Below are 144,179 nucleotides of genomic sequence, written 5' to 3'. Positions count from 1 at the left end.
ATTTTATACCTAAGGGGGGGAAATTGTCAAAAAGATCCTTGGTTATTCAAGTAGTAAGCGGGAAGGATGAGCGACTGCATTTTATTCAACCGCTGTTAATAGATGTGGGGGACAGATTTGAACTGCATTAATTCTTGTTTGTTCCTAATTGTGATTGTAATTTACTGGGAAGAGATTTGATGGCTAGAATGGGAATGCAAATTAGTATTGTACGAAGTGACACGGAGTCCGAAACTGTAATATCTTTGTGTAAAATGTCTGAAAAGGCTTATGCTAAAATAAATCCGAAGTATGGGCAGCTCCAGGGAAATATGGGAAACTGGACATAGAGCCTCTCCAAATTACTTTGAAGCAACCAGGACAAGTGGTGTCTAAAAAGCAATACCCTCTTTCAAGGGAGGGAAAGAAGGGGTTACAGCCTGTTATTGAGTCCCTGCTAAAAGCAGGTCTTTTAAACCCGTGTATGTCTCCCTATAACACCCCTATCCTGCCGGTTAAGAAACCGGATGGAACTTACAGAATGGTGCAGGATTTAAGAATAATAAATGAGATTGTCAAACCAAGGCATCCCACAGTTCCAGATCCATACACAATCCTAAATCAAATCCCTTCTTCACATCAGTATTATTCTGTACTGGATTTGAAGGATGCTTTCTGGGGGTGTCCAATCACAGAAGATAGTAAACAGTATTTTGCTTTTGAGTGGGAACAGGAGGAAGGAGGGAAAATGATAAAACAACAATTGACATGGACAGTACTCCCTCAAGGATATACAGAGTCACCAGTTCTGTTTGGGCAAGCTTTGCAGAAAATATTAAGAGAGTTTACTCCACCCTTAGGAGTCAAGTTGTTGCAGTATGTAGATGATTTGCTCTTATCAGGGGAACAGGAAAAGGTGGTTGAAGAGGCTACTGTAAAGCTGCTTAATTTTCTTGCAAAAAAGGGACTTAGAGTATCCAAAAAGAAAGCACAGTTGGTAGAAAAGAAGGTCAAATATTTGGGACACATTCTGTCCGAAGGGTTACGGTGTATTAATCCAGAAAGGATACAAGGGATTTTACAGGTACCATTACCCCAGACTAAAAAGGAGTTACGGCAGTTTTTAGGGTTGGTGGGGTACTGTAGAGCATGGATCGAGGATTTTTCTGTGGTGGCCAGACCTTTATATAACTTTTTAACTCAAAACAGTCCTAATGTTGTGGTATGGACACCAGAAGGAGAAAAAAGCTTTAAGAAATTAAAAGACAAATTGGTTAAGGCCCCAGTCTTGGCTCTTCCAGACGCAGAAAAAGAATTTCAGCTATATGTGGATGTCAAACAGGGTCATGCTAAAGGAATTTTGGTGCAAGAGCATAGGGGAACACGGAGGCCTGTTGCCTGTTTTTCTAAGTTGTTAGACCCGGTGCCAGAGGCTGGCCCCATTGTCTGCAGTACTTTGCAGCCACAGCTCTGATGGTGGCTGAGGCCCGAAAGCTGACAAGGGGAGGGTATCTCATTGTTAAAGTCCCACATCAGATTAAAGCTTTGTTAACTGAGAGAGCCTCTAAGTGGATGACGAGTGCTCGATTATTACAGTATGGATCTTGTTTAATGGAACAGGAGGATTTAGAATTTAAAGGTGGGGAAATTTTTAATCCAGCCTCTTATTTAAATGGCCCTGGAGAAAAGGGGGGCCAGGAAGAAATCCATGATTGTATCCAGGTTATAGACCTCCAGACACGGGCTAGGGAAGATCTACGGGATATTCCCTGGCCTGAGGGAGAGAATGTGTTCATTGATGGGTCCTCCAAGGTTGTAGAAGGGAAACGATTTACAGGATACTCTATCGTGAATGGGAAGCAATTAAGGGAAGGGGGGAGGTTACCACACACCTGATCAGCTCAGACAGCAGAGCTGTACGCGCTTGTGAGAGCCTGTGAATTATACCAGGACAAGACAGTAAATATATTTACTGATTCTAAATATGCATATGGGGTAATACATGCATTTAGAAAACTATGGGAAGAAAGAGGTTTATTAAGCTGCAAAGGAAAGACATTAGCTCACGAGAACTTAGTCTCTCGCCTATTGGAGGCAGTGAATTTACCAAAAAAAGGTGGCGATAATCCACATTAAGGGGCATCAGGCAGGATGGTCGGAGGAGGCAATAGGAAACCGACTGGCTGATGAAGAAGCTCTCAAAGCTGCATTGTTGCCAGAAGTCTCTAAGATCCTGCCTTTGCTCCCAGTAACTGCACCGCTGCCAGAGAAACTCTCTTTTCCACCAGAGGAACTTGAGATAATTAAAAAAAGTGGGGCAGAGAAAAGAGAAAATAATTGGTTTACAAGGGATGGTAAGCAGTGGATACCAAAAGCTCTAGCCTTACAATTGTTAAAAGAACTTAATGAAGGGAGTCATTGGGGCTCCCGAGGACTGGCAGAAGCCTTCCTCAAAATGAACACTGCTGTTGGTCTCTTTAGCCTGGCAAAGCGAGCCACTGAAGGCTGTTTGACTTGTGCTAAAACCAACAACAAAGTTACAAAGAAACTGGCCAGGGGAGGGAGGCGTTGGGCAGTACGTCCCTTCCAGAGATGCCGGGTGGATTTTACTGAAATGCCTCGAGTGGCAAGATTTAAATATCTTCTGGTAATAGTATGTCAATTAACCGGGTAGCCAGAAGCATTTCCAACTGTGTCAGCAACTACAGGATCAGTTGTTAAAATATTTTTGGAACAAAAAAAATTCCAAGATAAGAGATGGTGGAAGTGATAGATTCAGATAGGGAAACTCATTTTACAGGAAAACTTCTTCAAGGAGTTATGACTGCTTTAGGAATACGGTGGAACCTCCATACCCCCTGGCACCCACAAAGTTCGGGCCAGGTTGAGAGGATGAATGGAGAAATAAAGAAACATCTCCTGAAGCTGGTAATAGAAACTAAGATGCCGTAGGTATGGCTCCTGCCCCCGGCTTTAGCAAGGATAAGAGCCAGACCCAGGGAAGATATTCAATTATCTCCCTTTGAATTGATCTTTGGAATTCCTTACCCTTGTAATTCTCAGCCAAGTGGGGGGATAAAGATAAGTGATGTGTATTTAAAACAATATATGGCTCGGATACTGTCTCTTGTGAAATCTCTTTGACAGGAAGCTCAGTTGGCACAGACCCTGCCTTTGGACTTTGCTGTTCACAACATCCAACCGGGAGACTGGGTCCTAGTTAAGGAGTGGGAAGAAGCACCACTGGTGGCGAAGTGGCGTGGACCTTTCCAGGTGTTACTGACCACAGAAACAGCCGTCAAGACAGCTGAACATGGGTAGACCCATCACACTCGGGTCAAGGTCTCTGCAGCCCCAGAGATTTGGACATCTCAACTGGAGGAGAAGGACGGGAGGCCGCGACTGACACTCGTCAGGAGTGGACTGGAGCAGCAGCCAGTGCGTCGACATCGGGGGAAGCCTCGTGTGCCCACCCACAGAATGCCTGCTGAAATAGTTTGTGTGGGCATCCCTCCTCTCAGATCTCCAATCACTGGGGACCAATCCTTGCTGTCATTGTTTTCTTTATGTTAAGCTGTTTCTGTGCCTTCACTCGCCACAAGTGGTGTGAAAGACAACGTGAAAGTAAAAATTAAGTTAGGAAATTAGATTACACAATCAGAATGTTTCTCTTAATAATGTTACCTTTATATTATCAGTTAGGTTGGAGCCAAAAATGGGAAAATAATTGTTTTGACCTTAGGAGAAAAAGTAGCAAAAACCTTTATGGGAATGAGACATGTTTTCTTGGCTACCTGGTAGACTATAAGTTAAACAATTACTTTTTTCCTCTTATGTGCTGTAGCAACTCTAATCTTTTTACCATGCACGATCCCTTACTTAGTACAACTTATTCAACATGTGATCAAAGGGATGCAGGTAATAGCCACGCCTACGGATCCGGAGATGGTTACAAAAGGACAGAAATTGATGTCACTCCAAATAATTACAAAACCAAAAAGAACTCAGGAACAAGAAATTAAGTCAATGATAGCTAAAGTTTGTAAAGACAATTATTAAACAAATAAAAGAGGAGGGATTGAGAGGAATGTTAAATTTGTCTTTACAAATGAGCTGTGGATCAGCCTATAGATAAGGCTAGCACTGAGAGATAAAAGAAACAATGGGATGCATTCCACTGATTGATGAATGGAAAGAGATATTTGCCTTTACAAACAAACTGTAGGGCTGCTGATAAATGAAATTGGATATCGAAAGATGAAAGAAGCAACGGGGGGAAAACTATGAATTCTATAAGAATTAAAAATTAAAAGGGAGGGTTATACATTAGAGGGGAATTTCAGGTATCAGGCGTTCCGGGAAGTCTGTGCCTCTCAAGTACCTAAGCCAATGGGGAAAGAGAGAGGGAAATGCGGCCGGGAAAATAGGATAAAAAGGAGGCTGCGTCCTCCGAAAATTTGAGAGATCCCAGGGGAATGTCCCATGGCCTCTCCCTTTATTCGAATAAAGCAAAAAGGACTCCTCTGTCTCCTTTTTGGACATAAACCTCTGGTGTTTGTGGATTAATTTTCCTGACAAGTATTATTCTGTACTGGATTTGAAGGATGCTTTCTGGGGGTGTCCAATCACAGAAGATAGTAAACAGTATTTTGCTTTTGAGTGGGAACAGGAGGAAGGAGGGAAAATGATAAAACAACAATTGACATGGACAGTACTCCCTCAAGGATATACAGAGTCACCAGTTCTGTTTGGGCAAGCTTTGCAGAAAATATTAAGAGAGTTTACTCCACCCTTAGGAGTCAAGTTGTTGCAGTATGTAGATGATTTGCTCTTATCAGGGGAACAGGAAAAGGTGGTTGAAGAGGCTACTGTAAAGCTGCTTACTTTTCTTGCAAAAAAGGGACTTAGAGTATCCAAAAAGAAAGCACAGTTAGTAGAAAAGAAGGTCAAATATTTGGGACACATTCTGTCCGAAGGGTTACGATGTATTGATCCAGAAAGGATACAAGGGATTTTACAGGTACCATTACCCCAGACTAAAAAGGAGTTACGGCAGTTTTTGGGTTTGGTGGGGTACTGCAGAGCATGGATCGAGGATTTTTCTGTGGTGGCCAGACCTTTATATAACTTTTAACCCAAAACAGTCCTAATGTCGTGGTATGGACACCAGAAGGAGAGAAAAGCTTTAAGAAATTAAAAGACAAATTGGTTAAGGCCCCAGTCTTAGCTCTTCCAGATGCAGAAAAAGAATTTCAGCTATATGTGGATGTTAAACAGGGTCATGCTAAAGGAATTTTGGTGCAAGAGCATGGGGAAACACGGAGGCCTGTTGCCTGTTTTTCTAAGTTGTTAGACCCGGTGGCCAGAGGCTGGCCCCATTGTCTGCAGAACTGTGCAGCCACAGCTCTGATGGTGGCTGAAGCCCGAATGCTGACAAGGGGAGGGTATCTCATTGTTAAAGTCCCACATCAGATTAAAGCTTTGCTAACTGAGAGAGCCTCTAAGTGGATGACGAGTGTTCGATTATTACAGTATGAATCTTGTTTAATGGAACAGGAGGATTTAGAATTTAAAGGTGGGGAAATTTTTAATCCAGCCTCTTATTTAAATGGCCCTGGAGAAAAGGGGGGCCAGGAAGAAATCCATGATTGTATCCAGGTTATAGACCTCCAGACACGGGCTAGGGAAGATCTACGGGATATTCCCTGGCCTGAGGGAGAGAATGTGTTCATTGATGGGTCCTCCAAGGTTGTAGAAGGGAAACGATTTACAGGATACTCTATCGTGAATGGAAAGCAATTAAAGGAAGGGGGGAGGTTACCAGCCACCTGGTCAGCTCAGACAGCAGAGCTGTACGCGCTTGTGAGAGCCTGTGAATTATACCAGGACAAGACAGTAAATATATTTACTGATTCTAAATATGTATATGGGGTAATACATGCATTTAGAAAACTATGGGAAGAAAGAGGTTTATTAAGCTGCAAAGGAAAGACGTTAGCTCACGAGAACTTAATCTCTCGCCTATTGGAGGCAGTGAATTTACCAAAAAGGGTGGCGATAATCCACATTAAGGGGCATCAGGCAGGATGGTCGGAGGAGGCAATAGGAAACCGACTAGCTGATGAAGAAGCTCGGAAAGCTGCATTGTTGCCAGAAGTCTCTAAGATCCTGCCTTTGCTCCCAGTAACTGCACTGCTGCCAGAGAAACTCTCTTTTCCACCAGAAGAACTTGAAATAATTAAAAAGAGTGGGGCAGAGGAAAGAGAAAATAATTGGTTTACAAGGGATAGTAAGCAGTGGATACCAAAAGCTCTAGCCCTACAATTGTTAAAACAACTTCATGAAAGGAGTCATTGGGGCTCCCGAGGACTGGCAGAAGCCTTCCTCAAAATGAACACTGCTGTTGGTCTCTTTAACCTGGCAAAGCGAGCTATTGAATGTTGTTTAACTTGTGCTAAAACCAACAACAAAGTTACAAAGAAACTGGCCAGGGGAGGGAGGCGTTGGGCAGTACGTCCCTTCCAGAGATGCCAGGTGGATTTTACTGAAATGCCTCGAGTGGCAAGATTTAAATATCTTCTGGTAATAGTATGTCAATTAACCGGGTGGCCAGAAGCATTTCCAACTGTCAGCAACTACAGGATCAGTTATTAAAATATTTTTGGAACAAAAAATTCCAAGATATGGGATGGTGGAAGCGATAGATTCAGATAGGGGAACTCATTTTACAGGAAAAATTCTTCAAGGAGTTATGACTGCTTTAGGGATACAGTGGAACCTCCATACCCCCTGGCACCCACAGAGTTCGGGTCAGGTTGAGAAGATGAATGAAGAAATAAAGAAACATCTCCTGAAGCTGGTGATAGAAACTAAGATGCCGTAGGTACAGCTCCTGCCCCTGGCTTTAACAAGAATAAGAGCCAGTCCCAGGGGAGATATTCAATTATCTCCCTTTGAATTGATCTTTGGAATTCCTTACCCTTGTAATTCTCAGCCGAGTGGGGGGATAAAGATAAGTGATGTGTATTTAAAACAATATGTGGCTCGAATACTGTCTCTTGTGAAATCTCTTCGACAGGAAGCTCAGCTGGCACAGACCCTGCCTTTGGACTTTGCTGTTCACAACATCCAACTGGGAGACTGGGTCCTAGCTTAAGGAGTGGAAAGAAGCACCACTGGTGGCGAAGTGGCGTGGACCTTTCCAGGTGTTGCTGACCACAGGAACAGCCGTCAAGACAGCTGAACACGGGTGGACCCATCACACTCGGGTCAAGGTCTCTGCAGCCCCAGAGGTTTGGACATCTCAGCTGGAGGAGAAGGACGGGAAGCCGCGACTGACACTCGTCAGGAGTGGACTGGAGCAGCAGCCAGTGCGTCGACATCGGGGGAAGCCTCGTGTGCCCACCCACAGACTGCCTGCTGAAATAGTTTGTGTGGGCATCCCTCCTCTCAGATCTCCAGGCATTGGGGGCCAACCCTTGCTGTCATTGTTTTCTTTATGTTAAGCTGTTTCTGTGCCTTCACTCGCCACAGGTGGTGTGAAAGAAAACGTGAAAGTAAAAATTAAGTTAGGAAATTAGATTACACAATCAGAATGTTTCTCTTAATAATGTTACCTTTATATTATCAGTTAGGTTGGGGCCAAGAATGGGAAAATAATTTTTTGACCTTAGGAGAAGAAGTAGCAAAAACCTTTAACCTTAGCAATTGTTGGGTCTGTGGAGGGCCAGGGGGATCTGAAAACTGGCCATGGGTAGCCAGCCCAGTTGAACCTAAATGGTGGATTAGCACCCTGAGTGAGGTCCGTAATGGAACAGGATTTTGGGATGAAGAAGGAAGTCCATGGCGGCTTCATTCTTCTGAAAGAGGCACTTACTGTCTAAATAGGACAGGAAGCATATATATGGGAAAAAGCGTTTGTGACTGGACTTTATCTTTGGGTTTAGATTGTTGGACCCCCAACTGCCTTCCTTATGATTGTTCCAGATATCAAGGCAGATGGAATCAAACGCATGTTAAGCTCACAAATGGTAGCTGGGTAAAGTGCTCCTACCATAATTACCAGAAAGATTTAAAAGGCTGTAAAGCAGTGGGGAAGGATAAGTTTTTTGACCCCTTATTTTTAAGCTGCCCCCGAGATAATTCCACAAGTAGGACACATGTTATCCGTGACTACCAGTGGAAATGGCAACATCGAAATGGAACTCGAACCCTTTTTAATAGGTTCTGGTCCAAATCTAACAAAACAGATCTGGGATGTAACTGCAGGTGGAAACCTTATGTGGGAGCTTGGAAATGCAACTACTGTGATTCTTATGGTGGGGCGACCATTGTTGGGGGACCACTGGGCCCAGGAAGTAAGCTGTATTTTGACTCTCCAATTGACCATGAAAATTGGGAAGGTCCCTTTGCCAATGGGACCTGGGCTTTAAAGGGACATTACTGGATTTGTGGCCAACATGCATATCGCAGGTTACCCCCAAACTGGTCAGGAATATGTTATGTGGGGTATATCAGACCACTGTTCTTTCTGCTACCACAGGTTCAGGGAAATCACTTAGGAATCAAGGTATATGATGATCTAATTAGAGAAAAGCAGTCAATTGATGTATCCCTGGCTGGAGGGAGCACCCAAAGATGGGGTGAAGATGAATGGCCACCTGAACGAATCATACAACACTACGGACCAGCCACTTGGAATCCTAATGAATTAATATCAGGTGCCAGAGAACCCATTTATAATCTAAACCAGATAATTAGGTTACAAGCTGTCTTTGAAATAGTAAGTAACCAGACAGCTACAGCTCTTGACCTTCTTGCTGACCAGTCTACTCAGATGAGAACTGCAATATTTCAACACTGGATGGTATTAGACTACTTATTAGCAGAAGAAGGGGGAGTGTGTGGCAAATTTAATGACTCAAACTGCTGCCCGAAACCCCAAGTAAAACACAAACTAACAGAGTGTCAGTTTATGCGGTGCTTTATTCAGGGCCCGGGGACCTGCGGACTCGCGTCCCAAGTCAGGATCCCACTGGTTCCCTTTTTAGAGGGTTTTTTATACCCTTTTTACAAATGGTTTATGTGCAGAAGTACACATTCTTCTATAGATACAATCACCTTGAAGATAGCATTTTGCGTCATAAATCTTACATGGTTGCTTATCTTAGGACTATAGTGTTCTCCCCCTCAATCTCTCTCTTACGCCACTGCCCACCACCGGTACTTTATTTATGTTTATACTTTAACCTTATCACTAACGGTTCTGCATGCTCTCAGCACAGCACATTCCTAAGTTAGTTTCCCAGGGCCTACTCTGGGAACTGCAGTCTTCAAGCCTTAGCATTACTACTACTATTATGGTTTATACACTTTATATTCTAATATTCAGGATTTCTAGTCCATACGGTAACAACTCCCCCCTTTTGAGCATTCTTCAGAGTCTTCTGCAAGGATGCTCAATTCTTCTAAGTGATAGTTTCTAGATATGATGGTGGAGGGTTGTTTCAGGAAGTTGGTTGAATCACTTTTTTTTGAGTTAGGGCCTTTATGATTTGCCGTGCGTGTGTTCCTTCTTTAGCAATTATTCTTAAAAGACATCTATACATAATCACAATTACTACAATGATTATTACAATCATTATTCCATTTTGAATAATTGAGGATAACCAACCAGAGACCTGGATTCCCAAAGAACTGAATAAAGCTCCAACCCAATTATGTTCTGCATCCTTTTGTACTTCATGTATGTTTAATTCAATTAGCTCCAATTGACCTATATCCTTTTTTACTTCCTTCGTGACATTTGGGATATGTACACAACAGTGATCATCCCTTCTTTGTAAATATCCACAAACTTCATGTTCCTTTAATAAGAGCAGATCTAATGCCATTCTGTTCTGGATTGTCATCCTGGTTGTGGCTTATAATTGTAGATTAAGATCTCTAAATCCCTTTTTTGTTACTGCTGCCAATCTTTCCGTCTGCTCTAGTAATTTATATAACATTTCCCGGTTTCTATATGTAGATACAGGTGCAAATAAAGATTCAAGCATCCAACCGAATTTTACACTTTCCCCTGGCTCGTGCCATTTATTCTCTAGATTTATTGCTTCGACTGTCTCAGGGCTTAATCCTCTTTTCGTCCTTTTCTCTTGGTCTTCCTTGGTTAATTTGGACTGTTTCCAAAATGGACATAAGGTTGGTATCCCTAACGTTATCTGAGTAATCGGACCACCTATCGGTAAATGTGTAGTCCATTGGCCATGTCCCATTACTCAGACTGAATTTCCGGGGCTTCGTACTGTGGTTGATTGACAATCTTTCCGAGCTCCTTTTAATTCTCCCGTTATTGTATGGTTGTATCTCTGACATTCACATCCCCATTTTAACAACACCCGGACGGGTACTAATCCAATTTGGGATTCTGGGGTATCACAGGTTATGACTTTACTACAGTTCCAACCTGATATTTGGGCTAGTCTGTTGTGGTGCACTGTTTCAGCTCCGAGGACCCCTGGATGTTCCTGTTTTCTTGACCATTCGATACACCAGTGTATTGATCCAATATAACTATAGAGTTCCAGTAGGCTAGGACCCCAAATTGCTTTCCATTGTTCCTATTCTTCTTTCCCTTCTTGACACACTATTTCATGATAATAATCTACTACAGGTTTTCTCCTTTTCTGATTTACTTCAAATGTGCACCACCCAACATTTTTGTATTGACCCATTTCAGTAAATACAGAATTTGGTAATTTTAAACATTTCGATCTTTGTCCTGGGGTTGACCATCGTCTTCCATAGGTATAAACCTCTTCTACTATTCTAGTGCGATTTCGTAGCTCTCTGTGGCATTTCCTCGTTCCATTTACTATTTTTGGGGGCATTTCTCCTAATGGGATGATTCCCCACGGTATAGGGTCACTTGCTGCCTTTGGCAAGGGCAAACACGCTGTTATCGCTGTTACATTTTGCATTTTCCCAAAATCCCTAATTAATCCCACTACCAAATTCTCTTGCTCCAATTCCTGTTTCACATTTTACATTTCTTTTGCTTGTTGGACCGTTCTAGTTTCTCTCATCCTGCAAAGATTCCCTAATTTGAGAGTGCAATTGATTCTCAATGAAGGACCATCCCACATGTCAACTCTCATACTTGTGGGTGTTACTTGTATTGGATAAGAATGCCCTTTTGTCTTAAAACCCTCCGCCAAAATTTTTACATCTAAGTTCCCATAATCGAAGCTTTCCCTGATCCATACCATGCATGAAAATTGACCACCCTGAGCTTTTTGCAAGTGTGAGATCATTAGGGTAGTATTACCTTTCTGTTGTTTCATATCCCAAATTGTCACAATCCCTTCTGAAAATACCTTATTTGTAGTGATCAATTTCCATTTCGTCTTTACTTCATCGAATCCAGCTCCCTGGTCATCAGAAAACAAACAGGTTAGATTTACATTTGCCCCTTCTGGTACAATCACTGTTGGTTTAGGAACAGTAACTTTAACAAAGGCATCTCCGATACGAGCAATGCTCAACATTAACATCGCAATCAAGGCCTTGCCCTGAACACCAGTTTTGTGTCGGTTAAAGGTTGGACTTCCCATCGTGACGGGACTTTCTTGATTCGGGTGTAGTGTATCCAATTGTCGATCCCTTGGACCTTTACGGCTGTGTATGTAGTCATAATCACTTGTCGGGGACCGTCCCATGTTTCTTTTAGTGGTTCCACATTCCAGTTTTTTATGTAGACTTGGTCTCCAGGCTGTATATCGTGGACGGGATTCTCCAGAGGCAAAGGTCGATTCCACTGCAACGCCCCCCGTAGTGCTGTAAGAGTCTTATTGAGAGACAAAATGTAATTTAACAGTACCTGATTTCCCACTACATTCGGGTCCCCTTTGTAAGTTGCAGCATGATAGGGTTTGCCGTATAAAATTTCATACGGACTTACTTACTTCTACCTTGTCTCTAGGTTTGATCCTGACCCTTAACAGAGCTAAAGGTAATGCTTGAGGCCATTGTATCTTTGCTTCTTGGCAGATTTTCTTAATTTGGCCTTTTAGTGTCTGATTCATCTTTTCTACTTGTCCACTAGACTGAGGTCTCCAAGGTGTATGGAGATTCCATGTTATCCCAAGTACCTTAGCCACTTCTTGCACTATTCCTGCCACAAAATGAGGTCCCCTATCTGAGGACATCCCTAGTGGGATTCCAAACCTAGGGATGATCTCTCGAAGTAAAGTTTTAATCACTTCTTTTGCTTGGTTTGTTCTACATGGGAATGCCTCTGGCTAGCCTGAGAAGGTACATACATAGACTAAAACATACTTATACCCTTGTGCTTTTGGTAATTCTGAAAAATCTATCTGCCAATAATCTCCTGGCTGTGGGCCTATTTGCAATTTTCCTATTTGCACTTGCCTATGTGTCATTGGGTTGTTCTTAATACAAACTGAACACATTGCATTGATCCTTTTGGCCATTGTTAACATCTGATTGGAGATTATTTCTTGTTTTAGAAATTGCACTAAAGCTTCTGCTCTCCAATGGCATTTGTTATGTTCAATTTCTAATACAATTTTCATTATTTTTGTTGGCAATATCACTTGTCCTACGGCAGTTACATACCATCCGGCCACATTCTTCTTAGCTTGTACTAGCCGTGCTAATTTTTCGTCTTCTGGTAGGTATACTGGTACTTCGTCCATAAAAGCTTCTGCAGGGTTGGTACGTGCTGGTAGCAACGCCATTTGGGTCCATACCTCGCGAGCAGCCTGTCTGGCTGCTCTGTCAGCCAGACGATTTCCCTGGAATGTTCTTTCTTCTCCCTGCTGGTGTCCTTTTACATGCATTACTGCCACCGCCTGGGGCTTATGTACTGCCTCCAGTAGTTGCACAATTTGTTCTTGGTGTTTAATTGACGAACCTTGTGAATTTAATAGTCCTCTCTTCTTCCATAATGCCTCATGTACATGTATTACCCCAAATGCATATTTAGAATCAGTCCAAATATTTACTCTTTTCCCTTGACTCAATTCCAAGGCTCGGATGAGGGCTTGGATTTCAGCTTTTTGTGCTGATGTTTCGGGAGCCAAGGCTCTGGCTTCTATAACCTGTCTTAGAGTTACCACTGCATACCCGGCGTACCTGGTTCCATTTTCCACGAAACTAGATCCATCGGTATACAGCTCCCATTCATGTTTGTCTAAGGGCTCATCCTTTAGATCCTTGCGGGTAGCGTATACTTGTTCGATGGTCTCTACACAGTCGTGTACCAGGTTGCCTTCTTCTTGGGTGGCTCTAAGAAATTCGGCTGGATTGAGATGGTTAGTTACCTTTATTTCAACATCATCATGTTCTCTAAGGATTGCCTGGTATTGCAGCATACGGCTAGAGAGCCAATGCCCCCCTTTTTGTTCCAAAACTGCTATTACCATATGTGGGACAAACACTTCCATTTTCTGCCCCATAGTTAGTTTTCTAGCTTCTTGTATCAGAAGCACTGTTGCAGCAACAGCTCTAAGGCAGCCAGGCCATCCAGCGCTTACTGGATCTAGTTGTTTTGAGAAGTATCCCACCGGGCGCTTCCATGTTCCCAATTTTTGTGTCAACACCCCAATCCCCAGTCTTTGCCTCTCATTTACATATAGTTGAAAGGGTTTTGTGAGATCTGGCAACCCTAATGCAGGTGCCTCTTTTAGAGCTTGCTTCAAGTTCTGAAATGCCTTTTCTTGTATTTTATTCCATTTAAATTCAGGATTTTTGACTGCCTCATACAGAGGTTTTGCTTTTAGTCCAAATTCTGGAATCCACAACCGGCACCACCCTGCCATTCCTAAAAAGGACCTTAACTCTTGTGGATTTCGAGGTGTCGGTATAGCACATATTGCCTGGATCCGGTTCACCCCTAATTTCCGAACTCCTTGTGATATCTCGCATCTCAAATAAATGACTTATGTTCTTACCAGCTGGGCCTTTTCTTTTGACACTCGGTATCCAGCTTGTCCAAGCATGTTGAGGAGTTCAATGCTGAGTCTTCGACAGATGTCTTCTTCTGTTGAGGCTAGAAAAATATCATCTACGTACTGTAGAAGAATAAATGAGAAAGGTGACTCCTTTACCTGGGTTAGTCTCCATTTTTCCAGTTCCTGGGCTAGTTAGTTTCCGAAGATGGTTGGAGAATTCTTGAATCCTTGTGGTAAACGTGTCCAGGTGAGCTGTCTTTTCCGTCCTGTAGCAGGGTTTTCCCATTCGAAAGCAAAAATTTTCCTACTTTCAAATGCCAAAGGGATACAGAAGAATGCATCTTTCAAGTCAATTACTGTGAACCATTTAAATTTCTTCGAGACAGCTGTTAGCAATGTATATGGATTTGCTACTACTGGATGAATATCCTTTGTTATATTATTGATTGCCCTCAGATCTTGAACTAACCTGTACTTACCATTGGACTTCTTTACCGGAAATATGGGGGTATTGAATTCTGATTCACATTCCTGTAATATCCCTAAACTAACAAACTGATCTATTAAGGGTGCTACTCCTTTCCGAGCCTCTAGTTTCAGAGGGTACTGCCTTATCCGTACGGGTTGTGCTCCTTCCTTCAATTCCACAACTACCGGTTGTGCTGCTTTTGATTTTCCAGGAATCCCTGTTTCCCATACCCATGGTACCACAGCCTGTTCTATTTCTGTGGGGATTTCTGTTGCCTCTACTTCTTTCACTGTAAATAATTTGGCTATATTATCTTCTGGAATTTCTAATTTTACTCTTCCTTTTTCAAAGATTATTTTTGCCTCTAACATTGATAACAAATCCCTCCCCATTAATGATTCTGGGCTATTTGGCATGTATAAAAATTGATGATCAAATTCTTTCCCCCCAAACTTTATATCCAACGGACGTAAAAATGCCCTTTCTTCAACCTGTCCTGTAACCCCTACCACCCGAATGGTAGAATCACTTAGAGGTCCTAATTTGGTGTTAATTGCAGAATATGTAGCCCCCGTATCTACTCTAAATTCCAATGGTTCCCCGTCTACTTCTAAAACTATCTTCAGATCCCGATCTAGTCAGCTTTGATTCTGGTAGCTTCCCATCATAAAGGCTTGGGCGACACCTTGTGGCCCTCCCTGAACTGCACTTGAATTATTTATCAACCCCTCCCTGCTATTCAGCCCGAATCCCATACCTTGATTAAGTGGACATTCGTTTTTCCAGTGTCCTCTGTTCTTGCACAAGGCACACTGATCCAATCCCAATCTCATTTTTCCTTGTCCCATTTGTAATTGGTTTGGGAATCCCCTTCCACCCATCGAAATTCCTCCCCTAGCCATTCCTCGCCCCCGTCCGCGCCCCCGGCCACCTCCCCACATACCATTCCCCGTTATCTGCTGTAGTACTGCCAACATACTAGCTTGTTGCTTCTTAGCAGTCTCTTTTTCCCTATTATTATACACCTTCCACGCAACTTCTAAAAGTTTATCCAAATTCCGTGTATCTTCCCCTTCTAATTTCTGCAACTTTTTCCGAATATCCTCTTGGGATTGTCCCATAAAAATTAAAGCTAGCTGCAATTTCCCTGATTCCCCTTCAATTTCTAAACTGGTATATTTTCGAGCAGTTTCCTTAAGCCTTTCTAAGAAAGCTGACGGGGACTCATTTTTCTCCTGCCTTACTGAATACAACTTGGACCAGTTTAACGTCTTAGGTATCCCGCTCCGTATTCCTTCTATCAACAATTCTTGATAAGCCTTAAGTCTATGGTAACCCCCTGTTGAATTAACATTCCACTCTGGATCCTTCCGCGGCACCAAATCATTTAATGTACCGTCCGCTATTTGCAACCTAATCATTTCTCGTGCCTTTTCCCTCATAGCTTTAAACACCATCTCTTTCTCAGTAGAGTCCATTATTGTATCCAGTAAGACCTGTAAATCATTCCAGTCTGGATTTTGTGTTTTAATCACCATTTTCACTACCCTTGCCGCCTGTTCAGGATCCTCCCGATAAGCCCCCGCAGACTGCTTCCAAATTAACAAATCATTAGGAGAAAAAGGAACTTTCACCATTACTCGTTCCCCGTGGGGTCCAACCGCTTCCCGCAACGGAGCCATCAATTGTGCACCCCTTTTTCCCTTCTTCTCCCGCCCGCTACGGGTCCTTTCACATAGAGGAGTACGCGGCTTATCAACGACTTTTCCTTTCTCTAAATCCACCCCTTTTCTTCCCCATTCACCTCTTCTTCCGACTCACTCGGTTCACTCTCCTCCAGGGGAGGGGCACTAGGTGCTACCAACAGAGAAACATCCTCCTCAGGGTCTGACAACTTAACAGAATACTCCTTCCCTTTTTGCCACCCTTTGCAGCCCGCACAACCATCTGTTGCTGTTTTTAAGACCATAATGCCACACTTCTTCTGCCATTCTGGCTTATTTTTCAAACAATAAAACAAATCAAGATACGGGATTTCTTCCCATTTCTCATTATTTTGTAAGAAGTGCATAAGAGGAGTTATAATATCAGGATTTAGAGTACCATTTCGGGGCCATTGCATATCCTCAGGTTCGTATTGGGGCCACACATGATTACAAAAATCAATCAATTTCTTTTTACTCAGTTCTTGACCAAAATTCCCCACCTTCCAATGTTGCAACAAACAGCCCAAGGGTGAATCATTCGGAATTTCCATCCCCGAACTAGCCAGAGCTTTAAAGGTTTTAAAAGGCATCATAACACTCACACCCACGCACTTTACTATTATTTCCACACTCAACACACCCTTTACCACAATTCTTGCCTTTCTCGTCGCCGCGAGTGGCAAGTGCTGGATCTGCGCAATCACTGTTGCGTCTGACGACCAGCGCCTAGGCTTCCTTTTCCACAACCTTTAAGACGTCCTTTGCCCCCGGTGCGGGATCACCGTCCCGTCTTAATCGGTGGGCTTTCCCTTTCAATAAAAAATAAAGCACCTTGCGGGCTTACCTCACAGTCGTCCGTCAGGCGCGGGGTCGGGCACGGGTTGATGTCTCCCCCGAAATCACCTGGTGCCGGCGTGGAGTAGATCAGCTCGCGAACCGCCCCTGTCGCCCCCGGAGTCCTGCCGCGGTCGCCAAAACTGCTGCCCGAAACCCCAAGTAAAACACAAACTAACAGAGTGTCAGTTTATGCGGTGCTTTATTCAGGGCCCGGGGACCTGCGGACTCGCGTCCCAAGTCAGGATCCCACTGGTTCCCTTTTCAGAGGGTTTTTTATACCCTTTTTACAAATGGTTAATGTGCAGAAGTACACATTCTTCTATAGATACATTCACCTTGAAGATAGCATTTTGCGTCATAAATCTTACATGGTTGCTTATCTTAGGACTATAGTGTTCTCCCCCTCAATCTCTCTCTTACGCCACTGCCCACCACCGGTACTTTATTTATGTTTATACTTTAACCTTATCACTAACGGTTCTGCATGCTCTCAGCACAGCACATTCCTAAGTTAGTTTCCCAGGGCCTACTCTGGGAACTGCAGTCTTCAAGCCTTAGCATTACTACTACTATTATGGTTTATACACTTTATATTCTAATATTCAGGATTTCTAGTCCATACGGTAACAAAACTGCTGTTTGCAAATAGATGACAATGGAAAGGTGGTGAAGCAAATAGCAAAAGAAATAAGAAAATTAGCTCATGTGCCAGTCCAAACATGGAAAGGATGGGAATGGGACATGTTTTCTTGGCTACCTGGTGGACTATGGGTTAAACAACTACTTTTTTTCCTCTTATGTGCTGTAGCAACTCTAATATTTTTACCATGCATGATCCCTTGCTTAGTACAACTTATTCAACATGTGATCAAAGGGATGCAGGTAATAGCCACGCCTACTGATCCAGAGATGGTTACAAAAGGACAGAAATTGATGTCACTCCAAATAATTACAAAACCAAAAAGAACTCAGGAACAAGAAATTAAGTCAATGATAGCTAAAGTTTGTAAAGACAATTATTAAACAATAAAAGAGGAGGGATTGAGAGGAATGTTGAATTTGTCTTTACAAATGAGTTGTGGATCAGCCTATAGATAAGGCTAGCACTGAGAGATAAAAGAAACAATGGGATGGATTCCACTGATTGATGAATGGAAAGAGATATTTGCCTTTACAAACAAACTGTAGGGCTGCTGATAAATGAAATTGGATATCGAAAGATGAAAGAAGCAACGGGGGGGGGGGGGAAACTATGAATTCTGTAAGAATTAAAAATTAAAAGGGAGGGTTATACATTAGAGGGGAATTTCAGGTATCAGGTGTTCCGGGAAGTCTGTGCCTCTCAAGTACCTAAGCCAATGGGGAAAGAGAGAGGGAAATGCGGCCGGGAAAATAGGATAAAAAGGAGGCTGTGTCCTCCAAAAATTTGAGAGATCCCAGGGGAATGTCCCATGGCCTCTCCCTTTATTCGAATAAAGCAAAAAGGACTCCTCTGTCTCCTTTTTGGACATAAACCGCTGGTGTTCGTGGATTAATTTTCCTGACATCTATCTTCCTTTTTCAAGGGGTACTGTTTAATTCTAACTGGTTGTTTTCCTTCCTTCAGTTTAATTACTATAGGAGATGCATTTTTCGTCCTTCCTGGTGCATTAGAAGCCCACACTCCAGGAAACACTTGATTTATTATTTCTTCAATAATCTGTTCCTCCATTTGAATGGCTGTTAACATTTAACTTAATGCCTCTCTGTACTGTTCACCATTTACCTCCAGAATAACCTCCCCATTTTTAAATTTAATAGTTACTTGTAATTGTAGAACAATTCTCTCCCCAAAAGGTGTCTCAGGGAACTGGGCAGATATAGAAATTTATGAATGCCCCATTGCTTTCCAAGCCTATACTTTAATGATTTGTAAAAATATGCTTTTTCAGGTTGGCCAGTTGCTCCTATTACTGCAATATAATCCTTCCCCAGAGGTGCCAAAGTCCTATTCAGAGCCGAATATGTTGCCCTCATGTCAACCAGAAATTCCACTTCTTTCCCTTTTTCCTCCAGCTTCAATTTTAAAGCCAGTGGATCTCCTGGGGTAAGATCCACCAGTCCTCCTCAGTTTTCTTTCATATGTGCCATCACTTTTCCCTTTTCCTGGTCTCCCTTTTCCTAACAGCCATCTCATCTTTGTTCTGGGCATTGATTTTTCCAGTGACCATATTTCTTACAGATCGCACACTAGTCTCTACCCAACCGGGACAGGCCTTGTCTAGGTGGTCCCTGTCCATGTCTTCCTCTCTCCCTCTCACTTACGACAGCTATGAACTTCCTCATTCCTTGTTTATATCCTTCTTCCCAGTTACTAAAGACTCTCTATGCCTTGTCCAACAGAGTCTCTAAGTTCCTCCCATCCGCCCCCCAAAGCTTTTGAAGTTTACTTCTTATGTCACCTGTAGATTGTCCCAGGAATAAATTGACCAGCTGCTGTATCCCTACTTCAGACTCAGGGTCCAGTGATGTGTGGTGGCGCATTGCATCCCTTAATAGATCAAGGAATTCGGATGGTGACTCAGAGGGCCCCTGCTTGATTGCATATAAAGCTGACCAATTTATAGTTTTGGGAATGGCTCTTTCCATCCCCTTTGCAATCCACTCCTGATAGCTTTCCAACTTTCTCAATTCTGATGATCTGTTTGGGTCCCACTGTGGATTTTGGAGTGGGAAATAATCTTTCACATCCAATTGCTGGGTTTTATAATAATCTTCTGCCAGATCCCCTGCCATTTTTATAAGTAATTGTTTTTCTGTCTCAATCAGTGCATCCAATAATAATTGCCTATTGCTCCAATCCAGATTGTGTTGTTTTATTAGATATCACAGATGTTTAACCATGTTGACTGGATCGCTGCAGTAATTTTTAGCAACCTTTTCCCATGCCTCCAAATCGATTGTGTAGAAGGGAACTTTAACCAATACCATCCCTCCCTCTGGTCCCACTGCCTCTCACAGAGGTGTTTGTAATATGTGCGTCTGTTGTCTAGTTCCGTGCCCGATTGGAGGGGGGTCTGCATCCTCATCCTCATCCCTTTCCTGTTTTATGCGGGGAGGTTTGAGTAAATTGTCCGCCAGATCTTGTTCCTGGGCCACAGTCTGGTAAACATCCGATTTTGTAAATCTTTGCCCTATACTACAGGCTGAACAACACCGCTTGAACTTTCCTCTCTTAGTCTTATTCTCCTTCTCTAGGGCCAATACCAGAGGGTCAGATGGAGCTCTGATTCACAGTCCCTCTGCCATTCGGGGTGATTTCAAAGGGAGAAAAACATAACCGCATATGATACCTCTGTCCACTTCCCTTCCCTCCTAAGAAATAGCATGAGTTGTAATAGCGTGTTATAATCCAAAGTTCCACTAGGTGGCTACTTCACTCCATTGTCCAATTTATATAGTGGCCACCATTCCCTGCAAAATCGAATAAGATCTATTTTGTTTTCTGTACCCCCATGCCCAGCAACGTCTATCCAATGTGCAATAATACAGCCTAGCGGACTGGCTTTAGGAATCTCTTTACTTTGTCCAGTTCCCATTATCTCCTCCTTCATGTCCTGTCCCATTTCCACCCAATTCTCTCTTCGCAATTTCTCACAGTTTTTCCCAATCTTCCTCTCACACGCACGCCCAAATTGCAGGTAGTAAATGTGATTTTCCACACATAAACTTTAGAATCTTAGGTTCAAAATCAGCTCCATTACGATGCCTCGATTTACACTGAGAGCATAGACCTTGCCGCCTTCCAGAGGAACAATAACATTTTTCACAAGTTCTACACTGTAACAGTAACCATATGGAGTGCCATCCTCTAGATTCCCTGAAAGCCTTGTAACGCCCACAAAAGCAAGCTATTTCACTTCTTCTCTCTTGAATGTCCAGATCCTCTTGCACAGGCTGTTCCCAATCCAAAGCTACCAACCTTCCTGCTGAAGTTCTATATATTCCTTCCAGATAAACCTGATCATTTCCCCTTTCTATCCAATAATTCACCGGATTTACAAACGCCCAAGGATCGACCCCAAATCACCAAGGGACGGGGGTTCCTTCTGTTTGTCTAGGTCTAGTCACGGTTAAAACAGACGCCCACCACCCCGCGTTCAAGCACAACACTCCTCCATTCACACTTGCACTTGCCCCACACTGACCCCGATCACTTTGCTTTTCTCTGGCCGCCTCAGTCACCCAAGGTTGGAAACACGGATATAACTCCCCACTCGCTCCGTACCAGAGGTACATCTCACCCACTCGTTCACTCAGTGACACATTCAACGACTCAACGTGTCTGGACTTAGCAGTCACACAACATAGCAGCAAAAACAAGGGTTCACTCTACTCACTTCCAGAGTCACTAGCGGGCTGCTCTATCAGCTAAGTGAGACCTCTCCATCGGCTGCGCTATGGGCCAGGGATTGACCCCTCTCCCTCTGTTTCTGGCCCCCTTGGCTGGCTGCTTGCAAGCCCACCAGGACTGGGCTGTGCTTCAGACGTCTCTGTATGACTTACCAGCAGCCCTGTTATTGATATTTAATACATACCGTTTTATCTGCAATGCCAGCAGGTCATTGTCTGTCCCCATGGTGAGCGAACTGAGGTTAGGGGTCCCTCCAGGGAAGGTCCTGGGGCAAGTCAGGGAATCTGCTCCTCAGCAGCTCCCACAGCTGGACAGAGATCCTCCTGCCTGGCTCGCCAAACCAAAGTGGGCCAGAGTGAGTCCTTAAATTTAAACTGTTGCCAAATTCTAAGGCTAAGGAAGGATTTATCTGAAGCTCTCACTCATCCCGTGACAGAATTGATGACTGGATGAGGGTTATCCCTGCACAAGCTGGCCATGGGTTGGGGTGTCCTTATAGCTCTGCTTTCTGATGGCCATGTGCAGCCGGACTCCTCTAGGCATCCACAAATGAAAGCTAAAAAGAGTGGGAAGAGCAGAGCCTGTTTCATCCCACCCCTGAGCCAGCACCAGAGTGGAGACTTGTGCTGTTTGTTTGTATGCTTAGCAATTTGAATATTCTAGATCTGCTGCTAACTAATCCCATCACACCCTTTCAAGGGGTGTAAGTGGGTAAGAACATTGGTCCCCATTTTCAGATAACAGGATCACAGAGGTTAAGGCATCTTGGTGGATAAGCAGGTGTCACAGTGCGAGCTAGCTTGTACTGGGCAGTGAATTTGGCCACTGATAGGAGAGGCGGCCTGGCCTAATAGACAGGCCCCCAGAGAACAGAGATAGGACAGAATTGGAGATAGATAAGGATGTGACCCAATGAGTTCCAGCCCAAGCTGCAGAGGCTATTGGTCAGAGAGCTGAGCAGCCTGAACTTGGAACCAATCACAGGCCCTTACCCGGGAACACTAAAAAAGGTATTTAAGGAGGCCTTTTTTCACATGGATCAAATAGTGCTGTGTTTTCTGTCTCAAGCACAGCACCAGTCGACCCAACAAGCAGGGATTGCAACTCACCTCCCAACTCCTGCTCTATACTCCCTGAAGCACAGAAAAACTCTATAAACCACAAAGTGAGTTATAAGAGTAGGTATGTATTTTATTCAGGGCTGAGGTGTATGGGGGATAGCTCCTCCAAAAACATGCACACCTTCGGTGACTTGCATCTCTCTTTTTATTCTCTAAAACCTAGGATTACACAATACGGACTGTGGTAACTGTAAATGAGACTGATAATAATGTAGATTTAATTAGCATATGCAGTTTGATAACCAAGATGCCTTGGCAAGAGCAAACAGAGCTTTGAAGATTACCAGAAGATTGGATCAAGTCTGGCTGACAGGAAAGAAGATTTTACTAAGTAGAAATTTAAAGTTTGTCTGTGTGATGTTTAACTAAATGAATGTAGTAAAAAATTGCTAGCCTTCCTGAAAATGATATATAAGCATATGTAGCTCACAGTAAAATTCAGATTCTGATCACGAATCAGTAGTCCTCATCTCTCAGTCGTTGATAATAGATGATCCCACGTGAGGGGAAGAACTGGCCTACCTGGCGGCAATTGGCAAGCCCCCGGAACTGATCGTGTGGGTGAGAGAACTGCGTCTGGCCACACAATCACCTGTCCTGCTGTGATGTGACAGGTGAACTGGGGGAACTGAACTATGGGACAAGACATGTCCAAGGAGAGAGACACCTATAAAACCATGCTCGCTGTTCTAGGCAAGCATGGCTTCCCCCATCCCCAAGCACGACCTGTCCTGGTTTAGGGGAAATTTGGGAGATAACTCCCAAAGGACCCCCCCTCCAAGGAAGTAAACCTGAGCGGCCCCTCCCCCAGCTGGTTCAGGAACGAATTTCCTCAGAGAGAAGTGGAAAAAACCTGTTTATTCAACAGACACAGGACTGCCCAGCACAAAAAAAAAAAAAAGAAAAAACAGTACCGAACAACAAAACCTCTCGTCGCTCTGAAGAGATGACAAATTCAGAAAGTCTCTCTCCTTTGGTGGTAGCTCGGCTCAGTCTGATATCAGTTCCTCCGGCGCTGGAAAATGCCGCTGCCCAGGCCAGGCCCCAGTGGGCCACAGGTGCAAGCTCCTGGTGCTCCCGTGGGTCCCCAGTCCAGAGCAGGTTCAAATAATTCCAGGAAAAAGGGGGAAAAAAACCCACTTTCTGGGGAACTTCTCTGCTTCAGTTAGTCAGAAACTAACAAAAAGCAAAGGAGAGCTCTCTCCTGCTGTCCACCACAGTGACACAGTCCAGGAGGACGAGAAGATGGAACTCCTATCTCTGTGTTTTGAAAACAACCGCCTCAGACATTCCATCGCTTCTCCTCCCCCTCCTTCACTCTCAAATCCAGCCTTAAAGGTACAAAACTTATTTCTGGGCTAAACAGACAAATGGGGATACAATTCAACATGACAAAGTCACCCCAGGACATTCCATCCCTTATCCCCATATTGTCGACTCATTACCAATACGAATATATATATATTCTAACTCTGCACACACATACCTTATGCATACACATATATATGGTATACAACTATGTACAGATAATAGTAGCACTCAGCAAACAGTGATATTTTGCATATAGTTCTCACCCAACAATCAGATCTCCCTGAGGTATACATCGTGTTGTTACATCTTTCTGCATTATCCACCATGTGCAACCTGGTCCCTGAGCAAAGACAACCCCATGAATGGGTTTGTCTGTACTTGAAGCAGAATTGATCCAAACTGCCTTCCCTAACAAACCTCTGACATGTACTAGTGGGACTTTGTCTCCATCTACTATATGCAGGGGCTCAGATTGGACAGGGCCTGCTCGGTTGATGGAGCCTTGGGTGTTAACTAACCAGGTGTCCTTTGCTAAATGCTGCTCCCAATTCTTAAAAGATCCCCCACCCAATGCTTTCAAGGTGGTTTTTAACAGTCCATTGCACCTCTCCACTTTCCCTGCAGCTGGTGCATGATAGGGTGTAGGGACACATATTGGGAAAGCAAGAAAATTACAGCCTGAAAAATATTCCAGGCTGGAGCTTCTCAGCTCTGTTCCCAGCCGGTAAGCTGGTCCAGCTCAAAGCTAGGGAGAATTTCTCCCAGGATGATAATTTGGTCAAAATAAAAAGGAATTAATAACAAAGATAGAACACCTGTTGTTGTGCATGACCAGGCCCTGGGAATGGGGTGCCTTCTCTCTGAACCAATCACCTTTTCTCTACTCTTGGAATTGCGAGTCATGCTATAAAACCAAGTGTGTTTCTGAATAAACTTGTCTCTTTCTTTTCTATCATGAAAGATGACCATGTAGCTGTGCATCTTATTTCTGCCACACTTAAAGCGTTAAAACCCCTTTCCATAGCTACAGTAGGGGATATGGTACACCCACTCAATGCAGTGTTCCCTAGCCCAGGTGTTGATAAGGCTATTCTTTAAATGAGTCCCATTGTCAGACTCAACTCTCTCAGAGGTACCATGCTGACGTTTCTTCCACCCACTGCCCACCTCACCTGGGCTACCGGCTAGCTCCGGGAAGCCTGCGTCGGTGAGTGGCCCCTCCCCGGCACCACTCTGGGAGCCGCAGAAGAGGTGTAGCAACAGCTACGCCTGGGCGAGTCGTCAGGGAGGGACAAAGAGGCGCAGGAGAGACCTTTTACGGTGCTGGGGGAAGGGATTTATTGAAGGAAGAGGTAACAGGTCCGGAGGTTGGGAGAGGGAACCGCAAAAGGCAGTTTGAAGGGTTCTACACAGGCTTAAGTATGGGGGGAGGAGCAAGGGGAGGGCACAAAACTCTGGCCAATAACGGTTAACGGGGGGGGGGGTACAGAAGGCGGGGAAAGGGGTACATTGAGCCAATAAGGTAAACCGAGGGTGGGGATACATACAATACAACCAATCATGAATACAAAAGGGAATGCTTGACACAGAAACTTCTAGAATAAAGGGAGGGGCTACAAAGGATTGACATCCAGTGGGGCAGGGTTTAGGGTGAGGGACAGGGAAGGTTCCAGATAAATGGGAGGGGTTTAGGATGACTGACTAGGACAAAGGTGGGAAAGGGAAAAACCATTATGTACTTAAGTTAGGGGAAAGAAACTGGGACGAACCATCAAAACAGAAGGAAAATTAACATTAAACAACGCAACACAACACCATGCCTCCAAAGAACTTGTTTTACCAGGCCCAGGATGGTGTTCTGGGCAGTGGCATGAGGCACAGGGTAGGTCTCCAACCATCCAGTGGTGGCTTCTACCATTGTGAGCATGTAGTGCTTGTCTTGATGTGTCTGGGGCAGTGTGATGTAGTCAATCTGCCAGGCCTCTCCATACTTATATTTGGACCATCGCCCCCCATACCAGAGGGGCTTGACCCCCTTGGCCTGCTTGATGGCAGCACACGTCTCACAGTCATGGATAACCTGAGAAATACTGTCCATGGTTAGATCCACCCCTCATTCTCGTGCTCACTTATAGGTGGCATCTCTGCCCTGATGACCTGAGGCATCATGGGCCCATCGGGCTAGAAATAACTCTCCCTTGTATTGCCAATCTAAATCTATTTTTGACACCTCTATCTGTGCAGCCTGATCTACCTGCTTGTTGTTTCGCTGTTCCTCATTAGCCTGACTCTTGGGGACATGAGCATCTGTATTGCGGACTTTCACAGGTAGTCTCCCTACCCTGGTAGCAATGTCTTTCCACTCGTCGGCAGCCCAGATTGGTTTCCCACTACACTGCCAATTAGCCTCTTTCCACCTCTCCAGCCATCCCCACAGAGCATTGGTTACCATCCGTGAATCACTGTAGAGGTAGAGTTTTGGCCACTTCTCTCTTTCGGCAATGTCCAGGGCCAGTTGAACGGCTTTGAGTTCTGCAAGTGGGCTTGATCCACCTTTTCCTTCAGTGGCCTCTGCAACCTGTGTGGGGCTCCATACGGCTGCTTTCCACTTCCGGTTCATCCCCACGATGCAGCAGGAACCATCAGTGAAAAGAGCATAGCATGTTTCATCTGCTGGCAGTTGGTTATACCGTGGGGCTTCTTCAGCACGTGTCACTTGCTCTTGTTCTTCTTCATCTGTGAGACCAAAATTTTCACCTTCAGGCCAGTTTGTAATTATCTTCAAAATCCCAGGGTGATTCAGTTTACCAATATGGGCGCTCTGCATTATAAGAGCAATCCACTTGCTCCATGTGGCATTGGGGGCATGGTGGGTGGAGGGAACCTTTGCTTTGAACATACAGCTCGGCACTGGTACTCGGGGTGCCAGGAGGAGTTGTGCTTCTATACCAATCACCTTCAAAGCGGCTTGGACTCCTTCATAGGCTGCTAAAATTTCTTTCTCTGTTGAGGTATAGTTGGCTTCAGACCCTCTGTAGCTCCGACTCCAGAATCCCAGTGGTCGGCCTCAAGTCTCCCCAGGCACCTTCTGCCAAAGGCTCCAGGACAGACCATGGTTCCCGGCTGCAGAGTAGAGCACGTTCTTCACATCTGGTCCCGTCCTGACTGGGCCAAGGGTTACCGCATGAGCAATCTCCTGCTTGATCTGGGCAAAGGCTTGCTGCTGCTCAGGGCCCCAGTGGAAATGATTCTTCTTGTGGGTGACCAGGTAAAGAGAGCTCACAATCTGACTGTACTCAGGAATATGCATTCTCCAAAAGCCTATGGGACCTAAGAAAGCTTGTGTTTCCTTCTTACTGGTCGGTGGAGATGTTGTAATCTTGTTGATGACGTCGGTAGCAGTCTGACTCCGTCCATCCTGCCACTTTATTCCCAGGAACTGGATCTCACATGCGGGTACCTTGACTTTGCTTTTCTTGATGGCAAAACCAGCTTCCAGGAGAATCTTGATGATTTTCTCTCCTTTCTCGAACACTTCTGCTGCTGTGTTCCCCCACACAATGATATCATCGATGTGCTGCAGATGTTCTGGAGCCTCACCCTTTTCTAGTGCAGTCTGGATCAGTCCATGGCAGATGGTGGGACTGTGTTTCCACCCCTGGGGCAGTCGGTTCCAGGTGTACTGCACACCCCTCCATGTGAAAGCAAACTGAGGCCTGCACTCTGCTGCCAAAAGAATGGAGAAAAATGCATTGGCGATATCGATAGTGGCGTACCACTTTGCTGCCTTGGACTCCAGCTCATACTGGAGTTCCAGCATGTCCGGCACGGCAGCGCTCAGTGGTGGAGTCACTTCATTCAATGCACGATAGTCCACTGTCAATCTCCATTCTCCTTCAGATTTATGCACAGGCCAGATGGGGCTGTTGAAGGGTGAGTGGGTTTTGCTGACCACCCCTTGGCTCTCCAGCTCACGAATCATCTTATGAATGGGAATCACAGCACCTCGAGTTGTTCTGTACTGTCTGCGGTGCACTGTTGAAGTAGAAATTGGTACTCGTTGCTCTTCCCCCTTCACAAGTCCTACTGTAGATGGGTTCTCTGACAGTCCAGGCAAAGTGTTCAATTGCTTGATGTCCTCTGTCTCTACAGCAGCTATTCTAAAAGCCCACCTGAGTCCCCTTGGGTCTTTGAAATACCCACTTCGAAGGAAGTCTATACCCAAAATGTGTGGGGCCTCTGGGCCAGTCACAATAGGTTGTTTCTTCCATCCATTTCCAGTTAGGCTCACCTCAGCTTCCACCAAAGTAAAATCATGAGATCCCCCTGTCACGTCAGCGATACAAGCAGATTCTACCCCCACATACCTCGATGGAATTAATGTGCACTGGGAACCAGTGTCAACCAAGGCCTCATATTTTCTTGGTTCTGATGTGCCAGGCCAAGGAATCCATGTGGTCCAAAAAACACGGTTTTCCCCAACCTCTACATGGCTAGCAGCAGGGCCCCTCTAAGTCTGGTTATCCTTCTTTATCTGGGCATATGTCGTGGAGATTCTTTCAAGGGGATCAGACATATCATCATCATCATACCTGGCAGTTTGGCTACGGGCAACTGGAGCTGCTTCCCTTTTGGTGGAACTCCCTCTCTGAGTCTTGCCTTCCTTCAATTCACGCACCCATTGGGTCAGAGCAGCAGTAGATTTTCCATTCCATCTCCTCATGTTTTCCCCACAATCACGCAGGAAGAACCACAGCTCAGCTCGTGGGGTGTACCTTCTCTCCTTATCTGGGGAACATCTGCATTGGGTACCAGAACCTCTGATCTGTACAGCTGAGATTTGGAGAAGATCCTCTTTAATCTCCTCCCTGAGTTTTTCATGATTCTCCTGTATCTTATCTTCTAATTTCTGCAAACGTGTTTCCACAGCTGCTATCCTGGCATGTGTTGGGCCATGCACGGCATCTGCATATGCTCGGAACTTCTTCGCCATATCGAGCACGATCTCCTCCATTTCCTCCCGCTTCATTATTGCAAGAGCAGAAGTGTATTCTTGTGGCCCAAGTAGTACAAGTCTTCGCCACATCACAGATGTACATGGTACCAAATCTGGATTCTTAGTTGTTATGTCATCTGAGAAGGCAATCTCTGCCACTGCCATTTCTCTCAAGTATTGAATCCCTTGTTCTATGGTCTTCCCCTGGGTTTGCTGCGTATCGAGATCATCTGCACATAGATATCTTTGTGCCACACTTCCCAGGACCTCTTCCCAGAAACTCTGAGGATTAGCCCCCCTCATCATTCCTTGGTCAATAACAGGATCATGTGACAGGGATCCCAAATGCCCCACTTCAGTACCATCCAGAATTGTAGCCTCTCCTGCAGCGTCCCAAAGACGGACTAGCCAACTAATTATAGATTCATCAGATTGTCGGGTGTAATCCTTTCTTAGGCCATGAAGGTCTTTCAGGGATAAGGACTCAGTAGCCCTTTCTGGGGAAAGGACTTCAGATCTTGTGTCAGTTGCTGTGATTTCTGATTTTTTTATAAAGAGCTTGCTTTGAGGGTCCTTCCCCTGGATCATCATCGTCCACTGGCCGATTAGTTTTGCTGGTGTTCTTCCTTCCCGCAGGAACTGCCAGTGGCTTAGGCTCACTGTCTGTTTTTGTGGCTTGCTTAGGCTCACTGTCTGGTTTAACTACAACCCGAGTAGCTGGGGTGTTGGCTGCAACCTGAGTGACTGGGGTAGCTGCTGATTTATCTCCCTGCCTCCCTGCCTCTTTCTGCTGCCCTACGGTATCTAGCAGAGTGCAATATACATATGCCAGGGCCCAGTTTACTGCAATGATCTTTTTCTCCTTAGAGTCATCATGGCACCTCTCTTTCAGGTATTTCCCCACCTCAGCTGGGTTCTGAATTTGATCACACGGAAAGTCCCAGACTACAGGGTCAGATAATTCCTTCAGGATTTGGCCCATATCCTCCCATTCTCAACACCACTCAGGATTTTCCACGCCTGGGTCTACTCCTGGGTCAAGGGTCTCATCAGCCCCTCTAGAAATCTCAGCTCTCATTCTAGAGAAGCTGAAGACTGTACAGAGGAAGCTTACCAGATTAAATACCAGGAAGGTGGTTTCTTTAACATTCAGGGGGAACTGAACATTTTCCAAAAGTGATGTAACAGATTCACAGGAGAAGGAAAGGAAAGGCTGAAAAGCCTCATCCCCTGCTCTCCTGTAACAAACTGGATGCATACCCATAACCATGAACCATATATACCTTGAACAGACTCCAATACCTTTGTAAACTTCCTATAAATCATTGCCATCAAACCCAGTACAATAGCTATTCTAATCCATGCCCCCCTACTGAAGAAATTTCGTGTTAGGGACACCACTGGAGCTAGTTCTGGGTAAGAAAATAAACCTAGGGACCATAAAGGTATCACAACCTCAAAAAAGCCTAGGGACCAGAGACACAGGAAAGCCTCCACCCCAAGAGACATTGTGAATTCAAACAACATGGTTACAGATTGCTTTGTCCCAGTACAGAGTAAATTCAACCAAAATGAAGTCAGTACAGGTTTTTTCCACTTTCTCGAGCCCGGCGTTGGGTGCCAAAATGTGTATTTGTCCTGGTTTAGGGCAAATTTGGGAGATAAATTCCAAAGGACCCCCCCTCCAAGGAAGTAAACCTGAGCGGCCCCTCCCCCAGCTGGTTCAGGAACAAATTTCCTCAGAGAGAAGTGGAAAAAAAACTGTTTATTCAACAGACACAGGACTGCCCAGCACAAAAAAAAAAAAAAAAGAAAAAACAGTACCGAACAACAAAACCTCTCGTCGCTCTGAAGAGATGACAAATTCAGAAAGTCTCTCTCCTTTGGTGGTAGCTCGGCTCAGTCTGATATCAGTTCCTCCGGCGCTGGAAAATGCCGCTGCCCAGGCCAGGCCCCAGTGGGCCACAGGTGCAAGCTCCTGGTGCTCCCGTGGGTCCCCAGTCCAGAGCAGGTTCAAATAATTCCAGGAAAAAGGGGGAAAAAAACCCACTTTCTGGGGAACTTCTCTGCTTCAGTTAGTCAGAAACTAACAAAAAGCAAAGGAGAGCTCTCTCCTGCTGTCCACCACAGTGACACAGTCCAGGAGGACGAGAAGATGGAACTCCTATCTCTGTGTTTTGAAAACAACCGCCTCAGACATTCCATCGCTTCTCCTCCCCCTCCTTCACTCTCAAATCCAGCCTTAAAGGTACAAAACTTATTTCTGGGCTAAACAGACAAATGGGGATACAATTCAACATGACAAAGTCACCCCAGGAAAGACGGAAAATGTCCATAACTCACAAAGTAAGTTATAAGAGTAGGTATGTATTTATTCAGCACTGATGTGCATGGGGGATAGCTCCTCCAAAAACGTGCACACCTTCGGCGACCTGTGCCTCTCTTTTTATTCCCTACAAACTAGGATTACACAATACGCCTAATACATATTCCTTTCCTAACACCGACTGTCCCCGCTTTGTATTAAAATTAGCTCCACGCCTCTTTGCGACTTCACACTGCTCCTTGTTGGTCACTCTGGTGGTCGTCTGGGGGTCTTTGGGATGAAGTAGACAGTCTTCCTCTCAGTTGAACTTTTCACCTTGTTTCCTTGCGCCTGCTCTTTTTTGTCCTTTGGTCATCTTCTGGACTTTGATACCAGTTTATCTGGCTTAGGGTTCTGAAGAATCCCCCTTATCCTGTGGTGCCTTTGTCCTTCCATCCTGTTTGCGCATTCTAGCTCTTTATCTTATCTTGTAGCCTTGCTCTCCTCCTGTTCTTGTAAGCACAGTAAACATTTAAGCATTCCATGCGGTTTTGTCAGCCTCCTTTTAGTTAAAGCATTTCTTGATGCTTGATTCTTAATTCTTAGTTTCTCTGTCTCACTGAGACGTCCTGTGGTTCCCGCTACAGCTGTGGAGTTTGATACATCTCGTCTATCACCCGGGATTTTTGCTCATTCCTGCCGTTCCAGCGTGCTGCTCCCTAGAGTCCTGCTGGAGCACCGGGATCGGCTGCCCCTGGGGGGTTTGTAAAGCTAGCCTTTCTTCCATTCCTTCCCGTCTCAATCAAGTTCGCCGTTACCACGTGGTCCCTGAGCTCTCACCGGAAAGCCCCCTGCAGCCACGGGGAATCATCGCACCTGCCCTGCCCAACGAGAGCCCGCCAGCCCCCATGGCAGCTGTGACCATCACAACACCAAAGGGGAAAATGCCAGGGGCTGAGAAGGCTGTTACTGGGTTTCTGGTTGTTTGTTGTTGCAACCATAGTTGTTGTTGTTTGTTTGCCTTTTATATATACAAGTAAAGAACTGTTATTCTCATATCTCTGCCTGAAAGCTCCTTAATTTCAAAATTAAAATAATTTTGAGGGAAGGGAGTCATATTATCCATTCCAAGGGAGGCTCCTGCCTTCCTTAGCAGACACCTGTCTTTGAAACTAAGACACCTGCCTGCATGCTCATGTCATCCCTTCTCACGTCCCTTGACTGCGAAGTGCACATATTATTTAAATTCTGAAAGTCAGTTGTGGCAATCCCAGATATGAGCATAGACTGGGAGAAGAAGTCATTGAGTGCAGCCCTGTGGAAAAAGACTTGGGGGTTCTGGTGGATGAGAGGCTGGACGTGAGCCAACAGTGTGTGCTCACAAACCAGAAGAACAACCACATCCTGGGCTGCTGCAAAAGACATGCCCAGCAGGTCGAGAGAGGTGATTCTCCCCCTCTACTCTGCCCTTCTGAGACCCCACCTGGAGTACCGTGTCCAAGTCTGGGGTCCTCAGCACAAGAAAGATGCGGACCTGTTAGAGTGGGTCCAGAGGTGGCCACAAAGATGATCAGAGGATTGGTGCACCTCTCTCCTATGAAGACAGGCTGAGACATGGGATTGTTCAGCATGGAGAGGAGAAGGCTTTGGAGAGACCTCATTGCAACCTTCCAGTACCTAAAGGGGGTTTATAAAAAGGAGGGACGGGCTCTTTATACAAGCAGATAGTGACAGGACAAGGGGCAATGATTTTAAACTGAAAGAGGGCAGGTTTAGAGGAGATGGTAGGAAGAAATTCTTTACTCAAATGGTGACGAAGCACTGGAACAAATAGTCCAGAGATGTGGATGCCTCATCCCTGCAAGTGTTCAGAGCCAGGTTGGATGGGACCTTGAGCAACCTGATCTAGTGAAAGGCACCCCTGCCTATGGCAGGGGAGAGTTGGAACTAAATGATCTTTAAGGTCCCTTCTAACCCAAACCATTCAACGATTTTATGAAGTATTGTTTTATGAAAGAAAATGTGACAAGCCTGAACCGTTCCTCTTGGGTCAACAGAAATGTAGTTCAGCTTTTAATGATGTTCTTTAATAAATTCCTTCAGCCATAATGGGGGTGAGGGAAGCAATAGGGGAAGACAGAGGGTTAAAATCGTTTCCCTGGTGTGAAGTGAGCTGTGAGAAACAGGTCCCAACAGGCTGCCAGGTAAGTAATTCTTTTTTCAGACTTAATCTTCCATCTCAGTTTACAGTTAAACACATAATCCTTCTTGCTTTGATATTTATACCTCACTGTTCATCTTCTCTTTGTTCCACCAAAAACAGAAAAAAAAAGAATAAGACTGGGCTGAGAGATTCAGATGTGTGTGTACCTTGTAGGTCCCTCTTCTCTTCTGGGAGAAGGTCAACTTGTGGTGTTATGGCAGGGTTTGGGATGGTGTTAAATAGATCCAGGTACAGGACTCACTTCCCTGACCCTGTATGACAATCTAGCTGAATAAATGAATCCCAACAATTTTTGGTGAGACATCATTTTGGAGAATGCTAAGGAAACTGGGACTTCACTTTACTTGCAGATGTTAGAAATATGGTCCTCCTGGGGGTTATAAATGCCTTGGAAATGACTGGAATTTAGCAAGATAGTGCTGGAAACCAGACATTTCTAATCTGAGTTTTAAAAATGAGCTGGTCATTTATGGGTGAGCAGCAGGATTATTCCCCCAGAGAGTCCCCATAACCATAGAATCCTAGAATCATGGAATGGTTTTGGTTGGAAGGAATTGTAAAGATCCCTGCCAGGGGCAGGGACATCTTCCACTAGACCACGTTGCTCAAAGCCTCATCCAACCTGGCCTTGGTAGGAGTCACCATGAAGGATTTATGGGGAGCATTTGTTGTGTGTGAAGTCATGTTGCTGCCACAACAGGGATGGCCCTGAAGCTGTGAGCTCATTTTGCCATTCAAAAGAGCAAATTGAAATGAACCAAGAGGCAGAACTTCAGCTACATCAACTGGCTTTCACCTGCATCTACATTTGATATACCCCATAAGCCTTATGTACTGTCTACTCCTTCAGACAATAGATTCATGTAACTATTTTACAACCAATATGGACAGAAGTTTGGAGAATTAAACATTTTTTTATTGACTGCAAAGTCATTATACAAGTCTATCACCTCAAATATGAACACGGTAAAAGAACTTGATATTCCTAAAGCAGACTATAAAAGCTTTATTGAATTCTATTTTGTAGTATGGGCTATAAATTGTTCAAGCTGCAGTGCTCATACCAATGTCGCTGACACATTGGGCTAACCTTGAAGATGCTCTATTTAATAAAGCAACTAACTCCGTGAGAGATCACTTTCAAGCACTTTATTATGGTTGTATTAAGATGTCCACAGCCAATTGCCTTTGCTTTTAGCATGGAGAAGGGAGATAAGCTCTGTTAGGGTTGGTAAGTGGCAAATCACAGAGCCTTTACTTCAGCGGGGAAATACACAACAAGGTATGAGGGGAAAGAGAGCACCACGTCCATCAGAGACTTTTGGTTTTTATTTTTGTCTGTTTGGGGCTCACCCCGTCTCACCGGACCTTAGCTCAGCACCCCACCGTCCCAGGACTCACCGAAGCGCTGAGGCGGCGGGGCTGAGGCGGCGGGGCCGAGGGCGGGGCCGAGGGCGGGGCCTCTCCACACCCCGCAGGCCCAATCCACCCCTGGCACCGCCCAGGAACCGGCTCTGCTGCCCAATGGCGATTCGGCGAGTGCGGGGCGGGACCATCTCCTCCCCGCTGATCCTCCTATTCCAGCGTGGTCTGTGGTCCTTCCATGGGGAGAATTATGGGACAAGAGATGTGCTGAGAGCGCGGCCCTGGGGCCCGGGTCGTGCTCCTCACGGCATGGCGGCTCCGCGCCGCTAGGCTCTGCCTGGCCTGCGGTGCCTCCCCCGCCATGCCGAGCAGCAGCGCCGCCGCGGCCTCCCGTGCCGCCGAGCTGCCGCGCCTCCCCCTCCACCCATTGCCACTGCTCCAGCAGCACATCTCCGGCCTCGGCTTCCGCGACCACAGTCTGCCCGCCGGAGGCAGCGGAGTGATGGGGGTGGCCCGGAAGCGGGTGGGCTTGGCGCCGCCGCCCGACTCCCTCGGGGAGCTGAGGCTTGGCGGAGCGGGGGAGACGGCGGTGAAGGGCGAGGGAGATGTAGAGCTGGAGGAAGAAGAGGACGAAGAGGACCACCTGGCCGCGCTGCTGCTGCTCTCCACGTCTTCCTCGCTCTCCCAGCCGCTCCCGCTGCTGCCGGCGTTGGGATCCGTCCTGCTCTCGCCCGCTCTTGATGAGCAGGAGGCAGCGGCGGGGACGCACAATCCTGAGGGCATGATGGCGGCAATGCTGTCCTACGCTTACGGCGTCGGCCTGAGTGGCGGCGGTGCGATGGGCCTCAGCGGCGAGCAGACGGCGCTGCTCCGCGGAAAGAGCGTCAACACCACCGAGTGCGTGCCCGTGCCCAGCTCTGAGCATGTGGCTGAGATCGTGGGCCGCCAGGGTGAGTGGAGGACTGGATGGGGTGTGGGGCGGCCTGGGCCTGCTGTCCTTCCCCGGGGTTCGTGGCAGGCCTCTCCCCGCACGCCCCTGGGGCGTACCCCTTCGGAGCCGGCTGCAGGAGCCCCTTGCCTCGGTAGTAGCTTTATGCCCCCTGGGGACGACCTCTCCCTCCCAGACACTGGCTTCTCCATGGGGGATAGAATGCTGGCACCAGGCCAGCCCTGCTTGAGAAGGCGAGAACAAGGACTGGATTAGCTCAGGCCTTCCATTTTTGTTCATCTGAGCTGTAAAATGCAGTGAATAGCCTGGCAACGTACAGGTAGGTGCTGGCATAGGCTTTACTCTTCAGTGACACTTTGCTCGTGGTATTTAGTGAGAAGCTGCCTTTCACTGTAGGAACTTAGTACTATGTTTTACAAAGATTTTTGAGTGAAGGGCTTTAATTTGCCTTGGAGAGCAAGGTATGGGCTGACACTGTTCCTACAGCTTTTCATGGTGCTCACCGATTACAAAGACCTGAGGAATCAACGAGATGGAGAAAGGAGCCACGTTTAGCCCTCCTCTGTGTGAAAGCCCTTGTCTTTCTGTTCGGGTTACGGTTTCCTGTTGGTTGCTGTTGCTACACTCGGTAGGTCTCTATTATGTCATTAGGATGAAGTCATATCAGTGATGTCACCTTCATTTTGTGCCTTTCATGTGGTCTTGTGGGAGCAGTGCTTGGAGGAGTTAGAAAAGATGTTTTGCACCAGCTTTCTAGTGGTGAACCTAATTTTAAAACCCCTTTTTATATATTGAGAGAAGCACTGAGCAGTGTCAAGTGTAGGTGTGGAAATGCAAACAATGAAGTTGCCACTCTCTCTTCCCTTTCTGTGTTATTTTTTATTGTTTTGAGGGTGGTGTGTCTCATTTGCTGATGAGCTCTGATAATGAGCAGTTATGCTGCCTGGTCTCTCTACCCCAGTGTGGCTTTGAATTGGTTTTTTTCTTTTGAATATGGAAGAAATTATAAGATTGGTCTAAACCAATGTGGTACTAAAGAAAGGCCTACTGAGCACCAATGCTTAGACGGACTTATTTTCTTTTTCTACATTTATTTTAGGTTTTTAGCAGTTAAGGGTGGGGTTTTTGCTGTATGTGTCAAAGGCGAATAGAAGGCTGTACAGCAGAAATTTGCCGGTAGCTTCCTCTGCTGCAGACAAGTCTGTTCTGTTCAAGCAGAAAATTTCTTTTCCAAGAAGTGGTGTTTCAATGTCTTAAGACTGTTCATGTGTCACTGGGGATGGTGGGCAGAGGAGAGGGGGATGGGTGGAAAACAGAACTGAAAACCGTGATTGCTACAGTCCTCTAAAGGAGAAATAGAAACTATTGGGCTTCAAGGACTGATTAGGCTGCCATGTTTATTCTCCATCAGATCAGGGTTGTTCTCTGTAGTATATTTTTCCATACTTTGAGTCACTTAAAGACAAGATAATGGGGTTAGCATAAAAATAGGATCATTGTTCCTGAGGGTTCATTTGCTGCTTCTGCTTTATGTTTCATCTGGTGTCACACTGTTTGGCTTGTCATAAAATATTTAGCCTTGATGGGGAGGGATTTTATAATACAAAGAATTAGGGCTACAAAAGAGGAAAGGAGCAGGAGTGGAGGGAGAGCTAAAAAATTTGTTACCAAATATACTTGCATGAAGCTTTGTGCAAGGAGGCCCTTCAAAATTCTCATTCATGGGAGACATGCTTAAAGACTGCCTTATGTAAATTGTATTAGTTCCACTAAATATTTGTCAAATGTCTTAAGACATACTAGTCCTTGCATCCCCTTTTATGGTCCAGAACTGTGCTGGCTCATTGCATGGGTTAGAGACTCTTGCTTTCTCATCCACTTGCTTTGCATGTGTCTGTGCCCTAGCCCACAAAGTGTTGTCAGCTGTAGTGCAGTTTGGTCTGCCTTGAGCAAGGCTGGTCAGAGCTGCATCCTTCACAGATCATTCTGCTCTCTGTAAAAATGAAGATGCATATTCTCTTCCTAGCAGACATCCTAACTAGCTGGTTATATTATCATACTTTCCACTAGACCAGGTTGTGCAAAGCCCCATCCAACCTGGCCTTGAACACTTCCAGGGATGGGGCATCCACAGCTGCTCTGGGCAACCTGTTCCAGTACCTCACCACTCTCACAGGAAAGAATTTCTTCCTAATATCTAATCTAAACCTACTCTCAGTTTGGATCTATTCCCCCTTGTTCTGTCACTACATGCTCTTGTAAATAGTCTCTTTCCATCTTTCTTGTAGGCTCCCTTCAGGTACTGGAAGGCCACGATTAGGTCACTGTCCTGGGGTGACTTTGTCATGTTGAATTGTATCCCCATTTGTCTGTTTAGCCCAGAAATAAGTTTTGTACCTTTAAGGCTGGATTTGAGAGTGAAGGAGGGGGAGGAGAAGCGGTGGAATGTCTGAGGCGGTTGTTTTCAAAACACAGAGATAGGAGTTCCATCTTCTCGTCCTCCTGGACTGTGTCACTGTGGTGGACAGCAGGAGAGAGCTCTCCTTTGCTTTTTGTTAGTTTCTGACTAACTGAAGCAGAGAAGTTCCCCAGAAAGTGGGTTTTTTTCCCCCTTTTTCCTGGAATTATTTGAACCTGCTCTGGACTGGGGACCCACGGGAGCACCAGGAGCTTGCACCTGTGGCCCACTGGGGCCTGGCCTGGGCAGCGGCATTTTCCAGCGCCGGAGGAACTGATATCAGACTGAGCCGAGCTACCACCAAAGGAGAGAGACTTTCTGAATTTGTCATCTCTTCAGAGCGACGAGAGGTTTTGTTGTTCGGTACTGTTTTTTCTTTTTTTTTTTTTTGTGCTGGGCAGTCCTGTGTCTGTTGAATAAACAGTTTTTTTTCCACTTCTCTCTGAGGAAATTTGTTCCTGAACCGGTTGGGGGAGGGGCTGCTTGGGTTTGCTTCCTGGGGGAGGGCCCCTTTGGCGGTCTTCTCCCAAATTTGCCCTAAACCAGGACAGTCACCCCAAAGCCTTCTCTTTTCCAGGCTCAACAATCCAAATTCTCTTAGCCTTTCCTCATAGGAGAGGCGCTTCATCCCTATAATCTTGGAGGCTTCCTCTGGACTCCAACAGGTCAATGTCCTTCCTGTGCTGGGGACTCCCGAGCTGTATGTAGCACTGCAGTTGGGATTTCATGAGAGTGGAGGAGAGGGACAGAATCACCTCTCTTGCCTTGCTGCCCACACTGCTTTTGATGCAGCTCAGGATACAATTGGCTTTCTGGGCTGTAAGTGCACATTGCCAGTTCATGTCCAGCCTCTCATCCACCACCACCACTAAGTCCTTCTTGGCAGGGCTGCTCTTGATCTCTTCATCCCCCAGCCTGGATTGCCCTGACCCAGGTGCAGGACCTTGCACTTGGTCCTGTTGAACCTCATGAGATTCCCACTGGCCCACTTCTTGAGCTTATCCAGGTCCCCCTGGATGGCATCCCATCCTTCAGGCATGTCAACAGCACCACTCAGCTTGGTGTCATTTGCAAATTTGCTGAGGGTGCAATCAATCCCTTTGTCTATGTCCTTAATGAAGATATTAAATAACACTGATCCCAATACAGACCCCTGAGGGACACCACTTTTCACTGATGTCCATTGGGACTCTGAGCTGTTGACCGCTACCTTCTGGATGCAACTGTCCAACCAATTTCTTATCCATCTAACAGTCTACTCATCAAATCCATCTCTCTCCAATTTAGAGAGAAGATGTTGTGTGGGACTGTGCACAGGCCTTACAGAAGTCCAGATAAATAACATCTGTAGCCCTGCCTTTGTTCACTGATGTAGTCACTCCATTATAGAAGGCCACTAAGTTGGTCAGGCAGGACTTGCCCTTGGTAAAGCCATGCTGGCTGTCCTGAATCACCTTCTTGTCCTTCATATGCTTTAGCAGAGCTTCTAGGAAGATCTGTTCCATGATCTTCCCAGGATTATCTTGAATGAATTCAAATAAGTTTTATGCCAGACTCCTCTGTACTGCAGTATTTTAATACCTAATTATGTAAGGGTGATGAGATTGAAATGCTACTTCTGATAGATTTCCACAAAGATTAAGTTTATATTCTTTCTGTTGCTGTCTGAGGTATAAAAAGAACCTGAAATGTCTGCAGCCTAAAAACATGAGATACCAGGAATGCTGAGTTTGATCTAGGCTTTGCTTGAGGCCTCACTACTGTGTCTGAGAGCATGTTTTTTGTAAGTCCTAACTGAACAAGTAATGATAACCAGAATTCCACAGTATTCTTTATCCGAATTTAATTTTCTGCACAGTGGAAGAGAATCTCTAGATACTTTAACAGACCAAAGGAGCTTCTGAGTCCTAAGCGAGCTGTAAAAAAGCAAAGACCTTACAGTGCACACATTTAACATTTTTTCAATTGTGTATGATTTTCAGAAATAAATAGAGCACTTAAGGCAGTGAAGTGGTGTTCCCACAGCCCTGCTCTAGGTTGCTGGATTCCAGATTAGAATCACAGAATGGTTTGGGTTAGAAGGGACCTTAAAGATCATTTAGTTCCAACCCTCCCCTGCCATGGGCAGGGGTGCCTTTCACTAGATCAGGTTGCTCAAGGTCCCATCCAACCTGGCTCTGAACACTTGCAGGGATGAGGCATCCACATCTCTGGACTATTTGTTCCAGTGCTTCATCACCATTTGAGTAAAGAATTTCTTCCTACCATCTCCTCTAAACCTGCCCTCTTTCAGTTTAAAATCATTGCCCCTTGTCCTGTCACTATCTGCTTGTATAAAGAGCCCCTCCCTCCTTTTTATAAACCCCCTTTAGGTACTGGAAGGCTGCAATGAGGTCTCTCCAAAGCCTTCTCCTCTCCATGCTGAACAATCCCATGTCTCAGCCTGTCTTCATAGGAGAGAGGTGCACCAATCCTCTGATCATCTTTGTGGCCACCTCTAGACCCACTCTAACAGGTCCGCATCTTTCTTGTGCTGAGGACCCCAGACTTGGACACGGTACTCCAGGTGGGGTCTCAGAAAGGCAGAGTAGAGGGGGAGAATCACCTCTCTCGACCTGCTGGGCATGTCTTTTGCTGAAGTCCAGGGTCTTGTGTGGGCATTTTTGCTGGTAGCTGTGCACAGATGTGGGATGCCACATCTATAGAAGGTGGGGAGTGCTTGAAATGTACCTTGTGCTTGATAGTTGAAACTATGTTGGAGGTTGCTGGATTACTGTGACAGTAGTTTGTTACAGTAATAAAGCAGGCAGGACTCAATTTCTTCATGCAGAAAAGCCAATTATTAATTCCCATAACTCATTTTTATAGTTTTCACAGACCTCGTGTTCAACTCCAGTTGGCTAGTAGTTTTCTTGCCACTCAATGCATTGGTCGTTAAATGGCCAGGGTGTGTCTGTCAAATCTCTCTATTTTTGGTTAGTTTACATATTTTGTTCACTAATTCTCATGGGACAGATTTCTTGTTTATGCAGGTGCAAACTTATTTTTCTTACCAGAATAGGTTGTTAACTGACCTTTTTATTCCTCTGATTCTTTCTTATGGGAAATTACTGGCTTAGCTGGTAATTTAGCAGAGCAAGGCCTGATTATATAAGGCCTTTCTTTTATAATTTCTTTACTTGTATGCAACAGTAGTTCAATGTGTTGCTGCTGGAAGCATTTATGTCACTGGAAAAGACTTAAGACTTTAATGAATAGTTAAGTGCTCCTTAAAAGTTACCTATTATTTCTGAAACCTGGCAGGTTTTTGTGCCTTTTTTTAAATGTTATTTTTAATAATCTTAAATGTTCTCAGCCTTTTCTTATTCCCCTTGCCCCGGCCCCCCCCCCCAACCCAAATGAAGTTGACAGACACTTGTTGAGGTAGTGCAAGAAAGATTTTTGTATCCTTTTATCCTTGTAAAGGCATGTGACTGGGAGCCAGGAAAACTAGATTCCATTCCTTGCAGTGTACAGGCTTCCTGTATGAATTTGAACTAGCTGTTGAATCCACGCTTTGCTAACTTGGCCAGTCATCATCCTGAGCAGAAAAGCTACTTCCTCTGCTGTCAGCAGCTGAAAATCCTGCGCGCACAAAGTTGCATTGGTTTAAAAAAACATCAAGTTAGAGAAAGTGCTCTTGAGAAGTGGTAGCAAGAAAGCTGTGTTGCTGATGTGACCTTGTTTGCATGAGAAAAGCTGGAATTAAATAAGCATCTATCCAGACTTAAAAGGCTTTTGGAGGTCTAACTCAGAAGGTTTTGTTTTAATCTCTAAATCATGTGAAGGACTTGTGAAAGTCTGCTGTGGATCACCTGAAGACTGTTTTCCCTATGTTAAGTTGGTGATGCTAAGTCTTCGGTGCCTCCTGCACTTTGCACTTGAAGTAAGACACATTTAAACATGAAAATCTCTTTTGAATACTGCAAAAAGAGGGGTAGTGTCTAAAGACAAACAGAAAACCTGAAAGATGCTGGAAGGGACAAAGTCGGTCCTGTAGAGATGCTGCATCCCTGTCTTCAGATAGTAATTGCTGGAATATATTTAATACATTCCAGTGTTTTGACTATCCAAGTAATGTGATTTTTCCAAGTGTTTATATCCTCGTTAAAACTGACAATAGTGGATTTTCTCCCTAAAACATCACTAGAGTTGGGAGCTGCTTAACTCTAAAGCAACACTTTAATGCAGATTTGATGATCCTGGACTCTTTTTTGTTCTTTGTTTTTTAAATGTGGGCTCTTGAGCAAAATATTACTTTGCTTAAAATAATCCTGCAAATTGAAACAGAAACATAATTCTGATAAGTTGGTAGCTGATAACTATCTAACATAGCTGAACAGCCAAATAAAAGCAATAGCTATCACTCTTAGGTAGTGGAAAACTGCTAAAACAATCCTAGAGCTAAATATATTATAATAAAATATAATAATAGTAATATAATCCTAGAGCTTATGTTAGGATATCTATGTACTGTATTTAGCTATGGGAGAATTAATTATAGTCCTTTCAAAAAATACTGAATATCTGGTTTTATCTCTCAGTGTGTTGTGGTAATAGTATTACTGAATTACTGACAGTACTTACATAGCCTTGACTGGTTATTAATTACCCGTAAGGAGTAGTTAGCATAAGCATAGCTAACTAACCTGAATTGCATGTTTGTTGTTTTTTGTTTTCTGTTTTGTTTTTTTTTAACTGGATTCTTAAGATTTCTACTTTAATGGATAGATAAATTTAATTTGTATCAGAGAAGTTGTCATGTATCTCGGTGTCAACTGATTGCCACAGACAAAGACCACAGGTTCAACTAATTTAAGTGAAAAAGGCAATTACACTTCAGATTATTTTTTTGCATCTTCTATAACAAGCTGGTAATTAAATGCGATATTAAATGGCTTGTTCTAAAGACTGAAATAAAATTTGAGCTATTTGTTGAAAAGCTATTTTTCTAGGTAGTTGAAGTCTTGTCATTTTTAGAGTCTGGAACTCCAGGATCTGAAACATGTGAGCATACTGTGGCCTGACAGAGTCTGAAATTACTGCTGAATTTTCAGTGGCCTATTGCTCTGATACCGTGTAACAAATGTGATTTCAGTTATGTTATTTGTCATTTGTGCTATGCAAAGATCTAACTCAAGTTGCGAAGTGTGTTAGAAAGGTGCAGGTTTTCCAGCTGGGATTGTAAATCCTTGCTCATAAATGCTGTTCTTGTCTGGCTTCTTGGATGGGAAGGACACCAATCACAGTGCACACTCAGGAGACTGTGTAGTGTGCCAGAAATTCTGTAGATTTTAATGTGTGAATGCACCATAAGATATTTTTTTTAAGGAAGCTGAAATTAAAAATCTTGGAAGGTAAAATACAAATTTCTAATTGTCTGGTCCTTTTGTTTTTCTTGTAAAATTGCTGTGTCATAAAAGAGTATGATTTTCTTTTTTATGTTTATAACATACACATAGAAAAGAAATCCTGATTAATGTGCTTCTGAACTGCACTGGATTAACCTGTCTGGCATGAGAAAACTGATGAATTCTTTTAATCTGTTAGTTAAGTCAGCAGATGATGTGTGTTTCCCTGTCTCAGCCCTTGTTACCCTCTCTTCTAGTATACTGTGGTCTGAATTTCTGGAAAATAAACTTTGTTCTAAACAGTGTTGGATATCTCAAAGATCTTAAATTTTCTTTTGCTGCAATGCTTCTATCCCACAGGGCCAATTTCTCATTGCAGGCAAAAAAATTTAGCAGGGATAAGGTTGCAAACTTTGTCTAACAAAAAATGTTGCTGAGCACTAGTACACTTTTATTTAATCAAAAGAAAAGGCCAAAGAGCTCTAAATTAAGCATTTGTTTCCAATTTCAGTTACTCCTTAATGTCTTCATTTTCTCTTTCATGTATTCCTTTAAAAGCATGAGATTTTGTCAGAGATCCCTGTTTTCTTCACTGGTGTGGGTCATTACTTCTGAGGTCTGCATCACGTTCTCTGTTTCTCTTTTGAACAAAGAATCTGTTACTTTTTACCTTCTAGATCATTTTGCCTTTGACAGTATACTGTGGGATTTTGTCTATAAAAACACAGGTTTAGTGGCATTTTTGAATCAAGGTTTTGGTGTAGGTGAAGATTTGCATAGTCTTTTGCAACCTTCCTTTATTGACCCTCTACCACATGGCATGAATAGTGTTTCTTTTTAATATCATCATGCAGGTCAGCTTTCCCAATGCTGTTTCTCACATAAATCTGTTTCATTCACTAGATCAGTGTTCCTAATCAAAATAACTTTTTTTTCCCCTGTAGTTATTTGTTGGATGTACTCCCTCTTTTATAACTATTGCTTTTCTGCTATTGTACCTTCCTAATTTGGCTCAACAGCTGCTACCTTAGTCCTGGTGCTACAGCAGTGCAAGTAATTAATAATACAAGTTGCTGCCCTCTGGCTTTTTTGTTCCATGGAACTTGTTTAGAGGTGCCATCTGTTTTGGGAATTGGAGTATTCTTCTGCCTGTGAGATTGCTGATTTGGTAGTGTCCTGGACTGACATATAGAAGGAAACTGTGTAGGCTGACTACTTCATTCTGACCTAGACCGACTGATATCTATCTATATATATATATATCAATTGATAAATTAATACATGCCTAAGAAATCTTTAATATTTTCTACATGGTTCTTGAACCAGGGCTCCTTTTTTTTTAGAAGAGAGAAATATCCCTGAGAGCTTTTGAATAGCCTTTTCTTGGAAAGCTTTCTCAACATCATCAGAGACTCTTAAAACTGCCCTCTTTTCCCCTATCTTAGCTTGGCACCAATAGGGTCAAACAAAGTCCTGCTTCCTTTGATCTGGCACAGCCAAGTGGTCGACCTCAATTCCTTGGCTCTTGGTTAAAGTACTTGAGATCTCCAGACTCCTCTGTCCTGGTACCTAAACAAAGCCTGTGTGGTTGCAGCACCTGGTGCACTTGAGCTTGAAGCACTGGTCTGGAAAGTATCTCGCCTAAAAACACTTCTACAGCTCCAGCTGGATAATGACAAGTAGGAAAGTCATGTATCATCTTCGCTTTGTATTTTTTTTACATGTACTAATGCTAAGTAAGTGGTCAGTTGCTCCTCAGAAATGGATGTGATGGAATTATAATGGGAGCAGTCTTGGTCGCTATATATAACATAGAATCATAGAATATCCTGAGTTAAAAGTGACCCACAAGGATCATCAAAGTCCAACTCCTGGACCTGCATGGGTGTGCTGGTTTTGCATTAATTGGCACTTAGAAGAGGGCATCCTCGGAAGTTTTCTCCCTGAGAACTTCCTCTGTGATTTGATAGGACCAGTCGGAGGCTGGTTTGGTTGTTGACAGCCTGGGAAACCAATTGGAGGATTTGGTCTGCCTCTGTAAATTCACATTTTGAAGCTAGCAAACCCCGGGAATGGCCCTTTTCTCTTCTGGCAAGAGTGGAGGTAACAGAGCCCGGGCCTGGCTCCACTGCGTGGCCTGCGAGCCTGGCAGGGGGCAGGGCCGGGCCCTTCTGTCTGGGAAAGCTGGCATGTCCCAGCGGGGAGGAGTGGTGATCGGCAGTGGATGCCAGCTGGGCCTAGGGAGGCTGATTGAGGTCCCAGCCGTCCCCCCTCTCCCCTTTCCAGAGCGGCCGCTGCCATTTGTGGCTCAGGCCAGCCCCTCCCAGGGTGGCCTGAGTGTGTCCTGAGATCCTGGCACAGCTCCAGCATGGCCTGGCTGCAGCCTCTGCATTCCCCATGTGAGATCATAACTCTTTCAATGCTCAGATAAAACTTACTGACCTTCAATCCTCCCTTGAGTGAGAGGGAAAAAGAAGAGAGAAGCCACCAAGGTCAGTGAAGCAGGAGTCAGGTTCCAGATAGAAGGAGAATGAGGAGATGCCGTGAATTTAGGCTGAAAATCCTTTTGTAAGCTATGGGATGGACTATAATTCACTAAAGATTCCTATAAACCTTGGAGAAAGATATGGGGGGGAGTGTTCAACTTGTAGCTCATGAGCAAAGGCACCTATGTTGAAGACCCTTTGCCCCAAGGGAAGAACATCTCTGTTCCTAGAGATGAAGTGTTGTGGTTGAGGTAGTTGTTGAGATGGATGCAGGCAAAGAAGCAGGAAGGGCCTTTGCAGGTGTTTCACAGAGATGTTTATTTCAGCCACGAGTGTGCACAGTCCAAGGTTCAGAGGCAAAGGCAAAGGGCTGGTCTGAAGGTCCAGGTTAACTACATGGGGGTTTTGAGGTGGGGGAAGACGTATTAGGGACCAATTACCAGGGGGCATGGGGGTGACACAGGGGTGAGGTTAGGGCATGAGGGCCAACAGGGAAACAGGGTGGGAGTGACCGAAAGGCTGACGGACAGGGAAAGGGCAGGGGGCTGACCCAAGGAACAGAACAGGGGTTGTCTTGGCCTGATAGAACAGGATTTGTTATCAAGAGGAGACAGCTGAGAGAGGGCTCTTGTATTCCCTAACTAGGGAGTGCCTTTCAGGGTCTCCACAATGAAGCATGAACAGAGATGAAGAGAACCTTCGCTTTTGAACAGTTCATCCTTAAAAGTAAATACCTCATGATTTTAACATGGCCCATAAGCACAGCTCTGGGAAGACTGTGGAGATGGGAGGAGTTTCACGATTGCAGATTCCCCGGGTGGCTGCTATTCGTGAAAAGTGAGGCTGAGAGAACTGCTTTTTTCCCTCTTGTGGAGAAGTCCCTATAGCCTGACAAGGGGAGACTCCTCTCCCTAGAGTGAACTGAGAAGGACTATTCTTAAGTTGGTGACTTACTGAAGTGTTTCTGTATGTTGTTGTTGAGAAGGAGAAGAGGGTGTGGGAGAGGGGAGGATGGGTGGTCTGGAGGTTTTATTCTGAATTCTATTATTCATTTATGTTGTTAATAAAAGTTTTCATTACACCCTTTAAGTTTTAAACCTGCCTTGCTTTTGCTCCTAATCCTTTCTCGCAGTAGGAAATGAGTATATTGAAATCGGTGAATCTAAACCACTACAATGGGACAACCCCAAAAATCACACCATGTGCCTGAGAGTATTGTCAAAACACTTCCTGAATTCTGTCAAGCTTGGTGCTGTGACCACTTCCCTGGGGAGCCTGTTCCAGTGCCCAGCCACCCTCTGGGTGAAGAACCTTATCTTAATATCCAACCTAAACCTCCCAACACAATGTTAGGCCATTCCCTTGGGTCCTGCCACTGGTCAGCAGAATGAAGAGATTTGTGCCTGCCACTCCACTTCCCCAGAAGTTGTAGACTGTGATGAGGTCTCCCCTCAGTCTCTTCTAGGCTGAACAAGTCAAGTGACCTCAACTGCTCCTTGTATAGCTTCCCCTCCAGATTCTTCACCATCTTTGTTGCCCTCCTTTGGATACTCTCTAATGGCTTTCTAGCTTTCTTATACTGAGGTGCCCAAAACTGCACAAAACTTAAGGTGAGTCTGTAGTGGGTTGACCTTGGCTGGACACCAGGTGCCCACCAAGCCGCTCTATCACTCCCCCTTCCCAGCTGGGCAAGGGAGAGAAAATAAGATGGAAAATGACTTGTAGGTTGAGATAAGGCAGTTTACTAAAGCAAAAGTGAAAGCTTGTGTGTGCACAAGCAAAGAGGAATAATTTTTTTTTTATTTTCTACTTCCCATCAGCAAGTGATGTCTGGACACTTACTGGGAAGTGGGGCTTCAGCAAGTGTAGCAGGTATTCCAGGAGGCAAACATTGTAAGTAAGTAATGCCCCACTTCCTCCTCCTTTTCTTAGCTTTTATATCCCTTATGGAATATCCCTTTGGTTAATTTGGGTCAGCTGGCCTAGTTGTGTCCCCTCCCAGGATCTTGCCCACTCCCAGTCCCTAATGAGAGGAATGTTGAGAGATAGCACTGATGCTGTGCCAGAGCTGCTCAGCAGTAGCCAAAACACTGGTGTGTTATCCACATCTTTCTAGCTACCAATGCAAAGCATAGTACTGTGAGGGCTGCTTTGGGGAAATGAACTTTGGTTCAGCCAGACCGAATACAGAGCCATCTTGATACGTTCCACAGGCAGGCACAGGGGTTTGGTAAGTGCATGTCCTGGTTTGGGACAGATTTGGGAGGGAACTTCCTGAAGGGGTCTCCTCTAGAAAACAAATTCAAGCAGCTCCTCCCCCAACCAGTTTGGGAGGTAAACTTCCTTTGAGAAAAGTGGAAAAAACTGTTTATTTAACAAGCAAAGTACTCACAAACATAAAAAAAATGAATAATATTAAGCAATGGACCCTCCCATTGTTCTGAAGAGATGGCAAATTCAGAGAGTCCTTCTTGTGGAGTGTAGCTCGGCTTGCTCAGTCTCCTATCAGTCCCTCCTGCGCTGGAAAATGCCACGTCCTGGGCCCCGGTGGGCCACAGGTGTGAGCTCCCAGTGTTTTTCTGGGTTTTTGATCCAGAGCAGGGCTGATCAGTTCCAAGAAAAAGAAAAGCCACAGTCCGGGGAACTTCTCTGCCTCAACTGTCTAAAAAAACAAACTAAAAGCAAAGGAGAGCTCTCTTCCGCTGTCTATGCTGCAGATAACACAGTCCATGAGAAGGAAATGCGGGGGAGGAAGTGCAGGTTCTGCAGACAAATGGTATGCTTCTCCCCCCCTTCACTCTCGGATCTAGTTTTAAAGGCATAGAACTCAATATCCAGATTTAAAAAATACATGATTTCAGATACAAGCATCATAAAGTCACCCTAGGACACTGCAGTGTAACTAAAAGCTTGTGATTGCAGGGGTGAGTTGTTGATGGGTCAGGAGGCAAGGAAAAATATCTTTAGTATAAAATGCTCCAATTTTTTTATTATTATATAGTGAAAGGTTCGGGAGTTAAGGGCAGGGAAAGATCACTCACAGATAGCCATCACTGGCAAAACAGACTCAACTTGGGGATATTAATTGAATTTATTACTAACAAAATCAGAGCAGGATAATGAGAAGTAAAATAACACCTTAAAAACACCTTCCCACCCCTCCCTCCTTCCTGGGCTCTTACCTCCTCCCACAGCATTGCAGGGAGACAGGGAATGGGGGTTACAGTCAGTTCATCGTGTCACCAAAAATGTCAGGTGTGGTAGTTTCAGTTGAACCAGGCAGAAACACCAATTAAGTGTAGTTGTTTTGGTTCGCCAATCTGAGTTTCCTGGGCAATGCACCAAGTAATGTACTGGGTCTAGTGCTGGCCAAATGCCAGTGCACCCACTAGAATTATTTACTCATTTTCTACTGTGAGACAAGGATTAGGAGGAGAGCAAAGCAGGCTCAAAACTTTAAAGGGTATAAAGAAAACTTTATTAACAGAACTAAAAGAAAAAATAGTAAAAAAAGGAATAAACCTTCAGAACACTTCTCCTCCCCCAACTCTTTTTTTTTCCCTACTGACAATGTAAAGAGACAAATTTGGTATTTTCAGTCAGTTTGCCACTTTTAAAAAAATCTTTCTTCAGTTCACTTAGAGAGAGGAGTCTACTGCCATCCCATGGAGACTTTTCCACAAGAAACAGTTCTCTTGTGGTTTTAATTTTCACGAATAGCAACTGCCCGGAAATCTGCAATTGCAGTCCCTCCCATGGTTTGATAGTCTTCCCACAACTACCACCATGGGTCATCTCAGCTTATTGGGGCGCAATTTTAAGGATGAGCTGTTCTAGTATAGAAACAAAAGTTTTCTTCTTTTATCTCTGGGAACAGAGGTTTTCTTCTCCCATCCCTGGGGTCAGGTTTCTCTCATCTCTCTCTGTTAAAGCTTCTCATTAGATTACAGCTGCTTCAACATCTGCTTGCTTCAACACTGGTGCTTCTGCTCACAGCTATGGCTAGAACACTGCATCCCCCCAATGCACTCCATGAGTTACAGGGGAAAGAGTCTGATGTATCAATTGATACATCAGATGTATCTTTACCATAGCCTTACAAGAGAATTTCAGCCCAAGACTAAGGCATATCCTCATTCTCCTCCCATCTGGGATTTGACTCCTTCTTCACTGACCTCAGTGTCTCCATGTTGTTTTCCCTACATGTCTTCACCGTTTCCTTTTTCTCTCACTTGAGAGAGGATTGATGTCTGCAAGTTTCATCTGTGCACTGAAAGAGTTAATAGCTCGCCCGGGCCTGCATATGGTCATGTGACCTCTGCGGGGTGGCAGCTGCTCTGGCTGCATGGCTGTTTTCAGGCCCCTGCAGCATTCAGTTTCAGCTGCGGGGCTGCTTTCTGTGCGGCAGAGTGGGGCCGCCTCTCTTCTCAGTCGCACGATTTTCCGCGGTGCCAGCTGGATGGCTCAGCAGCTCACGGCTAGAGTGGGGCCCGGCTCGGCTCCACCCGAAGCCGAGCAGAGCCGGCCTGGCCCGCCAGCCATGGTTGGAACTCAGCGGTGGCAGAATCTCAGGTGTGCCACGCCGCGGGCTGAGCTGGCCGGGCTGTGCGGCTGTATGCATTGCTTTATTCTTGCCAGGGTCCATAGTGGATAACTTCAGCCATATACACCACATTCAGAACTTTTCACTTATTTATACATTTTTAGCAAACAAAGAAATTAATGTTTTTTGGTTCTAAATTGCATAATTCTCTTCATTAATTAGTATTCTGTCTCCTGGTTATTGATTTCTTGCTTCTCGTGCTAATTAGTCCACATGTTTTACTCTTTTTATTATTTTTTTTCTCAGACAGGGAGTCTCTAGCACTCAGGGTGAAATGTCGTTGTTAGTCTCTTCTTTATCTTCTGGTTACTGTAACATGTCCTTGAAAGACTATAAATTCTGTATTCCAGGTGTCCAGCCTTTAACTCCCTCAGGCTTTGTTCACTGAAACTTATCAGGGTTAGTTTAGCAAAACTTAAAAGTTTCGGTGATCTAATAATCACACTTTAACAATAAGAGTCTTTGAAAAGAAAGTTAGCTATGTGCTGGCTAGAGTGGAAAACTACACTGCTTAACTTCTTATGATTAATTAAAACAATTTAAAAGTTAATTAAAGCCATTAATTAGAAAAAATAATTAGGAAAGTTATATAATTTCCAACAATCACATGTTCCTGCTGCTGCTCAGGGAGACGAGTCCTTCCCCTTTTCCAGCATGGGGTCCCTTCCACGGGAGACAGTCCTTCATGAACTTCTCTAATATAAGTCCATCCCACAAGCAGCAGTTCTCAATGAACTGTTCCAATGCGGCTCCGTTTTCACGGGGTGCAGTCCTTCAGGCACAACCTGCTCTAGTGTTGGTCCCCCACAGGGTTACAAGTGTTACCAGGAAACCTGCTCTAGTGTGGACTCCTCTCTCCACAGGTCCCTGCCAGGATCCTGTTCCAGTGCGGGCTTCCTACAGGGTCACAGCCTTTTTTTGAGCATCTACCTGCTGCCATGTGGGTCCATCTTGGAGTTGGCTGGCATTGGTTCTGTCTGACATAGGGGAAGTTTCTGGCAGCTTTTTACAGAAGCCACCCCTGCAGTCCCCTGGCTACCAAAACCTGGCCATGCAAACTCAGTACAGTGTAGATCTTATGCAAGTATAGAGAAATTACTATCTTCATCTTCCTTAAATCAGCTAATTATATTCAACAGCCAGTTTAAAAAAATAAAATTGTCAAGAGTTAAAATTTTCTACTCCATTAATTAAAACAAAGTGTGAGATGAAATTAATTGATCTTAGTTGAAAGGTGATAATAACTAGTCAGTCTATCAACTGACTATACAACAGGTAGTATTTAAAATGGCTTTAATAACATAGTGAAATGCCACAAATGTTCTGGTTTTAATTTTCTTGTTGTCCTTGTTCTCCAAGAAGGAGACACAACTCTCCCTTGTGTTCCCAATCAAGGTCTATCTTCGACACCCCTATCTTTGCAGCCTGATCTACCTGCTGATTGTTTTGCTGCTCTTCATTAGCCCTACTTCTGGGAACATGGGCATCTACATGGCGAACCTTCACAGGTAGTTTCTCTAACCGGGTAGCGATGTCTTTCCAATCTTCGGCAGCCCAAATTGGTTTTCCTCTACGCTGCCAGTTAGCCTCTTTCCATCTCTCCAACCATCCCCACAGAGCATTGGCTACCATCCATGAATTGGTATAAAGGTAAAGCTTTGGCCACTTTTCTCTTTCTGCAATGTCTAGGGCCAGTTGAACTGCTTTGAGTTCAGCAAGTTGACTGGATCCACCCTCTTCTTCAGTGGCCTCTGCTACCCGTCGTGTGGGGCTCCATACAGCTGCTTTCCACCTCCGATTCATCCCCACAATGCAACAGGAACCGTCGGTGAATAGAGCATAGCGTGTTTCCTCTGCTGGCAGTTGGTTAGATGGTGGAGCTTCTTCAGCCCGTGTCACTGGTTCTTGTTCCTCATCTGTGACACCAAAACTTTCACCTTCAGGCCAATTTGTAATTACTTCCAAAATCCCAGGGCGATCCAGTTTTCCAATCCGGGCGTGCTGTGTAATGAGGGCAATCCACTTGCTCCATGTAGCACTGGTGGCATGGTGGGTGGAGGGAACCTTTCCTCTGAACATCTACCCCAGCACCAGTAATCGGGGTGCCAGAAGAAGTTGTGCTTCTGTGCCAATCACCTCTGAGGCCGCTTGGACTCCTTCATAGGCGGCCAAGATTTCCTTCTCTGTTGGGGTGTAGTTAGCTTCAGACCCTCTGTAGATCCGACTCCAAAATCCTAATGGTCGGCCTCGAGTCTCACCGGGCACCTTCTGCCACAGGCTCCAGGACAGACCATGGTTCCCGGCTGCAGAGTAGAGCACGTTCTTCACATCTGGTCCCGTCCTGACTGGGCCAAGGGCTACTGCATGAGCAATTTCCTGCTTTATCTGGGCAAAAGCTTGTTGCTGCTCAGGGCCCCAATGGAAATTGTTCTTCTTGTGGGTAACCAGGTAAAGAGGGCTCACGATCTGACTGTACTCAGGAATGTGCATCCTCCAAAAACCTATGGCGCCTAAGAAAGTTTCTGTCTCCTTCTTGTTGGTTGGTGGGGACATAGCTGTGATTTTGTTGATGACATCAGTAGGAATCTGACGCCGTCCATCTTGCCACTTCACTCCCAGGAACTGGATCTCTCGAGCAAGTCCCTTAACTTTACTCTTCTTGATGGCGAAGCCGGCTTCCAGGAGGATTCGGATGATTCTCTCTCCTTTCTCCAACGCGTCTGCTGCTGTGTTCCCCCACACAATGATATCATCAATATATTGTAAATGTTCTGGAGCTCCACCCTTTTCTAGTGTAGTCTGGATCAGTCCATGGCAGATGGTAGGACTGTGCTTCCACCCCTGGGGCAATCGATTCCAGGTGTACTGCACTCCCCTCCATGTGAAAGCAAACTGAGGCCTGCATTCTGCTGCCAGAGGAATGGAGAAAAATGCATTGGCGATATTGATAGTGGCATACCACTTTGCTGCCTTGGACTCCAGCTGGTACTGGAGTTCCAGCATGTCCGGCACAGCAGCACTCAGTGGTGGAGTCGCTTCATTCAATGCACGATAGTCCACAGTTAATCTCCATTCTCCTTCAGATTTACGCACAGGCCAGATGGGGCTGTTGAAGGGTGAGTGGGTTTTGCTGACCACCCCTTGGCTCTCCAGCTCTTGAATCATCTTATGGATGGGATCCACAGCATCTCGAGTTGTTCTGTATTGTCGGCGATGCACTGTGGAAGTGGCAATTGGTACCTTTTGCTCTTCTCCCTTCAGAAGTCCTACTGTATTTGGATTCTCAGACAGTCCAGGCAAGGTGTTCAATTGCTGGATGCCCTCTGTCACCACAGCTGCTATCCCAAATGCCCACCTGAATCCTTTTGGGTCTTTAAAATACCCCCTTCAGAGGTAATCTATGCCCAAAATGCATGGGGCCTCTGGGCCAGTCACAATAGGATGTTTTTTCCATTCATGTCCAGTCAAGCTCACATCAGCTTCCACCAAGGTAAAGTCCTGTGATCCACCTGTCACACCAGCAATAGAGACAGATTCTGCCCCCACATATCTTGATGGGACTAATGTGAATTGTGCACCAATATCAACCAAAGCTTTATACTTTTGTGGTTCCGATGTGCCAGGCCAACTAATCCACACAGTCCAGAAAACACGATTTTCCCTCGCCTCTCCCTGGCTAGAGGCAGGGCCCCTCTAAGTCTGGTTATCCTTCTTTCCTTGGGCATATGTCTTAGAGGTTCCTTCAAGGGGATCAGACATATCATCATCATCATCATACTTGGCAGCTTGGCTACGGGCAACTGGAGCTGCTCTCCTTTTGGTTGAACTTCCTCTTTGAGTCTTGCCTTCCTTCAATTCACGCACCCGTTGTGCCAGAGCAGCAGTAGATTTTCCATCCCATATCCTCATGTTTTCTCCGCAATCACACAGGAAGAACCACAGCTCAGCTCGTGGGGTGTACCTTCTCTCCCCATCAGGGGAACGTCTGCGTTGGATACCAGGGCCTCTAATTTGTACTGCTGAGATTTGGAGAAGGTCCTCTTTAATCTCCTCCCCGAGTCTTTTATGATTCTCCTCTCTCTTGTCTTCTAATTTCTGCAGACGTGTTTCCACAGCTGCTATCCTGGCATGTGTTGGGCCATGCACGGCATCTGCATATGCTCGGAGCTTCTTCGCCATATCGAGCACGGTCTTATCCCTCTCATCCTGCTTCATTATTGCTAAAGCAGAAGCATATTCATGGGGCCCAAGCCGTGCAAGTTTTCGCCACATAACAGATGTACACGGTACCAAGTCCGGATTCCTAGTTGTTAGGTCATCTGAGAAGATAATCTCTGCCACTGCCATTTCTCTCAGGCGTTGGATCCCTTGTTCTATTGTCTTCCACTGGGTCTGCTGCATATAAAGATCGTCTGCACACAGGTATCTTTGTGCTACACTGTCCAGGACCCATGCCCAGAGGCTGTGAGGGTTAGGCCTCCTCATCATTCCTTGGTCGATGGCAGGATCATGTGACAGGGATCCCAAATGCCTGGCTTCAGTGCCGTCCAGATTTGTAGCCTTGCCTGCAGCATCCCAAAGACGGACCAACCAACTAATTATAGACTCATCAGGTCGTCGGGTGTAATCCTTTCTTAGGCCACGGAGGTCCTTTAGGGAAAAGGACTCAATATTGGCCTCTGATCTTGTACCAGTTGCTTTGACTCCTGGTTTTAGGTCAGGAGGCATTGAGGGTCCTTCTCCTGCATCATCATCATCATCATCATCCACTGGTCGATCAGTCTTCTCTGTGCACTTTCCACTTCTCGTGCTGGTAGCAACAGCCATTGGTTGAGGCTTACTGACAGGTTTAGCTGCTGGCTTAGGCTCACTGTCAGGTGTAGTTGCTGGCCTCGAGCCTGGGGTGTTGGCTGCAGCCTGAGTGACTGGGATAGTGGCTGATTTATCTGCCTGTCCCCCTTCCTCTCTGCTGCCCTACAGTATCTAGCAGGGTACGGTAAGCATATGCCAGGGCCCAGCTCACTGCAATGATCTTCTTCTCCTTAGAATTATCATGGCACTTCTCTTTCAGGTACTTTGCCACCTCAGCTGGGTTCTGAATTTGTTCACATGGAAAATCCCAGGCTGTAGGGTCAGAAAATTCCTTTAAGATTTGGCCCATATCCTCCCATTTCCCACACCACTCAGGATTTCTCACGCCTGGCTCTACTCTGGGGTCAGGGGTCTCAGCCCCTCTAGAAATCTCAGCTCTCATTCTAGAGAAACTGCAAACTGTATAAAGCTTACCATATTAAACACCAGAAAGATGGTCTCTTTAACATTCAGGGGAAACTGAACATTCTCTAATAAGGATGTAACAAATTCAGAGGAGAAGAAGGAAAACAAAGGCTGAAAAGCCTCATCCCCTGCTTCTCCTCTAACAAACTGAGTGCACAACCATAACCAAGAACCATACATTCCTGGAACAGACTCCAGCACCTTTATAAATCTCCTGCAGGCCATTAAAACCAAGCCCAGCCCGATGGATATTCTGGTCAATGCCCCTCTGCTACAGAAACTACGTATTAGGGACAATACCGGAGCTATTTCTGGATAAGAAAATAAACCTAGGGACCACAGAGGTATTAAGACCTCAAAAAACCCTAGGGACCAGAAACACATGCAGGCCTCCACCCCAAAAGACATGAATTTCAACAACATAGCCAATAACTGCTCTATACCAACACAAAGTAATTTGAACCAAGTTATTATTAGAACAGGGTTTTTTTCCCACTTTTTCAAGCCCCGAGATGGGCGCCAAAATATTTGTCTTGGTTTAGGGCAAATTTGGGGGAAAACCTCCGGAAGGAGCCCCCAGACAGCAAACCCCACAACTCCTCCCCCCCGCCACCGGGTTCGGGAAGAATTTCCTCAGAGAAGAGTAGGAAAAAAACCCTGTTTATTTAACAAGCAAAACACTCCCCAGCACAGGAAAAAAACAACACCAGCTGACAAAAAAAACCTCTTTCACCGTTCTGAAGGGATGACAAACTCAGAGAGTCTCTCCGGCGAGTGGTCGCTCAGTTATCAGTCTCTGGCACTGGGGAATGACTGCTGCAGGTGACAGAATGCAGACTCCTGGTGTTTCTTGGGGTTTCCCAGGTCCCCGTCCAGAACAGGTTCAGATGGTATCCAGGAGAGGGAGGGGACGGGGTGGGAAAAAAAACAGTCCAGGGAAAAGTTGGACTGCCTGGCTTGAACTAACTAATAAGCAAAAAGCAAGGGCAAAGTGAAGGAAAGAAAAAGAGGCAGAAGCGAGCAAGCAAGCAATCGAGCAGAGCTAAAACCTCTCCTAAACATAGACCATGGGGGAGGTGAGCCGGCTGATAACAAGACAAAACAAAGCTTCACTTTCAGAGTCAGTCCTGAAAGCGCAGGACATAATACCAAACATAATCAGAACACACGATTGGAGATACAAACACCATAACATCACCCTAGGACACTTGTGTAGCCAGCCTGCTTAACGAGGTTTAGCCATTAAACAATTTAGAATAGATTTTCATTTTTTTTCCCAATGCAGCTTCATCTCTGCTTAATAAATAGGGCATTTGTCTGTTTTTTACTGTATAATCGCAAACTGTAGAAATACTTTTAGTCATTTCACAACTGAGAGGAAGTGTTCTGTTTAAAGAAAATAATGCAACTTGGGAATGAATGAACAGCTCTTCTGAAATATGTCAAGCAGTCGTTCTTAATGAAGTAGATTAATTTTTCTTTCTTCGTTAATCAGGTGTGCAGTTTCATGCTCTGTAGACCAGCGGCTGTTGGCCTTGTGGTACTACTATCCAGTATTTCAGTCAGGTAACAAAGGATTTGCACATAGTCACAGGGATTCTTGCTTTCTGATTAAAACTTTGTGGCAACCTAGCAATGAAATAAGGGCTGTGCCAGCTTAACAGACTTTCCCTTTAAAGCTATGTTCATTTACAGCTGTTGCAGGCTCATAGAAAATAAATCCCTGCATGTTCCCCTCGGCACATTTGGCAATGCTATGCCATCCCCTGCTGGTCTGAGGGGACTTTTCCCAGACCTTGTCCTTGCTTTCTAGACAAGAAATTAGCTATGGCTCTGGTAGCAGCTCATTGTTTGGGGTTGATGTCAGTAATTATTCTGTTGCTGCCTTGTTACTTGATGTCAGCTTATTATGGTGGTCAGAGCACTAAAGAGGGTATTCAGAATGGAGACTGTAATACAATATTGTCTTTCATCAGATTACTGCAAAGCTACTGAAAAATATATTCCTGTGAACTATGGCTTTCTCTTTAGTGCTGATGAGCTGTGGGATCTGTGGTTGCTCTGGGGACAAGTTGAAGGATGCCAGACTTGGTCAGGGCTGGTCATCAGCCCTCCCTCCTGTTTAAGAGATGAGTTGGTGCTAATACAACTTCACCCTGCTTGCTGCTCTTCCAGCCTAGGCTGTACTGGTGGCTTCACACAGGATTTGTATGTTTGAAGAGCTGCAGGAAGTTCTCAGTTTTGATCCCCTTAGCTAGTTACTTGTCAGGAAGAGGGAAGGAAAACAAACTGGTGTTGTCATTTGATTGTGGTTCACAGGGGCTGCTCACTGAATTTTTACCCACTATGACTTCCAGGCTTCTGTTTGGATAAATTTCTTCCAGCTTTTTTTACCTAAAGCCCTCTGTAATTGGGGAGGCAAAATTAAACAGACATGATGGTAAGAAGGTTTAAGTTCCTGTGTGTGCCTGAACCCTGTTTTGCAGCACTTGGCAAGAAGAATGTGAGTATAAGGTGTGCGTCCCTGTTGTGACAGGTTGCATTTTGCTACTGTTGATAATTGGAAGGATCAAGGACTTCTGTCCCGTCGTGAGAGAGGGGATACCACAAAACAAAGGGAACCTCATTGTGGACACACACATTTAGAGAGATAGGAAATTACAGCTTGGCAATTCCTTTCAGACCTGGATTTCTCCTGTCTCTCAGGTCCATTCCCAGGCTGATAAGATGACTACAGCTTCAGTTAAGGGAGGCAGTCTCCCAGAGTGATAACTTGGTGAAAAACAGAGTGGAATTCATAATAAAGATTAACACCTGGTGTCTTTCCCGTGGGATACATCCTGAGGTACTGTCCCAAGGATGTTTTTCCCAATTGTCCAATGAACTACTGTCCTGTCCTAGCTGCACGTAACACACTTTAAATACGGGATGTCTGTACAATAAAGTTGGCCTTTTTTTCCCCAAAAGAGGTCCGTGTGTGTTGCTGTCTTTTCTCTCTCTTTGCAGCGCAGTAACCACACCTCATCTATAAATTGATCCTTGTCCCATTCCCACTGTGTGACACGGAGGTGAATTCAGCAGAAGAAAGAAATGGGGGAAAGGTTACATTTCTCCATGACTGTGCAGAACAGGAGTCTGGAATACTTTTTTAGGGTGGTTCTTGGCTCATGGCAGCAGCTCAGCTGGTGTGGTGTGAAGCAGGTGTGCACAGGGTTCCCACTGCAGTCACTTGACTCTGCTGGCTCCGTTGGGAAGTTTCCTTCATGATTTGAATGGCCTAAGACTGGGTTTGATGTATCTCATTCTGTTAGTGATGGTGAAAGGGGGAGTGAGGGCTGAGCTGGTTGTTGCTGTGTGATAGGTGAAGACTGCAGGTGCTATGGCTGCTAAACTTATCTCTCATTTCAAGGGGGAAAAATTAATCTGTCTTCCTATCTTCTCTTTTTAATTAGGAAGTATTTGATCATTTCAAATTGGCAGTGTATGAGGTAAACTATTCCTTTAGAGCTACCCTTAAGTTTCTTGAGGAGTATAATGTTCACTGTGTGGTTAAAATGTACAGTCAAATAATCCTCTTAAGGGGGAAAAAATGGAGAGAAGGCTTGAGAAGAACAATACAAATCAGCCTGCACAGGGTGAACACTGCCTACAGAACTTGGCTCAGGCTTGGCTCCTCATCAGGTGCCTGGGCAGGCAAGCACTAAATCTTTACCTAGATGAAAGCAAACCAAAAGGTTTTTGTTTTAACTGTGTCTGTATGTACTTATGGCTGAATGTGCTGCTTAGGAATGCTTATACTGCTGAACCAAGGATGGTAACTGGTATTGAATAGACTTCTGTTATCACACCAAACTAAAATCACTTGAAAAGGTTTGATTAAATTAAATTTCTGGTCTAGAAGTCCCCTTTTCAGGCTTTGTTTTTTCTATGTACTTCAAAATCTTAGATACAAAAATCTTATTTATTGCAAAAATGTGGGTGATATATTTTTTCTTCCCCTTTGTCTTTTCCAGTCTCCTGAGCTTAGATACAGAAACTTCTTGATTTATCCTTTGGCCATGTGATTTCATAGCTGGAAAAACTTGTCATAGTGGCTGCAGAATTGTTGGAGAGGGGATGGGATCAGCTGTGCTTTGCAGCATTGCCTCAGTAGTGACTAATGGAGGAGGGTGGGAAACCAGAGCAGCTGAGTAAAAACAAATAAAAAGGTCATTCAGCTGGAGTGGTATAATGGACTACTGATCTTGTATTTTGACATGAGTGTCTTTTGTGGGGGTTTCCAGCACTCCTTGTAGACAAAATCCAATGGGTATTGACTGACTCATTCAGAAATACTGGGTTTTGTACGTGGTGACTTTCTTAAATTCTTTCTAACTTTTCAGATAAAGATTGAGAGTTGATCTTGATGGTCTGGGGAGTCAGCTTTTCACTGAAGCAAATTTTTCTGATGTTTAAAAGTTTTGTTCTGTTGCTACAGGGATTTGAGGCAATGTTTGGCCTCTGCTTTCTAGGTATGTGACTCATACCTTAAAAGCAAAACTCTGCCCATCTTGGTCTGTGCTGTTCTGCAGCCTGAGGAAGAAAGGCAAGAAGGCTGTTCTTTATACTGGAATGGTTTGAAATGCAACACTGGCAAAGCAATCTCTGGGAATTTGCAGGGAATGGAGTTGAAGGTGCATAATTCTAACTTAATTTGAATTTCTAAAATATCAGGAAACTCTTGTCTGAAATGTAAGCTGTAAGACTTGGTAAGGCTGTTTGGAATCTGGAATTAAGTGAGGTCTGAACTGTGATATATAATATAGAATTATATTGCTATTTAGATGTCTATGTCTAAATGCCTCTAGTATTCTTTAAATGTTGCCTCTGTAATTTTTCAGGAAATAAGGATATATACTTGGGTGGAATGTAGTAAATGAAAGTAATCTCTGTATATTGGACAATAATTGATACACATCAGGAGACTGGGTTTAGGTGTTCTGTCGCTGCTGAGCTAGAGAAAGCAATGAGCAACACGGAGACCTTCTTGGGGAAAGAAGGCTAATTTTATTGAGAGCACGATTCGTATTTATAGGCCCTTCTGCAGAGCTAAGACAAGACAGTAGCTCATTTGATAATTGGGAGAATGCCTCTGGGACAGTACTTCAGAATGAGTCCCATGGTTGGCACCAGGTGTTAATCTAATGTTATTAATTCCATTCTATTTTGACAAAACTTATCATCCTGGGAAAAACTCCCTACCGGAGCTGAATACATTATCAGCTTGGGAACGGATCAGTGCAAGAACTAGGAGAAGCTCCAGCGTGGGAATTATTTTCCTGGCTGTAATTTTACCAGATCTCTAACAGTGTGTCCACAGGTCCCCCTTTCAGTTTAAAAGAAAAAGAAGTGTTTGTAATCTGTCTGCAAGGCCCTTTGCAAAGGAGAACAAACACAACTCAAGAGACCTGAAGATATCCCAGGGAAAATCTTTGAACCTGGTACTTTCTCCCCTACCAAGCTAATTACAATAACAAAACCCACCACCATTCACCAGACCTATTATCTCTAATACAGTTCAAAAGCCTATCTAACAATATTTTAATTTACTTCAAAACAGCTCCACCACAAGCAGATCAATGTTCATCCTCTGCTTGTAGAGGGACCATCGGGCTGGTGATCGGCACTCTGGTCAGCATTTGAAGGCTGTGCATGAGCCACATTCTGTCTCTGACGTCGCAGGTCAGGGTGGACACATCTCGCAGGCAGCCAGCGTACCCCGGTATCCATTGAGACGCAAGTGTACCCGCGACCCCAAATGATAAGGTCATGCGGGCCCTCCCACTTGTTCGTGGTCAGGTCCCGTATAAAGACTTTTGCTCGAGGCATTCGTATCTCATCCGAGGCCTGTAACGACGTGAAATGATTCACAATAACAGGATTATTGGAATCTTGTGGCACAGTAAGATGATTGATGGTGTACAAAGCTTTTTCCAATCGGCTGTGTGGTGTTTCCCGAGCCATTCCCCTTTTCTGTTTTGTCTAAAACATGTTTCAGAGTACCATGAGCATGTTTGACAATGACTTGGCCTGTTGGAGAATGTGGAGTGCCAAAATTATGTGAGACCCCCCACATCTGCAAAAACTGCCTCACCTTTTGAGAGACATAAGCAGGGCCATTGTCAGTTTTCACAGCAGAAGGTAGGCCCAAGATTGCAAAGGCCATTCTCCAATGGGTAATCACAATGTGACCTTTCTCCCCAGTATGAGCAGATGCCCACATGGCGGAAGAAAAGGTGTCGATAGAGACATGCACATAGTTCAACCTGCCAAATTCAGCGATGTGAGTGACATCTGTCTGCCAAAGCTGCAGGACCTTGAGACCCCTGGGGTTCACTCCTGCCAGTAAAGGCACAGCAAGGCCATGACAGTCATCACAAGAGGCGACAATGTCACGAGCCTCAGTGGCTGTTAGATGAAATTCAGTGGCTGTTAGATGAAATTGCTTCTGCAGAGTATGTGCATTTTGATGGAAAAAAAACATGCAATGCTTGGGCTTGTGCAATCTTGTCAGGCTGAGGTGCCACCCAGGCAGCGTTAGCCAACCTATCAGCCCTGGCACAGCCTTCTGTTAGAAAACCTGGCAAATCTGTGCGGCTCCGTATGTGCAAAACATAATATGGATGAACTCGGGCTTGGATCACACACAACAAGGCCTTCAACACCCAGAACAGTATGACGTTGTCAACCTCTTTCAGAAGCAAGCAATCCAAACGCTGAGTTATGTCTGCAACTTAAGCAGAGTCAGTGACCAAATTCAAAGGTACCTGTGAAAACCATTGGAATGCCATCATGACAGCCTTCAACTCAATGATCTGAGCAGAACCTGTTTCATGACCTTCCAACGTTTGCCAGCCAGACTCATCCTGCCAGGTAACAATGGCCTTCCCTGTTTTGCCTGAGCCGTCAGTGAAGACGGTAGGACCTTGCACTGGCACCCGACTATTTTTGGGTCTCAACGACAGCTTAACTGTCTTTGCCATATGCAGTAGCTTATGACTAGGAAGATGATAAACAATCTGCCCCTTAAAATCTTGCAGCGCACTTTGCAAGGGGACACTATTAATAAAAGCCCCTTCAAAGAACTCCCACTCCACAGGAAGTACAATCGTTGCTGGGTCCGCTGCTGTTGACGGCATCTGAGTATCAGTCAGGCAATCAACTCAAACACTGTATTCACCGTCTTTTTCAGCTGATGTGGCAAAAAGACCCATTCCAGAATGTGCAAGGGATCAGGCCAGGTATCATTCCACTGGCCAATGATACTTGTGGAATGCAAATCTGGATTAATGATAAACACAGTGATATCAACAGAGGGATCTACTCAGCATACTTGATGAGTAGACAGAGCATGCTGCACCTTCTGCAGTGCTCGCTGTGCCTCAGGGGTTAATGTTCGAGGTGAATCCAAGTGAGAGTCCCCCTTCAAGATATTGAAAAGCGGGGACAATTGCTAGGTGGTCAGCCCTAAGTAAGGACGCAACCAACCGATAACACCCAGCAACTTCTGAGCATCATTTAAAGTTTTTATAGGATCTGTGAATTGCACCTCTTGATGTTGGATCGTTCGATCCAGGATCTTGACCCCTAAATACCTCCAGGGAGGCTGTCGCTGGACCTTTTCTGGAGCCAGCTGCAGCCCATAACAGCATAAAGCAGAGAGCAGCTGAGGTTCTATCCTCAACAACTCATCCTGAGTAGAAGCTGCTACTAAGATGTCATTCATATAATGATAGCAACACGCACCAGGAAACTGCTCACGGACTCCAGACAAGGCCTGAGCCACATACCAATGACAAATAGTGGGGCTATTTTGACAACCCTGTGGCAAAACCTTCCATTGATATCTCTGTCCTGGCTCAGAATTGTTCACTGCAGGCACCGTGAAAGCAATTTTTGGCCTATCATCGGGACATAAGGGGATTGTAAAAAAACAGTCTTTTAAATCAATGACCAAAATGTCCCATCCAGCAGGGAGCATGATGGGCAATGGTATGGCAGGCTGCAACGCCCCCATACTCTCCATAACTGCATTTGTTTTCCGGAGATCCTATAACAGTCTCCGTTTACCTGACTTCTTTTTTATGACAAAATCTGGCGTATTCCAGGGACTATTCGATGGTTCGAGATGTCCCTACTCTAGTTGTTCTTGAACTAATTGACAAAGGGCTAGTAATTTAGTTTTTGGTAAGGACCACTGCAGCTGCCAAACAGGGGTATTAGTTAACTACTGTAAAGGCATCATAGGATAATTCCCGCCCTTCACTTCAGTGGCCCCAATTATAAATTTGACTGGATGTGCACCCCCCAGGCAGCCAAAATATCCCACCCCCAGAGGTTGATCGGGGCTGTGGTAATGTAGGGTCGAACGGTAGCTGTCTGCCCTTCAAAATTCTTGATCAGCACAGACCATTGATTCACAAAGGTCTGTGCTGTACCCCCTAAACCTTCAATGACCTGGCCAAGAGGGGGCATTGGCCATGTGGGAGGCCAGGCAGAAAAAGAGACCACTGTCACATCCACCCTGGTATCAAGCAAACCACTGAGCTGAATTAGAGGTGGATTGGCGCCTGGCACCGTCAAGGTGCACACCATCTGTGGGCACTGACTGGAGATATTCATAGTCCAAAAGACTTGTGGTGGTCCTGTGGAACCGAACTCGCCCTCTTACGATCTCGTTGATCAGCCCTGGGAACATATGAAGGAAAAGGCACAAGTTGGGTGTGGTCACTGCACTAAAAAGAGAAAGGACAGCAACACACACAGACCTCTTTAGGGAAAAAGGCCAACTTTATTGTACGGACATCCTGTATTTAAAGTGTGTTACGTGCAGCTAGGACAGGACAGTAGTTCATTGGACAATTGGGAAAAACATCCTTGGGACAGTACCTCAGGATGTATCCCACAGGAAAGACACCAGGTGTTAATCTTTATTATGAATTCCACTCTGTTTTTCACCATGTTATCACCCTGGGAGACTTCCTCCCTAACTGAAGCTGTAGTCAGCTTGTCAGCCTGGGAATGGACCTGAGAGTCAGGAGAAATCCAGGCCTGTAAAGAATTTCCAAGCTGTAATTCCCTAGCTCTTAATGTGTGTGTTCACAGTTGGGCAATACGAGTTCCTGCCGGGATAATGACAGGGGGACATGGCATAGAGATCATAGCACAAATCTGACCCGTAAAATCAGCATCAATGACCCCTGAGTGGACAAAGATTCCCAGGATAGTGGCACTAGATTGTCCTATGAGCAGTGCACTCAGCCCATGACCCAGAGGGCCAAAGGCATCCAGTGGGACCTTGTGCACACCAACAGAGTCTAGGACGACTGTGGCTGTGGTGTGTACATCCACGCTGGCGGAGCCCCAGGTGCTGGCTGCATGCTGGATGAGGAAACCTGTGTCAGCACTGGGTTCTGAGGCACTGTTTGTATCTGCTCGCTGCACCCCAAAGCGCTCATTTGGCCGTTTCCCTGGCCAGCTACAGGCTTCTTTGATTTGCACTGATTTGCATAGTGACCTGGTTTCTTGCATTTAGCACACAGAAAAGTAGTCATATTAGCCTTCTGCTGCTGTGGCTTCTGCTTATTTTTGCCCTTATTCTTCCCTTGCTTTTGCTGACCACCCCCTGACATCTTCTGATGGTGCCACATGGCAGCTGCTAAAGTAGAGATCTTATGATCTATGGTACCTACATTAGCACATGCCTGAAGCATGTCAGTCAGGGAGGGGTCTCCTGGCAGAGCCTGTATAATTTTTGCACAATCAATATTAGCATTGTCTCTGGCCAGCTGTTTACATAACAACTATCTCAGAGTATCATCTTCAATCTGTTTCTCCAAGGCAGCTGCAACCTTGTCAATGAATTGCAAGAAGGGTTCTCTAGGGCCCTGCGTAATTTTCACATATTTTCGCTTTGGGGCAGCAGCCTCCATTGTTTTGAACATGGCTGCAAACCCTATTTTTTGGCATTGCTCCAGGATCAGAGGATCCCAGGTGGCTTGAAGGTCAGGGCTAGAGAAACGATATTGGCCCATCAAAGCATCACTCCCCACAGCATATCGGGTCTGGCCGGGGCCGCTGCATGTTCTCTGCAGCAGCCGTTTCAGCCATTTGTCTCCAATTGTCCTCAAACACTCTAAATTGAACGGGCTGGAACAGCACATGGGCTAAATGTTTAATATCATAGGGTGCTAGCAGGTCTGTATTCAGCACCCTAATAATTTGCATCACCTGTGCAGAACCGAGCCCATATCGTGCAACCTTGTCCTGTAAATCTTGAACCACACGCCAAGCTATGGGGTCATGCCTATCTGGCTGCCCTGAACCAGGCACAGCTTTAAAGACAGGAAAGGCTTGAGGTCCCCTGCTCCCATGGGAACCCCCACCACCACTTGGCAGCAGGTTCCCCTCAGGGACCGGGCCGAACTCAGCTGGATCTACCTGGACACCTTCCTCCATCTGAAGGACTCCTCCCCCTGGCATCCCCAAACGTTCCATCAAACCCCAGTCTCCTTGCTGTAACGCTTTGATTTTCACCACCTCCCAGAAGCTACGATGATTTTTTGGCCTCACAGTCACCTAACATGGGGAAAGCATCCACAGGCTGCTTCGGGGAGAAGATGCAGGACCGGTACAGTGCCGACCTTCCGAAGCGAAGCCCCGCCTCCGAACGGGGGTCTGTCATTCATCACTGCTCAGGGCACAGGGCTGGAACGACGAGAGCGGCCCCTGCTCCACGGGAGATGATACAGCAGACGCAGTCACAGGCACAGAAGTGGCGGCACCATCCATGGTCGGTGGGGCTAGATGTGATCCCGGAAATGGAAAGGGATCCGGCAGCAGCCCTGGTGAACCGGAAGAAGAAACTTGTGCTTCCGGGTGAGCGGGATACGTCACTGGGAGCAGCCCCGCCTACTGCCTCGGTGCCTGATCTCCCCAGTGCTGCTGGCGAAGGATATTTTGGCTGAACGAAGTCTCTTGGAGATGGATACACAGGCAGAGAATAGTCTTTGGGCAATGGACACTTTGACTGGGGAGGCGCCGTGTGGGGGATCTTCACCCGGGGAGTGTCTGGGGTCTCTGCCTGGGGAATGCCTGAGAGGGGAGTCTCCAGGCGGGGAATGTCTGGGAAGGGAGTCTCTATGTCCTGCCGGCCCTCGGAAATCTCGCTCCCCTCCTCCTCCTCCTCCTCGTCCCCCGCCGTGAACCGGTTAATGAGTCCCCAAGTAACTATCAGCGGGGAAACTGAAGTATCTGCCACTCGTAGAGTGCCCCATAAACGCTCTCCCAGCTGTCTCCGTGTTTCCGGAGAGAAAGCTTCCCTTGGGTCATCAGAGAATCCGTTCTGTTTTGCCCAAGCCAGCACGGCAATCAGATCCCTATCTGGAATCGGGGTTTCTAGGCTTTCCAGCACCCCTTTCCAGATGGAGAGAATAGATTCCTCTCACTTGGTTAGGCGGTTTCCCATCATTTAAAAACCCGGTTTCCCAGCTATCTGCTAAGCTAGGGGATAGGGGGATGAACAGTACCTTGGCTGTCCGGGCTCCCGGTACTTGGATGAGTCCGTGCGACTTCTTGGCCCTGCGCCGCTCTGCATTGCTCCGCTCTTCTTTTGCTGCTCCACGTTGAGCCGCCCCGCGCCCGGCGCCCCCGCGCCATTCCACGGTTCCCAGGAAGGGGCCCTTCAAGAAGCAGCTCTTCCTTCCCTCTATTCCAACCAGAATCTGCATGTTTGCTACTTTCTTTTTATTAGTAGATAATACTGAATAAAGTGCATCTTTGTGTGATTTTCTAACTGTACAATTTATTGCTTGTGATACCTTGGGTGCGAAGGACTAGCAAAACACTATTTTGAGAGACTATTTTGAGTACCCAAACGGTTATGAGATGTTTAAAGTAAATAAGGAAAAGGTGAATAAATTGCTGAAAGTGAAATTATGCTTAAAACACTTCATCTGAAAATGTTACTTATAATTTTTTTCAAGATGAGGTTCACTATAAAATAACATTTACTGTGACATGCTTTTGAATTTGTTTTAAAATAGGATAAATTCAATTAAGACTGAATACAGTAGACTGTCTTGCATGTCATGGACCTGCTTACGTCTCTTCATTTTGCAATGCCTGCTTTTCTGGTCCTGTCATGAGTAAAAGGGGCTTTTGTATGTACCATGCCTTTCAAAATGCCTTGAGCATCTTGGAAAAGAGCCTGTTGTCACTGCATCATAGCAAACTTTATAATTCAATCCCCAAAAATCAAAGATAAATATTTCTTTAACTTTTTGCTTTTATTTCAGACTGTATTTTCTCAGTTAATGAATGAGAGAAATTCCACATAGGCACATACTATTACATAGTAAGCCTTATTTGCATGCAACAAACTGCTTGAACTCCTACTTGACAGTTCAAGGAGTGACTCCTTCATCCCCCAGGGAAGAGTAAAGTTTTAAATAACATTTACTGATAAAAGGAAGCAAATGAAGAGTTCTCAGTTAATCAATTTTATTGATACCCTACACAGGTTGCAATACAGACACTTCTCTCACTTGTAAATGTTTCATTTGCTTTTAAGTCATGCTTGTTGTTGGAAGGCTAATATATCAGCAAACTTGTGTGTGAACCTTTACTCCTTTTGCAGGATCTTAGAAATAACTGACCTATACCCAATCAATGGAAAAAAATTTAAACCTACCAGTATGTATGGGATAATCACAAAAGTGGCTGACAAGAAAGTCATTCATGTTTATTCACCATCTAATAGCAATTGAGGAGTTGCTGGGCTAAACCAGCCCAAGAAACATTGCTAAAATTGTTTGTGGCTATAAGTATCAGAGGCCTGTTTGGAAATAATAGATATAAGCTGTTACTGCTTTTGCTGATGTGGCTTGCAGAGATGCAAACAGCTGCTTCTGGTTTCACTCTGGTTTCTTGAAACTCTCAAACAGCTTAAAATAGATGGCTTTCTTGTGGCTTTCTAAACTTGTATGTCTTGCTAAACTTGTATATGTTTCCTTTAAACAGGTTGCAAAATAAAAGCACTAAGGGCCAAGACAAATACTTACATTAAGACCCCTGTTCGTGGAGAAGAACCTGTCTTTGTTGTCACTGGGCGAAAGGAGGACGTAACCATGGCTAAAAGGGAAATTATCTCAGCTGCTGAACACTTCTCCATGATCAGAGCATCACGCAACAAGAGCAGTCCTGCCCTGGGAGGCCTGCCATGTACCCCTAACCTGCCAGGTCAGATGACAGTCCAAGTCAGGGTGCCTTACCGTGTAGTTGGGCTGGTGGTTGGACCAAAAGGAGCTACAATCAAAAGAATTCAGCAGCAGACCCATACCTACATAGTCACCCCCAGCAGGGATAAGGAGCCAGTCTTCGAAGTCACAGGAATGCCTGAAAATGTCAACTGTGCACGTGAGGAGATAGAGATGCATATAGCCATGCGTACTGGGAACTACATCAAGCTGAATAAAGAGGATGATTTCTACTACAGTGGTACAGATGTGAGCTTTGAAGGAGGCACTCTCAGGTCTGTATGGCTTGCTTCTAATCCTGTCTCTCTTAGCCACACCAGAATGATTTCTAATTATAGGAATGACAGCTCCAGCTCTTTGGGAAGTAGTTCCACAGATTCCTGTTTTGGAAGCAATAGATTGACTGACTTCAGCCCAACAAGTCCATTCAGCACAGGCAACTTTTGGTTTGGAGAAACATTGCCTTCAGTGGGCACGGAAGACCTTGTGTTTGACTCTCCTGTGTATGACTCCTTATCAATGCCTTCCCAAACCATTTGGACTCCTTTTGAACCTGTAAACCCTCTCCTTGGCTTTGGTAGCAACCCTGCTAGTAATACCAAGCCTCAATGCCAAGGGAGACAGCCATCTACTCCTTGCCTGACACCCACATTTCCAGAAAGTCTGGATCGCCCGCTGGCTGGGAGAGTGAGTAGTGACCCATCTAGGACTGGCCACCAAGTGGGCCTTCCCATCTATATCCCTGCATTCTCCAATGGCACCAACAGCTATTCATCTTCCAATGGTGGCTCCACGTCCAGCTCTCCCCCTGAGTTGAGACAGAAGCATGACTGCGTGATGTGTTTCGAGAACCAAGTCATTGCAGCCCTGGTCCCCTGTGGTCACAATCTCTTCTGCCTGGAGTGTGCGAACAGAATCTGTGAAAAGGAAGTCCCATCCTGTCCTGTTTGCCAGACAGCTGTTACTCAGGCAATTCAAATTCACTCTTAAATAGAGATATTATAGAGATATTATTATATGTGGACTTTTAAAGACTCTTAAAGGCATGGATGTAATGGTATCCTCTAGTAAACTTTCTAATGAATTCTGACTGTTGGACTTCCTTGGGATTAGGTTGAAGTTATTAATAAATTTTTACTTTCTCAAAAGGCTGCTATGGTAACACTAAACTTAAGTAGTCTCTGTCTGGTTCAGTGTAAGCAGATGGCATGTTTAGCAGAGATACATCTGATGTAATGTTATGGCACAGTGAGGGCAAGTTTTCATAAATTACACAACTGAAAAAACCCCTCAAAATTTCCAGGCTTTTGTAAAGGATCTCCGTTAATTGTTTGGCTTCTGTGAGATGGCAGCAATGAACCTTGTTGCCTAAATGCAAAAGTACTTGTCTGCTATGGAAGATGTGTGGTATTATCAATATATCAAACAACACTTCCAATGCTGTCTTCTACCAGTTTTGAGGAAATATTTTTTGTTTTATGTGACAACTTATGCCTACTTCTTCAGCATTGCAAATATCGTTTAAAGCATAGTTTGATTTATTGAAATGGATTGTGTTATTGGCAGGTTCAGATAATAAATGATAGTGAGGTGGGAAGAGAGAAGCTGCCAGATGCACCTCCATTTTGTCCTTGATAAGGGCAGTATGTCCAGAGGATCAGGAATGTCTCAATTTGTGAATTCCTACCCACTGCTTTTGTTAATGTAATGAGGAAAAAGTCTGGCTGGCTTCATCCAGTTACAGTAAGGGCTTTGGGATGCACATACTTTGAGTGATGATGCTGACATTCTGTTCATTAATCTGATCAAGCTCTTCTTTACCTTTTTAGAGAGTATATAGTTCAAAATGTGAAGCATTTTTATGTTCAATTAATGTCTTACACATAAATATATATTTTTAGTAAGAAAAAAGAAAAAGGAGGAGTTGTGTAAACGCCCTTGTATTATTCATAACAGCAGCTGTGACAGTAGCCCTGTAATCAGTTTACTTCATTTCAAAACTGTCTTTCTAAAAAAAAAAGTCTCTTGAATGAGCTTCTTACATTTCAACCTGTAGATGTTTCTAGCTTTTTCATCCTCAGTACATTCCCAAGTCTGTGCTGACATATATTAAAACAGCAAAAACAAACCAAAAATACACAAAAGTATAGTTCTGATGTATTTTTTTCTTTTTTTAAAAGCATTATTTTCCCAAGACAATATTTTTCTCAGTGTAACAAAAAAAAAGAAAGTGGGTATTAAACTAGTAAATATACAGAAAATTTTATTTTTATTTCCACTTGAAGAGTTACATTTCGTATAAAAGTTTACAACTAGGAGTTGCCTTAAAGGCCTATTATGTACTGCATAACTTTAATACTATAATAGCTTGTAGGATACTTACATGCCAGTATTAAAATCTGATCTCTAGCTGCAGTCTTGTAGATGTGAACAAATGTTAACTGAGTGTGTATTTTGTTTTATTGTATTGTACACTGCAACTAATAAGCCAAGGAATCAACAGACATTAGGTGCGTGTACCACTTCTATAAACCACAAACTAAGAATAAACTGATAAACTATTGATCTAGCTTAGTATTTGCTAATTTTGCTACACTCTTTGTTATGTATATGTAGGGAGGTCATAGAGATTATAAATTCAATTTTGGTAAAGTTTAAAAGCTATATATTTTATGATAAAGGGCCTTTAACTTATGATGGCCAAAGCACTGATATTATATATTTGCTGTAAAGAGAATTATAAGAGTTTATTTTTCTGATATTAAAAGTTAATAAATACTTGTTTCCATTAACTTGAATGTTTTGCTCTCTTCATGGTTGTCACTTGGAGCAGCTTAGGCAGGCTGAGGCTGGCTGATATCCCCCACCCAACCAGGGGCATTCCTGGTGCTTAGTATTTCATGTGCAGGGCTCAGGCTGGTGGGATCCCATTCCAGTGCTGCAGGGCTCCACTCCTGAAAGAAGTTTAACTGGTATAAACAAAAATTGAGGGGTTTTGTGTGTGGGAGGGGGGTTGGTGGGGTTTTTCTCCCAAAATACCCTTGGTCCAATTTTTCCCAAAGTTTCAGGGAAAAGTTTCCAGGAGCTGTTGGTTAAAGTTTAAAATAAATGCATGCAAAATGAGCTGAAGTAGCTGAGGGGAGGGTGCAGGTTGTTGCTAAGAAAATAAATGGGTTTGGGGCAAATTAGCTGCACCAGGAGCTATAGAAAATCCCAAATATTGAGGCTGGCAGGTGCCTGCCCCAGGGTGTGACATTGTTTAGTGCTGGACTTGGCAGGGGCTGGGTCAATGGTTTGACTCAATGGTCTTAAAGGTCTTTTCCAATCTAAACCATTCTCTGTCCATAAGTCAAGGGGAAAAAGAAATATGGACCATATAGTCACTTAGATTGGAAAAGACCTCTAAGAGTCCAATTGTTAACTCAGCACTGCCAAGTCCACCCCTAAACCATGTCTCCAAGTGTCACATCTACATGCGTTTTAAATCCTTCCAGGGATGGCGACTCCATTAGTACTCTGGGGAGCCTGTTCCACTGCCTAAACACCCTTTCAGGGAAGAAATTTTTTCTAATCTCCAATTTAAACTGCCCCTGGCACAACATGAAACTCATCCTACTATTTGTTACTTGGGATGCTCCATGCCTGCTCCTCACTTGGGGTCTGCTCCCTCAACCTGTGCTAACCTGAGTGGCATGTCAGTGGTGCATCCCTTCTGCCTGCTGCTGACATCAGCTGCCCAGGTGTCCCCATGGATCCCTACCCACAGCAGCCTTTCCCGCCTCTGCTACCACCATACTATGTGTCCTTGGTCATGTCACTACACCCAGAGGCAGCCTCACTGCAGCACTCATACACAGGTTTGACTCAATGGTCATCCTTGTGCTGGCCATGCAGCTTCCCTGCTCTGAGCATGGCCATGCTGCTTTGCACTGCTTTGGCTGCATTTATTTCAAGACAATGCTTCACCCTGACTCAACAAATCAACAAAATCAACCCGAACTGCCAGTCCACCCCAGGATATCCCCAACTTCTGCTGCCATCCTATATCTATGAAGAACATGACCAAAAGGAGTCATGACCCACACCATCTGTGGGATGCTCCCAAAGTTGCTCTCCCCCCCCCACCCCCCGCCATGTTTTCAGCCATGGAAGATGGAGCACTAGTGGACATCTAGTGGCACCTGCCCCAGATGCCCTGAGGCAGCTGCAGAACCCCCTGGTGCATTGTCGCTGGTGGATTTTGGGGTCCCCGTGGGATCTCCGAGACTGCCAAAGCAGTCCTCAGCGACAGGGCACGCTTCCAAGCCTCGGCCGGATAGAATCTGGCTTGTAGCTCGCCCTCAGACTAGCAGAGTGAAGAGATCGGAACATGAAGAGAGGCACAATTCCATAGTTTATTCTATGAAGGCATCCAGTCTTGCATATTCAATGGTTGGGGTTTCTAAGGGGTTTTTATATCTTTTGAGGGTTTTACATTTTGCACCAGTTACCAAGGGAATTCTAAATTCTGACCAATCCACGAAGGATTTTACATTCAAAACTAGCCTATAGATACAAAAGGAAAATGAACCACTAATATTACAGAAAGATAACAGGGGGTCCACTAATGGGGGTTTGAATTCCTTTTTAAATTCGTCATTAAGCAAGCAGTTTCTTATCTTTTAGGATATGGTTTTCCATGGGGCCTGTTCTAGGGACACAGAGAGGTTTTTTGCTTTGAAAATGTTTTCTGCTCCCTCCACAACTCCTCTCTCTGTATTTACAAAAAAGGCACTTCCAGCAACTTTCTTAAAACATTGAACAAAGCATGCAAACATTACTAATACAATAACAACTACAATTAAAATCCATAAAAGTCCCTTGACCAAAGATGCGGCCCACCCCATCAGTCCCATTGTCTAAAAAGGTTGTTGAGCCAGTCTGGGGTGGTTTCTACTTTCAAATCCTTCACGAGGTCCCTCAGCTTCTGGATGTTTCCCTGGATGGATGTTGAATGTGATGAGAGATTGAAGCAGCACATCTCAAAGTCTTCACAGCCATGTCCGTGGGTGAGCGGCAGGAAGTTGCAGCTCGATTATGCAGCGATGAGTGTCTCGTGGTTTCTTCATCCTTTAAAAGATCACTCAAGGCAGCAGATGTAACATTGGCTTGCTTACTGAGCCAGCACCCCAAATGGGTAATTTTGCCAAGGGCCTTTGCTGCAACCAGCCATGGTAAGAACAGTCAGACAGCAGCCCTTGTGGGTTTGTTCCAATTGTACAATTTAGGGTCACAACTCTCATCAAATTCAGTATAACATCTTTTTTTTGCATTTTGATTCATTCTCCTTTTTCCAATTATGTAATAAGGTAATGTTGGGGGTGAAGGTGGAAAGCTTTCCAAGGCTGCAGGGTCCCCCCTGAAGGTGAGAGGGGATTCCAGCTCAAACCCGATCACCACAGATAAGAAACATTCCACGGGGCAACGTTTTGGGGTGGATAGAGGATTCAGAAAGAGCATGAGTGGTGCAATTGCACCAATCAGGATAATTGTAGGCTTTGTTGATGGGTGATATATCTTTTCTGTATGTGTTTCAGATTTGACTCAATCCAAGCCAATTTTGCTTTGGACTTTTGTAATAAAACTTGACACAGTATGTTGCTTTGGAGGACCCCAGCAAATCTAATTCTTGGGGTTCCTCGGGGGCATTTGGCAGTATTTTTGTCCAATAGTCCCAAGTGTCAACTGGATTTGGTCTCTTACCAGTGGTGTGGAGGAGCTCTGAGTTCTGGACGGGCCATTTGTCTGCTACAAAGGGAATTCCTACCAAACATGTGGCAAGTGGGTTATGAAGGTTGCCCATAGACAGGCACATGTTATCTTGTTTTAATGTCTTTGCTAAAGTCACCCAGACATTGTATTTGGGTTGTGGACTGATCCAGCTGAAGGCATGTGGCACGGTGAAGAGGATCCAGGCAGCAGTGAGGACAGCATCAACAGAGATAATTTTCATCTTTGGACAGGATGGGCCTTCTGATAGGGAATATAAGTAAAGTCAGTTATTTTTATGATGGGGGGGAGGGTTTTCTCCTTCATCTCCTTCCTTTGTCCCTTCCCCCCCTTTTTTTTTCTCTCTAGGGAAGTGAATATAGGATTAGAGGTTGTAGTAAAATCGTTGGGGGGGGGTGGGGGGGGAATAATACTAGGGTGTTCCAGTAGAGGCAATAGCATCTAACTAAAGGTTGTTTTGTGGTCAGACTATGTCTGGCTTATGATTTGCTTGATGCAGCAGAGTGCTGCTTAGTTTTTTGTTTTGTCTGCTGTCTTGTGGCAGGACTTTTCTTTGATGTGCAGATGTTCCACAGCGGTGCTGGTTTGGTTTTGAGGAGGTCTTGTATTTGACCCTGGGGAGCTTTTGTTGTTGTCTGTTGGAGTAGGTTTTGCCCTGCCTAGGTATGATTTTATGTTTTTTCCTGGGAACCATCTTGGTCCAGATGGCAGGGAGACACAAGCGTACCCCCTTCCCCAGGTAATTAATTGGAAAGGTCCAGAAACTTGATGTGTTTCAGGGTCTTTCACCAGCACTGGTGGTTTCTCAGTGAGCTTTGCTTGAGTTGAGTTTGCAAAGTGTCGGAGTATTGGGGGGTCAGGTTCTGACTCGGTTCCATTTAGGAAACTGATGACGTAGAGAGCTTTGCAGAGCCTTTCCACTGGAGATAATATTTCTGTGTCTCTCCGCTGTTGGTGAAGGACTCTTTTGATGGTTTGATGAGTTCTCTCTATGATGGACTGTCCTGTGGAATTTCTAGGAATGGTTTGAATGTGTTCAATTCCCCATTCACTGAGGAACTCTTCAAATTTGTGAGAGATGTAGGTGGGTCCATTATCAGTTTTGATGTTTTTTGGAACTCCCAGAGTGGCAAATGCTAGGAGAAAATGCTTGATAACCTGAGTGGCTGTTTCTCCTGCATGAGCCGATGCAAAAGCTGCTCCAGAAAATGTGTAGACGGACACGTGCACATACTTAGACTTTCCAAAGGGTGGGAAATGGGTGACATCAGACTGCCACAGCTGACAGCTGTTCAGGCCTCTGGGATTGACTCCTGTGCCCATAGAGGGCACTTGGTAGTTTTGACAGTTTGGGCATGTTGCCATAAGGACTTTTGCTTGGCATTTTGGAACTTTAAACATTCTTATGAGGGCAGGTACATTTTGGTGAAAAAATGAATATGACAGCTTTGTCTCAACAAAAATGTTGGGGATGTTTGCAGTCTCGACTGGCATGGCCAGGGCATCCGCTTTCCTGTTTCCCTCCATAATAAAACCTGGGAGGTCAGTGTGTGATCTAACATGCATGATCTGGTAAGGTAGTTTTCTCTTGGAAATGAGGGTTATTAATGTAGAAATCACTTAGTGTAATTTTGGATTGGAAACTTCTTTGAGAAAAGCATGCTCTGCTCTCATAGCTATACCAGCTACCTAAGCTGTATCTGTGACCAGGTTAATGGGTTTGTCTTTGAATTTCTCAAAGGCTGTAACAACGGCTGCCAATTCAGCAATTTGTGGAGATCCCTCCACAATTTGGACATCAGATTCCCAATTTTCAGTTTTGGGGTTTTTCCAAGTCATGACAGACTTGTGAGAGGAACCTGAACCGTCTGTAAAAACAGTTAGAGCATTGAGAGGTGATCTACTTTGAACAAGTTTGGGACCAAATTGAAGGTCACATTTCGATTACAGAGTTTGTGTTTTGGTATGTGAATAAAAAATTGGCCTGTGTAGCTATCTAGAGCAAATTGAAGATTTTCATTGGTTTGGAGCATATTTTCCAAATCTCCCGTGGTCAGGGGCAGATAAATGCATTTGAACTCACACCCTGAAAGCAAGCGGAGGCAGGTTCTGGCCTTTTTTATCAGATGTGCCATGATTTCCTGAAACGTGGTAATTGTCTTTGTGGGCTGATTGCTTGTGAAAATCCATTCAAGGATCGACAAGGGGCCTGTGAGTTGAGGGTCACATTGAAAAATCAGTCCATAGAAGCGAGGGGCCTTTCCTAAAATGACAAACTGGAAAGGCAAATTTGGCTCGCATCTCTGTGCTTGATGCGAAGATAGGGCTTCCTGAACTTTGATGATGGATTGTCGGGCTTCCGTGGTGAGTGTGTGGGGGCAGTCCTGGTCTTCGCTGCCATGGAGGAGGTTAAACAGCCGGGTGAAGTCCTCTGTTGTGATTCCTAAGAGTGGGCGAATCCAGTTGATGGATCCACATAGGCTTCGTAGGTCTTTTAAGGTCTTTGGGTCATCTCCGATGGAGAGCTGCTGGGGCACAATGGTCCTTTCTCAGATTTGAAGTCCCAGATACTTTCAGGGGCTGGTGTACTGTACTTTGCCTTCACGGATTTCAAATCCTGCTTTTTCTATGGTCTGAATGGTTGTTTTGACAGTTTTTTCTAAGTAGGTCTTTTCTGATGCACAAACTAGGATGTCATCCATGTAGTGATGAATAATTTCTTCTGGGAATACTTCTCGAACAGGAGAAAGTATGTGGGTGACCTACCATTGGCAAATGGATGGAGAGTTTTTGAGTCCTTGGGGAAGGAAGAGCCAATGATATCTTTTGAGAGGAGCTTCTCTGTTGAAAGAGGGGACGGAGAAGGCGAACCGTGGTGAGTCTTGGGGATGCAATGGAATGGTGAAAAAGCAATCTTTGATGCCAATGACCAAAAGTGTCCAGTCTCAAGGCAGCATCGATGGGGAGGGCAGTCCAGGCTGGAGAGAACCCATGTCATCAATGATATTGTTGATTTTGCAAAGGTTGTAGAGGAGTGTCCACCTGTCTGTTCCAGGTTTTTTCAGGACTAAAACTGGAGAATTCCATGGGCTACTGGATTCAACAATGTGACCTTTTGGTAACTGTTCTTCAACTAGGGCTTGCAATGCACGCAGTTTGACCTTTGAAAGGGGCCATTGGGGGTCATCACTCTTCCAGGTGAGTCCAGGACTGGGTGGGACAGTGCACGCTTCAATGGCCCATATCAGAAATCACGACTTTGAACTCGGAGAGAAGCCCCCCCATTGGGTCAGGGCAACTCTGCCCCATAGGGTGATTTGGGCTCTTACCACGAATGGTCGGATGGTTGTCAGTTTACCTTCAGGCCATTCGATAACAACGTTGCGTTTGCTTCTCATAGAAATTGCGACTCCCCCAATTCCAGCCAGCATGCCTGCTACAGGTTGAAGTTCCCAGTGTGGTGGCCATTCCGAGCGGGCAATGACTGTGACGTCAGTGCCGGTGTCTATCATTCCTAGTTTTCTGAATTTTTTCCCCATAGCAGAAAAGGTTGCACTCGAGGATGGGTTTGTTTGGACCCATAATTTGTGCCCACATTATTGTAGGATTGAGAAGGATCCATTCCATGTGATTTTTTGGAAGCAGGAAGGCTTGTGCAATAGGTGTTTTCTGTGGAAGAAAAAAAGGACTGTCCGTGCAACACAATTGGATAAAGATTTCTTTTCCAGGTGCTACAGTTTGTATTTCAGGTAAAATGGAAATTTGTCGTGGACCATGGAAACTGTCACCGAGGATTAAAATGTCCCAAGGACCATCTTGTGGTCCATACTTTCCTGTGGGGATGCAATGAAATTTTTCATCTGTAATGTTTAAAGACAAGACAGTCAACAATTGACGCCTGGTTCCCATCGAAAACTCGCCAAATGTTGGATCTGCCTGATGTAGTCTGGAATTTTCGAGGACAATGGGGTTTGATGTTCTTCGTTTATCATCATTGGGGCTGGGTGGAAGGCAGCTTTTGGTTTGTTGTCTGTGCCCGGAGCTGAAACCAGGCTGCGTTTAAGTTTTTTGGCTGCTGTTGTTGTTTTTGCTGCCTTTGGGGTTTCTGGTAGTTGTTATGGGGGTTTTGGGTGCGTGATAGGGAAATTTTTTATAAAATGTCCAAGTTCCCCACAGTAGAAACAACGAGCATTGTCTTTGGAGACCATTGCTGCAAAGGCTCCAGAAACTCCATCAGCAATGCCCTTGGCAACTGCTTTGGCCACTGTGTTTTCAGTGGACATGTGGTGTGTGCAGCTTTCCACCATCTGCTCGATGGTGGGATCGATGTGTATAGGTAAAGCTCTTAAAATGGTTTTACATTGTTCGTTTTCATCGCTTAAAGCAAGTTTTCTTAAAACTTCCTTTTGCGCTTCTGTGCTCTCAGTTTGTTTCTCAAGAGCATCCTTGAGCCTGTCTATAAATTTTATAAAAGTCTCATCTATCCCTTGCTTGATATTAGAGAAATGCAAGCTAGGAATAGAGTCCTCAGGGGTAAGAAGGCATGAGGTTTTGGCTGCATTAGCAATGTCTTGCAGTGTTTCTTCAGGAATAGAGTTTGCTTGTTCTGAAGGTTTAGAGAAATTACCCTCGCCAGCTAACTGTTCGACAGTAAAATTCTGTCGATTAGCATCTTTAGAATATTTATCAGATAGTATTTTTAATTTTTTTTTCAATGCCTTTCCCATAACATAAATTCGGCCTGAGAGAAAAGGCAATTGGCCAAATTTCTGAGATCATGTGGGACCATCACAAAAGTAGTAAAAAGAGCCTCTAAAAAATTTCTAAAACTGTGTGCTGATCTGCCATGTTCTTTTGCAATTTTTGCCAATTCCCTTAATTGTTTTGTGTCAATTGACTGCCATTCTGATCTGTTCGAAGATCCTCCTCTGCGGCCTCGTTTATAAATCACAGGAAAGGCAGAGGTTTTTTTGGCTAATTGCCAGTTACCATCTTGGATTGCTTGTAACTTTGCATTTGCCCATAGATCTGTTTCTTATGAATCAGAGGCATTTGAGTCACTGCCGCTGTATTCAGAGGAAGAAGAGCCTCTTCTTCCGGCGCGACGCTTTTTAGAACGCGAGGGGGGAGGTTGGAGCAGGGGGGCTTGGGGGGGACTGAGAGTGTGGAAGCGTGTACATGGGTGCACTGCATGGTTTGGCCATAGGGTGGTGCTGGCGCTGCAGCGATTGTAGTTGTGCAAGCAGGGCACCTTTGTTGCGGCATGGGCGCAGCACAGGTGGTGTTGGTGAAACATGATCCTTGCCCATAGAGAGGTATGTTTGAGGCCACCACGCAGGGAGAGTCGTTAGGAGGATGCAGTACGGGCTGCGGGGGATGGGCGTGCAGTGGGACCGCGCCGTTGGAGGGGAGGGTGGTTCGGGGAGAGGGAAGATGGTTGTTGGGGGTACGACTGGATTCGTGTACGCAACTGGGACAGGAGAAGGGACAGAGGGACCAGCGGGGACCGAGAAAGCCTGAAGGGAAGATGATAAAACATTCCTGGGGACAGAAACGGGGAAGGGGGGACCCCGGGGGCTGAGGGTTGGAGCGGGTGACCTGGGGCAGTGTTAGGGAACGATCTGGTATGGGAAAACGTGGAGTCAGGGGGCGAGGTGTTGAGACTTGTTTGTGTAACTTGGGAAGTGATGGGTTCGAACGAGGGAGATACTGCATTGCATGAGAGATGAGGTAGAGGGGGGTTAGAGGTGGTTACCATGAGAACGGGTTTTGGGACAGCTTGGGGGTGTGGAGAACTTAGTGTGTAAAGGGCAGAGTTTGGGAACTTTGTAGCGAAGTTGGTTTCTATGGAAACCTTATCAGTTGGTGGGGGAAGGGCTGGCGCTGGAGAGACAGGGATAGCTAGGGCCTCATTGAGAGGTGAAATACCAAGTGGGGGAGTGGTAGGTGGGGATAGGGCCGGAGGGAAGGGGTGATTTTAGAGAGCAGAGGGGGCAGGTGGAGGATTTTCAAGGGTAGGGCAGTCCGCACATGTCTGAATAAAGGAGTGCATGGTGTGTGAGGGCGCCAGTGTGTGGGAGGGGATGGGCAGAGGGCCAGTGGCTGTGGTCCTGGCGGCTATAGGAGGCACATTGTGGGGGGGCACAAAGGCAGCTGCGGGGAGGTTAATTTGTGTGGGCTGGAGGGTGCCTGCGCTGGGTTGCGCCTTTGTTGTGGGGTTGGAATTGAGGGTATCTGTGGTCCAGGGGGGGTGGGGGTTGTTTGAGACAGCATTTGTAGTTTGGGAAGGTGGGAACTGTTTTCCGGGCTGATCGGGGTGAGAAATTGGAGCTGGGACTATGTGTTTGATCTTGGGGGAGGGTAGGAATGTCGGTGTCCATGGAGACAGGTCTTTTAGGGGCAGGGAGAGAGGAAGGGGGGACAGGGATCGGATTAGTTGCCATGGTAATAATGGGACCTTGGCTCTCAGTGGGGGTGGGGAGCGGGGCCGCGGGGGGGGCGGAGGATGGAACGGGGAGCGCGGGTGCTATGGCAATGGGAACGAGGGGGCTGGGAAAATCAGAGCGGGAATGGAGAGGAATTTGCGTATTGTTCGAGGAGATAAGGGGCGAGGGGGGGTGGGGAGAGGATAGGAGGAACATTTTTTTTTGAGTTTTCGTCTTGCTTTTATGATATCTTGAAAAAGAGGAATAAAGGGAGTAACAGAAAAATCGGCATTTGCTTGGCATTCATAAATTTTCGTGCCTACATTGTCCCAAAAGGAATCTAAAAGGATAGTTTGGTTATTAAATTTGGAAAAGTGAGTAGAAAACCATTTTATAAATCTTTTTAAAACAGTCTTAGAACAAAAGCTTTTGAAAAAGAGAAGTCAGCGGATAAAGTTTGTTTTATTATGTTATATAGATCTCTTTCATTATGGGAAAAGCTAGTTTTAGAGAGATTTCCCATAATGAACTCTTTGATAAACGAGCAGGAAAAAGAGGAAACAAAAGAAAAAAAAAACGCAAAAAAACCCCCAGGACCCGGTAGAAAAAGTGGGGGAAGCTGACAATACTTACAAATTCATCTCTGATGGGTCGTTTGCTGCTCATTTGTTGCTGGCAGACTCCAGTCTCGAGGGAGGAGGGGTCTCAGGGTTGTTGGAGCGGATCCGGCGAAGTTAAGTCTTTTAAAACAAACAATTAACTACCGAATTTCTGTGACACTCGAAAATGGATGCAATCGAGGCGATGCCGTTCGCAGAATGCGGCCAGTGTCCGCAACTGTTCGAGCGCCACTTGTCGCTGGTGGATTTTGGGGTCCCCGTGGGATCTCCGAGACTGCCAAAGCAGTCCTCAGCGACAGGGCACGCTTCCAAGCCTCGGCCGGATAGAATCTGGCTTGTAGCTCGCCCTCAGACTAGCAGAGTGAAGAGATCGGAACATGAAGAGAGGCACAATTCCATAGTTTATTCTATGAAGGCATCCAGTCTTGCATATTCAATGGTTGGGGTTTCTAAGGGGTTTTTATATCTTTTGAGGGTTTTACATTTTGCACCAGTTACCAAGGGAATTCTAAATTCTGACCAATCCACGAAGGATTTTACATTCAAAACTAGCCTATAGATACAAAAGGAAAATGAACCACTAATATTACAGAAAGATAACAGGGGGTCCACTAATGGGGGTTTGAATTCCTTTTTAAATTCGTCATTAAGCAAGCAGTTTCTTATCTTTTAGGATATGGTTTTCCATGGGGCCTGTTCTAGGGACACAGAGAGGTTTTGCTTTGAAAATGTTTTCTGCTCCCTCCACAGTACATAGCCATCACCCTGTGACAGAACCCAGCCTTGTGTCCCGTGGGTCATTCCAGTACCCACATGGACATGCAAATAGCAACAGCCTGGGCAGTGGTCTGACATGGGGCCATCCTTCAGCCCCTGGGGCAGCACAGAGGTGCTCAGACTGAGACATTTTGGGCCAGCTTTAGCTTTGTGATATGGATTTATTCCATGCTTATAGCCATGTGGTTGTATCAGAGGGTTTAAACGTGCATCATGTGCTGGTATATATTTTCTTAATGCTCTAAAGGCAAATATCAATGTGCTATCCAATGCTTTTACATTGACCACAACAATTATCAGCCAGCAGTTACAAAATAGTTGCTAAGTACCAGGAGGGAGCGTCCGAAAAGCTCTCTGGAGAGGTATGGAGCTAAAACTGCATTAAGGTGGCTTATGGAGGGACTGCAACTGAGCAGGAACATCTTGGCCACAGAGAAATTGAGGATTTTATGTTTCAGTATATATAGGAAGCTGTTTGGGAGTGGAGGGGAAGTATCATCTTTCACATTACAGTTATTAGTCTGGTACCTTAGGATACATAACTTATGCATCGGTGCCTTCCAGCCTGCCACAGCTACCCGTGAAGCCCCAGACTCAGAGTGGGTGGGCACTGAGGCATTCTGTTGTACCCAATCCTGCTCAAACAGGGCACCAGATCTGCAATGGAGAAGAAATTTTCACCCTGCCTCATGCTCATAAATCACTGGAGTTCAAAAGGTTGGTGTCTTAGCGATGTTTTTTTTAATCCCATATCCATTTTGGTGTTTGTTTTTGTTTTTTGTTCTGTGTCCAGGGTGGTTGCTACCCCCTCCCCCCGGCTCCCTGAGTATTGTGATGGGTGAGAGCCCGGGATTCCTGTGAGAGTTGGGGGCAAAGGGGGTTGCTTCCTTCCAGTGGGGCGATTCATCTCAGTGGCCACACGGCGCGATCCCTCTGACGAGAGATACTGTTGCCGTGTGGTTTTTGCCTGGTTTTTTTTTTCCTTTTCCTTCGGCACTATGACTGTAGGTTACTGGCTTGCTTCTCTGGAGCCCAGAGTCAGTGCATGCCACATCGGGACCCAGGAGCACCCCGTCCCCTACCGGGGCCGCCCCTTCTGCGCAGCCCGATCCCGGGACCAGCCATCGCCGGTGAGCTACCCAGGGGAGCGATTCCCCGCCCAATCCCGCTGTTCTCTGCCACTGCTTCAGGGATTCTTGCTACATTTTAACCTGACATCTGGACACCCTGCACGGCCCTGGAGTTTCTGCTACACTTTGTTTGTCACCTGATCTGCTTGACTCTGCCATTCCAGTTTGCTGTTTCTGAGGTTCCTGCTACAGCTCCTTTTGCTATCCAGAGGGGCACCAGGATTGGCTGCCTCTGGGGGTTTTAAACAGAAGCCCCTTTTCCATCCCTTCCGCGTGCAGAAAGACCACAGAACTTGCGCCACAGCGCCCCCTGCAGCCGCGGGAGAATCAGCGCATCTGCCCTGCTCCACCAGGAGCCAACAGCACCCCTGCCGACTGTGACCATAGCTACACCAAAGGGGAAAGTCCTTGACAGCCGAGCGAAGGCTATTTGGTTTCTGGTTTTGTTTGTTGTTGCTGCAATTATTGTTTGTTTGCCTTGTTATACACACACACACACACACACACACACACACACACACATTATATATATCTATAAGAACTGTTATTACTTTTCCCATATCTTTGCCTGAAAGCCCCTTAATTTCAAAATTATAATATGGAGGGAAGGGAGTAATATTTTCCATTCCCAAGGGAGGCTCCTGCCTTCCTTGGCAGACACTTGTCTTTCAAACTAAGACAGTTTGTATATATTTTTTTCCCTTTCTCTCCCCACGGAATGCAGCTGCTTATGAAGATGAGGAGACACAGAGCATTACAGACACAGCACCTGCCTCCTGCTTTATTCCTACATTGCATGACTTGTGGTGGTTGGTATTTGATTCATTTATTGGGAAGAGTTCTGCAGTCTAACTGCAGGAGCAGGTGGAGTAGAGCTCCTGTGTAACTTATAACATGGGATGACAATTACTCACCCACACCTGGCACTCATTCTGATCGCTGGTCCTTCCTCTGAGACCCTACCACGCATACACAGCTTGGCTGGTGACTTAAATGAAGTAATTTCTATTAACATGAAACCCACAGAACTGTTGTGCCCCACAGGCTTAAGGCACACTGGTATCTGCACATCTGCAGGCACCCAGAGACATTTCTACACTGGAAACTGACCTTGGCTTTGGATTTGGTACTAGTTGTACCCAAGTATGACATGGGACTCCAAGGAGGGACCCTCTAGAATCACAGCCCTGCTCCAGCAAGCTCCCCTAGCCCTGACACAGTTCAAGACTGCAGCTAGCAGCTCCGACAGCTGACCAGAAACAGGATAAAAGCTCTCCACTGAATGAAATAAAGAAGCCAAATACTTGAATCTTTACCTTTTTTAATCAAAAACATACTCTGTAACAGAATTTCAGGAAAGTTAACTACAGTATATTATCCACAAACTAGGTTGAATGAAAAACATACAATAAGCTACAAAGGAACTACTGGGAATTCTGTTGACCGCTTATCAAAAGGCAATGGCTGAAAGAAGAAATGCTTAACTAGGCTTTCATGCTCAAAAAACCCCTGTCATAGCAGGTTTTGGGTTGTGGGTACTTCACAGGTCTCAGTCCAGCTGAATCCCTTTGTTCTGCTACCAAACTTCACCAGAAAGACACAGGAAAAGGTACAGGAGCAACAAAGTGCTATGTGGTTTTGGTGAACTTATACAAGTCCTGCAAATTTAGGAGTGATGTATCACCCAAAAGGCACAACAGCAGCCAACAATGCCAAAATCTCTTGAGATATCGTTGACAATAGTTCTGCTTTCTGAAACTTTCACATCGCTGAAAAGTCAAGACAGTTCTTGGGGACCTCAGCAGCATCATGTGCAGCAGCTTTGAGTCAGCATGGTCACATGCCTTAGATAATTTTCAGAAACCCACAATCAAGAAGAGTGTTTTCAAAGTGAATGACACAATAAAAGGAGATGTTTGGCATCCAGCTCCTACAGCTGGTGGAGAAGCACTTTCCATTTTTGTTTTCCTGTCCAGGATCAAAGTACCAATGAGCTGCACCAGAGGTTAGAAGCATGAGCACAAAGCTGGTTCACACACATGCCTATGACAGGCAATTTGCAAATCTCAGTCCCAAGAACAATGCCATGGTCCTCAAAAACCTGATGCTAGTCATGGAAATACTCCTGTTATCAGCAGGACCAGGCAATACCATAGCTTTTAAAGTCTTTCAAAAACCAAAAGAAGGTAACCTCTCCAAAACTGCATCCTTAAAAATACCTGACAACTAAGCATCTTAGAATTTTATAGAGCAGATGTTAATTAGCATGGGGCCGGGGGGGGGGGGAGGAAAGAGGATTTCTTAAACGAAGTCTGAATCCCACTTAGATGAAGATCCATGTGACTGTCTTTAACTGGTTGCATTAAAGTGACCAGCAAACCCAGTCATTCTGTGTAACAGAGTAAAAATGCAAATTGAGGCGACAGTCCTTTCTAAAGTGCTTACTCTTCAAAGAAGAGATTAAAGATGCCTCAATAAAGACCACTATCAATACATAACATTTGAAGGGTTTAGAGGCAGAAGCCTCTCACTGGTATATGAATTTCGTAATGGTTCCTAGTAAAAGAAGAGACAGTTGTTCCTGAGCCACACAGAGAGAATGTTGTCATCAGAAGTGTTATGAGAAGATGGTCTCAAAGGTAAGGCACAGGAATTGGACACAGGTTTGATGACTACTGCTGCTACAGACTTGTTTGGTGACTAGGGGAGACCATTGTATTGTTTGCAGTGTAGTTCCCTCTCTAGAAAGCAGAAGGGTACTTCCCAGGTCTTCAGTAGGCCAGAGCTGTAAATGAAGTGGTTTATATCACAGCCAGGGACTCCAGATCTCTGAGCACATGATTCTCATCAAGCCCAGAAGACTGATGAAAGGAACAACCACTTTCAACCACCGCTGTTTAGCAGTTATGGCTCCTTCCAAGGGATTCCTGTAGAATTAAGTATTTTGAAACCATTCCAGAGAAAAGCTTTTCTCTCCTACATCTCTACCATGTTAACCTTAAATGCCCTTGATTTCAAAAATAACAGTAACACAGAAAGCAATCTAATCCTTCTGGTGTTAATCCCAGCTCACCAGTACATGAAGTGAAATTACATAGTATTCCAGCAGAATGTATTTTTTGAGGAGCGCATAATCAAGGGTGAGAAACACAGAGGTAATTACTTAATTAAAAGAACTAAGCAGAGCAGATATGGGAACAGGATTGCAAGGAGGAGATTGCTAGCTGAAAAAACACTTGTTGAATTTGAAACATTCAGAGCTGAAGGAGATGCGATTTTGGTATCCTTGACATTCCTGCCTGCTGTATGTATAGGGGTCATCATGGCTATCAAGTAGCTGTAGCTCTTCTTAAACTCTCAGAAAAAGACAAATGCAAGACTCAAAGATTCAGTATGCTGCCACTGAAGGGTTTCTAATCCATTATGCACTGCCTTTTATGCCTTATCATAAAAGTACAAAAAATTAAGTAAAATGCATATTAAGATAAGAATGAGATTCATTTTGACCTTCAACAGTTACAACAGCATCTTATCAGTAACTGCCTGGTGGAGAAGATGAATGCCTTTCAGTATTTATACTGCCTCATACAATGCTCAGATTTCTCCTGACATGGAGCCTGCAATTTCTTGTTTCTGATAAACTCATCTAACATTATTTTGTTGTTCTATTCCAAACATTTTGGGCCATCTAAATACTACACTGTAGGTGCAGACTTAAGGAGACTTGCAAAACATCTGCAAAGAAAACTAATCTTAAAAGTTGAATTCTTTCAGACTATAGTACAGGCCAATATGCCAACAGGTGGAAGCAATCTTTCACTATTTTGTCAAAGTTTGGCACAATCAAAGCAGAAGTAACTGGTACAGAAAGTTGTCTATGAAGCAGTCATATACAGATCAGTCATCCACCAAGAAAAACACCTTGGAAAGCCACAAAGTTAAATAGGGAGTAAGCTCATGGACTCCTAATCAAAGGAACAGCCTGTTATAAGCAATTAATCAGTCAGAATGTTACATACTTTCCAAACACCGAGGCACCTTGAACCCAGCAGTAAGTGCAGAGCAGACAATCTAATAGGGAGGCTGGCAAGAAAAACATGTAGTCAGGCTTTTAATTTCTTCCCCCAAATCAAGGTTTCTGTTGTGGATGAAGTGTAACCAAGCTGCCAGTTAATAAGCTTCTTTGAGGATGTGGTCTGAATCCTCTACTGAGCGTGCTACTCAAGACTGTGAAGCAGCTTGCTTTGCAGACAAAATAGATCACTTGGGGGAGAAAGCAAAATGAAAAAGGTTTTAAACTAAAGGCCTTGAGAAAAGCAAACACTATTTTTTCATACATCAAGAAGTTGCCACATAAGTGAAAAGAAAAAGTGATCTCATTAGAAGTTAGTCTGAAGAATACAGCACTGTTAGTAAAAATAGAGAAAACAGATCCATTTTCTGGCCATCACTCCCAGGTCATGTGTCTTCTGTACTTCCACACCTAAGAGAAACAATGACTGCTGACTTCATAAGAATTCCAGCATATGGGAGAAGCAATACCTAAACACTGTGTGTCACAACCCTCTACAGATTGCTGAAACTATGTAAGAAACTTGTCCAAAAGTTTTTGAATAATCTCTTCCAAGACTTCTGTTAACCACTCCAGCTGTGCTGCCAGGTCAACTCAGCACAGCAGGCAGACCGAACTTGCAGTGCGTGAAGGACTTCAGTGTATGTCCTTCTTAGCCTGTTTAATTAAGCTCCAACTCCCTACACACATGCTGAAAAAGGAATTCCCGCTCTCTCCATACCCCATCAAACAGTCAAAAAGATATATCCTCAGGACATGCATGCTTTTATTGAGAAGCAGTGGAAGTAAGAAAAATTGGACTTGTTCCTGGCAAATTTAAACCAACAAAAATTCCTACCACTATTGGCTGCTGCAGGTTTTGCAAAGGAAAGGAATCCATTGCTCAAGATCAATGGTTTCAAGATGCAGAATTACATTATATAAGCAAACTAAATTTATAAAAATCAGGCTTTTCATCATTTTATTTATACTATTAGCTAGAGACAAAGCATACACATTGTATCTGTCATACAGTCAATACATTTGCAGTTTATTTTACTATAAATTCTCTATACAGTCATTGCCAATTGATACGGTCATTGATGGCATAGGGCTTAAAATAACCAAGAGCTATAAAAACAAGTTTGCCATCTTGCCCTGAGTGGAAATGGTGAACAGATACAAAAACTGGATCCTAAATACTGATGCAATATTATACATGATTTAATGGTATATGCAAGTAAAAAGAGTCATGCGACTTCTTTAAAATACCTGACAAATTTTAGTTGAGTAAAACCATAGAAGTCAGTAGTAATTATGAAAATATGTTCCTGCCATTAGGTGCTTGTTAAGTAATTTCAGTAGGAACTTTGCACACTAGGTATTTCATGTTGAGTGCCAGCACTGAAAGTATCCATTTCCTTTAGTGTTTTAAAACTCACCTGTCTATATAAATAAAAATTTAAGATATCTTTTTTTAAAAAACTAGTGAAGGAAAAGCCATATTTCTTTTCCTTGCTATTTTTAATCAGTGCCAACAACATATGTCTCATCCCCCACTTTTTGGCAGCTTCTACGTTTTAATCTGGAAAAATCATAACAAGACTGTCAACAAAATAAAGAAGTCTTCTGTTAACTATTGTACCCTAAAAAGAACATCATAAATCAGCTGGAACTTTAAAGTTGCTACAAGGTAAATGCTTGTAACTAGTAGAAGGAATTTTCAGATATAAATATATATATATAATATATATTCTGCATACAAAAGGCTCCTGCGAGACTTATCACCAAGATGCCATAATAGAGAAGGAAAGTTTCAAAGGGAGCAAACCCAATACTATAAAGTCTCTGTAAGGCATTTACCTTTCACTTTAAGCTCTGTATTATGACAATTAAGTTCTGAAAATAACAAATCCAAATTCTGCATGTTTAATTTCTTTCTGCTTAGAGCAAGATGGCAAACATATTTTTAAAACCTGGGTTTAGAAGATTAAGTAGAACAAAAGTAAAATATATCTTCAGGTTATAAACAGTACTGTATTTTACAATCCATCATCCTCACAATATAATAGCCTGCAGCAGTGCAGCAGAGGGATCTCAGTCTAAAGGCTGTGGGTCTGCAATAGGCATGGTATGAAGTACTTCATCTAGAAGCTGGAGGGCACGATGTAAGTGAATTTCAATCCAGCACGGTGTCTCTTTGATACTCTGCCTTGGGTAATCAGGTCCCCAACCTTTTACAAAACTCATCCTGAGTATGCATAAGCGTCGAAGGTCATCTACACCAATTCCAGCAGCAGCTGACAAACCTAAACAGAAGTTTCAAGTAATTGTTCAGACATGTTCTTTTATCATCTGTTTGTTTAGCCATTCCTGTTTGCTTGGCTTTTGCTTCACATATAATTCCCTCTCACCACAGCCAAGGCCAGTCCATATTTCTAGATCTCTGCTATAATGAATGCAGTAATTAATTTGTGTTTCTTACAATTAAATTTTTTTTCAGCATTCTGCAATCTTGAAAGGGTGCTGAAATACAAAACTCTATAATAAAGCAGATAAGATGACACCCAATGTCTTATGTGATACAATGCACATAACCCTTATGTAGAAGTAAAAATACACTTATTCTTTATGTTTGCCAAATGCTGCATTTTTAGCATAGGAAATCAGACTGACCACCTGCAGGAAGTTGGATTAACAAACAACACTACTTACATGTAATAAAAAGATGAACACTGCTGGCAAACTTCAAATTGTCAAGTATGGCTAAGACAAAAGTTAAACACATTTCCCCAAGACACCCTCAGCAATTTGTGAGATAGCTGGAAAGAGCCATGTGGCAATACAAGGAATACAGAAAATACCATGGCACATAAAGCAGCCTGAGACATGTAAGTACTTACACTTTTAAAAGTACTTAGGTACAATTTCAAGAATCTAGAACTTAGTAACTAAGAAAACTCCAGCCCAGAATAACTTTAAAAAAACAACAGAAAAAAATTTGACCAGAAAAAAAACCCACTCTCACACTCTCTTCTTCCTTTTCTCAAGGATCTTAAGTCTTCCTAAACCTAGTCAAGAACTTTGTTGCCAAGTAATCCCTATTGTTTTGAGTAATATTTTTATGAGCTTGGATCCAAGCAGCCAAAAGTATCTCTGTTTAAAGTAATAAGAGTTATGCTATTTGACCTTGTATATAACATGCTTTCTGTCATACTGCGACACTTCCTGCAGTACAATAAGCAGCCACTTCCGTATTCAACATTCCCTGAAGACTACAGAGTGAAAAATGGTGCATGGAACGGGTACAAAGTGAATGAATACAGACTTAGCACAATGCCATCCCAGCCCCACCTTACCCCAATCCTGCTATTTCATTCCAAGTCTGTCTGTTGCAGGGACAGTGGGTGGATGCTGCTATGAGGGAAGGCTGTGTTATTTGTTTTCAGGTAAGGAAAAAAGGAAACCAAAAAGTTAGTGCACTTACTAATGGCTGGGGCTATTCCACCTACTGATCCTGGTCCAGGGATGTTTCCTGCTACTGCTGCAGCTTGAGCAGCAGCAGCAGCTTGGGCTGTGGCAGCCTGCTGTTGCATCTGACGATGACACTGGCGTAAATCAAATACCTTTAAAAAAATAAAAATATTGAACTATTAGACTTACCAAAATCAATAAAGAAAATAATTTCTCAACTCCCAGCCCCAATAACCTGGACCTCTCTACTCTCCCAAAGCAACTTGTAAAATCTCACCGTACACTTGGGTAAAAGCAAACCTTCCCTGACTAGTTTAATTTCTATCAGAAATAATCCATTAAAGCTGATTCTTAGAGACTTCTTATATGACATTACTGCCACTGGCACCACCAGAACGTGGCTGAACTGAGCAGGCTACAGAAGTATCATGTGTGGGACTGACTGCAAGATCAAAGTCTGAAGGATACTACAGGCTGATAAAACCCCAACTTTTAAATCCCAGCATTTCTAGAAAATAGGTATATAAATAAAAATGGATGCCAACAAGTCCATCTTAACTTTGTCAGACTTTATTCTTCACTGTTTTACTGAAATGTGTTAGTCTATTTAAAAGAAATACCAATAATTGACAGGTCTAAAGTTTCAGCAGATAGGTTTTGGGTTGGTGGTATTTTATATCTTTGTGATCAGGCTTAGCACTAATATATATATACACAGGAACTCTGTTTTCATACTAGAAAGCTTGCAAAAAAATCAATGCAAACTTCAAGCAGTTTAATTAAAAAATGCATTTTTACAAGTGTGACTTGTCCTAAATAAAGTTTCAAGTCTGGCAGAGGCACATCTAAGTAAGAACATCCTTAAAATAATGTTTCCATGCAATGTTCTGTGACCTCCAGATCACATTCATAACACTAACATGCACTTTAACATACACTTTACACTTCTACTGCATTTATACATAATTTCCCAACTTCTCTTGTTTTGGAGAGAGAAAGTAAAGAAACAGATAACCTATGCTAAAAATTTTAGTAGTAATTAATTTAAACCTGTAAGGCTAAAAATACAAAAAACTGCTATCGAGATTGCTTGTGACAAAATACAAAATTAGTTACTTTCATAGTATCTAGAAGACACTTTCAGTTTAGTCAATTTTAAAAGTCATCTTAAGTGACTTGTCAAATGGAAATTTTTAGGGTTTTTCAAAGCCAAGTTACATTTATTTCAGTGTCTCAGCTTCTCTAACATTTACAAGACTCAGCATATATGCTATTTCCCCTACAATTTTCATCTAGGAACATAAAACCAACCTTTATATATGCACTTGGGTAAATCTTGTGAACTGCATCCCCTGGTGCACGCCCTGCTTCTCTATCCAGGTAGTAACTCTGAACGAAGACTGCATGGTCACTGAGGCATCTAACCCACACATCACCTTCTCCTTTGCACTCCAACTGCACCCCTTTACCTATGTGCAACCTTAAAAAGAAAAACAGATCCAATGCACCTGTGTATACATACTATAAATCAGACCTTTCCTAAATAAACCATAAACAGTTCTCCAGCACTCTGCTCATACAAGGACTTGAAATTGTAGTTATTATCGTAGGTGTAAGTTAGCATTTGTTATGTAAAATCTGTAAATTAAAAAAAAAAATCTGTAATATCAAGTAAAGATCTATGGGAAACAGAATGCAGAAGCAATGATATTCAAGTTGCAACTACCACAGTCATTAACAATACTGAGTTGGGATACCAAACACACTCACTTCTGTTCAGAAGTGTAAAATCCCACAAGTATTCTAGCATAGAAAGCCAATGAAGTACATACACAAAGCCACATTTTAATGCAGAACTGTATGTTTGTTTGGATCACATTATAACAATCTAACATTTTGATTGACACAATGCAACATTTCTGAAGACATGGAATAATTTTCTTCCTTTTTGTTTCAAAGGAATGGAAAAAAATTTGAGAGATTGCTTCAGTTCCACATCAAAGCATAGCATGTGCATGGTGAGAATGAATGAAAATCCAACTAGGTCTCTATCAACCTTCCTTTGCTCCTTTGATAAATCTATATATTGCAGTTATTTTCACATCAGCCTCTAGTGTGAAGAACTAATATTCAGTTTGCATATATAATGGCATGAGTTGCTAATTTTATCATTGGAGGCACAGCCTTTGAAAGCAATGAAAAGCAACATGCTACTACTGCAAAGCTCTGAAGGGCTTTGTCACAGTTCACATTTTGAATGTGTTACGGGAGTGGCCTAGAAAAATTACTCTGCTATAGTTAATTCAGTTCAAAGAAACATACCATACTTGTGATTTCAAAAGAGAGGAACACACTGAAGGCAAACCAAAATATTTTCAAATACCACAGACATCTGGAGCTTTTGGGATCTGCAGAATACCTTGCCCTCTCAATGGCTTCTGTTCTATGCACGTTGGAAAGCTGGCCCAGGCAAAAACGGTCTCCTCCAGAAGGATCCACATATCCATCAACAGTAACAATTGGACAGCTTGAAGGGACTTTAAATGTTTCCCCGACTTGCACATCCATTTCAAAATATGCGATTGAGCACCAATATTCTGGAGCTAAAGAATATATACAATTAACTGACTGAAAGGTGCAAAAAGCCCCAACAAACCCATTCAGACAATCAATTAAGCCTTCTGCAACTGCATTTGTCATTCAGACTAAGAGTGCACATTCACATAAGCAAGTTCAGATAGACAAAGACACATCTACTAGCACAGAAAATTACTACATACTACAATGAACACGGGGTTGTCTTTTTTATTAAAGCACACATCAATGGGTAGAAGCTTGGGCAGTAAGGCGTTAATGCACTGCTATGCCTCAAACACCAATGACCATTCAAGCAGGCAAGTTAGAACATGATGTGCCTGGAAATGGGGGCCTTATGAAGGTATGGTAGCACCTTTCTGGAGCAAATTTTCCTGTTCAGGTACATGGTGACAACACAACATACAGCAGAAGCTCAGAAGTGGGATCAAGGAGCAGGCAAGACCAATAGAGGGGGATTGAGACCAAAGGAACTTCAAAACCCCCTGACCCATTTCTAGAAAGGTCCAGAAGAACAGACTGCACATGCTAACTCATTTACATGAAGAGGGAAGAACTTAATCCCAGGGCGGGGAAAAATTACCTATAAGAAGGTATTCCTAAAGAGCCTAGGTGGCATCCCCAGGACTCCCTGTCATCTGTACTGATGCTGGACCTGGGACTGGTGATCCCCTTTCCTCTCTTTCTGATCTCCCTTTCATTTTTCTATTTTTTCTCCTCTTTATTTTTATTCTATTATTATTATTAGCATCATCATCATTATTAAGGGGAAAAATAGATACCAATTTCGATGCAGAGTGCATAGTTTATTAGTAAAACTTTGTGAGAGTTTTTTTGGACCCTTTTGGCTTTTGCCATTCTTTTTTGACCACAGGCATCCACAAACCTTGGGTGCTCCCTTCCATGTAGGGGTGGGACGCAACACAATGCTACGGTTTTTTGTAGATCTTACAAAACTTTATACAGTTTATAATTCCAGTAAGATTTTGTAAGCCATCTGCATTTCTGCACTTTATGACTATAGCTTTAGCAGAAAGAAGTAATATATGCCTATTCATGGCTAGGCTAGCAGAAACTAACTTTGAAACAGATCTGGCTTAAGATAGGAGTAATCAACCCCTATCCTAACTGAAGTCAGTTTCCTCTCTCCTCCCTGCAAAGCAAACCAGATTTGCAAAGTAGGGCAATAGGAGAAAAAACAAAGATCACATAGTGACCATCTGCAAACAAAGTCAGGTACAGGCCAAAACAAGGAAGTATTAAGCAAGGGAGCAGAACAAAATGGCATGTTTTAATAGCCAAGTGGTGCCTTTTAACTCCTACTATTAAAAAAAATGGCTACAAAAGAAAGATGATAGCTGGAAAGAACTACCATATCTACCTGGACTTCAGCAAAGCCTTTGATACTGTCTCCCATAGCATACTCCTGGAAAAGCTGGCAGCCCATGGCTTGGACAGGTACACTCCTCACTGGGTTAAAAACTGGCTGGATGGCTGAGCCCTGAGCATGGTGGTAAACGGTGCCACATTCGCTTGGTGGTCAGTGACTAGTGGGGTCCCCCAGGGCTCAGTATTGGGGCCAGCCCTGTTTAATATCTTTACTGATGATCTGGAAGAGGGGATCGAGTACATCCTCAGTAAGTTCACAGACAACACTAAGTTGGGTGGGAGTGTTGAGCTGCTGGAGGGTAGGAAGGCTCTGCAGAGGGATCTGGACAGGCTGGATCAATGGGCCAAGGCCAACGGTATGAGGTTCAATAAGGCCAAGTGCCGAGTGGGTCCTGCACTTCAGTTACAACCCCATGCAGTACTACAGACTTGGAGAAGAGTGGAATGGTTGGAAAGCTGTCTGACAGAAAAGGACCTTGGGGTGTTGGTTGACAGCCAGCTGAACATGAGCCAGCAGTGTGCTGACATGGCCAAGAAGGCCAATGGCATCCTGGCTGGTATCAGGAATCGTTTGGGCAGCAGGACCAGGGAAGTGATTGTCCCTCTGTACTCAGCATTGGTGAGGCCACACCTCGAATCCTGTGTCCAGTTCTGGGCCTCTCACTGCAAGAAAGACATTGAGGTGCTGGAGCATGTCCAGAGAAGGTCAACAGAGCTGGTGAAGGGTCTCGAGCACAAGTCCTATGAGGAGCAGCTGAGGGCACTGAGGATGCTTAGCCTGGAGAAAAGGAGGCTCAGGGGAGATCTCGCTCTCTACAACTACCTGAAAGGAGGTTTTAGACAGGCAGGGGTCAGTCTCTTCTCCCAAGTAACAGGTGACAGGATAAGAGGAAATCGCCTCAAGTTGCACCAGGGGAGGTTTAGATTGGATATTAGGGAAAATTTCTTCACTGAATGGGTGGTTAAGCATTTGAATGGGATGTCCAGGGAGGTGGTGGAGTCACAATACCTGAAAGCATTCAAGAAATGACTGGACATGCTTAGTGCAATAGGACCTAAATAAAACAGCCTGATAAGCCAACAGGAAGAAGAGCTCTTCCTGTGCTGTAAGTGGTACTCATTCATTATAAACAGCAGCACCCAACAGTACACCTATTTGCCTCAAGAAACTGTTCTGGTTTTATTAGAAAACAATAAACAAAGGTGCCTAAATTACTTTAAGTTTTTTTATCTTCAGATACTCATGTCTCTGGGGACTGAATAGGATGAAATCAATAGAGTGAAAGAGACATACTAAATAATGTGAAATACAATTCAGCTACAGTTAAGTTTAGCCAGCAATTATCAAGATTTTTATTTCTGGTATGCATTTAGTCACTAGCCAATGAATAAACAAGTTAAACTTTTAGGCTTTTCAACTATGCAGATCTCCCTATGCAGGCAAAAGCCTTGCTGTTGTTAAAAACAGAATATCACCTTGCACCTACATGAGAGCTAGCCTGTACCACAAGACAAAACCTCCTTGGCTCCCTGTTACCATTAATGAAGACTCTTGGAAAGAACAAGCTTTATGCAAAGATCCAATGAGGAACTTCAGCACCAAAATGCTAAGCGCAGCACAATACCTATCTTTCAGGACATCTGGCTGTCATGATGGACTAGATTATGGATCCAAGAGAACTTTGGCATGACCTAAACTCCATATTTCTAAGCAGGCAAAAAGTACAACTACAGGCACCTTGAAAAGCTTAGGATCAAGGACATTCAGAGTTCTGATACCTCCAGGGTAGGCGCCAGCTCAGTGTGGGCTTGAGGGTTGCAATCTTTGACTTACACATCTCAATTAAATTCAGTTCACAGCCTATATCACCATTCCAAGAGATGTCCAAATTCAAAACAAGACTTAATCACAAAATTCTTCCTCTTCTTTGGAATTTATATCTCTCAAATTTCAGAGTACTTGATACAAAAATTAATCACGCTTAAACCACAAAGTTATAAGTTAGCATTACATGTTAGATTTTACTCACCAGGATGATTTGATATAGGAGGCTGGAATGCAAGTTCATTGTGAACTGGCCCTTTAAAAGAAAACATGCCATTGTTTTTACATGAGGAAAAAATAATGTTTTCTTACTTAGCTTGTTTTCCTATAAAAAAAAACTTGTGAGGATTCCTGATTTTATAAATCCCAGTAATTTCTGAATCAATTAGACTGATCTGACAGGTGATAAAAATGCCCACAGAAAAATTACACTCTTAGAGGTTTCCTAAAACTTCAGAAGTTGAGTAAAGAGCTCCATTAGTATCCCAGGAGGAAAGGCTGCATGCTGCTCAACCCAGACCTGGCTCCAGGAGAGAACAGAAACCAGATATAGCATTGAGACATACGAGAAATAGGACTTCACATCTGCCCCCAAGTTGTGCAAAGAGAGAATCAATGTACAGAGGCGGGTGATACAAGTCTCTCAGAAACCACACTTCGTTAGTTTCATCAATCACAAAACAAGTTGTCCAGCATGCTGTGGACTTAACTATAAGAAACACTCACTGAAGATTGAAAGAAGCCCTAGAGAAATCATATTCTAAGAAAAAAAATTTTCAATTAATATAGTCTTGGTATTAGTCAGTTTAGTCTTGACTTTTATGAATTAACTGGGTCCCTTACAGGCAGCAGAGAACAAGGAGAAAAAATTTAAACAGTATTATAACTAAGAGCAGCTTTTGCAACAAGATGTCAAAAGAAACACAATGCTGATAGGTGTCAAAACGTGACTGAAGTGAGAGACGGCAGCAGCCAAGAAAAGCTCTATGTAGTACCAGCAGCCAGTTATAAATAATAACTATGGAAAGATACATGCACTGAAAAACATTTATAGAGTATCTATAGCACCACTAAAGTTTTTTTACATCCTGGTATTTCTGACAAACTAGATGACAGATGAAGTGGGATCCTAACAGACCAAAATAATGAAACTTAATAACTGTATCTAAACCACAATTTTCTCGATAGAGACAAGCTGAAAAGTCACTCTAATATTAACTCACAGTTTATTAACCCCTCTGCTAGCCATGACTGCTGCAAACAGGTGATCTGGTTAAGTACTATATTAGAAGACCAAGAACTGTTCTAGCTTTTTGCCACAAAATTTAGAAAAACTTTAATTTGGGTGGGTTTTCCCCACTATACTCTTATAATACATATACTGTGCTAGACACACTAGCAGTTTGATCACTTTTTTCCTTCCTATCTCCTGTACCTTAAAACAAGAGATTCAAGTTTGTGTGCTGAATGCACTCATGAATCAGGCTGTGGCAAGACCAGTTTATTGACAAGTACTTTACTGCATAAGCTTTCACAAGGGTCTTTTAAACTGGCTAGGGTACGTAGACACACGTTTTCCAAAGCTTAGTATGACTTTAAAATTTTTAGAAAATAAAAACAGCCAAGAACTTCCAAGTTTTGAAAGAAAAATATGCAAACAACACATTCTGAATCAACTTCCTTTTCTGCAAAAGAAATATTTAGTACAGGATTGCAAAGCCTTAAAAATAGAGGTTTAGAAAGGAAATGCTAGTTTTGATAGGTATAGTAAGACATATGATATAGATGGTATCACTATAGCTATCTGAGTTTCTAATCTCTGCTGCTTTAACAGACAAAAGTCGATCAGACTTTTATAATTAACTGTCAGAAAATACTAAACACAGTAATGGTAGGTCTGTAATATTAAACCAAAAAAAAAAAAAAAAAAAAAGAAAAGGATTTGGGGGTAAACAGTAATCACAAATGAGCCCCCACCATTCAACAAAATTGAAAATTAAGTGATATGGAAATCTTCACTACTTACAGTAATGCCCAGGATGCATAGGTGGATGATGTTGAAGATGGCCATTCTGGTGGTGAGGTATGGTAGGTGTGTAGGCTGCTGTCCGACTTCCAGTCCAAGTTGTAGTACTATCTAGAAAAAGAAAGGAGTGGTTGGTTTTAAAGGGATTTTTTTTTTGTATCTCACTTCTAATCCTCTATTTCTCCTGACATTTGGAAATTGGTTTTAGAAAACTAAGAAGAGTGCACACACACACGCACATATATGTATATATATATATATATATATACACACTGTGATGGTAAGTAGCTGTCTGAGCTCTAAACCCATTCTGCTGAGTTCCTGGCTGAGGCCCTGAAGCAATCTGTAAGAGTCCATCACTATGGCTACCTGTCAATATACTGGTAGGTTGACCTGGTAAAAGAACACACTACCTATTCATGAACGTTCCAAAATTTTAATTAATAAGAGCTCAGCACTTCTGAGTAGGAAAATACACCCATCTAGGGATCTAGGGGCACTGCAATACACAATTCCTACAAGTCTGGTTTCAGTATTTTTTTCCATCCACCAGAGTATCTTAGGGAAACTTGAAGCAAGATGCTCTGCATCAACTTATTTTGACTCTGACACCCTTAATATTTTAAAGAGTAAAAGTATGCAAAGAACCATGTTTATCAAATGCATCTTTGTTTTGTTCACGTCTCATTTTTCAGTTTGAGAGGAAAGAAGAAATGTCAGGTTTTACTGAATAACATAGCTGGAGTAGATTTGGTGTGAATCCAAACAGGCCAGCAGCAAGTCCAATAAGTTGTTTATTTTCAGCATGTTATAACTACTGTGCCTAAGAACAGTCATTTGTGTTCATCCAAAACATACTGAACGGTATTTTTTTTTTAGAAATAGTTCTTGAATAGAGCTGCATACATAACTGGATTCCTTCCTGAGAAAGTTGCTGGGCTTTTTTCCTCCCAAGTAAGTATTTCAAGAATTATCTAAGCTTTAAAGTAAAACTACATATATTTCAGAACAGGTTAACAGAATTTGATTTTAAAAGACTTCAGCTCAGCCATTAACACTAAACCAATCAGCAGTTTCACAAGTGCACTTGCACTCTCAAACTGATGTGAGCTAGTAGAATTTAATACATTGGGAACTTGATCTAAAACCTAAAAATGAGCCTTTTTTCTTGTCCACTTCGCTCCAACAATTATAACACTGATGAGAAAAAGTTATTGACAATAAACTGTTGTGCAAAAGCAATACAATTAAACTGCCTATCCTTTTTTCTCTACAGGAGACAAATACAGACAACACATCTCAGCTTGGCAAAACCATCATTAACTTTTTTGTTAAAGTTGCCAGCTAAAATTCAATACATTATAAAAAACATAATTCCACCATAATTAAAATTTGATAACATGAAATCCATCATATTCACATATCCTTGATATTAAAGTGACAATGAGTATGTGAAACCCCTCCAAACTTCATGGTTTCCCTACATTAGGGCTGCAGGACACTGCACACATAATGCTTTACTGTCCTGCTGGAGTGAAACGTGAGGTTTGGTGTTGGCAAACCGGACTCTTCCACTTGTACCAAATACACACAAAAAAGTAACAAAAAACTTCAACACAGCACTTCCACAGACTCATGAAAATATTAATTAGGGTTGTCACTTTGATAGTACAGTGGGCCATTATAAAAATAATCAAGTTAAAACTGAAAGATACATTTTGTCAATTGTGGAACACTAAAGAATTGCCTTAAAACATCTTGATACTGCTGCCTTACAGCATAACTGTTTGTTATTCTATTTGCTGTTGCCTTGGGTTGCAATTCAGGATGTGACCAAAAGTATGTATTCTATCACCATCTGCTGAAACCAGGTGGGGCAGTCATCTTTATCTTTTCCACAACCCATCCTTCCTCCAGGGAGGTATCTTCTGTTAATGGGCCATTGAGTCCTACTGTATGACTGATAAAATTACATAATCTCATTGGGAGATGCTCCAGCCAGGGGGAGGAGCCAAGCCTTTCCGACCTAGATAAAAACTGAGATTTGGAACATCAGAGCCGCCTTTTTCCACTGGATTACAGAGGAAAAACTGGACCTTTCCACATCATCACTGGACCTTCAGAGGAAAACTGCACCCTTCTACAGGAGCACTGCTTCAATTGAACCACATCTGTCATCCAGGAGGACTGCAGCCACCATTTAATCGAACTGCTACCAACACCCTGACTGACAGGGTGTCAGGTTGTATTCTGACACTGTCAGTGTTTTTATTGGGTTTATTCTCTGTAATGCTGAGGAAGGGGGTTTACATTCTCCATTTTAAAAAGAGGCTTCTGCCTTTCTTGGCAGACACCTGTTTTTCAAACCAAGACAGCTGTTGTGATAAAACAATAAAATTCTTCCATTTCTACAACAATTATTAGATAATAGCTGTAATATTTTTGTTACTGGCCAATTATTTTAACACTGTGTTATAGAACCTTTGGCATATTCAAGAGTCTTGTAACAGTCATGTAAATGTCAGTCTCATTGTGAAAAGACTGGGCCACCAGGAAAAGTTACTCAAATTATGCTCCAAGGTAAAACCTTATGTTAATGCCTACTAGACTGTCTAGATCATATTGCCACACACATTTTTCCAGTGTAGTGTGGCAGCAGCACAGTTCCAATACAAGATCTACTTTGTCAAAAATCAATGGTTATCTTTGAGCTTTCACATTTTCATATCATCTCAATCTTACTTGTTGAAGCCACAGGAATGTTGGGAAAATTAGTGGTGCTGGTAGTGCTAGCCTCAGTAGGAGCTAACATGGCTGGGGTGCTATAAGGCTCTGTAGATGCCCTGTTACTTGGTGGATGCTGGATGGTTTGGACTGAATGGCCTTCAGCAGAAGACAGTGATGGCTGCCCCTCATAATCATGAACATATTCATCTTTCACCAACATACTTGATGGAGCTGTGAAGAAACAAACAGTTAAACATGCAAATCAAATATATTTTCAGGATTTAACTATAGATTGTGCTACTACATTTAAGCAGTAACAATGCCATTAAAACTAGTGGGAGGAGAATTTAACCTATATAAACATTGCTAAAGCACTCCACTAAATTACAAATAAACACTTCAAGCCAGCATAACTGAAGTATAACTAGAATAGAAAAGGAAGCTGTTTATTTTGCTTACTGCTATCAAACAAGCCCCATAATAGTAGACTCCAATAGCATTTTGCTTTCTAGTCCATCATTGTATGATTGGACATGGTTAATAAAAGGGAAGAACATGCTTTTTGTCAAGCACCTAAATATATATTAATGCAGTAGTTAACAAATCAATTCCGAGTATACAAATAAGAACATAAAGATCCTATGAAAAACAATTCATTAACATAGTACATAAACTTCATGTATCCCTTAAATAATTTTAAGCAACTCCCATCCAAATTGACTAGAAACATCAAATTCACATTCAAAGACAATACACCGCTACTCCATATTTAATAATGTAGCCACTAATTCAGAATATTCCACATACAGTGTAAGGAAAATCCTACCATTGCCACTAAAAGAATTGATTTCTATGTATCCTATCCTATCTATATCCTATCGAGCATCTTTAAATAACACACTACATTAGCTCCCATGCTCATTTTTAAAGCAGACCTAAATATATTAAAATCTGACTAATTTTTTTGTTTCCTGCTGCTAAAACAGGGTCATGACACAAAAACATGTATTTAACTGCTGGCTAGTAAGCTTTGATTCTATATAAAAGGATCATTTTTCAGAAGATACATGTAACAATTGGCAGAAATGAGCAAACAAGATAAAGCTTGTGAAGTTAATAGTTTGTTGGGTGGGTTGGGGTTTTTTTAAATTGTCTTTGCGAAAAATATTGGGTAGCCCAAATTTCTCTATGAATTTCTTCCTGAAGGAAAAAAATCAGTTTTGAAATAAAGCAGTTACCAGCTGCACAATCTCATAATTTCTGAATAATGTTCATTGGAGATTTAATGTCCAATTTCTCTCAAGTTTCAGAGACAGCTAGAATATTACTCCTTCACTCAATTGCATATTAATTACAGAACTTATACCAGTTTAAACTACTTATTACATCATAAGCATCTATTATTCCCAATTCAATTAATTAGCATATCACACAGGTGCACACAGTTTTGGGTGTCTAGGTTTTTTTATTAATTAGCAGCATTCAACGGTGAGAGTTTTGTTTGGGTTTTTTTTTTTGTGGGGCTTATAAGAGGTGAGCAATGAAAACAGAACCTACTGACAAGCTCAGATGAAGCCTCAATTTAAAGAATTTATCACGTCTCTTATATGCTACTTAGCTGGTTTTTCCAAAACCAGAGAGAAAAATACACTTTCATCTGTTCTCTATAATCTTTCCCAAGGAGATACAATGGAATAAACTGTGTACATACTGAAGTATTTAACACAGTTTATGCCTATAGAAATGCAATAATAAACAGAACTACTTACCAGAACTCTGAAGTGTCAGTCCTGAGAGATCTTTAAAAAGAAGAAAAAGAAAAGGAGGCATAGAAAATTATATTCAGATTTTCAACAACTTTTGAACATTAAGTTTATAAACTTTACAAATTGGTACTACAGACTACATATTATACCCCCTCTATCTCAACAGAAGTCTCAATGCTAAATTATTCCTAGGATACACATTAACTGCAAGAACTGTGTGCAAAGCCAACAGAAAGGCTTGAACAAAAGCCACAAATTGTTCTTTTAAATTTGGAATAAAAGAATAATTCCATTAAGAAGATGGAAAAGAGTATGAGAGTAATTAGATCATTAAAAATTAATGTTTCTAATTTAGGACTGTATTTTCTACACTCAAAAGGAAACATTTTACATTTTATTCCCACTGTTCCATTTAAAATCAAGAGTCTACTTACCAATGCCAGGCGATACTACACGCTCATAATGGTAAGGATTTACACAGACACTGTCACATTTTAAGTCAAAAGCATACTGACAATATTTAACATGCTTGAGTTCATTTTTATGAAGATCAGGCCATCTCCAAAGACGAGCATAAATCACATGAGGGAATCCCTTGCGACCAGCCACCTAAAAAGTTAGACACAAAAGTTGATTGGGAAAGTAGCAACACATTTCATTTTACTTAGTGAGGAGCAAAGCTGGAAGAGGACAAACAACACAACCTCTCTCCATCATCAAAATATGGAAAAAAATGGTGATGTACAGTTTACCCAAGTTCTGTACTCAACAGAAGTAAATCTCTATTAGGGTTTTGCTATGGTCAAATCAACACTAATTCTTAAGAAAAAAATACTGGATACAAAATGGCAGAAGTAGAATTTGTGCTTAAGGTAGTATGTATGGTCATCTTCCCCACCATGGATGACTAAGGAGCTTTGCCCCAGAAGAGGAACGAGGCGTTGAGCTACACTATAAGGAATTTACAAGTAGAAGAATGCCAATCCATTATAATGAAAAAAGTAAAAATTTAAAAAATGCTTCTAGGGTAGACAGAAAGCTAGTCAGCAAACATGACATCTGTCCTAGAACAAGGAAATTGCAACCCAAGCTATACAGGTACTGAGTACTGATGATATAAGGCTAACATAAATCCTCAGTGCAGACTCCTTGGAGTACCTTCTTATAATAGGTGTCTTTATACTTCTGACCAACACCAAGCTAACAGAAGCTTGTAGTGAAAATACCAGGATAAACAGCTGAATTTGTTACATGACCCTGGTTTTTACTGCCACACACATACTCATTTAGAACAGTTGATCCAATGCCTTCTGCTCCTTTTGGGAAAAAACAAACAAACAAACAAAAAATACTGCAGCAGTCCAGAGCTCCAGCCATAAAACATGCCTACAAACGGGGGCAAGGGTAGATGCAAGAGAAGAGCTACTCTTCCTCAACACTCTAGGATCTTGTGTCACTCACTTTTGCTCCAGCTTCACTAGGAGGAAAACATCTAATTTTCACTGGTACTAACCTGAAGCCTCCCATCCAGCGTTCTCTGTATTGTAACACACTTGCTAGGATGAGCTCCATTTGTGGTTATAGCTGTAATCAAAGAATCCAATTCATCTTTTTTCTCCTTTAGCTTTTTAACTAAACTTTCAATTGCGCGTTTTGCAAAAGTTTCACTCTCTCCACCTTGTCGATGGCACATCAAGCTGTGAACAATGCTCAGACAAGCATCATTACTTGTTGGCGTGTTAGTAATAGACATATTGTCCATTTGTCACAGCTTTTTCTTTCAGATCAAATGTCAGTTTTGGGGGCTGTTATGATTTTCAAGCTGATGAACAAGAGATGATCCAAGTTAAGTGTTAGATGTACTGTCTCTTGGTAAAACCTAGGAGGAAAAAATATCTACATTAGATTTCTTTTTAACATTGTAGATCATGTTTCTAAGGAAGTCTGTGGCTTTGTGCTTCTTTTATTTTCAAGTGAAGGATATTAAAAGCACATGACAAAACTGCATTTCTTGTCCCATGATAGCTAAAACATGCTTAAGACACTGCTTGCACAGTTTTAGATATAAGATTTATTTTCCCCTAGTAACAATATTTAAATAAAGATTATAGTTTTTATATATGTACACATAGTATGTACATATAGAAATAAATTAATCAGGAAAAGGAGAACAGTAACAATGATTTCCTATGTTTTATACTGGCAGGATGAAAACAAGTGAAAATACTGGCTGGGAATCAAGTAGCACTGATTTAAACAAAATGCGAATAGTGAATAAGCATGAATACACACTAGAATCATCTGTAATCTTCATTTAATAATCCTGTTCAAATAGTTCAACTACATTCTGACCAATTCTATTTCTCTTTGCTAATCAGAAAGGCAAAAATTGTACCTGGCCATTAACTTAATACACATTTATATAAATTAGTATTGTGTGTATCTTTAGATATAAAAACCTAAACTGGCACATTTGTCTTTTCTTGTTTGGATCCAGCTTCTTCTGGATCAAGACAAATCGACTGAAGTGACAAAAAAGCACTTCTGAATTGTCTCAAACAGAACTGTCTTAATTACACTCAATATAAGCTCAAGACCAAGTCTCTCCTAACACAGCCTTTAAACTCAATTTGTTAAGAACCTGCAGTGGTTTCTAGCCATGAAGTCATTCTTCTCAAAGCCAGCAGACATGATCCTTTTTAAGTTTCCTTTAATCCACAAATTATAGCTGGCCTGATTTTTTTGATTCTGAATGAGCCAATTATTACACTTTATCTTGCTTTATCCAGAAACATAGGACAGTAGGTTTTGTGCAGTTGCAGAAAAGGAGTTTAATGTTGTCAAAAAGCTCCTCTGGTTCTTCAAGCAGCCCTGGCTTCACTAACACCATTCTATGAACTATGTGGTCTGACTTTGGGAAACTGGCAGCAAATATGTATAAGTGATTTTACTACATTTACATTTTCCAAATAAGCTTAAAATATAAGCCTTTTTGAAACTACCATGTTGTTCTCAGCAATGCAAATAAAATATATGTGATTTCAATCGTTAAAGAAAAAAATGTTTATTCTCATTATCTGAAGAACACATCCAGTCAAAGACCTGTTTCTGCACTGGAATTTTTCATGACATTAGAGGTACAGCAGTAGCAGCTATTTATTGGAAACAAATGCATTGCACAAAAATAAGAGTGGGATGTTAACTTAGAAAGTTAATGTATCACACAAATTACAGTATTAACATGACTTCCCTCCTTGTAAAAGGAATATTGCAACACAAATCCAGCACAATTACAAAAGGAAACAAACTCTTCCCTATTTAGTATTTTTTCTGATTTCAACTTGAATATATCACATTTCGGTATACTTGGGAAAAAACAGCACAAATCCTCCCCCCTCCATTTTCAATACTTTTCTTTTGTAAGGATGCTTCTGGACCTAATTTCTCCCAAAGGAAACCAATTACCTATAAGTTTGAGTAAGATCATTTTACCTAGCTATTAAAGTTTCTCCCGCAATACTAGCTTCTTTTAATGCTTCAAATCAATAAGCCTCTATTAAAAGTCAAGCTTAACCTGCCATTCATTCTCCACAGAAACTCGAATTCACATAAATCTCAAAGCTTACCAGCTAAAACAAAATAGAATATAATTTTCCTTAAATATAAAATAGCATCCCAGATAGATACACATAAGTAATCACAAATAAGTGATTTGATAAAGCTACTAGCTAAAGGAGCTTTAAATAAAGAGATGCTTAAAATTAGACATGCAGCTCTTTTACATCCCTAAAATCACGAGTGAGAATTTTGATGGCTGACTTTCAGAAGACTAAGATCAAGCAAATAAACCCTTATTTAAGTGTACTGATCTTCAGAAACGTTGAGTAATCCCTCAGCTGCCACAGTGCTCAGTAGGAGCTTCTGATTCTTCAGCATTTTTGAAAGCCAGGCCAGTTATTTGGAATTTTGAATACTGTTAAACACTGCTGATGTATAATTGCACACTCATTCAGGAGCCTCCTTTTAGAAGTCACATCTACAGAAATCTTGTAATTTTGATCCCCAAAAAGAGGGAGTGAGGTCAGTGGGTATCAATCTAGCACATATTGATGTGTCATGACATATTTCCTCTGAAGCACCAGAAGCATTAGTATATTTTGGAGACAAGCCAAATTTTTATATTTTACAAATGGACACTACAATTCAAGCTTAGATTTACAGTTGAATACATAGGGCCAAATATATTGAGCAAAGAAGTTCTTAATTCCCTCTACCCAGTAATTTAATGGAAACAGAAATGGGTGAGAGTGCTTTGGGAAAAAAGAGGCAGAGAGAAGAGACAGGGAACATGACAAAAACAGCAGCAGGAGACAGTGCCTGTAGTAAAGCTCAGCTTCATTCACCAAGGAACAAAAAGGTATTTCTCTCCCTTTTGCTATAGTGTGATGCGAGCAGAACGGGAAAAAAAAAGGGACAGGTAACAAAATGCTAACAAGTTACAAAGTTATAGAGAAGTACTTGATTATGTTTGGACTTAAATATCTTTTCCAACCTTAACGATTCTATAATTCTATGTTATAGAAAGTAATTTATTTCAATAACTAAGTATTAACAGGTATATTATAAAACAAGTGAACAACAACTAGTGTTCTGCAATACTCTAAGTATTGGAACAAGAATAAGAGACTGAATAGGTAAATCTAGAAGACAAAAGTAGTTCAGATTGCCAGGTAATTAAAAACACTCTTGATGATTGGTAACAAACACACTATTATCTCAGAGAACTGATAAAGTAACCATTAACTGAAACTCTTTCAACAAGATTGATGCAAACTTGAACAAACACCATAATTCTTCCATACATCCTATATAGCCTGAAGACCTCACCTAAACTCCTATTAAATGTGCCCTAGTCATTCAGCCAAGCAAATCTTGAAGTTCATCTGAAAAATCCTTTCCTCCAAATAATTCCCATTTCCAATACTCTAATCTGGTTGAAATTTTCTGAGAAGTTACAAATCTAAATTTCTTAAAAAGAACTCTCATCTTTTTCTACATATTAAGAATGATCTTAAGCCACATTTTGCAATTTGAGGAGAACAATCAACCCCCAACAAGAAAAGGAAACAATATGCTTCTGCAGACAAACTACGCAGTTATAGAGCTGGAAATCAGGGATGTAATCCAAAGGAATATGATCCAGGCAATCAGTAATCCAACATCTTGGGCCAGACAGTTAATCTAGGCCCGACACTGATATGATAAATCCTACTGTAAACGACTAGGGTAGTGAACCTGATACTCTGGAATGTGATTTACTAGTAACAGCCATCCTAAACAGATTTCCAGCATTTTGATACTAGGCAGTAATGCGATGCTAACAAACTGGCTAATTAGAAAAGCATAAAAATTGACACCTTGCTAGAACATCTCACACAAATAAAGGACAAGAAAGGCTCTCATCTCCAAAATTAGACAAACTCAAAGATGTCAGAAAATCAGCATATACATTTGATAGCTTTTAACTACAAAACATTACTACGGTTTTGCTGTTTAATAATGCAGTAGTATAAGTTTTATGATAAAGAAAAATCCATAAACCAATAAAACAAAAGGCAGCTTGTGATTTGATGAATATATGAATTATTAAACTGCAGATACATTCCAGCATATTAGGCTATTATCAACTTGCCCAAAGGGTGAACAGGAACAAAGTGTAAACATAAGAACAATTAGCATTAAAGAGCAAGAGAGAGTACTAAGAAGGTACTACACACTGTTTTGTACAGTAAGAGCCAACATTCCCCAGAATACTACATTTGTGTGCATATCTGAATCATGTCTCAATTCTGCGCATCTCACTGTCAGTAGCTACAAAAATTTAAGACACATGACAGCATAAAAGGAACTGGAAAAGAGTTTTATGTCAACTCTGAGTGGCAACTTTCATCTTAACATAAATTCAGTTAAAAAAAGTAGGAGCAACCATTTCTTTGTGGAAGAAACTGATCTGATGTAGCTACCAAGTGCACCTCTCAGCATTTTTACTCCTCTCAGCTTCAACCTGTGCACTTGGACTGCTTTGAAAAGCACTTTGCAAATGCAACAGACTGATCCTATAAACAGCAAACGTTTCTGCTGCACACAGTTGCAGTTTCCTAATCTTGTTCAAGAAACTAATACAATAGTAAAAAGACATCCCAACCCCTATCTTGTTTTTGAATGCATGGAGGGGCAGGATACAATGAGCAAGGTAGAGCTACTATGCTGATGTGACTACATACACATACATTTTAAATCCTAGAAAGTTTCATTTTTCATTTTGGTTCCACTCCGCTCTCTCCACATTTTTATTTTTGAGAAAGCATACAGCTGAAAACAACTCCTCTTTTCAATACAAACTTCTGTATGGTCAGAGAAGGAAGACTGCCCCTTATACCATGAGAGTGGGAAGGGCAGTAAGCTCCTCTACAACTTGATCTATTTCCACAATACACTTCTAGGCACCTCAAACTACCTCACTTGTGAAACAGCACCCCTGGTGTCCCACTGAGCAAGAGGTCATCCCCTCCTCATCCTAGCACCTGAGGATGAGGATAAAAACCTGGAAACGGCAGGAGAGACCACGTTCAGAGAGCAAAAGGTGATGAAATTCCTTGCCGTAGAATGACATGACAAATCTGAACTCTTCCTCAGAGGATCCTGCAAGATTCCACTCGCAGAAGGCTTCCTTCAACAAGGGCAAATAGTAATTGGTCGAAAGCTCACAGAGAAAACAATTGCGGCTACACCAAGCAATAAAAGGAAGACTCAAACCTTGCTCAGGCAAAAACGGTATGATTTTTCACTGGTATGTAATGTTTTGATACCCTAGCAATAGGCGTATTAGAGAACATCTGTTCTTTATTGTAATCTGCACAGGGTATAATGTTCTCTGCACTTGTTCAAACTTTAAAAAAAAAATCACCTCTGGAAACATGGAAAATTTCAGCCTCGAACAAGAGTCCTAAAATTCCAGCAAGACCTTAACAACAGCACAGCAAAGGCTGCTCCTCATCAGGATCCAGGGATCTGCTCTCAGCACACCTTTGTTCTCCACTAAATCTGTTGATTCCTCTCAAAACTCACATTCCTATTGTGTTAGCGTCACCTGAATGCATTCCGTAAAGAGCCATCTACCTAAAAAAAGGAATTCTAATTACTTTGAGACACTGCTTTTCTTTAGGCTTCAGCTCTTTGAAATAAAGTTTCTATATCAATATTAAACATGCCTACACAACAAGCAAATCAAAAGAGGTTCATGAATGCAAAGTGAGAAGAAACTCCTTCCAGTCACAATCCAACCAAGAAAAATAAGGAGGGCCAGAAGGACAAGTTGCCTACTTATCATGATGCTGGAGTACAAAAACACATTTAGTTTTATAGGGCAGTATAGCTATTTCAACAACCTTGCATGGAATTATCTACATTATTGAAGAAAGTAACAACAGTGCAGGAGCCTGGATTCACTCTTGCCTGTTGACAGTGGCACACTATTATTAACCAAGATAATTTGAGAAGTGGTGGTAAAAGACACCATGATCCTACTCCAACTGTATGTGTTTGAGAAGAACTAGCTTGTAGTAGCACAATTTGGGTACTAAGTGATAACACACCTAACCCTCAACTAGATTACCCCACAAATTAACCCGTCTTCATAGGTAAAACATATAAGGCTCAACTATGCAGCAAGTCACAAACCTCACACAAAACTCACGCTCACAGAAATAGGGACGAGAAGGTGAAGAATAAAGAAGGAACAATCTTAATACCCCTTGTGCTGAGCAGCCCCACGCTGTCTGAAAATGAGCTAAAAGCACTGTTCTTTGTTACTGCAAATAAGATGGCAGATTTCAAAGAACTAAACGAGAAGCGGCTCACATAAAACCACCCAGAGCGTTTCTCCAGCGTGCGGGAGAGAGGAGGAAGAGAGCAGTCTGTACGAACGGCAGCGGAGGAAAGTTTAACTGGGAACAGGCCGGTTGGAGAGCCTTTGCCGGGATTAAAAAAAAATAATACTAAAAGTTTGAAGGCGGGGCGATCATATTTTTTTTCTCGTTTAGGAAAAGAGGGAGAGATGGGGAAGGAGTCAGGGAGAGGAAGCCAGAGAAGCGGGGCCGAGGAGAAGCCCCTGGGCGGCGGGTGGAGGGAGCCGCTTTCTCGGCTCACCGGAGCAGCAGCCGGCACGCCCCCAGCGCGGCGGGGCGCGGCGCGGCCCGGTCCTGCGGCAGCCTCGGCGGCGAGCGGTAGGAGAGGGTGTGCTGCGGGCAGCCTCGACGGGCAGGCAGACGAGAGGCGAGAGCGGATGTTACCTGGGCCGCGGGTGGCGGCGGAGCGGCCGCTCTCCGGGCGCGGCCTGTGGCTGGGGTGAGGGGTGGCGACGGCTGCAGGGACGAGCCTACTCTCGTCTCAGCCGGCCCCGGTGCGGCAGAGCGGGCCAGGCCTCCGCCCCCCCCACCCTCAGGCCGGCAGTGGAGGGGAGGGGGAACTCGGGCGCCCAGTGACGGCCGTCGTCACCGTCGCCTCGTTGCCGCAGCTCCGGCCGCTCGCACTCCGCGGTCGCCTCCGACACGTCCGGACACCACCGCACATGCGCGACATCCGGGTAACACTCTCCGCCGCCACAGCCGAGCGCCTCCGCACTCCTCTCGTCACACACCACTATTACGCCTGCGCGCCCGTCGCCCCGCAGTAGCCATGCTGCAGGCGGGCGGCCACAATCAGGGTTTAATTTTATCGTTGGCGTCCGGCGGTGGCGCATCGGACGAGGCAGGCAGCGCTCTTGCAACCTCAAGCGCGGCCCCAAAAAGGAACAGATCCAAAAATGGAAACCCAACAAATGCGCAGGGCCGCGAAAGCAACTCCCATAAATGTATGCCCACGGAAATACAACCCCCGTAAGTGCAAAGCCCTACAAACACAACCCCAACAAATGCACTGCACCACAAATCAGAATCCTAGAATGATTTGGATTGGAAGATATCTCAAAGCTCATATAGCTCAAATTTCCCCCCGTCACATGGGCAGATACACCTTCCCAAAACCAAGTTGCTCAAAGCCACATACAACCTGGCCTTGATCACTTCCAGGGATGGGGCAACCACAGCTTCTCTGGGCAACCTGTTCCAGTTCCTCACCACCCTCACAGGAAAAAAATTCTTCCGAATATCCAGGCTAAAGCTGCTCTCTCTCAGTGTTGGGTGGAAAGGGTTAAAAGTGGAAGAATGGCAAGGACGATGGTAGATTTGCTCAAGTGACCTTGCAGCTGGGAATGCCAAGGCCTGGAATATAAGTGTGGGAAACCCCATATATTATGTCCCCTGCTGTTTATCCTCTGTTTTGAGAAGTAGAATTTCTGCTTAGAGACAATGTAGGTGTTTGGAGAGACTTGGAGGTGCTCTTATGGACATTCTTGAGCTCCCTGTTTTGGGAGAGAGATCAAAGCTCAGAGATCATAAAAAGCACAGAAGACATCACAGCATGGTGCTAAACTATGTGCGCATGGGCCCTGAATAAATTGGTGCAAACAGCAGATCTGCTGCCTGCTAGCATGAACTGAGCCTAATGGTGCCTTTGTTGCTGCCTGTGTGTCTCCACCTGGGTGATGCTTTGGGATCCTCCGGTTAGCGAGGCAATGAAATAAATTTACTCTTTGCATTTCAGCCCTGTTTTTGTGGTTGTGTCACCAAAAACGTCAGGTTAAATGAAATTCTCTAACACTATTTATTTTAGTATTGGGGAGTAGGCATTACTTTATTCTGGCCAGGGTGCATAGGGATGGCTCCACCTACATGCACATGACTTTCAGAACTTTTCACTTATTTAATTATTTTTAGCAAACAAAGAAATTAATGTTCATTTGGTTTAAATTTCATAATTCTCTTCATTAATAGTTTTCTGTCTTCTGTTGGTTATTGGCTTCTAATGCCAATTAGTCCATGTTTTTCAGTCTTTTTATTATCTTTTTCCCAGACAGGGACTCTCCAGCACTCAGGCTGAAATGTGAAATGTCTTTGTTAGTCTCTTCTTTATCTTCTGGTTACTCCAACATGGGCTTGGAGGGCTATAAATTCTGGATTCCAGGTGTCCAGCCTTTAACTCTCCCAGAGTTTTGATGCAGAAACAAATACTTTTTAACTAGTTAAAGTTAGAAAGTGGTATGTTTATTACAACGCTGGGCACGCCCAGGAGAAATCTGCCACAGGGATGTGCAAAGTACACAGGGTTCTTGCTTTTTTATCCACAGAAGTCTTACATATTCATATAATTACCCAATATGCCTATACATATGCATTACCTAACACTGCCTACCCCCACTTCGTATTAAAATTAGCTCAGAGTTCTTTTACACTTGCACAGTTCCTTCCTTCAAATGGATCGGTGGGTGTTTGAAATGGGTCAGTGGTCTTCTAATGATGAAGTCAGGGAGTCTTCCTCGCTTTCAACTTTTCACCTTTGTCTTGTTGCTAGGCTCTTGGGCCCCTTGGCCATAGTTCAAGCTCCCAACCTGGTTCTGGCTGGTTTCAGGGCCCAGGTGTAGTTATGGTTTCTTCACTTTATCAATATCTCAACCACCTGTTTTGACACAACAAAGCCAAGCAAGTGATATATTGTCTTAGCTCTACTGGCTCAGCCACTTTCTACATTGCTTCTACTCTAATCATTATATGTATAACTTCTATCCCTCAGCTAAGCTCTTAACCCTTTGATTTTTGCTTCATTTGCCCCCTTTTTCTATAGTTAATAAATTATTTTACTAATACACAGATTCTTCCTTATCAAACCGAGTCATATGGTAAGTATTCCTCAGGACTGTACCATATGCTCTTGATAATGAGGTCAGGGCTGCTACTCATCGTAGCATTTTCTAATTCCAGACTAGTATTGCAATAGATAAAACCAAACTTATGCTGACTAAAATAAGCAAAACAATGATTGGATGAACTAGGGCATTAAGTATACCAGTTGCCTTTGGTGACTATTTAAAAAGTGCATCCCACCAATGATGGCTTGTCTCTTGTTTTATTTTTTGCAAAACTTTGTTGATTTCTTTTGCATCATGATGGACAGTTATTTTTTTTCCATTTTCTTTGATTTTCTTTAATATTTTATTTAGATCTGGATGTTTTATTAACTGTTTTATCAGTGTAAGGTTAATGCCAATGGGTGTGGGTGATCGATGGTGGTACGTAGTATAGTTGGTTTTTATTAACTGGTGGGATACAACAGGTACCGAATATGTAAAATTGCATCTAACAATATTAACAAAATTGCAAATACAAAAACTAGAGTGGTTTTTAACAGTTAAGTATTTGTTCTCATTGTCTATTCTTTTTGAAGCACAAGCAGTTCTTAAACACACACAGTCTTGGCCAATATATGAGAGCACAGTTTTTTGAATGATGTCTGGATGGAGCTCAAAGTGACATACATCTTGTTTAGTACTTAGGCATATGTCTTGGGCATCAATGGTATTGTTTTTACAGAGGAATTCCTGTTGTTCTCGGGTGACACAAGATTTTACATTTATAGTCTGCCATTTCTTGTCTACTATTCGGGCTTATGCTCTATATTCAGAGGGGTAGAGTACTGTTTCTTTATGGTTTAATTCTAATGTGATAATAGGGTAGATAACGTAAATGGTGGCATTACGTATAGTAAGTACAAAGGCAGTGGCCACATTAGTGATGGGAACATAAGTAAAGTTTCCCATAGTCCACCAGGACTGCATTATGCATTATCTCACGTGGCCTTCCGGATTTCAGTTGGAAAAATGCCTTTACTTCCCTCTCTTATGACCAAAGCGACTGTTGACTGCATCCACAACTGTAGCCGTGGAAAGGGGTTTTAACCCTTTAAGTGCGGTGGAAATAAGATGCACAGCTACATGGTCATCATTCATGACAGGAAGAAAGAGACAAGTTTATTCAGAAACACACTTGGTTTTATAGCATGACTCGCAATTCCAAGAGTAGAGAAAAGGTGATTGGTTCAGAGAGAAGGCACCCCATTCCCAGGGCCTGGTCATGCACAACAACAGGTGTTCTATCTTTGTTATTAATTCCTTTTTATTTTGACCAAATTATCACCCTGGGAGAAATTCTCCCTAGCTTTGAGCTGGACCAGCTTATTAGCTGGGAACAGAGCTGAAAAGCTCCAGCCTGGAATATTTGCAGGCTGTAATTTTCTTACTTTCTCAGTATGTGTCCCACAGGTCCCCCTTCCGAAATATATTAAAAAAGGAAGAGAGAAGTGTTTGTGCTCCCCAGCAGGGCCAGGAAAAACAAACACAACCCAAAGACCTGAGGATATTTGAGTGCCAAGGGTTTAGTGTCTTTTCTCTGCCCAAATCCCATCACCAAGTAAAGTACAACAGTGGACAATTCACCACTAAGTGATTATACTAATACAATTGTGAAAACTGCTATCATTTCACCCAAACACATATCAACAGCTCAATGAACAGATGAATGTCCATTCCCCACATGTAGAAGAGGGATCATCCCGTTGGTGTTTCGTTTGTTGTGCAGCATGGAAACTGAACAGTGACCACATTCTGCTTCTGCTGGTCAAGGACAGAGTGAGCATTTCTTGCAGGTTACAGCAAGGATCCAGACGCGTCTCATCCAAAGCCTATAATGAGGCAAAGGTGATTCACAAGAACAGGATTATTTTGATATCTTTTTTCTCTTTTTCCAATTTCTCTGTTCTGCCTTGGAGACAGCAACAGAATTTTGCTGTTCTGTGTTTGAGACAGCAACAGCCAGAGGAAAAACCTGTACTTCTCCCATTTGACTGTCATCCATGCAATTTGTCAGGAATTCTCCTGCAGAAATTGACTCAAGCACAGAAACATCTGCCTGAGAATTCCCTTTCCCCATGCCGACCCCAAGAATGGACCGAGACCCAGCCCCTCCCCCTTTCGAAACGAGAACAGGGTTGTTGCTGCTGTCAGCACGGGGTTGGAGCGATGCAGCACGGTGGATCGGTGGGAGGAGTCCTTCTGAGACGGGACAGACAGACAGGTCTCTTCTGGTCGATGAGACCGGCGCTGGGGTCAGCAAATCCGAGGAAAAAATCATCTCTTCTTGGCGAATCAATGATGAGGCTGAGGGGGAAAGAGAAAACAGCCTTTCCTCTGCCGGAGCAGAGAAAGAAGGCAGAGACCCAGGCCCCACAAAGGAGCTAGGCGCTGACACCAGGGAGAAGGGAGGAGCCGGCACCATCCCAGGGCGTGGGGAGGGTGCTCTCCTCCCCCTCTCAGCAGCAGACAGGTCGGGTTCCGAAGTCATCGTGAAAGGGCGGGCCAGCACCACCTCTCTCTCTGAGAGCGAGGGTGTCAGCCCGGCAGGGGAGGGGGGGAGTTGCCACCGCCCCTCGGGCTGGGGGGGCGGCCGCATCCCCCTCTCAGCATCGGGCGGCCTGGCCCCGGAGCGCAGGGCAGTCCCCGCAAACGGTGTCAGCTCCGGGCGGGCGGCGGCGGGCGTGTCAGCCGTCACGGCGATCGGAGCGCTCTCCGCCCCAGCGAAGGAGGGGGCACACGAAACGGCGCCCGGACCCGGTCCGGGAAAGGACAGAAAGGGCGGGTCAGCTGCCGGAGGCCCCGCTGCAGCAGCGGTGGCGGCGGCGCAGGGGCTGGTCCCCGCCAGCGACCCCGAGCCGGCAACTGCCAGCGCATGGGCAGCAAAAGCGGGCACAGCTGTCGGGGACGCGCAGTCCCCTGCGCTGCCAACTTTTCGCTCGCGGTGCGTGGAAGCGTCTTGGGCACTGTTGCGCCGAGTTGAGTGACTGTTAAAACTTCTAGTTTCTTATTTACAGCTTGCATAACTTGTTCTGTGATCACGGCCATGAATTTAGTGACCATGCCACTTGGAAAAACTTCTGCCTCTGCGGGCGAGGGGGACACGTGAGCGGGGAGCCGGCGCTGCGAAAGCGGCTCGGCTGCCTCGTCCCGTGAGGGGGGGGAATGGATGGCCCTCGGAGCGCGGCTGGAGGAGAGCAGCGGTCGCCGCCGCCGTTCCTCCCTTGGTTTGGGGAAGGTGGCACGGACCACCACGCAGCCGTCCTGGCCGCTCGCAGTGGCGGCAGGCGAAGAGGGATCAGCCTGCATTTCTGCGTGCTTGGACTCTGCGATCTTGCTCACAGCGAGAGCTCGGGCTTGCGCCAGCACAGCCCGCACGGATGGCCGTGGGGCCCCAGCAGGTAGAGGGCCCCGCGCTTCCCGCGGTGGAAAACCATCTGTCCCTGGGGCGCAGATGGGGAGATTGGAAGAACTAAAAGTTCCGGTGCAGTCTAAATAAATTAAAATGTCTCTCAGAGTTGAGAGCACGGTATCCTGCTGTTTAGAATGATGGTGTTGGGGGTTGAATGCTTTGCTTTTCTTTCTGTGGAATTTCTCCCATTGTTATGCTAAGTAATTGTGGCTACACCTTAAAACGACAGATAATGTTCTCTCGTAGGGGGGTGGCTGGAGGGAGGGGGGGGGGGGAACCGGAAAAGGAAAGGTGGGATAGGGGGGTCTGGAGCGGGGGGGACTGGCTCTCGCTTGGCTCCTGGAGTGGGAAGACAACCTGGGCTCTGCTCTGGCATCTTCCCCTGCCATCCCAGCACTGAGATCCACGCTCCCTGCCTTTGGACATCGCTCCGCGGCTCTCCCAGCTCACCCTACTACCTCCGGACACTCTGCTGAGCACCACGACCGACACCGTGAGGGGGGAGTAACTTTCCCCATCCCCTCTCTCCCCTGGGCCGCGGCCGCCATCACCCAGCCCTCTTCAACTGCGCGGGACCTGCCCTGCCCCCACAGCACCGGTAACAGCACAGGGAGACGGCCTGCGGCCAGAAGGGACTGGAGCGGAGCTAGACTGTTTCTGTTGCCAATTTTTATAGCTGTTGTTGTTTTTTTCTGCTTTGTTAAATACCAGTAAAGAACTGTTATTCTCATCCCCATATCTCCTGCCTGAAGGTGTCTGAATTGGACCTAAAATAATTAAAAGGGAGGGGGGTTGCACTCTGCATCGCAGAAAAGGGGCTCCTGCCTTTCCTTAGACCATACCTGTCTTTCAAACCGAGACAGATTTTGGCGCCCAACGTGGGGCATTGCCTGAGGGCATTGAGAGAGGGGTAGAAAAGGGGATAACAGTTCTTAAATTACCCAAGCTTGTGGTAGGTGACACCATGCTGTCCAGCTTACCCTGGATTGGCCTCCATGTGGTCACTGCTATATCTCTCCCATTTGCAAGCCCTTTTTTAAACATGAGTTTCATAACCAAGGTTACTGTGGCTATTATCCAGTTTATTATGTGGGTTGATCAGTTGAGGAATTCATGGATTTTTAATTTTCTCTGGAAGATGGCCACATGGATTCAGAGCTATCACACTCTAAGTGTGTGTTTCTGGGGCTACTTCAATAATGGTACTTACTGTGAGGAAGTGGCAGCAGGTGAAATTTTTTCTCAACCCATCACAGGGTTTTTGAAGTTCACCCCACCAGTCTTCAAGGGGTTCCAATCCACTTTAAATGCTAATGACATTATATTGTGGCTAGTGTTGCTTATATCCCTGTTAAACCTGTTCTATCTAACATTCAGAGATAAGGGGAGATTGACTTGGATAACAACCCTGATACCTACCCGAGGAAATAGTGATGTTACCCCAGAGCCTGATCCTGTCCCAGAGACTAGGGAGGTTACCCCAGAGCCTGATCTTGTCCCAGAGACTAGGGAGGTTACCCCAGAGCCTGATCCTATCCCAGAGACTAGGGATATTACCCCAGAGTTTGACCCTGCTCCACAGCCCACCTCGGAAAGGAACCACCCAGAATGGGTGGGGGTGCTAGCAAAGGAGATACGTGAGATGGGCCAGATGCTGAAGGAGTACCTCTCCCCAGCTGGTGAGAAACCCTCCCCCTGCCTTAAAGAGGGAGACTCTGGTGGTGCAGCAGTGGGACCCACAGATGTTACATCTGTCCAGGTTCCAGCTGAACTGCAAGGGCACTCACAGCCAGCAGCAGTTGCCCCTGTGGAAACTAGGAAGTCTAAGATGAAAACAAGGCACCTAGATAATAAGGGTCAGGAAGGGGGCCCCTCACAACCAGCAGGGGAGCCAGAAGTTGAGATCATCACCGAGTCCCTGTCATACGAGAGTCTCCGTAACCTGCGAAAAGACATTGTACGACGGGGCCGTGAGGCTTTTACAACCTGGTTACTGCGGGTCTGGGACCTTATGGGTACAGGTGTGCAACTGGATGGTACTGAGGCAAGGAATTTGGGAGCCTTGACCCAGGACTCAGGTGTGGACCAGGTATTTGTAAGGGAGACAGGTCTCCTTTCCCTCTGGGAGCGACTTTTAATGAGTGTGAGAGAGAGATTTGTCCACAGGGAAAGAATGCAGGAGTACCACCAGAGAACACGTTGGAATACCCTTGAGGAAGGGATCCAAAAGCTGAGAGAAGTGGCAGTACTGGAGGTGCTCTTTGGGAGGGATGGACAGCATGACAATGACCCTGACAAGGTCAGGTGCACAGGGCAGATGTTGTGGAATCTGGCAAACCTGGGCCCATCTCAATATACCCCCTTTATTGCAATGATTGATGCTGATACCAACCAAGTGACAGTGGGTTCTGTTGCCAACAGGCTCAGGAATTATCAGAGTATGATGGCTGGCCCAGTGCAGGCTCATGTCTCTGCTGTGGCTAAGGACCTCAGAGAGGAGTTTAAGGAGGAGATGAAGGAGATAAGGGAAGAGGTGAGGAAGATCAGTGCAGCACCAGTGAGAGTCATGGACCCCAAAAGTAGAGCCCAACGCCCCCCAGCTAGGGAGAGAGGGTACACCCCACGTGCTGACCTGTGGTTTTTTCTACGTGACCACGGGGAAGACATGAGAAGGTGGGATGGGAAACCCACTTCTGTCCTGGCAGCACGGGTGCGCCAAATCAGGGAGGGGAACACCAACAGAGGGAACTCCACTAAAGTGAGGGTAGCCTCAGCCTCCCATGGAGGTGCAGGGTATTACAGAAGGGAGGATGATCTGTCAGATCCCCTTGAAGGAACCTCCAGTATGTATGCCCAGGAGAGAAATAATAACCAGGGCTAGAGGGGCCCTGCCTCTAGCCAGGGAGAGGCACGGGAAAACCGGATCTTTTGGACGGTGTGGATCCGATGGCCTGGCACATCAGAGCCACAGGAACACAGAGCATTGGTTGACACTGGTTCACAATGTACATTAATACCATCAGGACATGTCGGAAAGGAACCTGTTTCAATTGCTGGGGTTACAGGGGGATCTCAGGAATTGACTCTGCTGGAGGCTGAGGTGAGCCTGACTGGGAAAGAGTGGCAGAAACATCCAATTGTGACTGGCCCAGAAGCACCATGTATCCTAGGCATAGACTTCCTCAGGAATGGCTATTACAAAGACCCAAAGGGACTCAGGTGGGCTTTTGGAATAGCTGCTGTGGCAGCAGAGGGCATTAAGCAGTTGAACACCCTGCCTGGGCTATCAGAAAACCCATCTGCAGTGGGACTCCTCAGGGTGAAAGAGCAACAGGTGCCAATTGCTACCTCAACAGTGCACCGCCGGCAGTACCGGACGAATCGAGATGCTGTGATCCCCATCCACAAGATGATCCGTGAGCTGGAGAGCCAAGGGGTGGTCAGCAAAACCCACTCACCCTTCAACAGCCCCATCTGGCCTGTGCGTAAATCGGAAGGAGAATGGAGATTGACAGTGGACTATCGTGCACTGAATGAGGTGACTCCACCGCTGAGCGCTGCCGTGCCGGACATGCTGGAACTGCAGTACGAGCTGGAGTCCAAGGCAGCAAAGTGGTACGCCACCATTGACATCGCCAATGCATTCTTCTCCATTCCTCTGGCAGCAGAGTGCAGGCCTCAGTTCGCTTTCACCTGGAGGGGTGTGCAATACATGTGGAACCGACTGCCCCAGGGGTGGAAACACAGCCCCACCATCTGTCATGGGCTGATCCAGGCTACACTGGAGAAGGGTGGAGCTCCAGAACATCTGCAGTACATTGATGACATCATTGTGTGGGGGGATACGGCAATGGAAGTATTTCAGAAAGGAGAAAAGATCATTGAGATTCTGCTGGGAGCCGGCTTCGCCATTAAAAAGAGCAAAGTCAAAGGGCCTGCCCAAGAGATCCAGTTCCTGGGAGTAAAGTGGCAAGATGGACGGCGCCAGATCCCCAGTGAGGTCATCAATAAGATCACTGCAATGTCTCCACCAACCAGCAAGAAGGAAACACAAGCCTTCCTAGGTGCCATAGGCTTTTGGAGAATGCACATTCCTGAGTACAGCCAGATTGTGAGCCCTCTTTACCTGGTCACCCGCAAGAAGAACGATTTCCACTGGGGCCCTGAGCAGCAGCAAGCCTTTGCCCAGATCAAGCAGGAGATTGCTCATGCAGTAGCCCTTGGCCCAGTCAGGACGGGACCAGATGTGAAGAACGTGCTCTACTCTGCAGCCGGGAACCATGGTCTGTCCTGGAGCCTTTGGCAGAAGGTGCCTGGTGAGACGCGAGGCCGACCACTGGGGTTCTGGAGCCGAAGCTACAGAGGGTCCGAGGCCAACTACACTCCGACGGAGAGGGAGATCTTGGCCGCCTATGAAGGGGTCCAAGCAGCCTCAGAGGTGGTTGGCACAGAAACACAACTCCTCCTGGCACCCCGACTGCCAGTGCTGAGCTGGATGTTTAAAGGAAAGGTTCCCTCAACCCACCATGCCACTGACGCCACATGGAGTAAATGGATTGCCCTCATCACACAACGTGCCCGTATTGGAAACCCGAATCGCCCTGGGATTTTGGAGATAATTACCAACTGGCCGGAAGGGGAAGACTTTGGCCTTGCCGACGAAGAGGAACAGGAACAGGTGACCCGGGCCGAAGAAGCCCCACCATATAACCAACTGCCAGCAGATGAAACATGCTATGCTCTTTTCACTGATGGTTCCTGCCGCATCGTGGGGATGAACCGGAAGTGGAAAGCAGCCGTATGGAGCCCCACACGACAGGTTGCACAAGCTACCGAAGGAGAAGGTGGATCGAGTCAACTTGCTGAACTCAAAGCTGTTCAGCTGGCCCTGGACATTGCTGAAAGAGAGAAGTGGCCAAAACTCTACCTTTACACTGATTCATGGATGGTAGCCAATGCTCTGTGGGGATGGCTGGAAAGGTGGAAAAAGGCTAACTGGCAACGTAGGGGAAAACCAATCTGGGCTGCCAATGAATGGAAAGACATTGCCACCCGGGTAGAGAAGTTGCCTGTGAAAGTCCGTCACGTAGATGCCCATGTCCCCAAGAGTCGGGCTAATGAGGAACACCGACACAATGAGCAGGTAGATCAGGCTGCACAGATAGAGGTGTCGCAAATAGATTTAGACTGGCAGCACAAGGGAGAGGTGTTCCTGGCTCGATGGGCCCATGATGCCTCAGGTCATCAGGGCAGAGATGCCACATATAAGTGGGCACGAGACCGAGGGGTGGATCTAACCATGGACAGTATTTCTCAAGTTATCCATGACTGTGAGACGTGCGCTGCCATCAAGCAAGCCAAGCGGGTGAAGCCCCTCTGGTATGGGGGGCGATGGTCCAAATATAAGTATGGAGAGGCCTAGCAGATTGACTACATCACACTGCCTCAAACCCGCCAGGGCAAGCGCTATGTACTGACCATGGTGGAAGCCACCACTGGATGGTTGGAGACCTACCCTGTGCCTCATGCCACTGCTCGGAACACCATCCTGGGCCTGGAAAAACAAGTTCTTTGGAGGCATGGTACCCCTGAGAGAATTGAGTCAGACAATGGGACTCATTTCAAGAACAGCCTTATAAACACCTGGGCTAGAGAACACGGCATTGAGTGGGTGTACCATATCCCCTACCATGCACCAGCTGCAGGGAAAGTTGAACGGTGCAATGGCCTGCTTAAAACCACCTTGAAGGCACTGGGTGGGGGAACTTTCAAGAACTGGGAGATTAATCTACCAAAGGCCACCTGGTTAGTGAACACCCGAGGTTCCACTAACCGAGCAGGCCCTGCCCAATCTGAGCCCTTGGGAATATCGAATGGAGATAAGGTTCCAGTGGTACACATGAGAGGTATGCTAGGAAAAACTGTTTGGGTGAATCCTGCCTCCAGCAAAGACAATCCCATCCATGGAGTTGTATTCGCTCAAGGACCAGGTTGCACCTGGTGGGTAATGCAAAAGAATGGAGAGACCAGATGCATACCCCAAGGAGACCTTGTTTTAGGGTGAAATACCTATAGTACTGTGCCTATGTCTCTAACTGCATGTATGTATATATAATGTAACAGTTTAATTTGATATAGCATATTAGTATGGGAGAAATTCAGGGGTGGATAATGTTGGGGGTTGAATGCTTTGCTTTTCTTTCTGTGGAATTTCTCCCATTGTTATGCTAAGTAATTGTGGCTACACCTTAAAACGACAGATAATGTTCTCTCGTAGGGGGGTGGCTGGAGGGAGGGGGGGGGGGGAACCGGAAAAGGAAAGGTGGGATAGGGGGGTCTGGAGCGGGGGGGACTGGCTCTCGCTTGGCTCCTGGAGTGGGAAGACAACCTGGGCTCTGCTCTGGCATCTTCCCCTGCCATCCCAGCACTGAGATCCACGCTCCCTGCCTTTGGACATCGCTCCGCGGCTCTCCCAGCTCACCCTACTACCTCCGGACACTCTGCTGAGCACCACGACCGACACCGTGAGGGGGGAGTAACTTTCCCCATCCCCTCTCTCCCCTGGGCCGCGGCCGCCATCACCCAGCCCTCTTCAACTGCGCGGGACCTGCCCTGCCCCCACAGCACCGGTAACAGCACAGGGAGACGGCCTGTGGCCAGAAGGGACTGGAGCGGAGCTAGACTGTTTCTGTTGCCAATTTTTATAGCTGTTGTTGTTTTTTTCTGCTTTGTTAAATACCAGTAAAGAACTGTTATTCTCATCCCCATATCTCCTGCCTGAAGGTGTCTGAATTGGACCTAAAATAATTAAAAGGGAGGGGGGTTGCACTCTGCATCGCAGAAAAGGGGCTCCTGCCTTTCCTTAGACCATACCTGTCTTTCAAACCGAGACAGATGGGTTCCCATATTTAAAGAAAAACCTGGTCCTCCCAGGAGTAAGCCTGGGGTTTCTGCCGCCTAAAGCGAGCTAAAAAGTAGCTCTGGAGCAAAAGTGCTCCCGTTACCTCTGTGATGGAGGCACAGCTGACAAATTCCGTGGGATGTCCCGTCTCGCTGCAGTCGGGTAAGGGTCCACGATGTTCCCAGATGGCTCTCTTGGTCCCGGCCGTCGTCACGGGTCCGGTCCTGGCCCCAGGATCCGGTGTCCAGGTTTTCTGGGTATTCCAGCCTGCACCTGGCACAGGCTCTGGCTAGACAAGGCTCAGCTCTGACTGCAAGCCCCGGTTATCGACAGCATCGCTGTGTCTGTCCCGGTTCGGCAGGCTTCGGGCCCCAAATTCTTCGGTGCCCTTGTCGGCAAAGGTCCCGTGGACCTTCAAATGTTCATCGGTGTAACCTTCAAATGTAGCTCTGTGGAACCTCCAAATGTAGCCGTGGAAAGGGATTTTAACCCTTTAAGTGCGGCAGAAATAAGATGCACAGCTACATGGTTGTCTTTCATGACAGGAAGAAAGAGACAAGTTTATTCAGAAACACACTTGGTTTTATAGCATTGTTACGAACAAGCTCCTGTTTGTTCTGTTAACTGTGGAAAACACCCTGTTTTTATGTTAATTGTTGCTGTTTTTCTGTTCTGATCCCCACTCCCTGGAATTGTCTTGCCATTGTGTCCTTTCCCTCCCTGTGGTCGGTTAACGCCTTCGCTGCTCCCAAAAATTATGCCTAGCAAATGAGAAGACCGCAAGTACTTATGGGACACAACTCAGTAATAAAAAAAAACCCTAAAAACAACGAGCCAATATAACATCGAAAACCAAAAATGGAACTCCCAAGTAAGAAAAACAGTGAAGAAGATGAAATTGCCAACCAGGACCCTCCTGCCTTGTCACCGTGACTTGAACAGCAACCGATCGACATGACACCCCTGGACTACGAGCTAACCAGGGTTTTCTGCCGGACTCCTGTGAGGACAGAAGGCCCAGCTCTGCTGCACAGCAAAGCTGAATTCCTCCTCCTCTGGATCGTCCATTGGGAGCAGCGGTGGTGCACGTGACCTGTCGGGCTCCCACCCAGAGCTGATTTCTCAATAAAGGCATTAAAACAGGAGCTGGTCTCCTTGCCCTTATTCATTTCATTCTGGGGGCTTGTCCGGTATCGCCGCACCTGAAGAGGACCAGAGACGGGATGGCCGCCCATCTTCGGACCTCCAGGACATCTGGCGACTTGGACCAGAGGATCAGCCTGGGATAGACAAACCAGAGGAGCACCAGTGAGTATAGCAGGTGGCGGGAGTAGGAGGTGAGCGAGTGATGTGTGAATGAGATGGGAGCTCGGATTCCGAAGTGAGTGGGACCCCTCAGTACCACGGTTCCGGACTCTTGCAAAAGGGCGGGCCAGAAACAGGGGGAAGCAAGAGAGGTCTATCAAGGCCTAGTGAATGCTTGAGGCATCTCCTAGGGGATAGAGAAAGTTTCCCCCCTCTGGGCGTGCAGATGAAAACCCATAGTGTGAGTCGCACGCATTTAGGGTAGGCCCCCCCCCCCCTTAAGGAGGGTGACCTAGGTGACTCCAGGCATGCGGAAGCCTAGGTGTTGAGTGAGTGGTGTGCATTTTTACAGGGTACCCCCAGGTACTGCCAGCGCTGAGTGTCCAGGAAGGCCCCGGTCCCCAGGGTCAGACCAGACGCGCTGTAGGTGGTGTGCTGTTGCAGCTCCAGGGAAGGGAGGCTGTAAACCGGTTGCCCAGAGCACAGGGGTGGGGAGTCTGGGAATCGTGTGAGGACAGGTGAGGCAGGCATCGCACACACATGCACACATCCCTTTAGCCGAGGCCATTCTTCTGGGGAAGGGTGGCCAAGCTGGGCCGGTGGAAGGTAAAGGGGTCGGGCCCTGCTTGGGTGGCCTCCTGCTAACAGAGAGGTTACCCCCAGGTAACCCCTGAGAGTCTTTTTGTTCCTTCGCGACTCTACGAAAAACTCAGGAAGGCGCTGACACTAGATGTAGGACTGCTTTTAGTCCAGGGTGTGGGTATATCCAGCCCGGCGGGAGGCTAGGCAGGGGAGGTCGTCAAGTAGATCTAGTGCTAGGGACCCCGGCAGCATCGAACAGGAGTGCTCAGAGTCCCCCTGGGGCGAGGCGTGGGGGTACGTAGGGGGTTTGGTCACTAGGACAAGCCCCAAGTGCCCAATGGGAAGGTTTGGACCTTAAGCCTAGAAAGGCTAGTGAAAGTTTAAGTTTAAAGAGATGGGAGGGTGCTGTAGTAAAAGAACAGGCTCCTCCAAGAAAAAGATAACATTCCACCTAACAGCCCTCTTGTGCAACTGCTTGACAAATGGGATACTCTGGAAGTGACAAAAGGCCTAGATAGAATTAAACTAGTTCATTATTGTACAGAGATTTGGTCTAAACTACAACTGCAAGGGGATTGGTCTTGGTACGGGACCCAAGACCAATGGATATGCTCACAACTAAGCCAATACCTGAGAGTTCAAAGTTGTCCCGACCTTGAACAGCTGGCCTATGCCGCATGTTGGCAAGAAATTGCCACAGGCTGTGATAGTGCAAAGATACATAAATTACAAATAAATGAAATAGATAAGGGGAATGAGGGAGGAAAAGAAACAAGCAAGGGATGGGACCTCCTCGAATATCTACCATCTCCCCCTCCTATCTACCCAGTGGTACCTGAAGCCCCTCTTCTAGCTCCCCCAGTTATGCCCCAAGTTCCTCCCCCAACTTACTCTGCAAAAACTTCAGTCCCCCCTTTGACCTCTATTGCAAAACCTTTGATTCCCTTCCCCTCAGAACCCATAATCTCCATTCCTCAGCCACCAGTGATTCAGTCATCACCTGCTCTTAGTGTTCCTACCCAAAACCTGACTCCTTTACCTATCCAGTCCACCGCCCTAACACCTTCCTGTAATCTGCCCGTGCCTCCAACCCCCTCTGTCCCTTCACCTATTTCCTTAACCCCATCCCCAGTGTCCCCCGTAGTAGATTCAATCTCCTCTCCTTTGCCCAATACCCTTCCTACTCCTCCTCTAGATTGGGAATTAAACTTGTTATCTTCAAATACCACTACAACATCCAATATATCCGCTTCCCGAGGTGATGACCTGGCAGAAGGACCTTATTGCCACACCAGGTCTAAAACATCAAGGGCAGAAAGACTCTTTCCCCTCAGAGAGGTCCCTATGGGTGGAATGGCCGGAGGAGTTGGATTTGTGAATGCTCCTTTGACAGCCTCTGAGGTTCGGGGATTTAAAAAGGATCTGGGGAATTTAGTAGAAGACCCAGTAGGAATATCAAATCAAGTAGACCAGTTTTTAGGGCCTAATATCTATACCTGGGGAGAGTTAAATTCTATTCTTAATATACTATTCTGCCCAGAAGAGGTCAGGATGATTTGGGCAGCCGGTATGAGAATTTGGGAGAGGGAAAATAGATTAGGGCCCCCAGGAGACAACAAAATGCCCCCCAGTAGATCCTGGGTGGGACCCAAACCATGAGGAGGAAAGGAGAAACATGAAAAACTATCAATCTCTCATAATCACAGAAATAAAGGAGTCTGTTCCCCAAGGTAGTAATACAAAACTAGCTTTACCCCAGGGGTTTACGGAGTCTCCAAACCTTTTTGGACAAGCTTTAGAAGGCCTACTCAAACAATTTGCCCCTGGAGAAAACGTACAGGTTTTACAGTACGTAGATGATCTGTTAATATCTGGAGAAGAACAGAGCAAAGTTAAAGTGGCCAGTATCCGGCTTTTAAATTTCTTAGGGGAGAAGGGCTTAAAGGTGTCCCAGAACAAATTACAGTTTGTAGAAACTGAAGTTAAATATCTTGGCCACATTATCGGAAAAGGATAAAAGAAATTAAGTCCTGAGAGAATTGCAGGCCTTTTATCCATCCTTGCCCCTAAAATTAAAAAGGACATAAGGAAGCTCTTAGGCTTATTTGGGTATTGTAAATTGTGGTTAGATCAATACACCCAAAGTGTTAAATTTCTCTATGACAAGTTAGTCAACCCTGAGCCAGTAAAGTGGACAGCAGAAGATGAAGAACAATTACAAGATTTAAAAAACAAATTATCCTCAGCACCTGTGCTAAGCCTGCCTGACCTCAAGAAGGGCTTTGAGCTATTTGTAAACACAGAGAAAGGAATAGCGTATGGGGTATTGACCCAAGAATGGGGAGGAAGTAAAAACCCCGTTGCATTTTTATCAAAACTGCTAGACCCAGTAGCTAGAGGTTGGCCAACTTGCCTACAAGCAATTGCTGCTACAGCTATCCTATTAGAAGAAGCTCAAAAGTTAACCTTGCAAGGAAAAATCAGAATACACACACCACATGACCTTAAAACAGTCTTAAGTCACAGATCCCAACAGTGGCTAATGGATTCCCGAATATTAAAATATGAAATTATCCTAATGAACAATGACAATTTAGAATTGAATATCTGCAAAAGTCTAAACCCCGCACAATTCCTATCTGGGGAACCCCTAACTGATTTGGAACATGATTGTATTGAATTAATAAACCTACAAACTAAAATAAGAGAACATCTAGAAGATAGATCTTTGCCATACGGAAGGATTTTGTTCACTGATGGGTCCTCAAGAGTAATAGAGGGTAAAAGGGTGTCAGGATATGCAATTATAGAAGTGACAGACATGAAGGTTGCAGAAAGGGGGAAGTTGCCATCAAACTGGTCAGCTCAGTGTTATGAAATCTATGCACTGAAGAGAGGGTTAGATTTGTTAGAGAAAGATAAAGGAACTATCTACACAGACTCACAATATGCATTTGGGATTGTTCATACATTTGGTAAGATTTGGGAAGAACGGGGATACTTAAATTTGAAAGGAAAGGACTTGGTGCATAAGGAGTTGATAAAATTAATACTTGAATCCCTATATAAACCAGCAGAAATAGCAGTAGTGCATGTTAAAGGACATCAGAAGGGAGACACTTTAGAAATAAAAGGGAATCAATTAGCAGACCAGGTGGCTAAAGAAGTAACTCTAGACCCAAAAGAGCCAGTAAAAATCTTGAGACTAGAGGAAACACCAAGTAAAGGGGAAGAAGAAAAGAAACCAACATTTAGTGAGAAGGAGTTAAAAGAAATAAAAGAACTAGGATTACATCAGGGGGAACAAGGGGAATGGTTGACATCTGATGGGCGTAAGTTCCTAAACAGGGCTTTAGCCTGAAAAATATTATCAGAAATGCATGAATTAACCCATTGGGGAATCCAAGGGTTATGTGACCACTTCTTAAGAGAGAATATATGTATTGGCGTATATAATCTAGCAAAAGCAGCTACAAAAGGGTGTGTCATCTGCCAAAAAGTAGACCAAAAGGTTATGAGAAAAATAACACCTGGAGGAAGAGAGTTAGCTTTAAACCATTTCAAAATATACAAGCGGACTTCACTGAAATGCCCCCCATACAAGGATATAAACATCTATTAGTAATGGTAGACCATCTCACCCACTGGGTGGAAGCATTCCCCACCAGGAAGGAAACGGCAGAGGCAGTTGCAAAGATAATTTTAGAAGAAATTGTTCCACGGTATGGACTAGTAAATAATATAGATTCAGATCGAGGTCCACATTTCATCGCCCAAGCTTTACATGAAGTAATTAAGGCTCTGGGCATGAAATGGAGGTTACATACCCCATGGCATCCCCAGAGTTCAGGGAGAGTAGAAAGAATGAATAAAACTCTCAAAAACGTGTTAACAAAATTAATTTGTGAAACACAAATGAATTGGCTTAAGTGCCTACCTCTTGCCCTTTTGTGGATAAGAATCAGACCCCGGTCAGACATAGGGGTTTCCCCCTATGAAATGATGTTTGGGCTTCCTTACCTTATCACTCCTTTCAGTACAGGGAACTACTTGGAAGGGGAAACAGCAACCCAAAAATACCTAGAGGCAATTGGGAGGACACTGGGAAATCTTAGAAAAAAGGGGTACCTCCCCCAGACTTCTCCCCTTGATGCAGATGTACACCAGATCCATCCCAGAGATTGGGTGCTAATAAAATCCTGGAATAACATACCATTAACCCCTCGGTTTGAAGGCCCATTCCAAGTGTTACTCACTACACACACCGCAGTGTGGACCCAGGAACGTGGCTGGACACACATCTCTCGAGTTAAAGGACCAGTATCACCCCCTGGTAGTGAACCAGATCCAGTCACACCATCGACAGATGCCCCTGAGTGGACTGCTATCCGAGGTCCAAAAAACCTCAAATTAACATTAAAAAGAAAACCAAAAAACAGTTGAAGAACTCCTGCAAAAAAAATTAACTGGATACATTTTTTTTGTGTACAAGTTAGTATTATGTTCTAATAAGGGTTCTGTAACATTTTTCAGAAATTACCTGAAGTCATGTTTCTACTCATGTTCTACCTGTTCTGATACTGTTGCTGTTGCTTGGATAGTTGGAAGGCCAAAGTAGTAAGAGTTGGCAAAGTTAAAAGTTACTGTTTGTATGCTTCCCCTGATAATTGACTAGAATCTTGAAGGGTTCATATACTCTTCTGAGCTTTTAAGGTATAGCTTACATACTACACATGGTTCTTCATTAACTTCAGCTTTCAAACGAGCACTTCCTGCAAATTGCAATTCCACCCCCGGGAAGGTTTCAGCGCTTAGCACAATAAATCTCCTAGAGAGCACTCTCCAAGGGTGACTAAATTAGTAGGGAAGTGGGAGTAGAAGGAGCCGGCTGCTAAGATATACTCTAATACACATCCAGGAAGTATCCTTGTTCCCCAAGAGGCAAGACCAGGTGAGGTCAAGAGAGAAATGGCTCATACTGAACTCTTGGGAAGAATAGTGTTAATCCTATTCATAGGTAATACCCGAGGGAATGAAGAGGATGCTTGTACCAAATGCTACCACCCTCTCTATGATGGAGAAAATCTGAAGTCTCTCTTGAAGGTTCATACCAACCTAAATCACAAATGCTTCAATAACTCCCAATTAAATACCTGTCAAGAAGATGGGAAAGTCTATTAGCTTGTAAAAATACTGCTTCTTATAAGCAACACCTACTTGGGGAATGCCCCGTAGGTGATACCTGGCTTTGCTTCGAGTATGAAACAAACCGAGACAGATTGGTAGACCTGGTAAAAGAAAAACAACTAACAACACAAGAAAAAGATGATTTAGATATTCCTGTGGGGAAAAATTTATTTATAGATCTAGTTGAAAGAATCAGCAAAGAATTAAACTTGACTGACTGCTGGATTTGAGGAAGTACCCAAATGACTGAAATCTGGCCATGGGAAGGAATAAGTTTAAGCCCATTAGAAATACTAAGATGGACCCAAATTACACAAGAACCACAAGTTGTAGGAGCAAGGGGACGAGAACAATGGGATTTAAAGTCCAGGGTAATTGGGGAAGAATGCATCATGAGAACAGGGAAGAGATATAATACTCCCATAGGGAAAATGGCATGTAAAAGATACCTAATAATAAAAATCTAGGCACAAAGTGGATCCCCAGAGAGCCAAATAGATACTGGTCTGTTGAAAGAAAGGAAAGAGGGTGTATTTACCATGAGAAATATGAGTTACACGAATGTACAGAGAAAGGAGTTAACCCATTTTGGGGCATAAGGGAATTGTCAAAGTTTTGGAAACCCCCAGCCGAAATAGGGGATGCATTTTGGGAAGCTCCACAACCTTTATTTTGGATCTGTGGTAATACAGCATACACCAAACTGCCCAGAGATTGGGCAGGGAGTTGCACTATAGGGATTATTAAACCAGCCTTCTTCCTATTGCCAAAAGAGTCAGGAGCACACTTAGGAGTCCCAGTATATGACGATTTAAAGAAAAGAAACAGAAAAAAAAGGAGTATAATCGAGATAGGGGGTAACCAAAAGTGGAACAGAAAAGTATGGACCCCAGAATAAATTATTAAAACTTAGGGGCCAGCTACTTGGGCCCAAGATGGATCATGGGGATTCCGTACCCCAATTTATATGCTGAACCAAATTATCAGGCTCCAAGCAGTGCTCGAGGTAATCTCCAACTGGACAGCCCTTGCACTTGACCAGATCAGTAACCAGTTAACTCAAACAAGAGCAGTGATATAATAAATTAGATTAGCTGTAGACTACCTATTAGCAGATGAAGGAGGGATATGTGGGAAATTTACTTCCTCTGAGTGCTGCCTGGAAATTGATGATAAAAGTTCAGTAATTAAAAACATCTCCAAAGAAATTAGAAAATTAGCATATGTGGGTGCCCAAGAGTGGACTCCTCTAATGGATACTAGCTGGTGGGACAACTTTTGGTCTTTCAAAGGAGCATGGTGGAAGAATGCTGCGTTTATAATAATATGCACAATCACTGGACTATTATTTTTGCCATGCCTACTTCCCTGCCTAATCCGGGTAGTAACCTCCACTATCCAAGCCAGTATACAACTCCCAGAACTGACTAACCAAAAACAAACCAAAATTATGTTAACAGAGAGCCAAGAACAAGGAAGTCAAAAACAAAAAGGTGCCAAAGAAATATATGAGCAATATCAAAAACTAAAGAAATTTTCTGTCCAAGAAACTAAAATCATAGGTTGATGCAGGCTAAGGCCTGATCAAAGAAATAGAGGGGTGAATTGTTACGAACAAGTTCCTGTTTGTTCTTTTAATGTTCTGTTAACTGTGGAAAACACCCTGTTTTTATGTTAATTGTTGCTGTTTTTCTGTTCTGATCCCCACTCCCTGGAATTGTCTTGCCATTGTGTCCTTTCCCTCCCTGTGGTTGGTTAATGCCTTCGCTGCTCCCAAAAATTATGCCTAGCAAATGAGAAGACTGCAAGTACTTATGGGACACAACTCAGTAATAAAAAAAAACCCTAAAAACAACGAGCCAATATAACATCGAAAACCAAAAATGGAACTCCCAAGTAAGAAAAACAGTGAAGAAGATGAAATTGCCAACCAGGACCCTCCTGCCTTGTCACCATGACTTGAACAGCAACTGATCGACATGACACCCCTGGACTATGAGCTAACCAGGGTCTTCTGCCGGACTCCTGTGAGGACAGAAGGCCCAGCTCTGCTGCACAGCAAAGCTGAATTCCTCCTCTGGATCGTCCATTGGGAGCAGCGGTGGTGCACGTGACCTGTCGGGCTCCCACCCAGAGCTGATTTCTCAATAAAGGCATTAAAACAGGAGCTGGTCTCCTTGCCCTTATTCATTTCAGCATGACTTGCAACTCCAAGAGTAGAGAAAAAGGATATTGTTGGGAGTTAAATTGTTCCCTTTTCTTTCTGTGGATTTTTTCCCATTGTTATGCTAAGTATTTGTGGCTACACCTTAGAAGCAATAGTTTTCTCTCGGCGTGGGGGATAGGGGGAGACCGGAAAAGGAAAGGTGGCACAGGGGCCTGGGCTCTCTGGCTCTCGCTCTCTCACTTGTGGTGGGGTGGTAGGAAAACAGCTGGTGCTCCTATCTACCGTCCTCCCCGCCATCCCAGCGCCGGGAGCCACGTTCCCTGCCGTCGTACATCGCTCTGCTGTTTTCCCGCCTCATCCTACTACCTCCGGGCACTCTGCTGAGCGCCACGACTGCCAACGTGAGGAGGGAGTCGCCCCTCCATCCATCTCATACCTAGGTCTCTGCCGCCTCCATCACTCCAGCCTTCTTTGACTGCATGGGACCTGCCCTGCCCACAGCACCGGTAACTGAGCGCAGGAAGAGGGAGCCTGTGGCCAGAAAGGGACTGGAACTGAGCTATACTGTTCTGTTTTGTTGTCAATTTTTATAGCTGTTGTTGTTTCTGCTGTTTGCCTTGTTAGATATCAGTAACAAAACTGTTATTCCTATCCCCATATCTTCTGGCTGAAAGCCTCTAATTTGAAACTATAATAATTAGAAGGGAGGGGGTTGAACTCTGCATCTCAAAAAAGGGATTCTTGCCTTTCCTTAGCAAATACCTGTCTTTCAAACCAAGACAGATGTTTTTAGAAAAGGGGAGCAGGCTGGCTGAATTTTTGAAATGTTGATCTGAATTAGCAGTTCAACACGCTTGAGAGACCATTCTGGGTTAAACAGCAATTGTTGCTGAGTCACGATCCGCTGTTAATACAGGCGAGATTCGTGATGGTTCGTTTTTGGTCTCAAAGGTGCAAAAGACAACAACAGGGGACAAGTCAGTTTGCTCAAAGCAGAAAGGCACTTTTATTGAGTGCCAACAACTCAGTTTCGCGATAGAGGGAGAGTTAAAGGAAACAAAGTAAAGAGAGAGAGAGAGAAAGAGGGGGGAATGGGGAATAGCTACCAACAGAAGAGACAGATGCCCTTCTGGTCTGGCCCAATAGACTCCGGTGCCCTCGTGGCCCCAGCCAATAAACACATCTTCTGTGGGGAGATCTCAAAGGCTTCTCCAGAGGGTCGCTTTCTTATAGTCCTTTTCCAAAGCGAGTGGCGTCTGGCCAAGAGGTGGGGAGATTTATGGGCCATCGTGTGGTGCTGCAATACAGAACATGCAGTGGTGCTCCGAGAAGCAGATGTAGGCACAGTACCTGTTTGAAGGCACTGTACTGTAGCAGCACAGCAAGCACAGCGCACCAGCAAACAGTCACTTGGCCAGCATCCACCCGACCAGGTCAGAACTCCTGTCCAGAAGTGGATGGGGGCTCCTTGGGATAGCCTCTATCCTCACAACGGTAATGAGGCATATGAGGGAAACTCCAGACCGACTCTTACATGCTGTCCTACGTTTCTTACCACATATGGTCCAATGTCATAAATCTTTGCTTCAGGCTTAAGTGGCATGGTTAGGGGTTGGGTGGTCTGGACTTTTAGTGTCTGTGTTGGTAAGGTGTCCTGGTTTAGGGCAAATTTGGGAGGAAACCCCTGAATGGGGTCCCTCTAGGAAACAGATTCAAGCAGTCCCTCTCCCAACTGGATCGGGGAAAAAAATATTTCCTTGGAGAGAAGTGGGAAAAAAAACCTGTTTATTTAACAGGGAAAGCACTCTCCAGCACAAAAATGGACAATACTAAACAGCAAAACCTCTCGCTGCTCTGAAGAGATGACAGATTCAGAAGAGTCCCTTCCGTGGGTTGCAGCCCGGCTCACTCAGTCTGTTCTCAGTCCCTCTGGCACTGGGAAATGCTGTGGCTCAGGCCAGGCCTGGTGGGCCACAGGTGTGAGCTCCCGGTGCTCTTCTGGGTTTTCAGTCCAGAGCAGGTTCGAACAATTCCAAGAAAAAGGAAAGAAAAAACACAGTCCAGGGAAACGCTTTGCCTCAGCTAGCCAGAAAAACTAACCAAAAGCAAAAAAGAGCTCTCTCCCGCTGTCCACTGCAGACAACACAGTCTGTGTGAAGGATGCGGGGAAGCAAGTGTAGTTTCTGATAACAAACTCTGCACATCTTCCCTCCCCCTTCACTCCTGGAACCAGTCTTAAAGCTGCAGAACTCAATATTCAACACCAACAGAACAGACGATTTGAGGATACAAGCATCATAAAGTCACCTCAAGACATAAGGTTACATCATTCCGAGGTTTAACACAGACTTGAGTTATATTGTAATCAACTTTAAATGCCTCAGCTTCACACCTCTATTTTAAGTCCAAATTCAGGGCAATCAGTAAAGCATGTGTTACAACATTCCTTACTAATTCAGATGGGTTTTATAGGTCCTTGTTGGAATTCGTCCCGAAGAAATATAAATTTACAGCCCTAGACATCTTCCCCTGTCTAGACAGTCGCGTTTGTGATTTGTAATGCCTGCCACAGAGACTTATGAGAGTCAGTCAGAAGCCCTTCTCTGACACATATAAACACTAGTTACATTGTATATGGGATGTAGGGACACATATTGAGAAAGTAAGAAAATTACAGCCTGAAAAATATTCCAGGCTGGAGCTTTTCAGCTCTGTTCCCAGCCGATAAGCTGGTCCAGCTCAAAGCTAGGGAGAATTTCTCCCAGGGTGATAATTTGGTCAAAATAAAAAGGAATTAATAAAAAGATAGAACACCTGTTGTGGTACATGACCAGGCCCTGGGAATGGGGTGCCTTCTCTCTGAACCAATCATCTTTTTTCTACTCTTGGAATTGCGAGTCATACTATAAAACCAAGTGTGTTTCTGAATAAACTTGTCTCTTTCTTTCTATCATGAAAGACGACCATGTAGCTGTGCATCTTATTTCCACTGCACTTAAAGGGTTAAAACCCCTTTCCGCGGCTACAATGGGAGGTTTTGTACTGATGTCCACTGTAGTCATAACTATGACTATGATAGTAAAAGCTACAGCTTTTTAGGTTACACTTACTTGATTCTGGCTAGGAATCCGTTTTTGGATTGTTGTAAGCAAAACTAACATCTTTACTTACAATCTATTCATTTTTCCCGAGTAAGCTTTAGCTTTAGTTTATTATCACTCAGTGTTGCTTTCTAAGGGCTTTCTGGAGCCTTTTTCACTCTTGTATGGTGAATCCAGGCATTTTGTTCTTTGATCTTGATTGCAATAAAAGTGGTGAGAAGCACCTGGAATGGTCCTTCCCACTGCGGCTCCAAAGTTTTCTTTGCAAGAGACTTAACATACACATAATCTCCAGGCTGTATGCCATGTACTGGTCCATCTAGTTGTCTGCTTCGAGCCTCAGCCTCATGTTTTTCAATTTCTCTAAGTTATTTGTTTAGAGCCACCATGTATCTATGTAGGGTTTCTTCCCCTTACTTGGGTTGGTGTTCCCTCCTGTACCCCCATATGGTCTTCCATATAGTATCTCAAAAGGACTTAACTTTCCTTTTGTTCTTGGTTTAGTCAGAATTTGCAGTAATGCCGAAGGAAGAGCTTGGGGCCAGGGTAATTTTACTTCTTGTGCTAGTCTTATAATTTGTTGCTTGATCAAGTGGCTAATTTTCTCTACTTGGCCACTTGACTGAGGGTCATATGGGGTGTGGAGTTTCCAATCTATGCCTAATTGGTGGCTAATTTGTTGTACAATTTTTGAAAAAAAGTGTGGTCCTCTATCTGAGGATATTGTGGCTGGAACTCCAAAGCGTGGTATTATTTCTTGTAACAATGCTTTGGTTACTTCTTGCACTTTGGCAGTTTTGGTAGGGAAAGCTTCTGGCCACCCTGAAAAGGTATCTGTTAATACTAGTAAATATCGATACCTCCCCTTTCCTGGGAAGTTCTGAGAAATTAATTTGCCACTGTTGTCCAGACCCATAGCCTTTTCCAATTTGACCAAGCTTTGGCTTGGGGATATTTTTGGGCTTAGTTTGGAGGCAAAGACTACATTGTCAGGTCACTTGAATGACCGTACTCTGTAAATTTCTGGCCATAATTCTGTCCTTTAAATAATTGTACAAAGTATCTACTCCGTAGTGTGTTTTCTGATGTTCCTCTTTTACTAGGGACCATAGCAAATAGGATGGGATGACAAGTTTTCCTTTTCCTTTCTCTGTAACAGCCCACACCTCCTGATTATAGCTTCCCTTTTCATGCCTAATAAGCTTCTTATCCTTTTTATTATACTTTGGCTTACCTTCTAGGGAAATCTGTCCATCTGGGACTAAAGTTGCCTCAGTGGGTACCCCACCTTTGACCGTTTCTTTTGCTTCTCTGTCCGCCAGCTCATTCCCGTCTTCCAATTCAGAGCTCTCTTTCTGGTCTGCCTTGATATGCATAACAGCTACCTTCTTAGGTAGTTGGAGTGATTCCAAAAGTTTTATCTCCTGTGCATGCTTGATACTTTTCCCTTGTGAATTCAACAGTCTTCTTTCTTTCCAGATGGCTCCATGTGCATGCACCACTCCAAATACATACCTTGAGTTTGTGTAAATGTTAATTTCTTTCCCTTTTGTTAACTAAAGCACTAGTTAAGGCAATTATTTCAGCCTTTTGTGCAGAGGTCTTTGTTGGCAATGGTCCAGGCTCTATTACCTTTCTGCAAGTAGTAACCGCATATGTAGCATGTTTCTTTCTGCTGATAAGGTAGCTGCTTCCATCAGTAAAACAGGTCTCAGTGTCAGCAAGAGGAGAGTCCTTCAGATCCAGGCGACTGGAGTAAGTGGCCTCGATGGTTTCCAGGCAATCATGGATCACTGGTTCTCCTGTATTTCCACTGAGAAAGGAAGATGGGTTCACAAGGTTAGTGACTACAATGTCCACATCATTCTGCTCTACCATTATGGCTTGGTATTTCGGGAATCTGTGGGGAAAGCCAGTGTCTGTCTTTTACTTCCAGCACTGCAGGCACTGTGTGGGAAACTAGCACAGTCATCTTCTGGCCTAGGGTGAATTTGCGTGCTCCCTGGATATTCAGCACTGGGGTAAATCCCTTTTTCTCTCTGGTCCTCTGGCTAGCTCTGGACCAGAGAGGTGTGGGAAATCCTCATATACAAAGGCAAAAAACTGAAGGAGGCTCTTTTCTCCCATGGGAAACATTTGTCCAGAGTTTATTGTGTCATGCACATGGCAAAAGGAGAAAGAGAGAGAGAGAAGATGGTGGGCACTTTTAAACTCAGGGAAAGGGAAGGGGAGGAACAGACCCATGACCAATGGGATGCTGTCGAGGGGGAGAGGCAAAAGGAAGGACTCTGCCAGGCCACTACTTGGGCGGGGGGGGAGAATGGGATAAACCATTCAGTGCCAATATAAAACAATTTGTTAGTGCAATACAACACAGAACCACTGCAGCAACAGCTCTGAGACACTCCAGCCATCCTTTTGCTGCTGCATCCACCTGCTTGGAAAAGAAAGCAGCTGCTCTTCGATATGGGCCCATGTCTTGTGCCAGTATCCAGAAGGCAATTCTTTGTTTTCCATGAGAAAACAGAAAGAATGGTTTACTCACGTCCGGGAGTCTGAGAGCAGGAGCCAACATGAGGGCTTTCTTTAAGTGGTCGAAGGCTTGTGTAGCTTCTTTTGTCCATTGGAGATTTCTGTTTCCTTCCATAATCAGGGCATATAGGAGTTTAACCAACAGTCTATAATTATAAATTTACAATCTACACTACCCTGTCATTCCCAGAAAGGTTATCAGTTCCTTTATTGTCTGTGGTTTTGGGATCTGGCATATTGCTTCTTTGTGGTCTTGCCCCAGAGTCCTTTGTCTAGCACTGACCTCATAACCTAGATAGATGACTGTTTGTTTCACTTCCTGAGCCTTTTTCTGAGATACTTTGTATCCTTGTAAACCTAAAAAGTTCAAGAGGCTCACCGTCCAGGCTATGCATGCCTCTTGTGTTTGAGTGGCTATCAGGAGGTCGTCTATGTACTGCAACAGCTGTCCTTCTTCCGATGGGGCTTCTCAGGATTCCAAATTTCTTACAAGTTGTTCTCCAGATATTGTGAGACTGTTTTTAAACCCTTGAGGCATCACCATCTGTCACAGTACAAGCTGGCTTGTACTGGGCAGTTAATCTGACCACTGATTGGATAAGCAGCCTGGCTTAAAAGGCAAGCCCCAAAGAACAGAGATAGGACAGAATTGGAGACAGACAAGGATTTAATCCAATGAGTTCCAGCCCTGGCTGCAGACAGCTATTGTTCAGAGAGCTGAGCAGCCTGATCTGTGAACCAATCACAGACGTTTACCCGGGAACATTGAAAGGGGTATATAAAGTGAGGTCAGAACTGAATAAAGGCTTTTTGTCACATGGATTACAGAGCGTAGCATCTTCTGTCTCAGACTTTGCGCCGTCGCACCTAACAATTGGTGAGTCCTGACTTGATCCGACATAGCCATACTGCCGCGAGCAGGGGAGACAGGCCATCCTTGAGATGGATGCTGCACTAGAGGCAGCGGAAGTGCTGGCCAGAGTCAGGAATACGTCCGAGAGACGAGAAAGATGCCCAAAAGGAAAGGTGGCGAGAACTGACCAGAGCCAGAAACATCCTGGAGATGAAAACCTTCATCCGGAGAGCTACAAGAAAATCATGTGAAGCATCTTTTCTACAAACATGCACCCAGTGATAGAGGTATGGATAGAGTTTTTGGAGGAGTGGGAAATTGAATATGAACAAGAATCTCTCCTTGATTTAATACTATGGACAAAAGAAAGGGGGTAGAGCCGACTGTAGAAACTGCATTAGATATAGACTATTGGACTAAAATTGGAGAAAAAATACTAAATGCTGCCTTAAAAAATGATAAAAATGCAATCAGAGCTTTAAAGCCTTGGAAAACTATCTTAAACCTGATAAAAGCGATAAAAGCTGATTTATCTAGTGACAGCATGGAAGAAAAGGTACTTACTCCATGCGGAGAGATTTTACTGACTGGCGAATCCTCGGTAGCCAGCTCAGAAACCCCTAATCCACCCTAAACTGCTATGGGGAAACCCGAAGAAGACCCCCAAGATGGCAGCGGCTGCATGGCCAGGGGAGGGATCCGAGAACAATACCAAAATGGTGGCGACTGCATGGCCAGGGGAGGGAGAAAGGAAACACAGCCTCCCTCGTGGGATGTACTTCCGCCACAAGCCCAGCCCTGGGGGGGGGCGCGCCTTTACCCCAAGCTCCGCCCTTGTGGGGCTCACCTCCTGCTCCAACCACGCCTTGGTGGGCTGTACCTTCAGCTTTGGTACAGCCTCCGGCAGGCGGGGCCCCGGCCCCAGCCCAGACTCCAGAGGGCGTGTCTCCGCCCCGAGTCGCCATGGAGACCCCCACTGACCCCCAAGAAGAGGCGCGCCGTGATGATATCACACAGGAAAAACCCGGAAGTGCATCGGGACTGAAAGATATTAGCACCAAAGCTCTGAAAACGACTCCAGAACCGAACTTAAGCCCCGATCCTGCTGCAACCACAACACCCACCGCTTCTTCACATCAGAAGCCAAGCACGGAACAGCTCCAAGAAGTCTCTGCACAGAGGAACAGCCAAAACACCTAGGAAAAGAACACAAGCTGCACCTTGGCAGCCAACCTTCAATAGCACCTCCAGCCCCGCTAATGTTTAAATCAGAAGTCGTCTCTTCCTGGGACCCTGCTCTCTTCTGGATGAAGGTAAAGCAAAAGTCTCTAGAATCTGGTGATTTAGAAGTGGCTGAACTAATTGCAGTGCCTATGTCTTCACCAATAGAAGAGGACTGGCAGGGTGGGGGAGATACGATAATGGCATTCCCAGTAATAAGGGGAAATGGAACTGCTCCAGATAAATATGTACCCTTTAATTGGCAAATTCTTGCAGAATTACACCAGTTAGCTGCTAAGCATGGGTTGGGATCCCCTGCAGTAACAAATATGCTTAGATTCGTGACTGCTAATGAACTAACACCCTATGATATAAAGCAGATGGCAAAATTAATCTGTGCTCCAGTGCAGTATATGATGTTTGAATCGGCCTGGAGAACATATGCAGAGGAACAGGAGTTGAAAAACTCGAGGCTATCACAGCAAGACCCATGCTTTGGGGCAGGGGTCCCTCAACTCATGGGAGTTCGCCCAATGAAAGATCCTCAAACTCAAGCACGCTTAAACTCTGCAATATTAAACCAGGCAAAAGAACTGGGGATGAGAGCCCTAAATAAAGTTACAAACATGTCTGTACCAACCCAGAGATATACAAATATAAAAAAAATCCTAGTGAGTTGTACATGCACTTCATAGAACAAATAGAAGATGCCATGAAAAAACAAATGGCTAATGAAGATGCAAGGAATCTGGTATTACTACAATTGGGGTGGGATAATGCAAATGAGGACTGTAGAAAAATTATAAGTACATTGCCCAATGAAAGTCCATCCTTGGAAGAAATGATTAATGCATGTGCTAGGGTTGAGACTGCATCACATAATATGGATATGTTAGCTAATTCTTTTGCAGCTGCAGTAAGGATGAATGTGAATTGTTTCAATCGTGGACAACCAGGCCACGTGAAGGCGAACTGTCCCACGAAACCAGCCTGACAGAAGAAGGCTCAGGGACAGGGCAAAGGCAAGTTACTCTGTAAGCGATGTGGAAAACTTGGACATGAAACTAAGGTATGCAGATCCAAATATCATAGTAATTGTCTGCTTATTAATTAACAGGGAAACTTGGGACCCAGCGCAATGAGGGAATGCGCCTGGACAGAAATGTTTCCTCAACCTCCTGCTCAAGCCTTTGTGACCAACTCACAGCCAGGACAAGGGGATCAGCCGGCCTGGATGTTTACACCTCAGCCACAGTAACTATAAACTCACTAGAAGTGCATAGAGTCCCCCTTGAGGCTCAGGGGCCCATAGGGAAAGGACTAAGTGCCCTTCTTTTGGGAAGATCCAGTGCTACATTACAAGGTATCTTTGTGCATCCTGGTGTGATAGATGCTGACTTCACAGGACAAATATATGCCATGGTATCCACTCCCTCTCCACCTGTAACTATTCCTGAAAAAACTAGGATTGCACAACTTGTCCTTTTTAAGTCTTGTGTCCCCAATGCAGATGCAAAGGAGTGGGGAGACCAAGGCTTCGGATCAACGGGACAACCAGAGGTATTTTGGACTCAAATCATAGGTAAAGACAGACCTGTCATAAAATGTACTGCTACTATGCCTAAAGCCAAGCCCTCACAGATAGAGATCAAGGGTTTGGTTGACACTGGATCTGATGTTACTATCATTGCTTCTTACAAATGGCCTCTATCTTGGCCCACTATACTCTCAGGAGCCACTATTGCTGGTATTGGAGGGACTACACAAAGTTATCTTAGTGAAAATCCTGTGCTGATCAAAAGTGATAAAGGGCAGACAGCCACAGTGCAGCCATACGTGCTAGTGGGATATATGAGTGTATGGGGGAGGGATGTGTTGTCAGCATGGGGGGTCCGGGTGGGGACAGATTTTTAACAGGGGCCGTTGTGATAGAGGGCGAACACCATCCCACATTTGCTTTGAAATGGCTCACTAATCAGCCAGTGTGGGTTCCACAATGGCCCCTAACAGAAGAGAAATTAGAGGCCCTCAAAATCCTAGTTCAAGAACAATTGGTTCAAGGGCACATAGAACGATCCACAAGTCTGTGGAATAGCCCAATATTCATTATAAAAAAGAAATCTGGAGAGTGGAGGTTACTCCATGACTTAAGAAAAATTAATGCTGTTATGGAAAGCATGGGTGCCTTACAGCCAGGTATGCCATCCCCTACAATGATACCTGCCTCTTGGGATATCCTGATTGTGGACTTGAAAGACTGTTTCTTTACTATTCCGTTACACCCAGATGATGCCCCAAAGTTTGCTTTTACAGTGCCTTCTATTAACAATGATGCACCAGGACGTTATCAGTGGCATGCGCTTCCAC

General features: G+C 44.3%; 2 protein-coding genes, 2 long non-coding RNA genes and 1 pseudogene across 6 annotated transcripts; 2 read left to right on the top strand and 3 right to left on the bottom strand.

Moving 5' to 3' along the window:
- Positions 1-34,887: 34,887 nt before the first annotated feature.
- Positions 34,888-71,929, top strand: LOC148220144 (RNA-binding E3 ubiquitin-protein ligase MEX3C-like). The gene is made up of 2 exons (XM_088155700.1): positions 34,888-35,629; positions 68,902-71,929. The coding sequence occupies exons 1-2, from the start codon at positions 35,041-35,043 to the stop codon at positions 70,125-70,127; spliced, it is 1,815 nt and encodes a 604-aa protein (XP_088011826.1). The 5' UTR covers positions 34,888-35,040; the 3' UTR covers positions 70,128-71,929.
- LOC148220145 (endogenous retrovirus group K member 9 Gag polyprotein-like) lies at positions 64,641-66,712 on the bottom strand (annotated as a pseudogene).
- Positions 71,930-73,511: 1,582 nt separating the features above from the next.
- On the bottom strand, positions 73,512-83,327 carry LOC148220143 (uncharacterized). 2 transcript variants are annotated; one of them, XR_015799140.1, is made up of 2 exons: positions 81,965-83,327; positions 73,512-78,766 (listed from the first exon to the last, which is right to left on the bottom strand). It is a non-coding gene; the product is annotated as an uncharacterized LOC148220143 (long non-coding RNA). The 2 variants fall into 2 exon arrangements; XR_015799141.1 differs by having other exon boundaries at positions 73,512-78,739.
- On the top strand, positions 80,108-85,793 carry LOC148220142 (uncharacterized). The gene is made up of 2 exons (XR_015799142.1): positions 80,108-80,221; positions 83,293-85,793. It is a non-coding gene; the product is annotated as an uncharacterized LOC148220142 (long non-coding RNA).
- On the bottom strand, positions 85,163-112,251 carry LOC148220141 (SMAD family member 4-like). 2 transcript variants are annotated; one of them, XM_088155702.1, is made up of 11 exons: positions 112,063-112,251; positions 105,225-105,590; positions 104,146-104,320; positions 103,715-103,744; positions 101,961-102,176; positions 99,219-99,329; positions 97,398-97,448; positions 93,803-93,986; positions 92,695-92,863; positions 91,397-91,535; positions 85,163-90,218 (listed from the first exon to the last, which is right to left on the bottom strand). In XM_088155702.1, exons 2-11 carry the CDS (start codon positions 105,471-105,473, stop codon positions 90,007-90,009), a joined length of 1,536 nt encoding a protein of 511 aa, XP_088011828.1. In that variant the 5' UTR covers positions 105,474-105,590; positions 112,063-112,251; the 3' UTR covers positions 85,163-90,006. The 2 variants fall into 2 exon arrangements, with proteins under 2 accessions (XP_088011828.1, XP_088011827.1); XM_088155701.1 differs by lacking the exon at positions 112,063-112,251 and having other exon boundaries at positions 105,225-108,969.
- Between the last annotated feature and the right edge of the window lie 31,928 nt (positions 112,252-144,179).

The sequence above is a fragment of the Sturnus vulgaris genome, chromosome W, assembly GCF_052056855.1.
Source record: "Sturnus vulgaris isolate bStuVul1 chromosome W, bStuVul1.hap1, whole genome shotgun sequence".
NCBI lineage: Eukaryota > Metazoa > Chordata > Aves > Passeriformes > Sturnidae > Sturnus > Sturnus vulgaris.
This window is presented reverse-complemented; position numbering and strand designations above follow the sequence as displayed.

Bases quoted from the DNA above. Each gene is read 5' to 3' on its own strand.
- LOC148220141 (XM_088155702.1), bottom strand. From the start codon at position 105,473: ATGGACAATATGTCTATTACTAACACGCCAACAAGTAATGATGCTTGT. The intron at 103,745-104,145 runs GTAAGTAGACTC...TTCTTTTTAAAG, and splicing joins TGTAGTATCGCCTGGCATTG to ATCTCTCAGGACTGACACTT. The intron at 93,987-97,397 runs GTGAGTAAAATC...TATATTCTTTAG, and splicing joins TCCTATATCAAATCATCCTG to CTCCAGAATATTGGTGCTCA.
- LOC148220144 (XM_088155700.1), top strand. From the start codon at position 35,041: ATGCCGAGCAGCAGCGCCGCCGCGGCCTCCCGTGCCGCCGAGCTGCCG. The intron at 35,630-68,901 runs GTGAGTGGAGGA...TCCTTTAAACAG, and splicing joins TGAGATCGTGGGCCGCCAGG to GTTGCAAAATAAAAGCACTA.